Here is a 118,407-nt window from a genome sequence, read left to right as displayed (position 1 = left end):
CAGATGAGGAGGAATATCCTCTGTCAGAGGGTCATTGATCTTTTAAATTCTCTTGCACATAAAGCAGTGGAGGCTGATTCATTGAACATATTCAAAACCAAGATGGACTTTTTTTATCTACAAGGGAGTTTCAGGATGAGGGGCCGATTGGAAATTAGACTTTAGACCACAATTAAATCAGTGTCCTCTTAGTGTTTATACATTTATTATATTGTTCCTGATCAAAGTGTTTAAATGTGTGAGATTAGTGTGCCTTCTTGCATACAAAGTGATGTACATGAAACAAATTACTTCCAACAGCAAACTTTTGTCAGTTTAATAATAAAGAGCATTATTTACTAGCACACTGACCCAGAGATTTAAATGTGACATCTAACACAAACTTTCAGCACACAAGGATTAGATACAGATGATGAAAAAAAACACAATTACAATTTGGAATGATTTCAATTTTTTCCATAGCAGACCTATAGCTTCTAAGATGAAGCTGGAGTGCAAGTCTTGTAAAAGCAGAGGATTGTCAGTAAGCTGTGAGGTGATTCTTCTTGCAGTAGACCATGAGGTTAGCTGTCAGGCAAACCTGAAGCTGGGACAGGTTGGGAGACAGTCCTTCTCCCACGTTTGCTATATATCTTTACACTACTTGGCTATGAACTTGCCTTGCAGCTGATTCATTGGCTTATGTGGTGTTTCTGGTGGTATGTGTATCAGACCACAGAAAATAGAGGCAGGAGTAGGCCATTCGGCCCTTCGAGCCAATTCTGCCATTCATCTCGATCATGCCTGATCATCAAATTCAATATCTGATTCCCCCCTCCCATTATATCCCTTAATCCCTTTAGCCCCAAGAGCTATATCTAATTTTTTACTGAAATCAGACAATGTTTTGGCCTCAACTTCTTTCTATGGGAGTGAATTTCACACAATCACCACTCTGGGTGAAGAAATTTCTTCTCACCTCATTTCTAAAAGATTTACTCCTTATTCTCAAACTATGATCCCTAGTTCTGGACTCCCCCACAATTGGGAACAGTGTCTGTTGTTATACTTTTAGAAGCAGGTAGGATTCCAGGTTGCCCTATCCATGTGGCCTGTGACAAGTCCGAATTCCTTTTCCAAATACTGTGGTGTATTAGACTGGCAAACTTCCGGTGTAGTGACTTTTTATGCCCTGAGAGTTTCAAACAGGCAATATTTTCTGTTTGAGATGAGGAGCCTTCACAATACAATCAACAGTTGAAGAGATTCATTTCATATTTACCCAAGACTCACTGAGTTTCAATGTTCCTATTGTCTGTTGTCCATTCTGTTGAAGGTTCACCATTAATTAAAAGGCATGTGTGACTTTTACAAGTGGCTATTGATTTCCACGTGTAATTAGGTATTTAGAATCATAAAATCCCTTCAGTGCAGAAGAGGCTATTAGGCCCTTCGAGTCTGCACCAATCCTCCCAAAGAGCATCACATCTAGGTGCAATCCCACACTCTAACCTCATGCATTGTTTTATGATTAATCCGCCTAACCTGCAACAGCTTGGACATGAAGGGGCAATTTATCATGGCCAATCCACCTGATGGCACGGTGGCACAGTGGTTAGCACTGCTGCCTTCAGCGCCAGGGACCTGGGTTTGATTCCTGGCTTGGGTCACTCTCTGTGTGGAGTTTGCATGTTCTCCCCATGTCTGCATGGGTTTCCTCTGAGTGCTCCAGTTTCCTCCCGCAATCCAAAAACGTGTGGGTTAAGTGGATTGGCTATGCTAAATTGCCCCTTATCTTCAGGGGGACTAGTTAGGGTAAATGCATGGGTTTATGGGGATAGAGCCTGGGTGGGATTTTTTGTTGGTGAAGACTCTCTGGGTTGAATGGCCTTGTTCTACACTGTAGGATTCTATGATTCTAACCTGTACATCATCGGACAGTGGGAGCACCTGGAGGAAATCCACACAGATGCGGGGAGAATTTGCAGACTCTATATAGTGTCCTGAGGCTTGAATCGAGCTTGGGTTCCTGGTGCTACAAGGCAGCACTGCTGTGCACTGTACCACCCTGCTTGAGTTTTAGATCTATCTGGAGCTGCATACTATCAAGTCACATGACATGCTAAGCAGTTTTTTGGTTTCTAATAAAAATATAGCATTGGAGATTGTATTATCATGCCTGTACCAGCATGACATCAGCCATGATCTTACTGAATAACAGGACGGGTTCCAGGGTGCAAATAGCCCACTGCTGGTCCTATTCTGCATGATATAAATGAATGCTTAGTATTACTCAATGATCCTAGGCATGTTTCATTTCAGGACCAACATTCTTCTGAGAAGGGGAACCTGGAGTCATTAAAGTGTCAGGATTACTGATAATTTAGTTAAAGCCTGATATTACTTATTGACATAGGAAAGTAAATGTAACATTAGCAGTCATCTCGAGAGGACTAGAATACAAAAGCAGGATGTACTGCTAAGGCTTTATAAGGCTCTGGTGAGAGCAATTTTAGAACATTGCAAGAATTTTGGGCCCCTTATCTAAGGAAGGATGTGCTGGCCTTGGAGAGGGTCCAGAGGAGATTCATGAGAATGATCCCAGGAATGAAAAGCTTGATGAATTAGGACTCTGGGTCTGTACTCAATGGAGTATAGCAGGATGAGGGGAAATCTCATTGAAACTTACAGAATAATGGAAGGCCTGGATAGAATAGATATGGGAAGATGTTTCCATTAGTACGAGAGGCAAGGATCCGAGGACACATCCTCAGAATAAAGGAATGATCCTTTAGAACTGGGATGAGGAGGAATTTCTGTAGCCAAAGGGTGGTGAATCTGTGGAACTCATTACCACAGAGGTCAAGTCATTGAGTGTATTTAAGGCAGAGATAAATAGGTACTTGATTGGTAAGGGGAATCAAAGGTTACCAGGAAAAAGCAGGAGAATGAGTTTAAGAAACTTTTCAGCCATGATTGAATGGCGGAGCAGATTCGATGGGTTGGATGGTCTAATTCTGCTCTCATATCTTAAGGTCTTATGATCTTATGGACATGCTGTCATTACTCAATGAAGAGTAAGTCTCATGGATGTGTGTTAGCACAGACAATATTCTTTCAGTTTCTCTGTCTCCATCACATCTGTTCTCTTGATACAACATTCCATACAAGTGTTCCTAGTAAGGGTTCACCTAATCCCCCCCATGACTCAAGCAATTGGTTTAGAAAATGTCTATGAAGAAGAATCTGAAGTTTGCAGATTAAATAATATTAAAGTCAGCCCCAGATGTAATTGCGTTAATGGAACAGTCAGCCACTAAGAATGGAGGTGGGTACAGGAGCCTCTGCCACCATTATAGGTGAGCAGGCATATCTGCCTTTTTAATTGTCAGTTCCTCGAGGCTATTTTACTGTGAATCTAGAGTAACATGTAGGCCAGACTAGGTAAGGATAGCAGATTTCCTTCCTAAAGGTCAGTAGTGAAACACATGGGTTTTTACAACAATCAATGATCGTTTCATGGTCACCATTACTGAGACCATCTTTTCAATTCCAGGTTTATGAATCAAATTTAAATTTCAACTGCTGCCATTGTGGGATTTGAACGCACACCCCCAGATCTTTACCCTGGGCCTCTGGATGACTGGTGCAGCGACATTACCATTATGCTACCACCCCCTCCTGAAACTCATTTCCCACAAGGGTGGTGGAAACAGGGATGATCAATGCTTTCAAAGGGGAATTGAAATTGAAAGAAATAAATTTGCTGGGATAAGAGTGGGTGAGATAATGCATTTTGGTAGATCAAATTCAGGTGGGAGCTATAAAATAAATAGCAGAACCATCAGGAGCATAGATACCCAGAGAGGTTTGGATATGCAGGTCCACAGATCCTTAAAAGTGGCAGCACAGGTGGAAAAGGTGATGAAAAAAGCATATGGCAAGTTTGCCTTCATCGGCCAGGGCATTGAGTATAGAAGTTGGCAAATATAAAACGTTGGTTAGGCCACATTTGGTATACTACGTTCAATTCTGGTCTGAACACTACCAGAAGGACATGGCGGCTTCAGAGGGAGTACAGAAAAGGTTTACCAGGATGTTTCCTGGTATGGAGGGTATTATCTATAAGGAGAGATTGAATAATCTGGGGATGTTCTCCCTGAAAAGGCAGAGGCTGAGAAGATCCTGATAGAAGTTTATAAAATTATGAGGGGCATAGATAAGGTGAACAGTTGGAAGCTTTTTCCCAGGGCATAAATGACAAATACAAGGGGATACAACTTCAAGCTAAGGGGGGGAAGGTTCAGTGGAGATGTACGGGAGGGAGTTTTTTACACGGTGGAGGTGGGGGCTGGAATGCACTGCCAAGTGAGGTGGTTGAGGCAGACACATTCGCGACATTTAAGACTTAGCTAGGTAAACACATGAACAGGCGGGATATAGAGAGATACAGGCAGTTGGTCTAGATAGAACAATGTGATTGGCACATATTGGGTGGCCAAAGGGCCTGTTCCTGTACTGTAATGTTCTTTACTCCTTGTTCTCTGGTTGTGGCTGGCCAATTTGCTCCACAGTGAGCTACACTCGATGGACCGAATGGCCTCCTTCTGTACCACAAATGTTTCTAGGTCATTCCCTGCTACATTGCCGCTATAATTTAGACAACATATATTAACTGGTATGCAATGTGTAGCATTACTAATTGCAGTTTATTGTGGCCAGAATATATTTAAAGCAGAATAAATTTGTTTTTGCACTGTTATCAGTAGAGTCCAGTTGTACTCCCCCCGTGTGGCTGTGGTTTCAAGGGTGTTTCCGACAGTGCATCAATGTGCACACTCATCCACCCTTATCAATTATTGTATATCCTATCTGACATCTGAGGCAATGTACATGTCAGCTCAGGCATTTCCCTATTCATAAAGACACTAAAATTCTGTTCATCCTTCTCTAGGTTTTTGACCAAAACACTCTGAGATCAGCCATCAGGCAGGAAATATAGAAGCCAGGAGCAGGAGGAGGCCATTTGGCCAACTGAGCCTGCTCTGCCACTTACCACGATCACGGCTAATCACCCAACTCATCATCCTAGCACAATGGTTAGCATTGCTGCTTCACAGCTTCAGGGACCTGGGTTCGATTCCCGGCTCGGGTCACTGTCTGTGCGACGTTTGCACATTCTCCTTGTGTCTGCGTGGGTTTCCTCCAGGTGCTCCAGTTTTCTCCCACAGTCCAAAGATGTGCAGGTTAGGTTGATTGGCCATGCTAAAATTGCCCCTTAGTGTCCTGAGATGCATAGGGTTGAGGGATTAGCGAGTAAATGTGTCGTATTGGGGGTAAGGCCTGAGTGGGATTGTGGTCGGTGCAGACTCAGTGGGCCGAAGGGACTCTTTCTGCACTGTAGGGTTCTATGATTCTATGACATGACCCAGTGACTATCTGAGTAACATTTCTGCAGTTGTTGCAAATATTTAACAATAACAAATATGATAACTTTAATAAGACATTGCGAGGGTAGAAGTTACATTCGGTGATTTGATTGCACAACAACTTGTGTTTATATAACATCCTTAATGCAGCAAAAAGAACTTTCCAGAAAAGTGCAACAAGGTGGCACGGTGGTTAGTGTGACTGGCTCACAGCACCACTGACCTTGGTTCACTTCTGGCCTTGGGTCACTGTCTGTGTGGAGTTTGCACGTTCTGTCCATGTCTGTATGGATTTCCTCCGGGTGCTCTGGTTTCCTCCCATACTCATTAGGTGGATTAGTCATGGAAAATTACCCCTTAGCATCCAAAAATTATAGGTATTAGCCACAGTAAATGCACAGGGTTACGGGGATAGGGTGGTGTGGTGGTCCTGAGATGTCCTTTCAGAGAGGCAGGCTTGATAGGCTGGATGGCCTCCTGTAGGGATTTTATGACTCTAACATAATCAGACCAACATCTGACACCAGATCACGTAAGAGATATCCAGGCATTCAGGTCTTGGGTCACTGTGTGAAGTTAGCATGTTGTCCCCGTGTCTGCATGGGTTTCCTCTGGATGCTCTGGTTTCCTCCCACATTCCAGAGATGTGCGGGCTAGTTGGATTGGCCATGCTAAATTGCCCCTCAATGTCAGGGGGATTAGCAGAGTAAATATGTGGGGTTACGGGGATAGGGCCTGGATGAGATTATTGTCAGTGCAGGCTCAATGGACCAAATGACCTCCTTCTGTACAGTAGAGATTCTATGATTCTATAAGTGGAGAGAACTCAATGGTGCAGAGGGATCTGGGTGTCCTGGTACATGATCATAAAATGTTAATATGCAGGAACAGCAAGTAATTAGGAAGGTAAATGAAATGATGACATTTATTGCAAGAGGAATGGAATATAAAGATAGGAAGGTTTTACTGGAGTTGGACAGAGCCTTGGAGCACATCTGGAATACTGTGTAAAGGTTTGGTCTCCTTATTTTCAAAGAAAGATATAATAGTGTTTGAAGCAGTTCATGGCCTGGGCTGATCTTAAACTGCTGATTATGGGTCATCCGGCTTCAAAACGTTGGCTCTATTTTCTCCACACAGATGCTGTCAGACCTGCTGAGATTTTCCTGTTTTCGTTTCAGATTCCAGCATCTGCACTATTTTGCTTTTAACATAGAAACATAGAAGATAGGAGCAGGAGGAGGCCATTTGGCCCCTCGAGCCTATTCTGCTATTCATCATGATCATGGTTGATCATCCAACTCAGTTTCCTAATCCTGCTTTCTCCCTATAACCTTTGACTCCGTTCGCCCCAAGTGCTATATCTAGCTGCCTCTTGAATACATTCAATGTTTTGGCATCAACTACTTCCCGTGGTAATGAATTCTACAGGCTCACCATTCCTTGGGCAAAGAAGTATCTCCTTATCTCTGTCCTAAATGGTCTACCCAGTATCCTCAGACTGTGACTTCTGGTTCTGGACACACTCACCATCAGGAACATCCTTCCTGCATCTACCCTGTCTAGTTAGAATTTTATAAGTCTCTATAAGATTCCCCCCTCATTCATCTAAACTCTAACAAAAACAATCCTAACCTAGTCAATCCCTCCCCCTACATCAGTCCCGCCAACCCCGGAATCAGCCTGGTAAACCTTCACTGCACTCCCTCGAGAGCAAGAACATCTTTCCTCAGAAAAGGAGACTAAAACTGCACACAATATTCCAAGTGTGGCCTCACCAAAGTCCTGTATAATTGCAACAACGCATCCCTGAACTCGAAATCTCTTGCAATGAACAAATTGAGGGATCTCGTCTGGGTTACCAAATCTAGGGAATCTAGACGCGGGTTGATAGGTTTTTGGCAGGCAAGGGGATTAAGGGTTATGGGGAGAAAGCGGGAAAGTGGAACTGAGCCACTTCAGATCAGCCATGATCTTATTGAATGGCGGGGCAGGCTCGAAGGGCTAGATGGCCTACTCCTGCTCCTATTTCTTATGTTCATACATTCTTATGAGACCAGTCACAACAATTTCCATCATAAAGGTTCCTCGTCCACATTTGTAATGGTAACTGTTATGTAAACTGCTGTTAACTTGACATGCTGTAATGACTGCCTTCCACCACTGGTGGCAGTGCGTGCAGCACCTCGGCTGGTAGGGGGAATGAAATTGCAACATGAAAAATTCAGTCGCCATTGGCCAGGCTCAGTTACCACAAATTCCTGAGGAGTTCAGCAGCAATTTTACCCCTCCTCCTTAAGAGAACTTTTCGATCCAGTAGCAACCCCCTGACCTTTGAAATGAATTTGACCTTCAGGCATGAGCAAGGGCTCCGGTTTCCTCCCACAGTCCAAAGATGTGTGGGTTGGGTGCATTGGCCATGATAAATTGCCCCTTAGTGTCCTGGGATACGTAGGTTAAAGGGATTAGTGGGTAAATATGTAGGGTTATGTGAATCCTGGATGGGATTGCTATCAGTGTAGGTTTGATGGGCTGAATGCCCTCCTTCTGCGCTGTAGGGACTCTATGATTTCTCTATAGTGCAGAAGAAGGCCATTTGGTCCATCGAGTCTGCAATCCCACCCAGGCCCTATCCCCTTAATCCCATGTATTTACCCAGCTAATCTCTCCGACACTAAGGGGCAATTTAGCACGCATATCTTGAGATGAAGGGAGGACCAGAGCACTTGGAGGAAACCCATGCAGAGACATGGAGAACATGCAATCTCCACACAGATAGTGAACCAAGGCCAGAATTGATCCCTGGCGCGGTGAGGCGGCAGTGCTAACCACTGTGGCACCATGCCACTCAGTCAGGGTCAAGGCAAAGTTGCACTGTTGTAAGGAATAGGGGAAAAAGACGGGACATTTATTTCCTGATGGTTGGGAATGGCAGTGTCCAGGAGCTTTCCCAAATTTGATTTCTAGCCTATGCGGAGTTCGCTGAACTAAAACCGAGCGGCAGTCAAAAAATCGACATTAACCTCAGTAGTCTAGAGGACAGGACATGAATCAAACCAGGATTTCCTTTCACTATTGCTATCAACAAATCCTCAGCTGGGAACACACGTAGAAGAATTGATCATAATCCCCTTTATAACTGAATTTTCTGCCAAACTCATGGCTAAGGAGCAGCCACTTGAGTGGAGAACCATTGCCAGTGGAACTGTGCCCCAGAGAGGGTCGACATTGCAGTTGGGAGGGAGGCAGGGGAGGGAAACATGGTTTTAAAAGAAAGATGGCAATTGATGTGAAAACTTTCTTTCTGAATGTTGAGTGCTGTCTCACAAAGCATTGATGGCCCCAGACCAAACATTTTACTTTCAAGATGAGATTCCTCTCTGGTTTATTTTCTATTTTCATCTTTCCACAGGCCTTACCCATACAAATACCCTCCATTTCCTACGGCTGAGGAATCCCAGACATAATACTGTTTCAAAAATGACCACTAGGAGGAGATCAAGAGTAAGCAAGATGGCTTTCCCTCCCTTTTCTCGGACACCCCCTTCCACCACCTCCCCCCCCCCCCCGCCCCCCCTCACTCCACCGCCTTCCCCCAGCAAAGCTGTTACTTAAGCTGCCTCATAATCCATCCAGTTCAGTAATTACCTACTTTGTAGAATCTGGACAGATGATCCTGAAAATTTCCCTAACCAAAGCATAGGCACAGGAATGGAATAATGTTCCACATACATTGTTAAACTAAAACATCTTATCATATACTGCTGCTCATTGAATTTTTTTTATTCAGTCATGGGACATGGGCACTGCTGGCGGGCCAGCATTTATTGCCCATCCCTAGTTGCTCTTGAGAAGGTGATGGTGAGCTGCTTTCTTGAATTTCTGCAGTCCATGTGCTGTGGGTTGACCCACAATGCCATTAGGGAGGGAATTTCAGGATTTTGACCCAGCAACTACGAAGGAACAGTGATATATTTCCAAGTCAGGATGGTGAGTGGCTTGGAGGGGAACTTGCAGGTGGTGATGCTCCCATATATCTGCTGCCCTTGTCCTTCTAGATGGAAGTGACAGTGGGTTTGGAAGATGCTGTTTAAGGATCTTTGGCGGATTGCATCTTGTGGATAGTTCACACTGCTGCTACTGAGCATTGGTGGTGAAGGGATTGAATGTTTGTAGATGTGGTGCCAATCAAGCGGGCTGCTTTGTCCTGATGGTATCAACCTTCTTGAGTGTTGGAGTTGCACTCATCCAGGCAAGTGGGGAGTATTCCGTCACAACCCTATCCACACAAGGCCTACGTTGGATAGGCTTTGGGGAGTCAGGAGATGAGTTACTCGCCACAGTATTCCTAGCCTCTGACCTGCTCTTGTAGCCATTGTGTTTATGTGGTGAGTCCAGTTTAGATTCTCGTCAATGCGTGTTGATAGTGGAGGATTCAGTGATGGTAACACCAGTGAGTGTCAAGAAGCGATGGTTAGATTTTCCTGATACGTATGCTGTACTCGCATCAATGTAGCTGTAAACATTAAACCATAAAGTCAACCCCCAATAATTGGTCCGTTCTGCCCTCTAACTCTTCGCTTGTCATCATTTGTCATCTATTTGGTTTGTCTCCAATTCAAATAGTCCAGCAATCCACCTAGTCACTAACATGGGAATGCGATCAGCAGTGAGCCATTTAGCCCCTTAAGACTGCACTGCCATTCAGTTCGATTCAGGTATCTGAGTCTCAGTACCACTTTCCTGCCTTTGTTCCATATTCCTCGACTGCATCCACAAACAAAAAAATCTACTAATTTTGACCCTGAGGATCTAGGGCCTCCCAGTTGACAGATTTCCACTGCCCCTTGTGTGAAAATCTGCTTTCGAATTTCACTTCCGAATATGCCTGACAGCCATTTTAAGACGGAGCCTCTGTATTCAGGATTTAAACATCACAGCAAATTGTTCAGTATCCACACTGTCAAATCCCTTCTCTCGGTTTAAAGAACTTCCTAATCTCAGGGGAATACAAGTCAAGTTAGACATAGCGCTTGTGGCACTGCTGCCTCACAGTGCCAGGGATCCACGTCTGATTCCCGGCTTGGGTGGAGGTTCTCCCCGTGTCTGCGTGGGTTTCCTCTGAGTGTTCAGGTTTCCTCCCACAGTCTGAAAGACGTGCTGGTTGGGTGCATTGGCTGTGCTAAATTCTCCCTTAGTGTACCCGAACAAGTGCCGGAGTGTGGAGACTACGGGGTTTTCACAGTAACTTCATTGTAGGATTAATGTAAGCCTGCTTGTGACACTAATAAATAAACTTTAAAACTTTAGCGTTCAATATCCCAATATCTGACCCATTAAATTTTAAAGGGTTTAAAAGTCCTGAACACATGACTTCCTCAGCCACATTGCAGTCTCTGAGCTGCATCACCCTTATCTCTCAGCAAAACGTTCAGGCTTATCCTCATCAATGTCTCCAAGTCTGGAAGGGGGGCAGTGGGCAAGACATGACAAAGACATTTCTCTGCATTGACCACGCCCTTGTTGACGTGTGATAGTTGAACTGACAGGACAACTTTTCCCAGAAGTGTGTCAGATAGCTGTTGCTGAGGGAGTAGCGGGCAGTCAGGACTTTTAAATCGTCTACAGTTTAAAAGGCTCCACAACGCGGATCTCACCAGGATGCGTGAAATAGTGCACGTGCAGATTGGCCAATGTGGGAACCAAATTGGGTCCAAGGTAAGCGGGGTTTAGTTTACTGTGCCTGTTTTATTTTATTTGCGACTTTCCTCTCCTGAATTATACAACTGGAACGTGCATTAACCGTGTGGGCCATCTTAGTGGGTAACGGTCTCATCTCTGAGCCAGTAAGCCCAGAGTTCAACTTCCAACTGAGTGGCTTTTGCTACCAAATAAGCCTGTTGGACTTTAACCTGGTGTTGTGAGACTTCTTACTGTGTTCAACTTCCCCTCCAGAGACAAGGTACAGTCTAAACTGGCACGCCAGTGCTGCATTGTCAGAGATGCCAACCGTCCAATGGAACATTATACCAAGGGCTTAATCAAGTGAAGATGTTAAAGGATCCCACGTCACTCTTTGAAGAAGATTGATGTCTGAATCAATGTGTCTTCAACCAGAAATAGATTGATTGCTCAGTGTTAGTGTCACGCATACACTCATAACAACATATATCTGAATTGCTTCGAGATAGAATTATGCAGTGCAGAAAAAGCCCTTTGGCCCATTGAGTCTGCACCGACATAGGAGAAACATCTGAACTCCCATCTAATCCCATTTACCAGCACTTGGCCTATAGACTTGATGTTCTGACAGGTAGGAGGGTTTATAACAGAAAGGCTCTTGAGAAAACAGCAGAACACAGTAGAATTCTTCTCCATCAACAAAACATATTTTTACTCAGATAGTTGGAAAAATATTGAGATTTTGTATGTCCAATATTTGTTGTTGAAAAGCTTAGAAAATAATAATTTCAAGCTGTTTAAGTGTCTGTTATTACAAAATTCTCTGCGTAAAATTGGTAAATTAAATGACGCGACCTTTTAAAAGTCCTGCAGGATGGCTGATATCAGGAGCGCAGTGTGATGAGTAAATAGATAAGGGCAGCAATGGGTACAGGGAGTTCCCTTGAAATGACGTTCAGCCTTATTTACACATCTCTGTTCTGCTTCAATCTCCTCCCAAGCCCACTTATACAACAAGAATTGGAGTCAGAGTGAAAATGGAATAGGCTCCTTATCAGTAAATAGATAAATCCATTGCTTATGATTAACTGACGGCTGGAGGACCCATGTAGACTGGACACTGTGTTAGCTAATTTAGTCTATAATGGGCCGCACTGTCAAATAGTCTGTTGCTATTCATTGTCTAAGCTGACACATGATAAATTGTGTGTGATGAATATGTCTGACTGTATGTACGTGTTGATACCAAGAAAGGAAAAATGGAACTGCATCCTGTTTCCAGACAAGGATATATCAAAAACATGAAAGCTCTGCTTAAACCGTGTCTGTTTGTGTGAGGTGCATAGAATTACGGCACTTGTTTCAGTGTAATGTATGAATGTGGGCAGCATGGTGGTTAGCACTGCTGCCTCACAGCGCCAGGGACTTGGGTTCGATTCCCGACTTGAGTCACTGTGGAATCTGCATGTTCTACCTGTGTCTGTGTGGGTTTCCTTTGGGTGGTCTGGTTTCCTCCCACAGTCCGAAAGATGTACTGGTTAGGTGCATTGGCCAGGCTAAATTCTCCCTCAGTGTACCCGAACAGGTGCCGGAGTGCAGCGACTAGGGGATTTTCACAGTAACTTCATTGTAGTGTTAATGTAAGCCTACTTGTGACACAAATAAATAAACTTTAAAACACGTTTGTGTCTGTGCTTGTGTATATGTTGTCATGGTAATGAAGGAAGGCCCTCAATTCCATATGGGCGTACTGAACTTTTAAATAAGACATTGGACATACAGGCCAAAGATGACAGAGGATGTAAATTCAGTCACTGGATAAATGCTGATGGTTTATACTAAGAGAAAAAAATGAAACTGCACCCTGTTTCCAGACAAAGACATATCAAAAGCCTGAAAGCCATGCATAAACTAACTGCTATCTCCTGTGGAGATAATGGGAGCTAATTATCATTTCAGTGGGAGGCAGCGCTAAGGACCTGAGTTCGATTCCCGGCTTAGGTCAATATCTATATGGGTTTGCACGTTCTCCCCATGTCTGTGTGGGTTTCCTCCGGGTGCTCTGGTTTCCCCCCTCCCACAATCCAAAGATGTGTGGGTTAGATTGATTGGCCATGCTAAATTGCCACTTAATGTCAGGCAGCCTAGTAAGGTAAATATGTGAGGTTATGGCAATAGGGATAGGATTGTGGTAGATGCAGATTCAATGGGCCAAATGGCCTCCTTCTGCCCTGTAGGGATTCTATGATATCCTATGAGCAATGTCCCAGATCAGTTTGTAGATTTTCACCTTCCAGGAAGATACAAAGACTGAAATAAAAGCCAGCTGGAAAACTTGGTCAGGGTTGACCTGTGCTGAGTGAATGTGAGGAGGAGGAGGAGGCAGTAACAAACCCCGCTGGAAGGCCTTTTGCAGATAGTTCTCTCTCTGATTGCTGAAGCATCAAGTCAGCAAAGCCACTACTGAAAATGAAACAGGGCAGCTTCTCAGCCAGACGGCACAACACTGGGATCTCCAAACCACTACTTATCTGCTGAAGTCAGCGCTATTGGAAACCTGAATCGCAAAGACTGATGTTCTACTATATAATTTTCACTGTAAAGTCAAAGACTGACTCATTTTATCCAACTTATTTTTGAACTCAATCCTGGTTTCTAACAGTGTGAATGTATGTATGTGTTCTATCATGCTTATTGCATTTAGTGGCTAATACATTCAAAGGGAAGTGGTCCTTTGAATAATTAATCTTGTGACCAAGCGAGGGGGTGGAATAAAGAAAGGGAACTGGTTTATCTCTCCTCAGTCAGGATAACAACTTTGGGGAAGCTCACATGAGGACTGGTCATAGCAGTGTGGGTGCACATGCTGTTATAGATGTATGTGGTTGGAGTGCCTGTGTATGTATGTTTGCACATGTGCAGGCATTATGTAGATTCATTCACCGGCTGAAATTGTTGAAACTAAGAAATGAGAAATGGAACTGCATCCTGTTTCCAGACAAGGATATATCAAAAACATGAAAGCTCTGCATAAACCGAGTCTGTTTGTGTGAGGTGCATAGAATTACGGAACTGTTACATTGCAGAGGGAGGCCACTCAGCCCATTATGTCTGCACTGGCTCTCCAAACTAGCATCATGAATTTGTGCCAGTCTCCCGCCTCTTCCCCTGCACATTATTTCTATTCAAATAATCATCTAACGTCCCCTGAATGAATCAAATGAACCTGCCTCCACCACATTTCCAGGCAGAACAATCCAGACCCCAACCACTCGCTGTGTGAAGAAAGTTCTTTCTCACATCACATTTGCTTCTTTGGCGAATCACTTTAAATCCGTGCCCTCTTGTTCTCAATCTTTTTATGAGTTGGAACAGTTTACCCCCATCTACTCTGTCCAGCCCCCACGTGATTTTGAACATCTCTATCAAATCTCCTCTCAGTCTTCTTGTCTCCAATCTATCCTCATAACTGAAGTTTCTCTTCTGTGGCACCAATCTTGAAAGCCTCTTCTGCACCCTCTCCAATGCCTTCACATTCTTCCCATAGTGTGGCACCCAGAGCGGTACACAATACTCCAGCTGAGGTCTAACACAGAAGTTACAGCTCAGATGGCCATTTAGCCCCACTAGTCTTGGCCAATGTTTATATCCATACACGCCTCCTCCCACTCCCTTCATCTATCTCTATCAGCATATCCTTCTGTCCCATACGTTTATCTAGCTCCTATTCAAATACAGTCATGTGTCAATGACTGTGTATGTGTGAGTGTATTTAATTTGTGCGCTATGAGGATGTGTATGCAGGACTAAGTGTGTGCCTGAGAGTGGGGGAGGGGCATGTGTGTTGTCTGTGTGTGTGTGTGTTGTATGTGCGTGTGTTGTGTGTGCATTGTGTTTGTGTGTGCCTGGTGCGTGTGTGTGCACTGTGTATGTCTGTGTTGTGTGTGTGTGCATTGTGTGTGTCCATGTTTTGTGTGTGTGTTGTATGTGTAAGTGTATGAGTGTGTATGTGTGTGTATGTGCATTGCATGTATCTGTACTGTGTGTGTTGTGTGGTATGTGTGTTGTGTGTCTGAGTGTGGTGTGAGTGTTTGTGTGTGAGTGGTATGTGTGTGCATTGTGTTTGTGTGTGTGTGCACGAGTGTGTGTGTATATGTGTATCGTGTGTTGTGTGTGTGTTGTGTTTGTGTATTGCGTGGATGTGTTTGAGTGTGTGTGCATGTGTGTGTATGTGTTGTGCGTATGTCTGTGTGTGTATGTGTTGCATGTATGTGTGTGCTTGTGCATGTGTGTGTGAATGTTGTCAGTGTATACGTGTTGTTTGTGTGTACGCGCGTGTTGTGTGTGCACGTGTTGTGCATGTGTGTGGGGTGTGTGTGTTGTGTTGTGTGCGTATGTGTGAGTGTATGTGTGTGTGTTTCTTTTATAAAGATTTATGAACAACAAATGCTTTAAGTCAGTAACCACCAACAAATCTTCTCAAGGGCAATTAGGGACGGACAATAAATGTCGACAGTATCAGCAATGCTCACAGCCTCAAAACAAATGAAACTGTGGATCAATTTTATCAATATGCTAGGCCTAACACCTGGCTCACAGACAATGCCTGGAGATTTTCGGTCATGCATGCCAGCGGGATTTTCCCATCCTGCTGCAGTGAATGGAGACTTGGCTTGTCACCAAGTTCTCCAACTTTGTGGCAGTGGGAGCGCGGCATGAATGGGTGGTAAGATGGCACCCATGGGCTTTGGTTAAACCCTGACCCCAGCACTGCAAGGCTTCCTGACCAGGTGATTTATTGATTTACATTTTACCCTGTCTTTTAAGCATGCATTTTTCTTTCAATGATGTTGTGATGTAATTGATAAGCAGCTCATTTTCCTGTGTTGACAGTTCTGGGAAGTGATCAGTGAAGAACATGGAATTGACCTCAAAGGGAATTACATTGGAGACTCGGACCTCCAACTCGAGAGGATCAATGTGTACTTCAATGAGGCACATGGTGAGGAAGTCCACTTCGAGAAGGAGGGGACAAAGATGTTGTTTTTGTCTCTGACATTTGCTGTCAAATTCAGTTAGTAATAAACTAGAGAAGTCTGCAGAGTTTCAGAACACGTGGTTTATATTCATCAGCCAATTTACAACATTACATCTGACAATCAAAGACAAATTGCCAGGTTAGAGGGAACTTCTTTGTGCCTCAGTAAGGAAGCAGTTGCATCAGTATTGACCTGGGTAGTATGGAACTTTATTAGCTGTGGATGAAGTTCAAATCAATGTACCCTGTTGATGTGCTGTTGTTCTGTCAGTATCATGGACCAATATCTGCATTCCATCAACATTTTTGCATAGATCTCACAACGCTAATAATGATCACAAATGAAGCAACAGCATTAAGAATGGCCTTTCTAAACCTTCACCTCACAAAGAACAAACCAACCACAGCTACATCAATTCTGATTTAAAGCTTAGTTTCCAGCCTAGTTAGGACTGCTTCTCAGCCATCCGTTCCACTTTAAGACAGAGATTAGGATTGTTATTTTACCGCAAAGAGGTTGTAGAAAGAGCTTTACTCTGTATCTATGTCAGTGCTGTACCTGTCCTGGGAGTGTTTGATGGGGGCTGTGGAGAGGGAGCTTTACTCTGTACCTAACCCTGTGCTGTGCCTGTCCTGGGAGTGTTTGATGGGGACAGTGTAGAGGGAGCTTTACTCTGTATCTAAGACTGTGCTGTCCCTGTCCTGGGAGTGTTTGATGGGGGCTGTGGAGAGGGAGCTTTACTCTGTATCTAACCCTGTGCTGTACCTGTCCTGGGACTGTTTGATGGGGTCTGTGGAGAGGGAGCTTTACTCTGTACCTAACCCTGTGCTGTACCTGTCCTGGGAGTGTTTGATGGGGTCTGTGGAGAGGGAGCTTTACTCTGTATCTAACCCTGTGCTGTACCTGTCCTGGGACTGTTTGATGGGGTCTGTGGAGAGGGAGCTTTACTCTGTATCTAACCCTGTGCTGTCCCTGTCCTGGGAGTGTTTGATGGGGGCTGTGGAGAGGGAGCTTTACTCTGTACCTAACCCTGTGCTGTACCTGTCCTGGGAGTGTTTGATGGGGTCTGTGGAGAGGGAGCTTTACTCTGTATCTAACCCTGTGCTGTACCTGTCCTGGGAGTGTTTGATGGGGTCTGTGGAGAGGGAGCTTTACTCTGTATCTAACCCTGTGCTGTACCTGTCCTGGGACTGTTTGATGAGGACAATGTAGAGCGAGCTTTACTCTGTATTTAACACTGTGCTGTGCCCGTCCTGGGACTGTTTGATGAGGAGAGTGTAGAGCAAACTTTACTCTAACACTGTGTTGTACCTTTGAGGGACATACTTAATGCTCACGCTAAATGCCTGGTAGATAACAATACTGACGTTACCCTCTCTGATGAACTTTTAAAAATATTTTCATATATTTTTCTGCCTCATTAAAACATATCTTCATTTCTTCAGGTCAAAAGTATGTACCCAGGGCAATCCTGGTGGACCTGGAGCCTGGAACCATGGACAGTGTCCGTGGCAGTCGCATCGGACAGATCTTCAGGCCAGATAACTTCATTTATGGTACAGTATGATACTCGTAAGGTACAGATTAAAAACGCAGTGTAACCAATAAACTTCCCCTTACTGTGAAGTCTCACAAATTATTCTGAAGTAAATCAGTTTTGCTGCTGATGTACATCTCTGCTGTCTGCTATGTCCATTCAGAATACTGTCGAGCAATGTTACTGAGAAACTGCACTCAATCCTACATCTAGATTGTCTCAGAAATGAAGAGAGGGCAGCAAAGAAAATGGATACTGAGAGTCACAGTCTTATCCAATGGGCACTGGGTGTCAAAGTATTCTGCAGTGGGCACTGCAAGACAAAGTCATAGACAGTGGACACTATGTGAGAGACGTATCCAACTGAGACTAGGTGTCTGACTCTTAGCCAATGAGCATTGTATTGGAGTCTTATCCAGGGGCACCACGATTGAGACTTATCCAGTGGGCACTGCAGTGGAATCTTATCCAGTGGGCACTGCATTGAGTCCTGTCTAGTGGGCACTGGGTGTCAGAGTATTCTGCAGTGGGCACTGCTTTGATTCATATCCAGTGGGCCGTGCATTGGATTCTTATCCAGTGGGCGCTGTGTTGGATTTCATCCAGTTGGTACTGTGTTAGTCTTACCCAGTGGGCACTGTATTGAGTCTTATCCAGTGGGCACTGCATTGCAGTCTTATCCAGTAGGCACTGCATTGGAGTCTTATCCCGTGGGCACTGCATTGGAGTCTTATCCAGTGGGCACTGCATTGGAGTCTTATCCAGTGGGCACTGCATTGAGTCTTATCCAGTGGGCACTGCAATGGAGTCTTATCCAGTGGGCACTGCAATGGAGTCTTACCCAGTGGGCACAGCGTTGGATTCTTACCCAGTGGACACTGCATTGGATTCTTATCCAGTGGGCACTGCATTGGATTCTTATCCAGTGGGCACTGCATTGGATTCTTACCCAGTGGGCACTGCAATGGAGTCTTACCCAGTGGGCACTGCAATGGATTCTTATCCAGTGGGCACTGCAATGGATTCTTATCCAGTGGGCACTGTGTTGAATCTTACCCAGTGGGCACTGCATTGCAGTCTTACCCAGTGGGCACTGTGTTGGGGTCTTATCCAGTGGGCACTGTATCATTGGAGTCTTATCCATGGACACTGTATTAAAGTTTTACCCAATGGGCACTAAGTGCCAAAGTCTTATCCAATAGATGTCAATATTGATTTGGAGGATTCTTGAGGAAACTCCTGGGGCAAATTATTGCCATAAGCTCCATTTCTATAATTGTTTGTAATCTATCCTAACTGGCCTCTTTTTAATTCTCCTTCTCCAATCTCCCCCACCCCCGACTGTAGGTAATTCAGGTGCTGGAAACAACTGGGCCAAAGGTCATTACACGGAAGGTGCTGAGCTGGTGGAGAATGTGCTGGACATCATGAGGAACGAGTGTGAGAGCTGTGACTGTTTACAAGGCTTCCAGCTCACCCATTCACTGGGAGGAGGAACAGGTTCAGGCATGGGCACCCTCATCATGAGCAAAATCCGAGAGGAATATCCTGACAGGATCATGAACAGCTTCAGTGTCGTCCCTTCGCCAAAGGTATCAGACACTGTGGTTGAGCCATACAATGCCACCTTGTCCATCCACCAGCTGATTGAGAACACTGACTCAACCTTCTGCATCGACAATGAAGCTCTGTATGACATTTGCTTCCGAACCTTGAAATTGGCCACGCCAACCTACGGTGACCTGAACCATCTGGTTTCCATGACAATGAGTGGTGTCACCACCTCGCTGCGTTTCCCCGGGCAACTCAACGCGGACCTGAGGAAGCTGGCGGTCAACATGGTACCATTTCCGCGGCTGCATTTCTTCATCCCTGGTTTTGCCCCGTTGACATCCCGTGGCAGCCAGCAGTACCGTTCTTTGACAGTGCCGGAGCTTACCCAGCAGATGTTCGATTCCAGGAACATGATGGCAGCCTGCGACCCTCGTCAGGGCAAGTACATGACCGTGGCGGCCATCTTCCGAGGCAGGATGTCCACCAAGGAGGTAGATGAGCAGATGTTGGCCGTCCAAACCAAAAACAGCAGCCATTTTGTGGAGTGGATTCCCAACAATGTCAAAGTGGCCGTGTGCGACATTCCACCCCGTGGGCTCAAAATGTCTTCCACCTTCATCGGGAACAACACTGCCATCCAGGAGCTCTTTAAACGCATCTCTGACCAGTTCTCACTCATGTTCAGGAGGAAGGCCTTCCTCCATTGGTACACCGGAGAAGGTATGGATGAAATGGAATTCACAGAGGCAGAGTGCAACACCAACGATTTGGTCTCTGAATACCAACAATATCAAGACGCCACCGCAGATCTTGAGGAGGAAGGAGGTGAAGAGGAAGAAGTTGAAGCAGAACCTACTAAATAGCGAAAAGATGGGGCAATTTAGTGAGACTAGAGTAATTGGACCAACCTAGGGTTTGACCGGAGCAGCAAAGTAACTGAAACTAATTCCAAAAACCTGGGACCTTATAATGATCTCCAGGTTAACACTGACCTTATCATAATTGGCCACACTATTAAATAACTTCCCTGGATTGGAAATCTGTGATCAAATTTTCAAAGTGGAAAAATCAAGGACTTAACGTTCAAGATTTCCTCCCAACATTTCTTGTTCTTCATTAGCAGCAGAATTTAGAGCTCTCTAAAAATATGGAATTTGGGTTCAATTTACAATTATTCAGAGGAAAAAAAAGTAATGTGTAATTCATTTAGCAAATTTTGAATACATAATGTGAAGATTTCTGTAAATGCAGTTGAGGAGGGTGGGCAGGTAGTGGTAATGTTGTGAATTATTTAAAATAATTGTCAATATGATATATGAAGATTTTAAATCCACAATAGAAATAGACAATCGTAAATTTATGAATGAGGCTGGAGAATGAAGCTGTGCACGATATATTAGTCAAATTGTTTCAGTAAAAAAAAATTGTTTCTTAACTGAGCAAAGCAAATCGGGAATAAAGTAGTCATTTAATTAACTATATCAAGGCTCATCAAAAAATGTAATTGACCAAATCAGTTGACTCTTAACATCCTAGGGGGTCACCACTGACCAGGCATTTATCTGGACCAGGCATCTACCTAGACTGGCATTTATCTAGATCAGAGCCATTCGAAGGTTACAAAGGCAAGTCAGAGGCTGAAAAAAAAGAACTCACCTCCTGACTCTCCAGATCCTGTCCACCAACTACAAGGCACAAGTCAGGAGTGCAATGGACTACTCTCCTCTTGCTTGGATGGGTGTATCTCCAACAACACTCAAGAAGCTCGACATCATCCAGGACAACACCGTCAGTACACCATCCATTATCTTTAACGTTTACTCGCTCTACTTATTGATGCACTGTGGCAGCCGTGTGTACCATCAATAAGATGCAACGCAGCAGCTTAGCAATGGTCTTTTGATAACACCTTCCAAATCCACAATCTTGACCAACTTGGGCAACAGATACATGAGAACACCACTACCTGGAAGTTCTCCTTCAAGCCAAAACATTGACTTGTCATGGAAATGTATTGCTGTTCCTTCACTGTCGCTGGGTCAAAATCCTGAAACTCCCTCGCTAACAGCACTGTGGGTGAACCTACCTCAGATGCAAACATGCAAGGTGGTTCAATATCACCTTCTGAAGGGCAATTAAGTACAGGCAACAAATACTGGCCTAGCCAGTGACACTCACATCCCATAAATTAGGAATAACAAAAAATAAGTTTTAATAAACAAATGTCTTAGCTTATCTTTATCTGTCTTTGATCGAGCATAATTCAATCACACTCATAGAATGCCTACAGTGCAGAAAGAGGCCATTTGGCCCATTGATCCTGCACCATCAACAATCCTACCTCTGCCCTATCCCCATATTTATTGTGCTGGAACCCTAAGACAATTTAGCATGGCCAATCAACCTAACCCGCACATCTTTGGCGTGTGGGAGGAAACTGAAGCATCCAAAGGAAACCTACACAGACATGGAGACACCAGTAGCGCACCCTGTCCATGGGTTTGCAGTTTTGGTGTCCTTATCTGATGAAGGAGATTCTTGCTATAGAGGGAATGCAGCAAAGGTTTACCAGACTAATTGCTGGGATGGCAGGACAGACATAGGAAGAAAGGTTGAGTCAGTTAGGACTATATTTGCTGGAGTTTAGAAGAATGAGATTGGGAGTGGGGGTTGGAGGGGAATCTCATGGAAATCTATAAAGTTCTAATGGGACTAGACAAGGTTGATGCAGGAAGAATGTTCCTGTTGGTGGGAGAGGGGGTTGGTTCCAGAACCAAGAGTCACAGTCTAAGGATATGCAAAAAAGCTTCGAGAAGAAATTTCTTCACCCAGGGAGTGATAGGGCTGTAGAATTCACTACCACAGAGAGTAGTTGAGGCCAAAACATTGTATGTTTTCAAGGTGTTAGTCCCAAGAGCTATACTAAACGAATCGAAGGATACAGGGGAAAGCAGGAACAGGCTATTGAGTTTGATGATCAGCCATGATTATAATGGATGGTGGAGCAAGCTCGAAGGACTAAATGGCCTTCTCCTGCACCTTTTTCTTCTGGACATTTTCCCAGGGAAGAGGTTTAAGGCATCATTTCAGGTGGTGGGGGTGCCATGGTGGTGTTAGAAAGGTGTGCTATTAGGGATATGAAGTAGGCATGGTGGCACTGTGGTTAGCACTGCTGCCTCACAGTACGAGTTACCCGGTTCAATTCCAACGTTGGGTTACTGTGTGGGGTCTGCACATTCTCCTCATGTCTGCGTGGGTTTCCTCTGGGTGCTCCAATCTTCTCCCACAGTCAAAGATATGCAGGTTAGGTTGATTAGCTATGCTAAACTGTGCATTCGTGACAGGGGATTAGCAGGGTAAATATGTGGTGTTAACGGGAATAGGCCCCAGATTGGATTGTGATCAGTGCACAATTGACCACAACCCCACTCGATAGGCCAAATGGCCTCCTGCACTGTAGGATTCTATGAAATAGGGTGGGAGGAGGCTCAAGTGGAGCATAAACACCAGCATAGACCATTTGGGCCAAGTGCTCTGTTTCTGTGCTGTAAATTCTGTTTTATATATAATTACATGATTTAAGTGATTAAATAATTACCTTTGCAAATTGCTGAGAGATATTTTGGACTTGTGTGTAGCTCCATGTTGAGTGTCATTGCTTGTAATGTTATTTGGATAACGCTTGTTTTAAATATCAATACATGTTTAATCACTTACATTTCATAAAGCATTAAAAGTTATCAATGTTAAAGGATGGATCCAATTAATTTGTCTGCCTTCCACCATTTAAGCCTGACTCTTAATTAGTCTTAAATACTTGTGGTTGTAGATTGATAGTATTGCTCCATCCCAATTATTCCAGGTGCAGAGGAGACCTCAACATCAAACAGGAGAATCCTACTGCTTTGTTTCACAATATTGGAACCTGTATCGCAAGAGATACTGCCAAACATAATGCAGAGTCTCAGTACATCAGTGTCAGATGTCAGTGATACAATCCTTTGTATACCTTAGTCCAGCTGTATCAATTACTGTAGCACTGGATGAGAAAAAAAATGACGTCTTGCCACTCCATCAAAACTTCACTGAATCATAGAATCTGTTTAGAAGAGGCCCTTCGGCCCATCAAGTCTGCACCAATACGTGATAAACACGACCTCCCAGCTAATGCCAATTACCAACACTTGGCTCATAACTCTGAATGTTACGATGTGCCAACTGCTCATCCAGATAATTTTTAAAAGAACGTGAGGCAACTCAGCTCTATTGTATTCCCAAGCAACTCATTCCAGACTGTCACCACACTCTGGGTAAAAACATTGTTCCTCACATCTCCCCTGCCCCTCACCTTAAACTTGTATCCTGTAAGGGTTAGTAATCACAAGCTGCTATGAAAAACAAAGGCCTTCTTCTAAGACTCATCATAGATAGACACCAAGGCCATTGGTCTGGGCAAAGCTCATTTAATCAGCCATTCATAGCTGCAAAATAGGAGTGATCCACTGATACAGGAAGCAGCTGTATCATGATATCACTGTATTTTATTACAAGTTAAAAAGTTTCCATGCTGATTGGGTATTATAATGAAACAAAGTGATTCCTTGTAATTGATTTTGAAAATGTAACTGCCTATGTATCTTAGAATACGCCACTCTGGCTAGCTGCAGGGATGTGAACTGTAGCTTTCCGGTGACCTGGCTATTGCTGGAATTAAAACAGCCGTTTAAGAAAACGCCCTGGCTTGGTTTGGTCACAAAGGGTAAAGATGTGACCAATTAATAGGCTGACATCAAAGTCCATGACATCCCCTCCAAACTGATTCAAAATCAGGAAACAGCTGCTCCCTATCCACTCTGTCCATACCCCTCAATCTTGTATCAGATCACCTCTCAGTTTTAGCTGCTCCAATTAAAACAACCAGGCCTATCCAACTCTGACAAAGGGTCTTCCTGACTCAAAATGTTGGCTTTATTGCCTCTCCACAGATGCTGTTAGATATGCTAACATTTTCCAGCATTTTCTGTTTTTTTCCTTCACCAACCTCTCTGCATAAATGTTTCAGGCAGCATCCTGGTGAATCTCCTCTACGTGCCCTCCAGTACAATCACATCCTTCCTATAAAGTGGCGATCATAACTGCACACATTACTCTAGCTGTGGCTTCACCAAAGTTCTATACGACTACAAAATCACTCTTTGCCTTTGTAACCTATGCCTCAATTGATACAGGCAAGTGTCTTATATGCCTTTCTCACCACCGTACTAACATGTTCACCCATCTTCAGAAACCTGTGGACAAACATGTCAAGATCTTTTTATTTCATAGAACTTCCTACTGTCACAGCATTCACTGAATTTGCTTCATGAAGTATTGCCCACTTGGTGGGAGCAATTATCAGAAGCATCTCCTGTAACACTTCAATGTATTTGGATAGGTGGCAGCTCTGTACATCATTTCTCATAGCTGGTGTTACATTAAGAACACTGATACAGGCATCCAAGCTTGCTGAACAGTGATTTCCTGAAAACAATGAAAAGGACTCAGTTACTTTTAAGTGCAATTGGGTCATTCCTTAACCATTTTTTAAACTCAACTCTTCATTCATGCTGGTGCTTTTATGAGCCTTTGTGCCAATTGCAGTAAATTATAGATTCCTCCATTAAAGAACTTTCAAATGGAAATCCCTATATTTGATGCATGAAAGACACCTTAAAAGGATGCCAGGAAGATCAGGCTGCTTCAAGATGCTGTTCACTGCCCTGTGGACGTATAACCATGAACAGTTAACACCTCGCCCTAGAATGACTGGAAACTCTTCTTTGCAAAGGTCGGATACCAGACTGGAGGACACCACTAAGATGTGAACACCTAGCTCATCCCTTAAACAGTTCATTTCAGAGGCACTGAATGTAGAACTATGGAATTCCTACTGTGCAGAAGGGTGCTATTCAGCCCATCAGGTCTGCACTGACTTTCCAAAAGAACTTACCCAGCCTGCCCTATCCCTCTAACCCTGCACATTTACCATGGCCAATCCAATCTGCGCATCTTTGGGCTGTGGGAGGAAACCCACAGACATAGGGAGAATGTGCACATACTACAGTCACCCAAAACCAGAATCAAAGCCAAGTCCCTGGCACTGAGGCAGCAGTGCCAACCACTGTGCTTCCATGTGATACATAGATTATACTTTAAAATACACAAAGTATCATACCAAGTTGGAAACAACCCAGCACAGTCACCATAATTGCCAAAATGTCACAGGGAAGGTGACGACTAGTGGTAATATTGCAAGACAATTAATCTAGAAACTCAGCTAATGTTCTGGGGATCCATGTTTGAATCCTGCCACGGTAGATGGTGGAATTTGAATTAAAAAATCTGGAATGAAGAACTTCCTGATAACCACGAAACCGTTGTCGACATCCTTTAAGGAAGGAAATCTGCCGTCTTTACCCTGTCTGGCCTACATGCGACTCCAGAGCCACAGCAATGTGGTTGACTCTCAACTACCCTTGGGAAACTATGTGTGGGCAATAAATGCTGGCTGGCCAGCAATGCCCATACCCATGGGCCTGCCCCACAAATGAATTAAAAAAGGCATTTCTGCAGGCTCAGTCACACTTGCAGACATTTGTGAAGTAACAACTGCTTGGTGCCTTTTCAAGAGATAAAAAGCTGTGCCACAAACTTTAGGAACACTGCAGTAACATGCCAGGTCAACAACTGTTTCCTGATTTCAAGCCAGTCAGAATAACTAGATCATTTTTAGGTTGGCAAACTGTAAACAGTGGCATGTATCGTAGCCAAATGTGTTAACAAAGATATGTAGGATAGAGCAAGGTGTAAGAAGGGTCTGCAAAGAATATTGATAAGTGAGTGGGCAACAATTTGGCAGTTAGTTGTGGGAAAATGTGAGGTTGTCCATTTTAGCAGGATGAAAAGTACAGTATTATTTAAATAAAGAGATTCCAGCATGCTGTAGTACAGAGATACCTGGGTAAGCATTAGCATGAAGCTACAAGTAATTAGGGAGGCAAATGAAATGTTGGCCATGATCCCAAGTGGTATAGAGTAAACTAGATAGGACATTGCTAAGATTGCACCGAGTGTATGTGTATTGTTTTGGTCTCATTTTAAAAGAGGATACACAGTTTAGAGAAGGTTCACTATGCTGATTCCTGGGTTGAAGGAATTGTCCTGAGGAAAGGGTGGGCAGGTTGGAGTTTAAAAGAATGAGGCTATCAATTTGAAACAAGAAAAATTCAGGGGTCTTGACAAGGTAGATGCTGAGAGGATGTTTCCCTCAAAAGGGAATCTAGAACAAATGGGTATAGTTTCAAAATAAGGGGGTCACCTATTTAAAAGGAAGGAATTTCTTCTGTACTCAGATACCCATAGACTCTATAATCAACAGCCTGCGAAAACGGGATACACAATAAAGCACAGAACAAATCATTCAATGTCCCAGTGACCCTCCTTTGAGCTGACTCTCAGTGATTTAACACAAGGTCACCACACCTCAGGGTAGGGGCAAGGTTGAGAAGTCAAGCCTTCATGAATAACCTCAGCTGCTTTGGGATTTGGACCTGTGCTTTTAATGGCTTTGCATCATAAACCAAATGACTCCCAAAATCACCCAGCAGTCATACTGACAACTGAGTTGTGGATCATCATGGTCTCCTTGTGTCAGCTTTGGCTAAAAAAAATGAATCAGAGCAATTTGTTTTCCTTCAATTAGTTATAGGATTTCTCTAAAATAAAAACAGTTGATGCCCCATGACAAGTAGAACATGGCCAAAAACTCTTATCTTTTAAGATATACTAAAACAGAAAGTAAAATGTAGAATAAGGAGGGATCATTAACATTAACTTTTCCAGCTAAAATTCCCACACAGCCAGTTTAATCAATACAATTCACAAATAAATTCAATCACCCTTAAAGAAAGAACAGACAAATAATGTTTAAATAGAATCTATATTTTCAATTAGCATTTGGTCAGTTTTGCAGACAGTCTTCAAATAGATTTGCAGTTCCATCTCTCAGGATGATGGGTCAAGAAGTTCTCATATTCCAATGTTCAGGTCCTAGAGGAAATAAGAAATTAACACTTGACTGAGGAAGCCTAACTGTAGTGAGAAAATCTGGAGGGTGGGGGCTGCTCCTCCATCAGGTAAGTGAGAGTTCTGTTCACAAACAGAGCATATAAAGACAAACTCAATTTACAAAATAATGGTTACAATGCGAGTCTTTACAAGTAATCAAGGAATGTGAGGAAAAAAACTTTACCAGAGGGTGGTGACAGTCTGGAATGCACTGCCTAGGAGGGTGGTTGAGGTGGGTTGCCTCTCATTCTTTAAAAAGTATCTGAATCAGCACTTGGTATATCATGATATTCAGGGCTATGGGACAAATGCTGGCAGATGGGATTAGGTGAAAGTTCAGGTGTTTCTGATGTGTCAGTGCAGACTCAATGGGCTGAAGGGCCTCTTCTGTGCAATGATTCTATGGATTGGAATCCAATATTCATGGGCAAAACAGTACATGAACAATTAGTGGTGGTTCAGGTTGCAAGCAGACAGAGGTAAAGGAAAAGCATCCAAAGCTACACTTCTTTGAATGACTAAAGACCATGTACATATATATTTAAGCTCTACAGTATATATAATAATGACCACAAGTTAAATTAAGACAAGGGCTGTAGTCATAGTACTGTACAGAACCAAGAAATAAAAGGACAGATCTAAAAAAAAATCAAGATACAAAAAGACAATAGATTAAAAGATAATATAAAACTCAAGTCTTTTGAAGCATGATTAGTAAGTTTACAGATGACACTTAGCTTGATGGCATAGTGGACAGTAAAGAAAGTTATTTCCAATTGCAACAGGATTTTGATCATTTGAGCCAGTGGACTGATGAATGGCAGATAGAGTTTAATTTAACAAATGCGAGGTGATGCATTTTGGTAGACTGAATCAGAGCAAGTCTTACTCAGTTAATGGTAGGGCGTTGGAAAGAGTTATAGAACAAAGATCTAGGGGTACATGGTCATAACTGCTTGAAAGTGGAGTCACAGGTGGACAGAGTGGTGAAGAAGGCATTCGGCATGCTTGGTTTCATCGGTCAGAACATTGAATACAGGAGTTGGAATGTCTTGTTGAAGTTATACAAGACATTGGTAAGGCCACACTTGGAATGCTGTGTGCAATTCTGGTCACTATTATAGAAAGGATATTATTAAACTACAAAGAGTGCAGGAAAGATTCACTAGGGTGCTATCGGGACTTGATGGATTGAGTTATAAGGAGAGGCTGGATAGACCGGGGCTTTTTTCCTCTGGAACGTAGGAGGTGGTGGGGGGGTGATTTTATAGAGGTCTATAAGATAATGAGGGGAATAGATCAGCTAGATGATCAATATCTTTTTCCAAACGTAGGGGAATCTAAAACCAGAGGGCATAGGTTTAAGGCAAGGGGAGAGAGATACAAAAGTGTCCAGAGGGGCAATTTTTTCAAAGTGATGACTGTCTGGAACAAGCTGCCAGAGGTAGTAGTAGCAGTGGGTACAATTTTGTCTTTTAAAAAGCGTTTAGACAGTTAAGTGGGTACAATGGGATAGAGAAATATGGGCCAAATGTGAGCAATTGGGATTAGCTTAGGGGTTTAAAAAAGGCGGCATGGACAAGCTGGACCAAAGAGTCTGTTTCCACACTGTAAACCTCTTACAATTTGTATTTATTAGAGTCAAAGGGTAGTAAAAATGAAGAGTACACCAACTGGGGATAATGCAGAGGATATATCTTTGCAGAGGAAGACGACACGGCTGAGGTGCCAAATGAATAACACATGATGACTCTTTCCACGAGAGAAGAGGATGTTACAAATGTAACAATAAAAGGAGGCAAGAGTGATATTGGTTGGAATAGAGATACTTAAAAGCCAAGTAGTCCTCAAAGTTCCAGATGGAATGCATCCTCGGTTACTGAGGGAACACTGGAAGTTGTGGAAATTCTGGACACAAGTGTGCAATGCCCCTTTTGTTGTTTTGTTTTTACTCCAATTCAATTCAATCAAATCCAATTCAGAATTTAAACAAGTTGAGACATTCCCAATTCAAGCTGACAAGACAGGGTTCTCACCTCCTGTCTTGGGCTTGATCTACATGATCCAAGCTGATTGGAGTAGGCATAGCTCCTCCTCCAAGGCTTGATCTCATTTGCATCTTAGCCAAAAGGCCAAGATGCTGCTTTTAAAAATTGCTTCAAACAAAGCTGAAATGTAACCTAATACTACAATTGACAAGCATAGCATGTCAATGTTACACTTGTTCTTAGCCAAAAGGCTGAGATGCTCCTTGAATAAAGGGGTAGTGCCAGAGGAAACAGATGTTACAACTTTTATAAAAGGGGACAGGAATAAATCCTGCAACCACAGGCTATTCAGCTCATCAACCAGGGGGATCTTTCAAAATCAACAACAGCAAAATTAATTGGCATTTGAAAATATTTGGGAAATCATGTTTCAAAACATGATTTTTTAGCTAAATTCAAGCTGAAGGAATGGTCCACCAAGTCTGCACTAACTCTGTATCTTACCCAGGCCCTCTATCCAAAACCCCACATTTACCATGACTAATCTATCTAACCTGCACATCTTGGGACTGTGGGAGAAAACCAGAACACAGAACATGCAAATGCCAGAGTCACCCAAGGCTGGAATTCGACCCAGGTACCTGGAGCTATGAGGCAGCAGTGCTTAACCACCTTGCCAAATTCAAATGACAACACTAGCAAGGTACAAAACCACCCAGTAGGGACAGAATTCAAGGGTTAGCTGTAAGTGTTGCTATTCAGATTTCTTTTTGAACGTTACAATCATGACTGAAACTGATCACAGAAGTAGGAATTCATATATGTTGTTTGGAGGAATGTATTGTTTAGGTGGTATTGTCAGCCTCCATGTTAGGGGCTGCAGAAACAGAAGCACTTGAGGATACCTTCACAGATTTGTGGACGCGTGGCAGATCAAATTGAGAAGGCTGTTAAAGTTTTATTAATAGAGGTACAGGGTACAAAAGCAAGTAAGTTAGGGTAAAGTGTATCAGGTTAGGCCTCATGAGGTATATGCTCAATTCTGGGTGCCAACTTTTGGAAGACCTTAGAGAAGGTGCAGGAAATTTAATAGAATGGTAGTTGGGAGGAAGGACTTCAGTTATGTGTAGAGATTAGGGAAGAGAGAAGGTTTGACCACAGTAAATGATTTGATATAACAACAAGGAAAACTGTTTCTAGCAGCACAAGGATCAGTAACTAGATGAGAGACTTGGTCAGGAAATGGGCAGTGGTTAGTGAAGAAATAGGTCCACAGCGACTTATGAGATTTACAAGAGGCTGAAGTCACTCTCAGCACCACTGAGCAGCACAGTCACTGTCCCCAGGAAAGGCAGTCGGGGGGAGAAAGGAGATCTTTCAGCTTCATACATGAACTTTAACCATGTATCCTCTTTGATTGAAGTCCTATATTAAATTTGGGTAACAGTAGCTATCTGCTATAATCAGGTTGGGGGAAAAAATGTCCAAGTCTATCCCACGTTGTGAGCTAAAGGGAGGTTTTGTTAGCATTTAATACAAAACAACAATAAATTTATCACGGTTACATCTCAAAATCCACACTCCTAGTAAAAGCTAAAGAGTATCAAATGGTGAGGGAATGCAGGGTACAGAGGACTCTTTGAATATCCCAAAATAGATTTAAAAATTAAATTTGAGTAGAGTGGGATTAGCTTGATGGTTCATATGAGATTGATTGACTGCAACATTCTACGGTTCAAAAGCCCTTGTCAACAAGATGCACTCCTACACCATAGTGCTGCTAAGTTCAGCGTGGCATTTTGAAATAAAGACCCCAATTCCCTCCCACACTAACCCAAGGGGACAGTACAGTACTTACCTATCATTCTTTCGGCTTGCTGACTTTGACACTTACATCTGCGGCTTTCTTGGCCTCTGCTTGGTGCTGGGGTTTTAGGGCAGCCCTCACCACTTGCGCACAGATTCGTGAGTACTGAATGTAACTGCAAAGAGGAAGATGATTAAGATTGAGTTCTTGGCTCAAATGTAATGCAAAAACCTGGTCACAGAAATTCTGCATTTAGCAAAACTTTGGAGTTGCAGTGTGATTAGAAAGCTTTAAAAGACAATATTTGGGCTCCAAATATGTACTGTATGTGGTTAACCACACTTTGATCAACTTCACTTGGATAAAAAGAAACTCAACTGGAATGATGGAAGACAGGCCCAAACTTTACTCAGGCAGAAAATGTTTAAAACTGATCATTCCTTATTTTGATTCCTGGATTATTTCCACATGAAGTTATAGCAGGAATAATGTTTTTTTTATTATTAGGCTGAAGTGGGACAACTGTAGCTAGAACAAGTCACAATTACAAAAAATGATAGACAGGATAAGGCAATCAAGTGGTTTACCAAATTGCCAAGCTCGTTTAATCTACTCATAAGGAAGAGGGAAAATTTAACTGTTGATACTATGGGATGCTTTGCTAACACTCAGCTGTGATTATCACGCCTCCAGGTCAGAGCCTTCTGGGATCATGCCCCACTCTAAAGACTTGTGTATATAATTCAGGCTGACACTCAGTACTGAGGGAGCGTGGCACTGTCAGAGATGCCATCCTTCGAATGGAACATTCAACCAAATCGTTGTTTGTCCTCTTGGATGGGAATAAAACATACCATGGTACTAGCACAAACAGCAGAGACTTTTCTACAGGTATCCTAGCCAATGCTTATACAGTATCAGTAAAATAAGTTATTTGATCATGAACACATTGCCATTTGAGTGTGCTTAAGTGTAAATTGCTGTACACTTCCCACTCATGGTACAACAGGCACCAAAATGTGCTGTACCTGCTCCTAACATGGTATATTACATTTTCAAACTACACAAGACAAAAGGTTTTATGTAATATCTTTCAAGACAGCAAAACATAAGTACAAGTCTTTTCTTCTTCACTGTCACCTAGAACTCCAAACAAGTAAAAGAACTGTAACCAACTCTAACCTCACTCATTTATGCAGCTCCCCATTTCAAACACAACCTAGGTTTTGTAGGGCAGTTCTTTTAACGGCCAAACAAGTACCTTAGTAATAGAAACCCTACAGTGAAAGAGGCCATTCGGCCCATCATGTCTGCACCGACAACAATCTCACCTAGGCCCTATCCTCATAACCCCACACATTTACCACTAATATTTCTAATACATGAATCCTGGGGCACAAAAGGGCAATGTACCTAATCCACACTGTGGGAGGAAACCAGGACAGCCAGAGGAAATCCATGCAGACAATGGGAAGACTGTGCAAACGCCATACAGTCACCCAAGCCACGAACCAAACCCAGGTCTCTGGAGCTGTGAAGCAGCAGTGTTAACCACTGTGCCAACGTGCCACCCTAAACCCAGTCAACTGTATGCCTTTATCACCTCTGCTCTTTTAGCGAGTGGTGTAATTGGATTCCTTTATGTCCAAAGTAAAGACTTTAACAACATAGTAAAAGATTCCCTCAGCAATACACTGGAACATCGGCCTAGCTTGTACGTTGAATGAAGCGGGGCTCGAAGCCACAGCTTTCTGAATCAGAGGTGAGAATGCTACATACTCTGCCACAGTTAACACCTTGCTGAGACTTTAACCTGGTGTTGTGAGACTTCTTACTGTGTTTTCTAGTCCAACACCAGCATCTCCACATTATTAATGAGACAGAACAGCCCAGACACATCAATGCTGCAACCTTGAATGCTGTATCTTTAAATGCTACACTGCCTTCATCATTAAGTTCGTATCAGTCTTAAGGATATCTGTTTTAACATATGAATCAATGGGAGCTAACACACGCATGCAATTATAATGGAAACCTTCCACGTTGGGTGTCAACATCGAGCCAAGGTCAGGTTAACCACAATTTAAATGTTCTTTCAGTGACATTGCTTCCTTTCATTCCATAACTGTCCCCTCCCCATCTCTGCACCATTTCCCCCTATTCCCGCAGTGACCTCCAGCCCAGTCAGACTCGGGGCATTAAGCTCCCCGCCTGCCTGTCCCTCTCCAGGGACGGGGTGGGTAGTGGGGTGTGTAAGACAGAGACCGAAAGCCGCTCCTCTGTCCCCGGCGCCTTCTACCTCAGGCCAGCCTGCCTCCAAAACGCCACCATCTTCCCCGCGCTCCTTCACCGCCTCCGCCAAGATGGCGCCCAGCAAGAACGGAGCTGTGAAGAACCCAGCCAATAGAAGGCCGGTTGGAGAGGTTAGCCAATCAAAAAAAAGACATGCTTGACCAATCATGGGATAGGCCTGTGCGGTTTTGGCCAATCAGTTACCAAAATATCGTCGACCATTCAGAGTGCCGGAATGTGAACCAATCAGAGAGGGGAACTAGAAAAAACCCTCCAATCAGAGAGCGGAGTTAGAAAGAACTCTCCAATCAGAGAGCGAGGTTAGAAGGAACCCTCCAATCAGGGAGGAACCATTCCCAAATGGGCTGAAGGGCGATGTGAAACCAGCATCCGGAAACACACCTCCAGTACATCACATATAGAATCAATATAATAAAAATAGATAATCAAATGAAAGGTGGAATAGATTAAAGATCAAAATAATCATATTGTGAAAGCAGAAGGCATGGCTGAGTGAATAAATGAATCCTCCCAATCCAATTAGGGCAATAAATAAGCCCACAATCTATGAAAGAATAAAGCGGTAAAGAAACATTACAGCAGGTTGTCTCTGGTTTAGCTAGCGCAACCCATTTCAATGTTGGAATGTGTGATGCTGACACAATTCAAGGATGATAAGGGCAACGTGGGAAACTGTTTAGGATTCTTGACTTTATTAGGACAGTTGAGAGTAATTTAGACTTGAACTTTGATAGTGACTAGCGGTGGCTTGTGCAAAGTATGTATGTTCAGTTATAAGATAAGCTACAATACAAGAAGTGAAGGATTAAAATACAAATATTATAGAGCATTGTAAAATAAGAGAGATACAACTTGTATATTTACAGTTTCCATCTGCTTTGGCAATATTGTCTTTTGTAGCACTTCAGGGGATGCAGAGAATTATAGGGTCTGAGAATTATAGGAACAGGAATAGTCCACTTGGCCCATTAATCCTGCTCTCCCATTTGACAAGATCACGGCTGATCTGATTGTGGCCGCAGCTCCACTTTCCTGTCTGCTCCTCATAACCACTGATGCCCTTATCTATCAAAAATCTGGGTGGCATGATGGCACATTAGTTAGCACTGCTGCCTCAGGGTGCCAGGGAAATGGGTTTGATTCCCGGCTTGGGTAACTGTCTGTGTCTGCATGGGTTTCTCCCCGGTGCTCCTGTTTCCTCCCACAGTCTGAAAGACGTGCTGGTTAGGTGCATTGGCCGTGCTAACTTCTTCCTCACTTTACCCGAACAGGCACTGGAGTGTGGCAACGAGGGGATTTTCACAGTGGCCTCATTGCATTGTTAATGTAAGCCTACTCGTGACAGTGATAAATAAACTTTAAAAACTCATCGAAACATATAAAATCCTGATGGGACTGGACAGGCAAGATGCAGGAAGAATGTTCCCGATGTTGGAAGAAGTCCAGAACTAGCTGTCCCAGTCTAAGAATAATGGGTAAGCCATTCAGGACTGAGATGAGGAAGAACTTCTTTACTCAGAGAGTTGTGAACCTGTGGAATTCTCTACCACAGAAAGCTGTTGGGGCCAGTTCATTAAATATATTAGAGGGGCAATTTTTTCACATGAGGATGGTGAGTATCTGGAATGAGCTTCCAGAGGCAGGTACAATTTTGTCTTTTAAAAAGCATTTAGACAGTTACATGGGTAAAATGGGTATAGGGGGATATGGGCCAAATGCGGGCAATTGGGAGTAGCTTACTGGTAAAAATGGACAGCATGGACAAGTCGGGCCAAAGGGCCTGTCCCCATACTGTAAACCTCTGTGACTCTGTGACTGTGTTAAAGAGGGAGCTGAACTTGGCCCTTGCAGCTAAAGGGATCAAGGAGAGAAAGTGGGAGTGAGATACTGAATGTGCATGATCAGCCATGATCATATTGAATGGTGATGCAGGCTCAAAGAGCTGAATGGCCTACTCGTACACCTATATTCCATGTTTCTAAAATGTGGAAAGATTCTTCAACTAGACAGCAATCTAGTTTTGATTCCTGACCATTCTGAGACTTTTTGAAAGCGCAACAAGCTTCATAACTGGAATAATCACCAGGCTGAGACTGGAGGTGAGGGGGTTAGCTTATGAGGAGAGATTGAATAGACTGGGCCTGAACTCGTTGCAGTTTAGAAGGCTGAGGGGGATCTTATAGAGTCTTACAAGATAATGAAGGGGCTAGATAGGGTAGAGGTAGAGAGATTCTTTCCGCTTAGAAAGGAAAACAGAACTAGAGGGCACAGCCTCAAAATAAGTGGGGGGGGGGGGGGGGGGCGCAGTTTAGAATGGAGTTGAGGAGGAACTTCTTCACTCAAAGGGTGGTGAATCTCTGGAATTCTCTGCCCGTTGAAGTGGTGGAGGCTACCTCGCTGAATATATTTAAGTCATGGGTAGATAGGTTTCTGATAGACAAGGGAATTAAGGGTTATGGGGAGAAAGTGGGAAAGTGGAACTGATCCACTTCAGATCAGCCATGATCTTATTGAATGGCGGGGCAGGCTCGAAGGGCTAGATGGCCTACTCCTGCTCCTATTTCTTATGTTCTTAATGGATTATGAGAATGTTTTGGCAGAACAAGCAGAGTGATTGACGAGATTGGATTATGAGGCGTGATTATGTAAATTGGGCATGTTCTCAGTCATAAAGAGGTTGAAAGATGACAATTGTTTTTAGGATTCCAAAGGGCCTAGGTAATGCCAACCCTGGTGAGCTGTTTCATCTTTATCGGAACAGTAGGACCAGAGAACACAGGTCGTGCATTGAAGGGGGTAAATTCAAAACTGATTTATGGAAACAATGCTTCATTGAATGGGTGATCAGTCCATGGAATGATTCCCCAAGGAGTGGCTGGATATGTTCAGTATTGATTCATTTAAGTGCAAATTGGAGAGATTTCCTTTGGGATGGAATATATGATGATTTATATGTGTGAATATATATATTCCCAAGGTAGGGGAGTCTAAAACTTGAAGGCAAAAGTTTAAGATGAGAGAGGAGAGATACAAAAGTGTCTAGAGGGGCAATTTTTTTCACAGAGGGTGGTGTCTGGAACAAACTGCCAGAGGTAGTAGTAGAGGTGGGTACAATTTTATCTTTTAAAGAGCATTTAAACAGTGACATGGGTAAGGTGGGTATAGAGGGATATGGGCCAAATGCTGGCAATTGGGATTAGCTTAGGGGTTTTAAAAAAAGGCAGCACGGACAAGTTGGGCCGAAGGACCTGTTTCCATGATGTAAACCTCTATGACTCTGTCAGCAATGATGTGGAGATGCCGGCATTGGACTGGGGTAAACATAGTAAGAAGTCTCATAACACCAGGTTGAAGTCCAACAGGTTTATTTGGTAGCAAAAGCCACTAGCTTTCGGAGCGCTGCCCCTTCACCAGATGAGTGGGAGTTCTGTTCCCAAACAGGGAATATAAAGACACAGCATCTGGAGGTGTCTGTTGCGATCCTCCTCATCCCGAGGCATGGTACACTGGGGGAGAACATGCAGATGCTACGACAACAGATGAATGAACACCACTTGACAATCTCTTCCTGTTGAGGAACACTTCAGCAGTCATGGGCATTCGGCCTCAGATCTTCAGGTAAGTGTTCTCCAAGGCATCCTTCATGACACACGACAACACAAAGTCGCTGAGCACTGATAGCCAAGTTCTGCCCAAATGAGGACAATCTCAACCGGGATCTTGGAGTCATGTATCTTTAACCCCCACAACTTGCCTAGGCTTGCAAAATCTCACTAACTGTCTTGGCTGGAGACAATACACATCTTTCTAACCTGTCTCCACTCACATTGTCTATACCTTTAAGACTTGGTTACTTGTAAAGACTCGCACTCCACCCATTATTTTGTAAATTGAGTTCATGTCTTTATATGTTTGTGAACAGAATTCCCACTCACCTGATGAAGGGACAGCGCTCTGAAAGCTAGTGACTTGTGCTACCTAATAAACCTGCTGGACTTTAACCTGGTGTTGTGAGACTTCTTACTCTGCCAGCAACTACAAGGATTCAAGATCAGTCTTGAATGACCTTGGAATGGTGGCATTCCCTGTATTGATAGAACATAGAGCACACAACATAGAACAGTACAGTACAGTACAGGCTCTTCGGCCCTCAATGTTGTGCCAAGCTATGTCCAAACTCAAGATCAAGCTATCCCACGCCCTATAATTCTGGTGTGCTCCACGTGTCAATCCAAAACTGCTTGAAAGTGTCCAACTCCACTATCACAGGGGGCAGTGTATTCCACACCCCAATCACTCTCTGAGTGAAGAATCTAGATCGGACATCCCTCTTATATCTCCCACCATAAACCTTATAGTTATGCCCCCTAGTAACAGCTACATCCACTCGAGGAAATAGTCTCTGCACGTCCACTCTATCAATCCCCCTCATCATCTTATAAATCTCTATTAAGTCGCCTCTCATCCTCCTCTGCTCCAAAGAGAAAAGCCCCAGCTCCCTCAATCTTTCCCCATGAGACCTACCCTCCAAAAAGGTCCAAAAAAAGATATCATCCAAAAATACATCAGGTTTCACGTGTACACCCAACTGTCACCACACCACCTTTCTCAACATCTTGACTGTCTGTATATTAGCAGACTCCTAGATGGGCAAACACTTCCTCCAACTTAATGCTGGGAAGACTGGAGCCACTATTTTCAATTCCCATCACTCCGTTCCTCAGACAATAACTCCATTCTTCTCCCTTTTCTGGCAACTGCTTAAGACTGAAGCAACTGTTAACAATCACAATATTGTATTTGATCCCACGAGATTCTAACCACAAATCTGCACCATTCTGCACAAGCCTGCCTATTTTCACTTCAGTAGCGTCACCCCAACTCCACATTCCTGACTCAGCTCAATCTGCTTCCAACACCTTAATTCAATCCTTTGCTACATCTAGACTCGACTATTCTAATGCTGTCATCCTATTTTCTGCTTTCCATGGAATTAAACTCGTTCAAAACATTCCTTTCCAAATCCTAACTTATACTTATTTCTCTTCCCCACCAATCATGGGAGACAGACAGAATGAGGAGCCACTGGCAGGAGTGGGAGGCAAAAATCAAGATGGAGAGTATGGGGGATGAGGGCTAGAAAGCTTAATGATCTCTGAAACGACTGGGACAAGGTACCAGAGAACTGAAGCAGGCCTGACTTCATCCTATACCCACATCCTGCCCCTGGATGAAAATAACATGATTGGCGTTTTTTTTACTAAAACGAGTCCAATGAGTTTGGAAATTTTCTGACTTGAGCCATCCACTTCAGTGGCAAAGATCTGACAAATGGAGGATAAAAGAAGGGAGCGTGGAGTTAAGGTGGCACAGTGACTAGCACTGTTCTCTCACAGTGCCAGGGACCAGTTTCAATTCTCGGGTGGAGTCTGTGTGGAATTTGCACAACCTCTGTGTCTGCGTGAGATTCCTCCAGGTGCTGGTTTCCCCCTAAACTCCAAAAATGCGTGGGTTAGGTGGATTGGCCATGGTAAATTGTCTCTTAAGTATCAAGGCGATTAGTAGGGTAAATATGTGGGGTTCTGGGCTAGGGCCTAGGTCGGATTATTGTCAATGCAGGCTCGATTGGATGAATGGCCTCCTTCTGCACTGTAGGAATTCTATGGTGGGGAATTACTGGTTGAACCCAAGCTAAATTATTGAGTCCAAGTTTGGTCATTAGGCTTTGGAAAAGAGTTGAGGCCATAGAGGGGCTCCACAGGAATGGGATGGTCTCAGGCTTCAGTTACATGGAGAGATTAGAGAAGCTGTGGTTTTTCTCTTTGGAGCAGAGAAGGTTAGGAAGAGAATTCAAATTCATGAAGGGTAAATAAGCAGAAAATATTTCTGGTGTTTGAAGGGTCAATAACTAGGAGACACAGATTGAAAGTATTTGGCAAAAGAACCAGAGGTGATATGAGAAGTTTTTATATAAGATGTTATTAGAGGTTGGAATATGGTGCCCGAATGAGTATTGGAGGCAGATTGAATATTAATTTTGAAAATGGATTTAGGTAAGTACTTGAAGGGGAAATATTTGTAGGACTATGTGGAAAGACATAGACTCTTCTGTGCTGTGACATCCTACAATTCTATGTCACCTCAAGCACTAGCATTCCAGCACAAAGTCACCTGGAGGAAGGGATGTGTGAGTGTGTGTGTGTGGCGGGCCAGGTACCCAAATTGGAGATGACTCCAGAGTAATATCACTTCAGTAGATATCATGCCAGGGCAATGTTACCACAAAAGAATTTCACTCCACAGGACTGTCACTTTTGAAAAAGATCACCTCAGGGCACTTCTGCAAAATTTTTGCAATGCTTCTACCAATGTTACAATAGATGAAACCCTATAGAAATGTCTTATGTTTATTATTAGTGTCACAAGTTGGCTTACATTAACACTGCAATGCAGTTACTGTGAAAAATCCCTAGGTGCCACATTACGATGCCTGTTTGGGTATACCAAGGGAGAATTTAGCATGGTCAATGCATCCAAGCAGCATGTCTTTTGGACTGTGGGAGGAAACCGGAGGAAATAGACAGACCAGAATGTGGCAGCTAGGGGATTTTCACAGTAACTTCATTGCAATGTTAATATAAGCCTACTTGTGACACTAACAAATAACTTTATAAAAAAGCTATATGTTCTCACAATAGACAAAGCCTGTATCTGACATCCATCTTAATACTGAAAGTGGCTTAGACATTCAAATTTAAGAAATTCAGGCACAATACAATCTAGTTTAAAAACACAATTTTATTGTCAGCAGTTTTGTTAAAAATAACTTGGCTGGAGTTTGAAGTACAATTCAGTGCTATTAAAATAAATACTATTCCATACAAAAAACTCCTTCATGGAAATGAAAGGTAGCAGAGATATTACACAGGAAATAATTTTTAAAAAAAACTAACACTGTGTTATGCTTCAACCGAACAAGCCTAGTCCAATGTTCATTTCTTTCCGTTGGTCACATTAAGTTAAACAAAACCTTTATCTAGCGAAACATTAAATAATAAATGTTACTAGCAGCATAAAAAAAAAAGTTTGTCTTTTTGTAGCTGAGAAAGGTTCCAGCTCATAGGCCATTAATGTGGAGATGAAACCCAAGTAGATACAGACTTGCCCAGGGAGGAATGTCCATTGTACCAGAACAAAACCAAACAAAGTAGGTGTAAGGGTAGAATCTGGAACAGTCCCCCAAGCCCATTTACAGCATTAAATTTTTAATGTTATTAAATTTTAAATGTTCACTCACTGACCACCAGTCTTGAATCTCTAATAAGAAAATTGAGTCACGCTGCCCAATTAAATCTATATTCATCTTGAATCTTGCAAAGAATGAGCTTTTGGGCCCTGTGGGTAACGACTGGATTCCAGTTCTAAAGCCCATAAAAGTTTTCTTTTTAAAAATCACTGAAGTCTCCAGAATCGCACCAGTCTTAGCACTCCCGAAAGAATCACAGAAACTGCAGCACAATAAACTGTGAACTCTTCAACCAAACTATCTACTTTAAAACAAGTGCTGAAAATCTGAAGTGAAATAGTAAATGCTGGAAATACCCTGCATCTGTGAAGAGAGGGAAAGTTTAGGGGCAATATTTCAATTCAATTACCTTTATCAGAACAAATTCTGACAGGAGTGAATCAACCTGAAACATTGCCTAGACGTTTATCTCTCAACATATTTACTTTAATCTCATCTCCCCAGCTGCACAAACAGGCAAACTCATCGTGTGCTGTGACATTTCCATATATTGCTAATTGAAAAACCTAATTTTTACAAGTTTATTTCTATTCACCATATTAGTGCAACACGACCAAATGTGTTTGGCACAACTTATCTCTCCGCTCAGCCCAGATAGTGGCAAAACTCCAGGGTAACCCCAGAAGACACTCATTAAGAAATATTATTGCCAGAGAGTTGTTTGAATGAAAATTTGAAGTTTGGAACTAAAAAGAAGAGTTTTTTATTGCAAGATATGCTGTGTGATGCAATCTTGTGCAAAATAGTAAATACCACCTTGCACTTTAGTGCCACACAAATAGTGTACTGAGACAATGTGCTGGTGAATGCAGGCACCTCAAACTTAAATCCGTGCTCCACTGAAGAAATCTATCTGCTCAGTAGCTCAATTTCCCATATGTATAATGGAAACTTGAACAGAACACAGTCCACAGAGAAAAACTTAAATCCTGCTGTACTTGCTGGTCAGTAATCAGATGGTACTACATAAAACCAGTGGTTAAATAAGGAATAGCTCAGTAGCATCATGGCAGCACAGGCACAATGGGCTGAATGACCTCTTTCTGCATCATAACCTTTCTATGGTCAAAAGCCAAAGCTCTTAATTCTCCAACAATGTTACAGAAAGAGCACTCAAAAAGTGAAGAAGCCCTCAGGCCAGACAACTCAAATAAGACTTTCAATTCAAAACTATCTTGTAGTTAAGGCAAAAAGTGTATTAAAATTAAATGATTGTATTTGTGAGCACTTTCTCACTTCAAGCTCCTCCTTTTCAATGAATTAGTGATTTATGTAAGAAAAAGAAATGCACAGCCAATCTGACTACAGCAAGGTTCCACCACTGGTTATAAGTGATCAGTTTATACACATTTGATAGTATTAAAAAGGAATGTTAACTACAGTAATGGAAAATCTCTCCTTTGAAATAATGCCTTAGGATCTTTAATGTTGACTTGAACATGAGAAGGGTGGAATTACTGATGGCTGTGTAGCTATCTGTGCTAGTATTCGATGGAATGCTTGAACCACAACCTTCTGATCCCATGAACACCAAATTAAATTTTGATTTTGCATACTTTCAAGTGCTTTTAAAATGCTGAAGAATCTATTTGAAGTGAAACAGGTCATGAAGAGCACAACCCAGCTTCTTTTACCAATGCAACAAGTTCTCCATCCCACACAGCCTAGCTTAGGAATTCTAGCATTGTGATCTGTCCCATTTAACTGGGTGATATTGGGTTTGGTGCAACAAAAGGGTTGTTTTCTTGTATCTGCAAGTGGCTACAGAATTATCCTAGGTATCCAACCAATGGCCAAAATCAGTACAGCTCCTCCGGATCAGAAGACAGTCCTAAGCATGGTCACTGAGATAGCGGTGATATGTAAAGGGTTATTCATAGAATCCTACAGTGCAGGAGGCCATTCGACCCATTGAGTCCGCACGACCTCAATCCCACCCAGGCCCTATCCCCATAACCCTATGCATTTACCCTAGCTAGTCCCCCTACACTACGGAGCAATTTAGCATGGCCAATTCACCTAACCCGCACATCTTTGGACTGTGGGAGGAAACTGGAGCACCTGGAGGAAAGCCACGCAGACACAGGGAGAATGTGCAAACTCCACACAGTGATCCGAGGCGGGAATCAAACGCAGGCGCTGAGGCAGCAGTGCTAACTGCTGTGTCACTGTGCTGCCCCCAATTAAAACAGACACTGCCGCTACGTTGTCACGGAACTTGGCAGCATTATAAAGCTCTGCTGTAATTCTAATAATACATAAGTAACGTGACTTTGGGATGTGATGGAACTGTATTTCCTACTGTAACTTACTGCCAGTCAAAACATGTTCCTGTAAAGATGACTAATAATTAAAGAGGAAGCATCTCTATTAAAAAGTGCTAGATACAAGTACAACACACTGAAAGCCTTCACTAATGTTTCAGTGTTTTAGGAATGTCAACACCTCAATGTAGATCATCTATGGCAACTGCGTGGTACAATTCTATCTAGGCTAAATTGTAAACACTAATGAAACAAAGATTACCAAAACCTAGTTATCCACAGATTCACAGGAACTTTCATATAAAACCATAACTGTTAAGCATTTCTTGATATTACGGCAACATTCTTGGCTTTCTCACGCATTTGCTCTTTGTATATAAATTTACTAGCTCTGTGACACCGCTGTACAGTATTATACTTCTTACTATGACAGAGGCCTGTTTCTTGAAGAATGTTGCACTGAATGACAGAACTGGATCCAAATTCCAAAAGTTTAACTTCCTAATCTTAATACTGAAATTTAAAACACCCATGCTGGAATACTTGCTGTTTGGGACTAACAGTTGGGCTGTTAGGTACGAAAAGTCAAAACATTTTTTTCCCAAGTTTTGATTATGTTGAGCTTAATAGCATAATTATGCCAGCAGAATCCAAGTTAATCCCTGATTTCCAACAAGTCTTAATCACAATAGCTTGTCCAAATTGCCAGTGAAACATTTGTATGCCCTGTACCTCAACCCTTGCTCAAAGCTGCTAGGTGTTGAATCTTGCTGGATTAGAATCAGAAGGTGCTTCTTCAGTGCCTCACCCACATGGCAAGTCACAAGCTGTGAAGACAATGAACATCAGTAGGTTGCTGGGCGCCACGCTGATCCAGCCCTTACATAAACTACTGGACAATGATCAGGAATGGGAATACAAGCTGTTCTGGTCTGGCATTGCTGAGGCTAATTACAATAATCCTACTGGCCACCCTGACCAGTTAAGAGTCCAGATGAAGGACTGAACCCGATCTGTCATCCTCAGTTGCACAAGAACTTTGCCAATTGATCCACCAGCAAAAGTACTGTCTGCTGATCAATGGCACAAATATGGTTTTGTTTTTAATCTCTGCAAATATTTTGGGCCACAAAATCTGACATAGAGATCACAAGCTCCAACTTACTGATCTTTGCCATCTCTCAATTTTTCTGCCAATATTATAAGATACCTAGTAATAAATATTATAACCCAGTACTTCCCTCTGTGCACCAGTTCTAATACACTCTCTCCAAATCAAATCCTCCAGGAAAACATGCGCACTGCACAGGCAGAACACAATTATAATTGGCACGCAGTAGTATGGAGCGTCCCACCGAAACAGAGCAAGAAGCAAACAAATCCAAGTTGCTTTACACTTCTTAGATCTGCAGCTCTGGTAAACAAGGGAAATGAAATGCACAGTGGGAAGCAGTCGGCTAAACAGTCCAGAGGCGAACAACATATTTCTCAACAACCCTCATCCACTACTCCACTGAAGTCGCTGCCATTGGCATTTTGATACTTCCTCTTGCAGATGCTGTCAACTCTTCGATTTCAGCATTTAATTTGCGAATTACCCACTCCATTGCTTCTCGTCCCTGTGTAGAAAAACACAGACAGCAATGTTAAAATACTGGTCAAAACAGTGTAAATCATTCATTATATGTAGTGAAAAGAGAAGTTGGATGAGACCACTATAAACCAATGCAGCAAGATGAGATTCCTAAAGCAACTTCAGGGCGGTATGGTGTTAACATTGCTGCCTCACAGAGCCAGGGACACTGGTTTATTTCTAGCCTAGAGGTGTGGAGTTTGAACATTCTCCCCATGCCTATGTGGGTTTCCTCCCACACACCAAAGATGTGCAGGTAGGTTGTGCTATAGGGATTCCATGATTCTATGTACTTAGCCTGTCAATTAAATCATACAAAACCATTCCACGCTTCATTCATAATTACTGTTGGTCAATTTGAGGGGAAACAGAATACTAAAAGTCAGACAGAATCTCTATACCTGATAACAAAGAAGTGCTATCAGGTGAGGACATCAGGCTTGCATACTGAGCTGACTAGGTGGGCCCATACATCCCTGAAGGATGGCGTAGTGATAATGTCACTGGATAATTAGCCAAAGGTCCAGGCTCTAAGCACTGGTTTCAAATCCCAGACGTGGATGTGCCGGCGTTGGACTGGGGTAAACACAATAAAAAGTCTGACAACACCAGGTTTTAGTCCAGCCGATTTATTTGATAGTAAATGCACAAGCTTTCGGGTTAGTCCCTTCGTCAGGTGAATGAAGAGTTCTGGCCTCAGACAGAGCATATAAAGCACAGACAGTTTACAGATTACTGATTAGAATGCGAATCTTTACACCTAACCTGCTGTTTAAGTCTTGAAGTGGCCGACAATGTGAGTGGAAGGAGCACTGATCACAGGTTAAAGAGATGTGTATTGTCTCCAGACAGTACAGTGAGTGAGGTTTTGCAAACCCAGGCAAGTGTTGGGGGTTACAGATAGTGCGACATGAACCCAAGATCCTTGTTGAGACCGTCCTCATGTGTGTGGAACTTGGCTATCAGTCTCTGCTCAGCGACTCTGCGCTGTCGTGTGTCGTGAAGATTCGCATTCTAATCAGTAATTTGTAAACTGTCTGTGCTTTATATGCTCTGTCTGAGGCCAGAACTCTCCATTCACCTGATGAAGGGACTAACCTTGTGCGTTTACTATCAAATAAATCGGTTGGACTAAAACCTGGTGTTGTCAGACTTTTTATTGTGTTCAAATCCCAGCACAGCAGCTGCTAGAGTGTAAATTCAGTTAATAAATCTGCAATTTAAAGCTAGTCTCACTAATTGTGACCATGAAACTATCATTGATTGTTATAAAAACTGGTTCACTAATGTCCTTTTAGGGAAAGAAATCTGCCATCCTTACCTGGCCTGGCCTACATGTGAATCCGGACCCACAGTAATTTAGTTCATTCTTAACAGTCCCGTGCAATGACCTAGCACTGCCTGCAAGTTCCAAGCACACACCATCCTGACTCTCTCCATATTCACATAATAGGAGCTATTTTTTATATATATATCTACATCCATTCCTCCAATGCATCCAACTTAGAATCCTCTGTGTGGGTACACTGAGTTTAGCCACACCACCCGGGCTGCAGCGGTTCAAAGAGGTGGCTTACCACCATCTTTCCAAGGACAACAAATGCTGACCTTATCAATGACGTCTGCAGCCCATGAAGTAATAAAGGGGAGGCAATGTCCTAGTAGTATTACTGCTAGACTATTAATCCAGAAATTCAGCTGATGTTCTGGGGACCCGAGTTTGAATCCCCCCCACAGCAGATGGCGGAATTTGAATTAAAAAAATCTGGAATTAAGAATCTACTGCTGACCATGGAACCACTGTCGGAAAAACCCTTCTGATTTATTAATGTTCTTTAGGGAAGAAATCTGCTGTTCTTACCTGGTCTGGCCAACATGCTGCTCCAGAGTCACAGCAACGTGGTTGATTCTCAACTGAGCGGGGTGATAAATACTGGCCAGCCAGGGAACCCATGTTCCATAAATAAGTATTTTTTTTAAATTCCAGAATATCCACAGAGAGATAGAGAAGAACTATCAACATCCTTAGAACCATACTAGGAAAAAATGTTGAGGGAGGGGAGAAGCATACTGAATAAGCTATTATTCTGGATGGGTAATTCAAAAAGAAAATGAACTTTCTTCCGTCTTTTCACTTATGGTTCTATTTTCCCAACACTTATACTCACTTTATTTGCATTAGCAGAGATGGTGTTTGCCATTATTCCTTCCATGTAGCTGCTTAGGCTCACCCCTTTGACACTGATTATAGCTTCTTGGGTAAGGATTGTTCTGAAACAACAAAACAGAATCATACATTTGAAGTCCTACTGGAAGAAAAAGGGCAATATAACAGAAATGACGTGTACAAATTGCTCTGAATTAATATCATACAATTTCCAAGTTCCTCTTCCCCTCAAGGTCTGCTTCAAAGATGTATGATAGAAAGCTCCTGAGCTACTTCTGCCTTTAGATGCCAAAGTAACCTCTGAGGGAACGTCATGTGGACCAGCCATTGGTTAAACCTCCCAACACAAAAAAGATATAGTAGGAAGGCAAACCAAGGACCAGATAAATCTAACAATCTAATAATTCCTGGGTCTGTCATCTGCCTTATTCAACCTCATGTGGAATTTAGAAGAATGAGTGATCTCATTGAAACGTATAAAATTCTGATAGGGCTGGACGGACTGCATGCTGGGATGTTGTTTCCTCAAGCTGAGCGTGATGGCAGGGGGGTTGTTCTAGAAAAAGGGGTCACAGTCTCAGGATATGGATAAAAGGGGTCACAGTCTCAGGATATGGATAAAAGGGGTCACAGTCTCAGGATATGGATAAAAGGGGTCACAGTCTCAGGATATGGATAAAAGGGGTCACAGTCTCAGGATATGGATAAAAGGGGTCACAGTCTCAGGATATGGATAAAAGGGGTCACAGTCTCAGGATATGGATAAAAGGGGTCACAGTCTCAGGATATGGATAAAAGGGGTCACAGTCTCAGGATATGGATAAAAGGGGTCACAGTCTCAGGATATGGATAAAAGGGGTCACAGTCTCAGGATATGGATAAAAGGGGTCACAGTCTCAGGATATGGATAAAAGGGGTCACAGTCTCAGAATATGGATAAAAGGGGTCACAGTCTCAGAATATGGATAAAAGGGGTCACAGTCTCAGAATATGGATAAAAGGGGTCACAGTCTCAGAATATGGATAAAAGGGGTCACAGTCTCAGAATATGGATAAAAGGGGTCACAGTCTCAGAATATGGATAAAAGGGGTCACAGTCTCAGAATATGGATAAAAGGGGTCACAGTCTCAGAATATGGATAAAAGGGGTCACAGTCTCAGAATATGGATAAAAGGGGTCACAGTCTCAGAATATGGATAGGCCATTTAGAACTCAGATGAGGAGAAACTTCTTCAGAGCATGGAGTCTAGAGATTTCTAGACTCTAAAGGTGAACCTGTGGAATTCTCTACCACAGAAGGCTGTGGAGGCCAAGTCACAACATATTTAAGGAGGAAATAGATAGATACAGTCTAAAGGTGTTGAGGGATGAAGGGACAACGTGGGAGTATGGCATTGAAATAGAAAATCAGCCATGATGACATGAAAGCGGAGCAAGCTCGAAGGGCCATATGTTCTACTCCCGCTTCTATTTTCTCTACTTCAATATATTATTAAATAGCTAAGTTTTTAAAATAACAGAAAACAAAACAGCAGCCTAGAACTCTGGAGGTTGACTCTATATTTCACTGCTAATTTCTGTTCTTAGCCTAGCTAATGTAAGGGTGTTCCCTCTCTGTTTGGTGCCTGCAAAGCAGACAGCGGACTTGTTGCTGGTCACCCAAGAGGAAAACGTGGAGTCATCTAACAAGGTGAAAGAGAAATAAAAGGACTTCAAATCCACATGTGAATTAACAATAAAGCTGCACAATAAAACTAACTCAACCAACAATGCGCTTGCACCTACTTTTCCGGGTCCTGTGGGTGGGGTTTGTATTCCAACCGTTCGTCCACCGATACTAGATTTGTTAATGTTATCTGAAAAATAACGCAATTAGAAAACACAATTGAAACACCAAGCAGAACAGTTCTACATCAAGATGCTCAAACATACACTACAGTAACCAATAACATGATCACTGTTAATATCCTATCAAAATGAATGGGGAACCGAGTGGTGCAGTGGATGACACGCGTGGCTTCACCTTGAGATTTGGGTCCATATCAAATCCAGAATAATGGTTTGTCTGCAGACTGCGAGAGATGTCAGTTGGGTGGTCTCATGTGGCAGAGATCACAGCATAAAATTGTACCCAATTTTGAAGAGACAACATTGGTGTTTCAGCAAATCACCACTGGTACGACAGACGTTGTCGTTCTGAAGTAGTGTCACAGTAAATTGAATTTCACACTATTGCACAGTTCCACATGCTATGAGAATAACAATGCTGAATTATATAGGAAGCTTTAAACTAGAAACAGACCATTTGGTCCACTAGGCCCATGCTGGTGTCAATGCTCCACAAGCGCCTCCTCTATTTAATCATACCATCGTACCTTTCTATTCCTTCTTCCTTTTGTGTACTCATCCAGTCCACCTTCAACGTATCAATGCTATTTGCTTCAACTACTCTGTGGTCATGAGTTCCACCTTCTCACCACTCTCTGGATAAAAAAAATCTCTTGCATATCCTGTTGGATTTGTGACTATTTTATACTTATCACTCACAAGTGGAAACATCATTCTCAAATCTACCCTATCAAATCACTTCACAAGGCTTCCATCTGCTCACCCCTCAAACTTTTCCTTTCTAGGGGAAAGAACCCCAGCCTTTGCTGAGCTGTAGCCTCTCAGTTCCTTATAAATCTTTACTGCTGTTCTACAGCGCTATATCGTTCTTGTAATGTAGAGACAGAGGTGTTCCAACTGAGATTTTGTACATATTCAACATAGGTTCACTGATTTCCAATTCCATTACTCCACAACTGGATCCCTGTGCCTTGCTTTTAGACTTTTATGGCTTTCTTAACCTGTGTGTTTACTTGCAATGATTTGTGAAATATGAGAGTGTTCTATGCCCTAAAGTGAGAACTAATCACTGCAATAAGGACAAAGATGCAGACAGAAAGCAAAGGATTGCTTTGCATTGGTGCTTCTTTTTGATGCACTTCTACTGCATGATACAAGACAAGTCAATATTCACTCATGTTCTGTCATGTTGGCCATCTCAGGTGCCTGGAATTTTAGACACCCAGTCTAAAATTCATCCAGCCACCAATCCTTGACAGTGAGCAGCAAGAACAATTTGCACTGCAATAAATCCAGTGGTCTGTGAACTGGCACAACAATTTTTTTATGGAATGCGGGCGACAATGCCAGCACGTGTTGCCCATCCCTAACTGCCTTGTACTGAATAGTTTGTCAGGCCATTTCAGAGGGCAGTTAATAGTCAACCATACTGCTGTGGAGCTACATGTAGGCCAGACCAGTTAAGGATAGCAGATTTCCTTCATTAAAGGACATTAGTGAACCAGATGGGTTTTTATAATGACCGAGAATAGTTGCTCAATAGTTGGTTCATGCTCACCAACTCTGAGGCTTGCTTTAAATTCTAGATTTATTAGTTGAATTCAAATTCCATGAGCTGCTATGCTGGGATTTGAACCCATGTCCCCAGAGTATTGGCCTGGGCCTCTGAATTATTAGCCCAGTGATATCATTACTATCCCACTGTCTTCCCAGAACATTATATTGACTATTATACTGTTTCTCAATTGTGTTATTTTGCAGATTACATAAATAGATATTAACCATAAAGATGCTTAGATTTAAAAATACAACTGGTTCACTAATACCCTCCAGGGAAGGGAATCTTCTATCCCTACAGGAATTGTTTCCACTAAGAGGAAGGTCGGGAAGCAGAGGGCACTTTTAAGATAATTGGCAAAAAGGAGTGAGGAGTTATAATCTGAACTGCGCTAACTGAAAGGGGGTTGGAACGATTAGTTTAATTTGGTGTCATGTTCAGCACAACACTGTCGGCCAAAGGGCCTGTTCCTGTGCTCTACTGTTCTACGTGTGTGATTTTTCCCATAGCACACGGGTTACCACACTCAACCATTCATATGGTTACAATTTGCTGTCATGTCAATAGGTGGAAATGCTGTCCTGTAACATCTGCATCTTGTACACTGAATTTAGCTGTTATGAAAAACACAGTCTGCTCATTTCAGAATGTGGGCCAATTGCAGGAAATTCCTAAAACTATGCAATACTTCTGGTCAATAATACAGCTTCAGTTTCTACTAACATTTGCAGATCGAAGCTCCATGGTCCGTTTCATGGGATCCACGACAGAGTGTTCCTGCACATACGTTCGCGTCCTTGAGGCACCAATAAGCTGGAAAATTGGAATAAAGATCAAGGTTTTAGATAAAAATAACATTAATTCTTCCACCTGGCATTAATCAAAGCCACAGTAAACTTACTTCACACTCAGCATTTGACAAGAGCAATATGATATTGTACAGCATATGGCCGCCATCTAACCTCATGTGTTGAAGTCAGACAGCCCAGTTTCCCAATGCCATACTTTACTGACACAGTTGAGATGTCCAAGGAATCATCAATCAGTTGTCAAAGCAGACACAACCATTTCTTTTGGTAGCACCTTTCCATCTATGAAAAAGGAGGGAGACATCCCATTTCAAATGGACTGTCTTCACACGATGCACCTTTGCTGGTGGCTGAAGGGGCCAAACCCTGTGGGACAGATTCTGTCACAGGTTCCACTCATGAAGCTACCAAGTGGGTTGTTGTTTTCAGTGTTGGAGTCTGTAGCCACCGGCTACTGAGGTGATGCATGCCAGTCCAAAGGTGTTGCTGCCATTTTCCTCAGCTGTCAGCTAGTAACTCCCAGTGTGATCAGCAATGTCTAGGGTCATTATGTCACACATCCAAGCATCCTTGAAGAGAGCTTTGGGCTTCACCGTGTTCATCTGGCTCCAGCTACCCTATCATTCAGGATGTCCTTGGGGATGTGACCAAGTTGTATAGGATGTTTGGGAATGAGAAGCCAGAATAGGAGGTGGTGATCTCTAACACTTGTTCAGTTATCAAACTCCTCTCCCCACCCCTTTTGCTTCTATCAATTAAATGTGTCAAACATACTGATCCACCTACTTCAGTGCCAGAAACCCCCTTGTTTGCCGATTAGGCAATTGCAGGGAGAGTAGAGGAATGTAGCTGACCGGACTGCTCTACAGAAAGCCAGCATTAACTCAATGGGACAATTGATCTCCTTTTGTGCTGTCACAACTCTGACTCTAAGTATGTCACAGGCATTAGAGCAAGCCGTACAACAAATAAGGGGAGTTTGAGATGATATTTTTCAAGGGACTTAGCATGTCATTTACAAACAGCTCCGCTTTCACTCCCAATTCACGACACCATTCCATCTACATCACCCACAAAATGAAATTATTGACCAAACGGACACCACAATCTCTCCTATAGGCGAGGCATATTATGTTGATTAGTGGGGCACTAGCGCTTTCAGTTGATTTGGAGGGGGGAGGGTTCAGTCGAGTACACTTCTCTCAATTTAATCGAACAAGAAATTTTGTTTTATAAAATAGTTATATTTAGCAGAAACACAAATCTCACATGTAAAGCATTTGAACAGATTGTGACTGAACAGTAAATTGATATCTCCCAATTAAAAAAAACTCCAACTGGGTTAAATTCTTGTACTTAGACTAAGGGGTGGCATGGTGACACAGTAGTTAAGACTGCTGCCTCACACTGCCACGGAACCTGGGTTCAATTTCAGTTCGATTGACTGTATGTGGAGTTTGTGCGTTGTCTCCATGTCTGAATGGGTTTCCTTTGAGTCCTCCAGTTTTCACCAACAATCCAAAGATGCGCAGGTTAGGTAGATTGGCCATGCTAAATTGTCCCTTAGTGTCCAAAGATACACAGGTTAGATGGATTAGCAATGGTAAATGTACAGGGTTACAGGGCTAGGAAGGGAACGCCTGGATGGGATGCTCTTTTGGAGAGACGGTACAGATTCAATGAGCCAAATGGCTTCCTTCTGCACTGTAAGGAGTCTATGGTTCTAACCCCTGGATATAACTTGGAAAGAAACACGTTAGCAGTCATTAGACAAGAAATCAGATGTAATAAGAGTGTGGAGGAAATCAGTATCAAATAATGCCACCGTGTACTTCTCCACCTTCTCTCCTGTCCCCATCGTGTTAACTTTTTGAATGATTCAAAGTTGTAACCTGACCCACCTAGTCATTACGCACGAGTCACAGTGAAGGCCCTGAAAGGTGACCTTGTGTTATTTTGGCCTGCTTTTCTGCACATCAATCAATTGTGCAATAGGAGACGGCCTGGTGCAGAATTATGCAACTGAAGCCGTACACAACCACAACCTTTAACATACATTCCACGTCAGAATCAAAGTCCATCAGCATTTTTAATACAATTTACTGAACTTTAACCTGTCAGCCTGATTTAATAAAACAATTCATAGGCTCACTGGCAAAAATGAATCCCAATTCTGTGAATCTAAACCATTTAAATCCACCCTGCAGGATTCCATTCTTTTATAATGTTATCGTTCCTCCCTCGGCCATTACACAAAGTGGTTCTCTGTTTTCAGAGTACAGCATAATATACATAACCATTCACGGTAGCTTGCAGGTTGGAATGTCACAAGCCTGCGTAGATCAGTGAACCCAATATGGTTCAGAGCTCTGAATACAGCGCTCCTTATGGGCACAGTGGAGGTTCTGGAGGAGAGTGGCAGTTCTGGAATACTTCTGGTTCTTGTCCCCATTGTCAGATGGGATCATTTAATGAGTAGACTAATGGATTCTTTGTGAACAGTTTAGGTGCACAACATGCAGCTTTGTAAGAAAATTTTAGTCCATTTTCATTTAGTTAACAGGTCTCAAACTGTGCTTACTAATACATTTTGCTGTTGTAATTTGGAATTTATCTAGTGGGCAACAGTTTACCAACACATTTAATTAGTTTTGCCATATACGACATGATTGGACATGCTTAAGGAAATGATATGGTGTTGTATAAATGCCAGCTATCTTTAATAAGACTAAGAAAAATTCCATTGGAACTTCCAGAACATTAAAATCAAACAGGGCAATTCAGATTGGCAACTAGAAGCCCAATGCCTATTGTTGCCAGGGTTCCCGGTCATATGCTGCTCAGAAAATATTCAGGCAATTTACTTCAGCCTTGAATGTTAATTGACGTCAATACGTTTCCTTTACAATTTGCCAAGTAAAATGCCACCACAACAAATACAAGCGGGCACTGGGAGTTCAACTGAGAGAGCTCAAAATCTCCTCAGACTGCAACTTCATGTTTAAATGGGATGTGCGGCCAGGAGGTAGAATTCATTTTTTTTTACATATTCATTCAGATTACTTCTAAGAACAAGTTAAAAAAGTACAGATCCCTACCTATATTGTTTCATCCTATGCCTTGTGTATGGCAATCGAATATCTTTCCTGCCTGGCTGCAGTCCCTTCCAAGCTACTGAGTTTAAGTTACGATTTGGTCCTCTCCCTGACTAAAGACATCGCTCACAGAAGTCTTTCATCTATTTTGGGGACATCAGAATCCCAACCAACAAATTCAGGGTGATGGATCACAGGTCCCAACTAATTCCGGTCATTTGTAAAGAGCAGGTGATTCTGGAGATTGATCCTGCCGATCAGTAACAGTTTGGGTATGCTCTTTCGCTCAACCCCAAGTTCATCTCTGCAATATTTTAATTGTGCTATCGTTGATTGGGGGTTACTATATTTGGAGAAGCAGCAGTTAAACATGTCACCAAGTATAGTAACACATAATTCACAATACCACAACCAAAGGACACTGGCTCATCAGACAGGCACTGAGATACAATACAACGCTGCTATTGATGCCAAGCCAGTAAATTGCACATTTTCACATAACCTATAGCATCTGAGGGCAAGGTGGAGTATCTGGATATTAGGTGAGTGTTCTGGTTGCTCGGGACTGTGACTGGGTAAGTTCGATTTGATTTATTGTCACATGTATTGGTATATGGAAGGACGTGGAGGCTCTGGAAAGGGTGCAGAGGAGGTTTACCAGGATGTTGCCTGGCATGGAGGGGTTGGGTTACGAGGAAAGGTTGGAGAAACTGGGACTGTTCTCTTTGGAAAGACGGAGATCGAGGGGCGACATGATAGAGGTATATAAGATACTGAAGGGAATAGACAGGGTCAATAGTGAGAGACTGCTCCCTAGATTGGTTACGAATACAAGAGGACATGATTTAAGGGTGAGGGGGGAGAGGTATAATTTGGATATGAGAGGAAGGTTCTTTACGCAGAGAGTAGTGGGGGTATGGAACGCGCTACCGAGTGGGGTGGTGGAGGCGGGAACGTTGGACTCGTTTAAGGTTCAGTTAGATAGGCACATGAGTGAAACGAGGATGGAGGGTTATGGTAGGGGTTATTGAATAAGGGTTAGAACCTCGGGAGACACCGGAAAGGCAGGCTTGTGATTAACGTTTTTGTCTTTTCACTCCGCAGGTGGAGGTCCACCTCGTTGTCAAACGAGGGGCATGCACACGGTGGGTTGTGCGTGGGCTGCTCCTGGAGGTTCCGGGAGTGGCCTAGTACTTCGTGTCGGTGTGTGTGCTTGATCCTGGACCGGTAGACGGGCGCCGCAACAGCTCGGTGACTAGCACTGCTAGCTGTGCAGATACATGGATTTGGGCCTGTGTCTGTGGGAGTTTGTGCATTCTCCCTGTGGTTGCGTGGGTTTCCTCCGGGCGCTCCGGTTTCCTCCCACACCCCAAAGATGTGCTCTTAGGCTGATTGGTTTTACCAGATTGACACTATTCTCCCCTGAATCTGGCTAAGTCAGGGGTTCTATTTGTAGATACGCAGGGTAGAATAGGTGTAGGGTGATGCGGCGGCGCGGGCTTGTTGGGCCGAAGGGCCTGTTTCCCGTGCTGGGTTGTTCTTTGTATATAGTGATAAGTATTGTCTCTTGTGCACCTTACAGACAAAGCACAATGTTCATAGGGAAGGAAAGGAGAGAGAAGTGGGGGAGCTGTGGTTCATTGAGCATGGCGGGAAATTGGTGGGGAGGAAATGTCACGGCCAGGTGCATTCACTGACCTTGACCATTCACAGAGTTTCACAGTAACTTCTTTGCAGTGTTAATGTAAGCCTTACTTTTGACAAGTAAATAAACTTTTAACTTTTTAACACAAGGTGCTTCAAATGGGAAACTGGATAAGCACCTGAAAATAGAAAATGTCTTAAATGTTTTTGAAAACAGGATAAGAAGATACATACACTTGGTACTTCAAAGGACAGGAAGCAGATAAATTGAGAGCAAAAAAAATCAGAAGGATAATACTTGCCAGGTGCTCAACGAAAAGCACCAGTGGTGTTCGGATGGAAAACAGCTCATTTATCCTTTCACCAGCAGATCAATGCTGTCTTGACTTGTCTTAAATGGGACAGTGTTGAAGGATATTGCTTTTGCAAAAAGAATTAGCAAAAACCCAAGATTCACAGAATATATAGGAATGTAGGTTTTGTTTTTTTACTAGCTAAAACAGATTGTAACAGTTCATAATGGAAGAACAGTACTTACTGATTTGACAACAGATGGTAGCCCCCATTCTGTACTGAGCAGCCTCTGACTGTGCAATTTGCCTTGGTCATCAATACGTCGATCTAATACATCTACTCCTACAACACAAGGGTTCATGGGATTGGGGTACTTCTGCATGGCAGCTTTAAACACTGTTTCCCATGGATGGCTGAGAAAGAAATACAAAGAAATCAGCAACAAAACAATGTTGAATTTTCTTAAAGACATAGATAATCTACAGTCGGAGTTTGTAAGCAGCCATATAGGAACGATACAAAAGCAATGAAAAGATGGAATATCCCTGACAGGTTAATTACCAGTCAAGACTTGAAGCTGTTTTCACTTGAGAAATTTAAATGAGGATCCAAGATTTTAAAGAGTGATGAGATAAGGCTGCAAATTATTTCTACTAGCTAGTCACTTTGTTATAGTATGGCTCAAATTCATCACCATAAAACATTCAAAGTAAGAACAGAAAATGCTGGAAACAGTCAACAAATCAGGGAACACCTGTGGAGAGAAAAAGTTAATGTTGCAAGGCAGTCAACTATTTCTTTATTCGTTCACGGGATGGGGCAAGGCCAGCATTTATAGCCCATCCCAAATTCTTTACATGGTCAAGTAGTTAGAGTGTGAAGGATTCTACAAAAGGGCTGTTGAAGCAGAAATCACAAAATATTTCAAGGTGAATTAGTTATTTTTTGAAAAGATTACGAAATCTGCGGGGCTAAGCAGGAGAGTGGGATTGGATTAGGCATGAAGAGTTCATAATCACCTCTGAAGATCCTGAAAAACTGTTACATAAACTATTATAAAATAAACTTTAAAATAAACTTATATGTTTAAATGTCAAACTTCTCCAAAGCACACATTTTAAAAATGTTTCCATCTCATTTACATGTTCCAGTGCATTTTATTTCACTTCCTAGCTTGCCGTCTGTGAGAATACTTCAATGTGATTCATTGCTTAGCTTGCCTGAGGATATCACTGCTGCTGAACCCTTGGAGATACACTTTACTTTTCACTGGATTGAAACTAAAGCCAGGAAAGAAAATCTGTGCCACTGACATGGTAAGATCTCTATGGGCAGCTCTCTGAGGTCAGTGGTGACTGCTGTTGCTTCACTACTGAATTAAATCCAGGCCATCTTCCCAATGTATTTGACGTATGCAGTAAACACCAACAGGAAGATCTTATCAAATTTGACTTGGCATTATTGGCCAAAGTTCCAGCCAGGATCTGGCATTGTGAAAATATGAAAAATCTTGAATTTTTCCCTTCCCCTTCATCACAGAGACCCATGATTTTAGGTATCAGAAGGGGGGTTTCAACTTGAACACTTCTGGCATTACTGAGAAATCCTATTGAAAACCCTCCAGAGAAACACTGTTTCAGCAACAAATGCTAACTGGACACCATCAGGGTAGCTTACAGAAGTATCTGACCAGTTCAGAAACTTACTAACTACAGCAGAATCACCAAGCCACAACCAATATCACAGTAACTTCGTTGCAGTGTTAATGTAAATCTATTTGTGACTAATAAATAAACTTTAACATTGGAAGAAAGAACATTATCTATGAAAAGATGATTTAAAGACAAGATAATTTAATTCAAAAGGAACAGCATATCATATTGAAAATTTTCCCTCTTAAAATTTAAGCAACAATAATTCAGTAATGTCCTTCTGGGAAGGTAAATCTGACGTTCCTGGCTGCGTCTGGTCTTCACATGATGCCAACCTACAGTAACATGATTGACTCTTCTGTCCAAAATGGTCTTGCAAGTCAGGCAGTTCTGTCAAATGTACTGAACAGAGCAGAAGTAGGCCCCTCGGGTATTCACTAAGATCACGGCTGATTTGTTTGTGTTGAGTTCTATATTCCCATTTACCCTCAATAACCTTTGATTCCCTTTTCACCTTGACCATAAAAGCATTCAATGACCCTATCTTCCTTGCTTTCTGAGACAGAGTTCCAAAGTTGCATATTCCTCAGGAAAATTGCTCCTCATTTCTATCCTATAAAAGGTGATTCCTAATTTTAAAACAGCGCCACCAGTTCTGGACTCACCCACAAAGGGTAACATCCTTCCCATCTCCACCTTGTCATTGCCGTTCAGGATCTTGTGTATTTCAATTAAGTCATCCTCATGCAACTCCAGATGAAACAAGCCCAGCCTTTCCTCATAAGATAATCTGCTCATTCCAGCATCAATCTATTAACCTTCTCTTAACTGCCTCCAACACATCTGCAGCCTTTTCTTAAATAAGATGCCCAAAACTACACACAGTATGAGACTGGTCTCAACAATGTTCTGCATAAGCGATGATGTGGAGATGCCAGTATTGGATTGAGTGGACAAAATGAGAGGTCACACACACCACATTTTAATCCAACAGGTTTATCTGAAAACACAAGCTTTTGGAGTGCTGCTCCTTTGTCAAGTGAACCTCCCATTTTGAATACAGGGGTTATATTTGCTACTTTCCAATCTGATGAAACTTTTCCAAAATCTATGAGATTTTGGAGAACTAACACCAAGACATTTATTACTTCATCAGCCGCCTTGTTTAAGGATGAAGTCCATCTGAACCATAGACTTGTCAGCCCATAGCTCCATTAGTTTGCTCAGTACAGCTTCCCTAGCAATTATAATTTCACCAAATTCCTCTCTTCCTTCCATCCCCTGATTTACAGCTATTACGGGAATGTTTTTTGTACTCTCTACAATGAAGACAGAAGCAAAATAATTTCATTAGCCACTTCCTTATTATTTATCATTAACTCCCTATTGTCACTGTTCAGAGGACCAACACTCACACTACTCTCTTCCTTTTAACATACCCGTACAAATGCTTGCTATCCACTTTTACATTTGTAGTGGCTTTCTCTCAAATTGTACAATTTCTTTCACCCGATTAAAATTTTGGTCATTCCCTGTCATTCTTTAGATTCTGACCAGCCACTCACCTTTGTGCAGTTGTGTGCTTTTTCCTTAAGTGTCATTCTTTCCTTAACTTCTTTAGTTAAGCAGAGATGGTGGATCTCCCCTTTAGAATTTTTCTTTATAGTCGGAAAAGTCAAAGAAGAATAAAACTGGACAGACAACCCAGTGTTAGCCAGGCAGTGAAAACAGCAAAGACACATGTTCAATCTACTTTCTGGGGGCTTGTGTCAAACTGGGGAGACCCATCCCAGAACTAGGCAGGCAATAATTTGACATAACTACATTCATCCAATCATACCTTATTGCCAAAGTCACAGAATAATCCATCCCCAGTTAAGTCCTGTCCCACCAGCAGAACAAACCCAGCAGAGGTGGTGGCACAATGGGGAGACAGTCAGAAAGGAGTTGCCCTGCAAATCCTCAAGATTGACTCCAGATCCCAAGAAGTCTCATGACATTAGGTCAAACATGGCGAAGGAAATCTCTTGCTGATACAGCCTACAGCCCTCCCTCAGCTGATGAAGCAATACCCCACCTCCCTCGTCACCGAGGGTGACAAAGACACAGAATGGACTCTGGTTGGGGAACTTCTGTGTCCATCATCAAGAGTGACTCATTAGTACAACTGAGCTGGCCAAGACCTAAAGGACATAAAGACTGAGTCAGCAGCAGGTGGTGAAGAATCAACAAGAGGGAAAAATCTCGTCCTCAGCAATCTACCTTATGCAGATGCATCATCCATGACAGTATTGATCACCACACAGTCCTTACAGAGACATAATCCCACCTTCATATTCATACCCTCCATCATATTGTGCGGCACTTTCGCTAAATGAGATATACCCGCATCTGTAACCTCAGTGCTCTTAAGTTGGGGGATCAACCCTGGTTCATAGACTCCTACAGTGCAGAAGGAGGCCATTTGGCCCATTGAACCTATCTTGAAAACATACCATGCTTTGGCCTCAACTATTTTCTGTGGTAGCAAACTCCATAGGCTTACCACTCTGTCCTCACCTCTACCCTGTATGCTCAGACTGTGACCCCTGGACTGATACTTCATTGATGACCTTCACTCCATCATAAGGTCAGAAGTGGGGATATTTACTGATGACTGAATGTCCAATGCCATTTGCCACTCCTCAGATATTGAAGCAGCTGGTGCCTTCATGCTGCATGACCTGGACAACTTCAGTCTGGGACTGAAGCGGAAAGTAACATTTATGGGCTAGCATTGCCACCTCACTGTGCCATGGACCCAAGTTCGATTCCTGGCTTGGGTCACTGTGCAGAGTTTGCACGTTGTCCCCATGTCTGCATGGATTTCCTTCAGGTTCTCCATTTTCCCCTCTCAGTCCAAAGGTGTGCTGGTTAGGTGCATCGGCCATGCTAAATTCTCCCTCAGAACAGGCGCCAGAGTGTGGGACTGGGGGATTTTCACAGTAACTTCAGTGCAGTGATAATACAAGCCTACTTGTGACAAATGCCAGTAAATGACCATCTCCAATGACAGAAAAATCTAACCATCATCCCATGACATTCAATTGCATTACCACCACTGAACCTCCCCGACTCTTGACATCCTGGGGGTTACCATCGATTAGAAATTGGGCTTGACTAGCCATACAAATACTGTGGCTACAAGAGCAAGTCAAAGGCTGCAAATTCTCTGGTGAGTAACTCGCCTCCTGACTCCCCAAAGCCTGTCCACCATCTACAAGGCACAAGTCAGGAGTGTGACAGAATGCTCTTCACTTGCCTGGATGCAGCTCCAATAACATTCAAGAAGCTTGAAGCCACCCAGAAGAAAGCAGCCCCACTTGATTAGCATCCCATCCCCTTCAAATTCGCTCTCTCCACCACTGTTGCACAGTGGCAGCAGCTTGTACCATCACCGTTGGCTAGGTCAAATTCCTGGAACTCCTTTCCAAATAGCATTGTAGGTACACCCACACCACGTGTACTGCAGCATTTCAAGAAGACACCATCCTCGTGGGTAATCAGGAAAGGGCAGTAAATGCTGGCCTAGCCAGTTACACCCACATTCCATGAACAAATAAAATGTATTCCAAACCTCCTTGCACAGTGCAATTTCCCTTAAGACTTAAATATTATAGTTGCAGTCCCTAGGTGATCTTTTTAAGCTGTTTATCTAGTTGCAATGAGATGCACATTCACTAACAACAAGGACAAAAATATGTACCGCACAGGAACTTAGAGGGCTTTCAACCCTCTAAGCCTGTGTTGATCATGATGTCCCAACTAAACAAAAAATCTTCTGCCCTTACTCAGTCCATATCCCTCTATTCCCTCCCTATTCATGTACCATCCAGATGCCTCGTAAATGTTGCTAATGTGCCTGTTTCCATCCACCTCCTCCAGCAGAACATTCCAGGCACCCGTCAGCTGCCTGAAAAACATCTCCCAAACACTCTTCTAAACTTTCCCCCTCTCACCTTGAACCTATGCCCCCTTGTAATTGACACGTCCACCTTGGGAAAAAGCCTCTGACTATCTACCCTATCTATGCCTCTCTCAATTTTGTAGACCTCTATTATGTCTGCCCTCAGCCTCTTCCTAGTGAAAACAATCCTACTTTATTCAACCTCTCCTTGTAGGCAACACCCTCGAGATTTGGCAGACCATGGTGAATCTTCTTTGCACTCTTTCCAAACTCCCACATCCTTTTGGTAATGTGGTGACCAGAACTGCACGCAATACTCCAAATGCAGCCTAACCAAGGTTTTATACAGCTGTAACATGATTTCCCAACTCTTATATTCAATGCCCCAGCTGATGAAGGCAATCATGCCATATACTTTCCTAATCACTTTGGACCCCTGTATTGCCACTTCTACTGGACTGGATCTGCATGCCCTGATACCTTTGTATGTTAATGTTCCTAAGGGTTCTCCATTCACACCTAAATATAAATATTTAGAAAGTCATATGTTTTTACACTGTAAAGCAGGAAAAAAAAGGAAATTTCATACTGAAACCAATCACAAGTGAATCCTACTCATAAGGGAATTTGCAAATTGGCCAGAGCTGGAAACCTGTAGGCCAATTAAAATCATTCCAAATTATTCTGCTGTTATATTACACTGAATCATGTAATTGCTTATTATAGCACAGCACAATTTTACCAGGAGCAACAACAGAACCACTGGTTTGTGTAAAGTCAATACACAAATTGTTACATAACACACTTAGAGCCAGTAAATCAGGAGATCAAATTACAACTCGAATCTAACTATAACTTGGGTACAAAAGGCCACTCAATTTGTTGCCACAGCAATGTAAAGCATTTAGCTGTGAGAAAGAGCATTATGACTTTTGTGCTGATTATGAGTACTGGTCAAGAAAATTGGTTTATCACGTGAGGTTTTGAACAGATTCAAACAGGAAATACATCTAAAAAAGTGTTTTTCTTGTCAAATTCTCCTCTTCTGTCCCATCAGCATGAACACTTCCCAGAGCAGAATTCACAGGCACAAGTTTCCTTGATGGAGAGTTATCACCCATCCGGCCCAACAGGTTATTGGACTGCAGATAGCACCATTACACAGCACAATCTTGTTCTCCCAGCAACAATCCTCAGCTAATGATGCTATTCATTCACCTGACTTTCCAAAGATTGCCCACCATCTACAAGTCAGAAGTACAATGGAATCTTGGTTGGGTGAGTGCAGCCTTAATAATATTCAAGAAACACAGCACCATCAAAAAGGGGTTCATCCACCACCTTAAGCATTCACTTCTGCTATCACCAGCTCATAATACCATCCACAAGATGTACTCCAGCAACTCACTAAGACTTGTTTGACGGAATAGCTGTGATTGTATTGACTGGCAGAGCAGATTTGAAGGATCTGGTGTCCTACCCTTACTTTTGCTTCTTGTGCTGTTCCAAGCCAATGATCTCTATCACCTAGAAAGATAAGGGCAGCAGAAGAATGGGAACACTAACACCACTGAAGACGCCCCCCACCCCCAGTCGCTTACCACCCTGACTTGGAAATATATTTTCGTTCCTTCATAGTCGCTGGGTCAAAATCCTGGAACTACTTCCCTAACAGTTGTGGGTGCACCTACACCTTAGGGACTGCTGCGGTTCAACAGTGTATTTCACCAGCACTTTCTCAAGGACAACTTAGGGATGGCTAATAAATGCTGGCCCAGCCAGCGACACTCATATCTCAAGAATGAACATAACAAGTTGTTCTCCATTTGTCACCCCAACAGAAAGGACCGATGCTAAAGTAACGCTAACATCACTTTGCCATAGTTCTTCCAACTTTCTGCAGCAAACTTTCTGGACTCTCAGTAAACTGTTAGCGTTCCGTTATGTGGAACAAACTGACATCACTGGGCTCACAGAAACACTGGGTAACGAGATTGCCTGCATGCTATGATGCACACCAAGATAACCTTTTAGCTTTATTATAACGTGAGGGGCGTCTGCGCTGGCCAAACATCAGCTTGAACAAACAAAAATACTTTCAAAATCAGGTGAGATAGTCCAAGGAAGATTTAAGAGAGCAAAAAATCACATTTTGCTTCTTAGAGGGAACTCCCTGGTTATGTAAATAGGGTTGAGAATTTGCAGCCACAAACCCTGGGCGTTTTCAGTTGTGAGCCGAGCCAGGGAAATGAGTGAAGCTGGCAGAGAATCAGGCTGGTCTATTCCCTCTGAGTGAGTGAGCCTGAAGAGTATTGACAGTCCACCGCCTCCTCCCTCCAGAGGTCAGCACATGGAGGCTGCTGTCACCTTGACTGCAATCACCCACCCAGCATCACCCAAAGGAGCTCAGCTCAGCCCAGCCCAGGCCGCGGCCCTCCTCACTCACCGCCGCCCGCCTGGCCCAGCCGGCGACTCCCCGGGCCGCTCCCTCGCCCCGGCTGCCGAGGCCCGGGGCTGCGCTTAGTGACTCTCGCACTCACTTGAACACATGCTCCGAGGTCCAGATCTTCATTTTGCCGGTGACCGGCTGACTCCCGAGCTACCCGCACTCCGACTGACCGAGCAAGCGCTTCAAACCAGCAGGCGGGCCCGGCGCTGACGTCAGCACGCCGTCCCTGAGCTGCGGAGGTCATGACGTCAGTACGTTGCTCACGCACGAGGATGGCCTCAACTGGGGTCTTGGGTTCATGTCAGATTTTCTGCATCCCCATGACTTGCCTGGGATTGCAAAATCTCACTTGCTGGTTTAAGTCTGATTTGGACAATTGAACACACGTAGGTTGACTCTGTAATGCGGTAGCGAGAGAGAGTGCACTATATGCTTTTGGAAGTACCAGATTTGAATCCAAGATTCTGACTTTGCTTTCAAGTAAACATGAAATGTCTCATGACACTTCTGAAGGCAAGTGAAGGAATTAGCTCTGGTGTCTGGGTCAATATTTATCCCTCAATCAACATTGCCTTAAAAAAATCATTTGGACATTATTACATTGCTATTTGTTACATGGATGAAATTTGAAATTCAGGTATCAAGTTGTCGTGCCCTGCCACACAGTCTGTTTTAACCTTTATATGGTAGACAAAGAACTGCAAGTAGACGTCTTGTTGGTACAATCAATATTTATTTAAAACACAATCAATAATCACCCACCCAACCGAGAACAAGGAGATCTAGGGATACAGGTTCATAGCTCCTTGAAAGTGGAGTCACATATGGACAGTGATGAAGAAGGCATTCAGCAAGCTTCATTGATCAGAACATTGAATATAGGAGTTGGGACATTTGGTTGAAGTTGTACAAGACATTGTTAAGGCCACACTTGGAAACTGAATTCAGTTCTGGTCACCCTATTATAGAAAGCATATTATTAAACTAGAAAGTGCGCAGAAAAGACTTACTAGGATGCTAAGCAACTTGATGGTTTGAGTTATAAGGAGAGGCTGAATAGACAGTTTTTTTCTCTGGAGTGTAGGAGGCTTTGGAGGGTTCTTTTAAAAGTCTATAAAATAATGAGGGCCATAGATCAGCTGATAATCACTCTTTTCCCAAAAGTAGGAGAGTCTAAAACTAGAAGGCATAGATTTGTGAGGGGGAGGTACATAAAAGGGTCCAGAAGGGCAATTTTTTCAGAGGGTGGTGAGTGCCTGAAACAAGCTGCCAAAGGTGGTAGTAGAGGCAGGTTCAATTTTGTCTTTTAAAAAGCGTTTAGACGGTTACATGGGTAAGATAGGTGTAGAGATATGGGCCAAATGCAGGCAATTGGGACTAGCTTAGGGGTTTTAAAAAAAGGGTGGCATGGACAAGTTGGGCCAAAGGATCTGTTTCCATGCTGTAAACGTCTTTGGCTCTGAGCTACAGTCGAATCAGATTCCACCAATTTGGAAATGCAATCCAGGTCAGAACTCACTATTTATTCGGGTGGGAAAAGAAACTGTTCCCACAAACATCTTTATTACAGTGAAAGAAGGCAGGTATAAAAGTAACACTCCAGGATTTGAAAAGCTTTGAGGGCAAGCTGGTTAGCATTCCCTGCCATTGCCGCTCTGAAATTGGCCACAACTTCAGAATTTAGCGCAAATTCAGATTTATGTGGAAACGCCAAAATTGTGATCAGTCACTCACTGCTCTGTCAGAGACCACAATCTGGACTAACACCCACCCATAGCCAGTGAAATCAACTGAGTTAATGATAAAATGCCATTTTTTTCCCTCTCATCCCACAATCAGAAGCCCCATCCAAAGTTAAGCTTGTTCAATGATTTATTGTCACATGCATTGGGATACAGTGAAAAGTATTGTTTCTTGTGTTATACTGAAAGCACACTGTTCATAGACTACAGAGGAGAGAAGAAAGTACCCAGACTTTGTATGGTGACCTGGGTAATACTACTGCTGAACAATCTATCTGGCCCTGAGCCAATCATTTTATATCTGTGCGATGTTCTTAAACATCTCCATTATGATTAATCACTAATTATTGATTTTTAAAAAATAACCCTACTCAAGTTTGATCACGATATTCACCTGAGCCCCCCCACCTCTATAGATCCTAATCTTTTTATCCATTTAGAATGATTTGATTATCACTGCATTTTCATTTCCTTGTTAGCCCTTGGACATCACTACAGCTTGTTGCTAAGGATGCCCATTACAAAACACAACAATTGCACATCAGGAAGATTACACATCAGAGACAACTAGATTTCTTTAATGGGACCCTTGGCAAGGCAAGAACAGCCTTGCTTTGCTGAGGACTACAAAGTGCCAATGACAACAACTGCACAACAAAGTTGGAGCTCAAACCTGAGACATTTTCCTGTGGGCTGATAAAGCCCAGAGAAGAAACTGGAGTACAGTAAACAGTGTGTGGCACAGCAGTGAAGATCAGAAACAGCAAAGCACAAAACCTGAAGGAGCACCAACTCCATTAAGCTCAGGGATTTGAAAACTTTTTATTGGCTCAACATTTTTTTTGTATTCATTTATGGGACACGGGTGTCACTGGCTAGCCAGCATTTATTGCTCATCCCTAGTTGCCCAAGGGCTATTGAGAGGCAACCATATTGCTGTGGCTCTAGAGTCACATGTAGGCCAGACCAGATAAGGATGGCAGATTTCCTTCCCTAAAGGACATTAGTGAACCAGATGGGTTTTTACAATAATCAGCAATGGCTTTATGATCATCAGCAGATTCTTAAATCTAGTTTTTTTCAAAAATTGAATTCAAATTCTACCATTTGCCATGGCAGGATTCGAACCTGGGTCCTTAGAACATTAACTGAGTTTCTCAATTAATAGTCTAGCTATAATACCACCCAGGCCGTCATCTTATTTTTGAGAGGACACCTTAAGTTCAAATCAAAACCCACTTAAGGTTTCCAGGCTGGGTACCAGGAGTTGGTCAGGTTTCAGAATTTGTCTATTTCTCGACTTACTGGCTTGTTACTTCTGTTGATGTGCACTATAGAGGTGCTGTTCCCCTTTTGGCGAACGACAGAAGTGTGCCACTAACTGCAGTGAGGCCATGACCCAGGATGTATCTATGATTGCAAAGGTGTTGTCCTAGGAGTGTGCCAATTATTGAAGGCATTCCTTGGGAGTGTTGAATGTTCACAGAAAAGTCCTAGTAGAGTGTGTTAGGAGGCAATATCTCTTAGTTAGAAGTGATGTTCAATGAGTGGCACACAGCCTTCAACAACATCAACTCCTTCCAAACACTGTCTCAGAACACACTAAATTCTATTCTGATATTCACTTGTCCAGCAATGTGATCTTCAGGCCTGCAGGGTGCAATTCATGCCACTCAGTCTCAATATGGCTTCTTCAGTAAGAAACGGCTGAAGAACGTAAAGGAAGCTTCTGGTTTGTCTGACGGCACCATGTGGCCTGCTCCCTGTGAATCAGATGAGACAAAAAAAAATCAATGATATAATTGTTAGAAATGTAACATCCTAAATTATTGATATCCACTTTCTTCCTCTGCTAAACTTTGTCCATCGCTGAAGGACCACACCTGTAGACCCTTGACGTGCACTAATGACTATTCTGCTGATTGGGAGCCCCACCAAGTATTGAGTATTTTAACACAGTAAAACGCTCCAGGGCACCTCACGAGAATGTGAGTTTGATAAGAACTGCTACTGAAGCAAAGCTTGGGGCAGAATCTGATGCTTTCCCCAAGGTGGAGTGAACTCGGCCACCCAGATGAAATTACATTAGGGTCAGGGTAGCAGAAATTCTTAAGGGGAGGCATGCTAGCATAGTGGTTAGCACTGCTGCCTCATGGTGCCAGGGAACCATTTGGGTCATTGTCTGTGCACAGTCTGCATGTTCTCTGTGTCTGTGTGGGTTTCGTCCAGGTGCTCCAATTTCCTCCCACAGTCTGAAAGATGTGCTGGTTAGGTGAATTGGCCATGCTAAATTCTCCCTCGGTGTACCCGAACTGGCGTCCGAGTGTAGCAACTGGCGGATTTTCACACAACTTCATTGCAGTGTTCACGTAAGCCTATTTCTGACAACAATAAACAAACTATCTCCCCAGCCTCAATTTTTAGGCTGGAGGGAGTGGGTGTTGGAAGGGAGGGAAAGTGACATTTACAATTTTCCTCATCTCAGGCAAGGGGGCACCTCACTGAAGCCCCCTCAGAATTTGGCTCCCCGCATCCAGACATTGGAACTCCAGGACTCCCTACCCCTCCAATGCTGTGGTCACCCTGCTCCTAACCACCCACCCACCCCCTCCCCTACTCTGCTCCTGACATATCATATCCTTCTACCCACGGGCTTATCTTTTCTAAGGTCCCAGGATTTCATCCCAGGCAGGTACGACTTCTGGCCATGCAGTGCTGTGACTGGCCAGGTTGAAGAGCTGTTCAGCCAATCTGATTGACATCCTGCCCACTGCCAAACATTCAAGTGTAATAAGTGGCAGGGGAGTTTGAGAGTTGCTGTCCGCACGTTAGGTGTCAAGCATCAATTGCTCACTTCCCTTAAAATCCTACCTTTGCTGGTGGAAGTATTGACAGGAGTTGGGAGGAGGGAAGCTCCAAAGTTTACAAGGGAATTCCAGAGCTTGGGGTCTTGGCAGATTGACCTGGACACCATGAGAATTCATGGATCCTGGAGTCAAATGTTGAGGATTCCCTCCCAACTATATAGCAATGACATGGACAAGTTGGGCCGAAGGACCTGTTTCCATGCTGTAAACCTGTGACTCATCTTTCCTCCCCTAGCTCTTGTTTATAAACTATTAAATCTTGAATTCCTTTCTGCTCCGATGAAAGACCATCGGTCTGCATCGTGAACTCTTTCTCTTTACATGCAAGCTGCCTGACCTGCTGACTATTTCCAGCATTTCTTGCTTTTTATTTATTATTCATGTGAAGCCATACCTTTATTGTCAGAAAAGCAAGGTTGCCAAACTCCTTGACAAATCCGCCCACCTGATCACCATTCTCATCCTTATACAGCCAGGTCCGACGGTTCACCGTCACCTGGAGGGGGAAAGATAAACAGACACACACAAGATGAAGCTTCAACACAATATATCCCAAAAAGCAGCAACACCAATCCTCCATCACTCTGCTCTCCTCAGCGATGTGGGTCCCACGACACATTGTGAAGATAGATGATAACTCTGCCTATTGCAGACTTCTCATCGTAAGATTTGTTTTGCACAGGATCTAGAGAAATTCCAAAATGCACAGCTCCTTCCATCCCTCAGCTCTCTCCACATGGTGGCACAATGGTTAGCACTACTGCATCATAGCACCGGGGACCTGGGTTCGATTCCCAGCTTGGGTCACTGTCTGTACGGAGGCTGCACGTTCTCCCCATGTGCGCATGGGTTTCCTCCATGCGCATTGGTCATGCTAAATTCTCCCTCAATGGGATTTTCACAGTAACTTCATTGCAATGTTAACGTAAGCCTACTTACTGGAGAAAAGAACATTTTACCATACTTGTTACAGCTGGTGGTGGTAAAGCTTTTGGAAACAATAACTGAACTACATTCATTTGGACAAATGTGAATTTTCTAAGTATAAATTGAAATTAATTAGTCACAAATAGGCTTACATTAACACTGCAATGAAGTTACAGTAAAACCCCCTGGTCGCTACACTCCTGCACCTGTTCAGGTACACTGAGGGAGAATTTAGCATGGCTACTGCACCTAACCAGCACGCCTTTCAGACTGTGGGAGGAAACTGGAGCATCCGGAGGAAACACTCGCAGACATGGGGAGAACATGCAGATTCCACACAGTGACCCAAGCTGGGAATTGAACCCTGGCTTTAAGGAAAGCCAACACAGATTGGTTAAGGGAAAATCATGTAAAATCATATGGATTCAAATTTTTGCAAAGGAGGGTTGATCAGGCAAATGTAGTTCGATTCCCACAAAAGCTGTCTGGTCCTGTGCCAGATTTTAGGATTACCGACAAACTTGGAATAAAAGGGAAAATGGCAGCAAGGATGGCTAAGTGGTGTGTAATAGCCAATATCATGATGGGCTAGAAGTGGAAGTGAATTCTTGACTGGTCCTGTTTATTTTCCTTTTGCAGGAGTGTGTCTGGTTGTCCTTTTAAAGAATTTCCATTTGGATGATTACATAAGAACATAAGAAATAGGAGCAGGAGTAGGCCATCCAGCCCTTCGAGCCTGCCCCGCCATTCAATAAGATCATGGCTGATCTGTCGTGGCTCAGTTCCACATTCCCGCCCTCTCCCCATAACCCTTAATCCCCTCGCTTATCAAAAACCCATCAACCCGCGTCTTAAAAATATTTAGCGAGGCAGCCTCCACCACTTCAACGGGCAGAGAATTCCAGAGATTCACCACCCTTTGAGTGAAGAAGTTCCTCCTCAACTCCGTTCTAAACCCCCCCCCCCCTTTATCTTGAGGCTGTGCCCTCTAGTCCTACTGTCCTTTCTGAGCAGGAAGAGCCTCTCCACCTCTATCTTATCCACCCCATTCATCATCTTATATGTCTCAATGAGATCTCCCCTCATTCTTCTAAACTCTAACGAGTACAAGCCTATTTAATTCAGCCTCTCCTCATAGTTCAACCCCCTCAACTCTGGTATCAGCCTAGTAAACCTCCTCTGCACTCCCTCCAAGGCCAAAATATCCTTGCGTAAGTGCGGCGACCAAAACTGCACACAGTACTCCAGCTGCAGCCTCACCAATGCCCTGTACAGTCGCAGCAAGACCTCCCTACTTTTATACTCAATCCCCCTCACTATGAAGGCCAGCATCCCATTCACCTTCCTGACCACCTGCTGCACCTGCAGGCTGGGTTTTTGCGACTCATGCACAAGGACCCCGAGGTCCCTCTGCACCGTTGCATGCTGCAGTTTTTCGCCACTAAGTAATAGTCCTTCCTACCATTATTCCTACCAAAGTGGACTATGATTAAAGTTCAGCTCATTTCACATTTTTCATGCTGTGGTCTACGTGTCACAAACAGCTCTGTTACTTAAATTGGAACACGTGGGATTTTTTTTTTAAAGAAACATAAAATCTGGGACTGTTCGCTCTCAAGCTCTTCCTCCCCATCACCCACTGCTATTATGAATCCTCCACAGGGTAGACAATGGCCTAGTGGTATTATCACTAGACTATTAATCACAAAACTCAGCTAATGTTCTGGGGACCAGGATTTGAATCCCGCCGTGGCAGATGACGGAATCCGGATTTTAAAAATTTGGAATTGAGAATCTACTGATGACCATGAAAGCGTTGTCGATTGTCAGAAAAATCCATCACTTCCTTAATGCTCTTTAGGGAAGGAAATCTGTTGTCGGCATCTGGTCTGCATATATTCCCAGAGCCACATCCAGACTCAACTGCCTTCTGAAATGGCCTAGCAAGTGACTCAGTTCAAGGGCGACTAGGGATGGGCAATAAAAACTGACCAGCCAGTGACACCCATGTCCCAGGAATAACTAAAATAAAGATTAAAGAATGAAAATAAAAGCACTTTTCTGATTTGATTTACTGAATCAGAATTTTGATTCTTTGTCACACTGTTGCACTATTGAAAATATTTGCATTGCTGCAAAGTTGGATAGAGTAATTATAGATTGGGAGATAAGAAGTTAAAAGGTAGTGTTTTTCTGTGCTTAGAGATTTAAAAAATGCAAGTACATAGAGAACCCAAAGTGAAACATTTGTATCAAAAAGGTCCAGCAGCAGTTTTACCAAGACAATAGACTTTAGGATTTTTTGAATTTAGCCAATCAATTTGAATCAGGCACTTGATACCAAAATTTGAATTTGATGGCTTTGACAACCTAGGACCAATCCTATTGTGGAAAATATTGATATGTCATCACAGGCATAAAAGGAGAGAGGGAAAGAATCGCTGGCTCTCATAGCTTCATCAATGTCTTAGAGAAAGTACCATCTGGATAGCAAAAGTACCAAAGAAGAAAAGTTCCAGACAGAAGAATCAGAGAATATTCCAGAGGACACAAAACTTGACTAAATTCTATTTTGTTAATTGTATTAGTTGAATTGTATTAATTTGAACAGTGTATCATTAGAATCTTGTTTTATTTGGAAATAGTTATGGAAAGATTTATTTGGTTTGTTAACAGTTTAGTTAGTTTGCTCACTGTTAGATAAATTGTTATATATTGATTTTAGCATGTGTCGGGGATTGTTTTGTATTTAACCATTAGAAGTTGCTAAAAAGCAGGTCACACCACTTCAAACACTTTCTCCTCCCCCCCACAGACAAGGTGAGGTACTCCTCTGGGTATTTTGGTGTTAGTTCTCAGAGGGGGGGAAATCAACTTCTGCTTTATAATATGCAGATGCACAGAGGTTAAAAATCCACTCACATCTGATACTGCAAAGAAGCCACAGAATATAGACCAAAGCTCACCTTCTGTTGGAGAGATTCCACAAACCACTCATCTCCCAGGAAGTTACAGGCCATGTCCACATCTCCATTATAAACCAGGATCCGGTATTTCTGTTAACAAAAATGCAGCCAAATTAACATCAGATAAAAGAATCAATTTAACGTTCAATGTAGAGAGATTCGGAAGTATTTGCATCATAGACCGAGAGCTAATAGACAATATTCACCTGAGATACCAGAGAATTCAGTACTTAATCCCGCAACAGAGAGATATTTGCATTATCAGAGGTGCCATGATTCAGGTGAGGTATTAAACATTGTCTGCCCTCTTAGGTAGATGCAAAAGATCTTGCAGCACTTGAGGAAGAGGAGGGGGGGCTAGGGGGTAAATTCTCCATGCCCTGGCTAACATAACCTGCTCCAATGATGGTGCTGGAGGAGTTAATCTGATCTGTGTCATGTTTGTAGAATCTTGCTGTGCACAAATCGGCTACTGTGTTTTCTGATGTTACAACAGCAAGTATATCTACTGCATTGGTTGCAAAGCACTTCGAGGCATCCTCATGGTTGTGAAGGGGGTTATATGAACACACTATTTTCTCTACTGTAGCAGGCACTACATTGTGAACGCAGCAACTGTGTGGGGGTTGGGGAGAGAAGGAAAAAGTACAGATGCTTCATGGTTAGTGAAGTGCTGTCACTATTATAGTGAAGGGAAGTTGCAGCTTGCGGAAGGCACTGGGGTAATTCTGACTGTGTGAATTAGCTACCTGTTTACACGTCCCAACTTTTATTTTAATTCATAGAATCCCTACAATACAAGAGGCGGCCATTTGGCCCATCAAGTCTGCACCGACAGCAATCCCACACAGGCCCTATCCACATGACCCCATGTGTTCACTCTGCCAATTCCCCTGACACTAAGGGGCAATCTACCATGGCCAATCCACCTAATCTGCACATCTCTGGACTGTGGGAGGAAGCCAGAGCGCTAGGAGGAAACCACACACAGGGAGAACGTGCAAACTCCACCCAGATAGTCACCCGAGGCCGGAATTGAACCCAGGTCCCTAGCACTGTGAGGCAGCAGTGCTAACCACTGTGTCACCATGCCGCCCTTTATAGTTATAGTGAATAGAATAAAAAAGATTGCAAATTGGGTGTCTGATTCCTCCTGTTCCAGTTTACACTAATACAAAGTCAATATATCCACCACTGTGTCCAAAGTTAAAGATAGGTCTATGGAGAAACCTCTACAGTTCACCTTCAGATGATAGAATTCTAGGCAAAAGAGAAAATGCTGGAAAATCTCAACAGGCCTACCAGCATCTGTAAGAGGAGAAAAAAGCTGATGGTTCAAATCCCACTTGACCCTTTATCAAAGGGTTTTTGGTTTCAGATTCTAACATCCATAGTAATTTGCTTTTATATAGAATTCTAGCCTCAATTTTAAGCCTTCACAAAGCAGGAAATGAAAAAAAGACCATTTCCCACAACACACGATACACAATTACAACATCATGGTCTCCAACAAACTCAATGCAAAATTTGAGATATTTGTAATTGTGTAAATCTTCCCAAAATCCAAAGCTTCTACATTTTCTTGAATTGCATTGTACAAAGTGCTTCTTTGTTATATACAGGTGATCGCCCGAACTGTACCTTTACCTTCGGTCTCACTTCCTGACCATCACACAACTTATTCGCAATGGGAGTTCAGTCAATTAACATGGATCGACTCTGGAAGTCCACTCAACATGGAGTGGAAATAAAACTCAGTATTCATGATTGTAAAATTGATAGTATGCTGGAAATAAATATCTTGTATCGTATCACCAAGCATGTGAGCCCAATGTATACTACTCGTTCCAGAATCTAATGTTTATCAGGGGGAGGGATGCTCATTTGTGCCCAGACTATGTTTCCCAAGTCCCGGTTCAATCTAGCATTGATAGGTGCTGGGTATCTAGTTGGGTGTTCACTTGCCTGGTGCAGCTCAAATGAGGCAGAGCTTTGACAGCAGACAGTGAATACATCACCGAGCACACTTCCAGGCCAGAAGACTGCCCCAGGCTTCCGACCACCCTGTAGAAGCCAGTTGAGACAAAGTGGTGAAAGATTCCTTTGGAGCTATTGGGAGGTGGAGCAAGGAGTTCTCCTGGATCCTGGTGTCTTGACTCAATTCTCCTGCAGTTACCCACAAAAACAGAGTTAGCTGTGCACAGACCAGCAGACTCATTTCCCTGCATTACTAAGGGGAGCATGTTTCAGGGAGAACTTTCGACTGCAAAGTGCATCTGGGAGATGTGAAAGACACACTACGTAAATTAAGTTTCTTCACTGAGATGATACTGTGCCTTTAAGAAATGTATATTAATCATGTTTCACTGTAGGATGTTTTAAGCAGTCCGTGGCATTTTGTTGGTTCCATTTTCTCTGCAGTCGGAGTCCTCTTTTGTTAATGAGGCAGTATAATTGACATAATGGGAGCACGAGATAATGAAATTGGGTGAGCGTGGCAGAAGGCGGCCCTGAGATGGGCTATCTCTGGCGATTTGTGTTAAGAACATAAGAACATAAGAAATAGGAGCAGGAGTAGGCCATCTAGCCCCTCGAGCCTGCCCCGCCATTCAATAAGATCATGGCTGATCTGTCGTGGTTCAGTTCCACATTCCCGCCCTCTCCCCATAACCCTTAATCCCCTCGCTTATCAAAAACCCATCAACCTGCGTCTTAAAAATATTTAGCGAGGCAGCCTCCACCACTTCAACGGGCAGAGAATTCCAGAGATTCACCACCCTTTGAGTGAAGAAGTTCTTCCTCAACTCCGTTCTAAACCGCCCCTTTATCTTGAGGCTGTGCCCCCTAGTCCTACTGTCCTTTCTGAGTGGGAAGAGTCTCTCCACCTCTATCCTATCCATCCCATTCATCATCTTATACGTCTCAATGAGATCTCCCCTCATTCTTCTAAACTCTAACGAGTACAAGCCTAGTTTATTCAGCCTCTCCTCATAGCTCAACCCCCTCAACTCCGGCATCAGCCTATTAAACCTCCTCTGCACTCCCTCCAAGGCCAAAATATCCTTGCGTAAGTACGGCGCCCAAAACTGCACACAGTACTCCAGCTGCGGCCTCACCAATGCCCTATACAGCCGCAGCAAGACCTCCCTACTTTTATATTCAATCCCCTTCGCTATGAAGGCCAGCATCCCATTCGCCTTCCTGACCACCTGCTGCACCTGCAAGCTGGGTTTTTGCGACTCATGCACAAGGACCCCGAGGTCCCTCTGCACCGTTGCTTGCTGCAGTTTTTCTCCACGTAAGTAATAATCCTTCCTACCATTATTCCTACCAAAGTGGACCACCTCGCACTTGCCAACATTAAATTCCATTTGCCAGCTCCTGGCCCATTCGCCCAGCCTATCTAGATCCTTCTGCAGACTCTCCACACCCTCCGCACAATTTGCCGTTCCAATCTTGGTGTCATCAGCAAATTTCGACACCATACACTCCGTTCCCTCCTCCAGATCATTTATATAAATGGTAAATAGCTGAGGCCCCAGCACTGACCTCTGGGGCACTCCACTAGTCACCATCCGCCAATCCGAATAGCACCCATTGACCCCCACTCTCTGTCTCCTATTTGACAACCAATCCTCTATCCACGCTAACACCCTACCCCCAACTCCATGTCCCCTGACCTTCTGCAATAACCTCGAGGTACCTTGTCAAACGCCTTCTGAAAATCAAGGAAGACCACATCCACCGACTCTCCTCTATCCACCGCCCTAGACACATCCTCAGAATTCCAGTAAATTTGTCAGGCACGACTTCCCTTTAATGAAACCGTGCTGCGTCTGCTCTATCAAGCAATTCTCGTCAAGATGCCTCGCTATTTTCTCCTTGATGACGGATTCTAACATTTTACCTACAACAGACGTCAAACTAACCGGCCTATAATTCCCCGCCTTTTGCCTGGCACCCTTCTTAAACAACGGCGTAACATTAGCCGTTTTCCAATCTTCCAGCACTTCCCCGGAATCCAGCGACGTCTGGAAAATAACCACCAAGGCATCCACTATCACCTCCGCCATTTCTTTCAGAACCCTCGGATGCATTCCATCCGGTCCTGGGGACTTGTCCACAATCAGCCCCTCCAGTCTGTCGAGCACCGCCTCTCTAGTAACAGTAATGTCATTAAGACCCTCCAGTCCTATCACCTTTCCATCGCTAACACCCGGCAAATTATTCACGTCCTCCTCCGTGAAGACCGAAACAAAAAAGCTGTTCAAGACCTCAGCCATATCCCCATCCCCGACCACTAAGTCCCCCTTCTCATCCTCTAAGGGGCCAATGTTCACCCTAGCCAGCCTCTTCCTTTTTATGTATTTATAAAAACTCTTGCTATCCTTTTTTATATTAAGCGCTAGCCCAGCTTCATAGTTAGGTTATACGGAGCCAGGGCATGAGACTCTCCTCTGACCAGGAAGATCCCAATGTCTCCTAATGGCAAGTAAGGTAAAAATAACATTAACGGTAACTTGCACTGCCCCTAAGCCATCCATCCAACGGTATGGCGGATAGGCAGGATTGTTGGCACCTCTGGTCACATTTTCCACACCAGCCATTGGTACTGTCCAACCTTGCAAATCACCACCTTGTGATTGCCCCAACTCAAACTGAGGAGACTTCCATTCTTTAACTCAGCACTGGATTTAATCCACAGGCCACATAACCTGTGGCTAACTGATTGCTGGTTCTCTCTGCTGGTAATTTTAGCAAGTTGTTCTACACTGACCCACAGCTGCACTTAACTTCATGCTTTGTTCCTCTCCCTGTCACAACTAAAGTTCTTCAAAACCATTGAGGTTAGCCCACCTCCCAAATGACAGATGTTTTGCCAAGGTTTTTGGGATTCTAATTAGGGCATATCTTTATCTTGTTGGGCATCCCTCTCTAACTGAAGGAGGCAGAGTAGGACGAGAGGAAGTGTGCAAGGCCAGTGTGTCAACATCCTGGGCGTTCAACAAGATGGTGCCTGTAGCTACAGAAGGCAACAGTACAGATTAAGTGGCCATCTCAAAAAATGATCTGCAAGAGGAGACTATAACTTTACTGGAAAGAGCATGTCCAATATTACTGACCATTTACAACTTCAGTGGAGAGTCAAAAGGACGTAGGGTGTAAAACCATCCTTCTATCAGATCTGCCAGTTTGCCACCAGTTAAAATTGACCCAATAACCACTTTCTTGAAAGGAGCAACTTGGCCCCTGGCCTTCAACGTGACTGCTTGCCTCACTATGTGATGTTATTGAATCCTTTTGAGCAATGCCAGGATAGGTACAACAGCAGCCTGCCTTCACACGTGGAGCACAGCCTTTGTAATTGTACACATCATTTGGGAGACTCTGATATGGTGACTGTTGATGTAAACTTGTATTCAACTTTGGGTAGTTTATAAGGTTCAAGACAGCATGGACTTCAAATGTTGAGTCTCAAGAAACTGAACTAGTTTCTCATTCTGTCACGCAAGTGAAGCCCTGGAGTCTCACATTCTTGATGCCATTTTCCTATCCTTCACATGTCAGGTTCAACCTTCTAGGTCAGAGCTTTTTCTCAGTGCCCAGAATATTGACAAAACATTCTTGTAACATTGCGGGCTGTCTTAGGCTACAGGGCTTGCACATCACTGCTTTTAGACATTCAAATCCTCATTAGGATTCCCTATCAGACCTTTCTTCGTTCTTCGAAGATGTAACAAGCAAAGTGGATAATGGGATCCTTTAGATGTAGAATGTCTGGACTTCCAGAAGTCTGATAAAGTGCCACACCAAAGATTAATTCACAAGGTTAGATCACGTGGGATGAGGGGTAATTTATTAATTTGGATAGGTGACTGGCTAATGGTCAGAAGACAGAGTCGGGGTAAATGTTTTTTTTTCTGGAAGGCAAGAAATAACTAGTAGGGTGTCACAGAGTTTGGTCCTTGGTCTGTTTAAAATCTGCATTAATCACTTGGATACAGGGATAGCAGGCACTATAGCCAAATTTGCAGATGACACAAAAATAGGCGGGACAGTAAGTTACAATGAGGAAATAGGAACTTACAAAGGGATATAGATAGATTAGGCGAGTGGGCCAAAACGAGCCAATGGAGTTTAACGTGGATAATTGTGAGGACATGCACTTTGGTCCTAAAAATGGGAAGGCGACTTTTTGTCTGAATGGGCAGAGACTTTGGGTGCCCCAGTGCAGAGGGACCGAGGTGTCCTCATTCATGAGTCACAAAACTAGTACACAAGTACACCAGATAAAGAAAGTGAATGGAATGTTGGCATTTACAGCTAAAGGAATAGACTGTCAAGGTAGCGTGGTTTTGTTGCAATTATACAAGGCATTGGTGAGGCCGCACTTGGAGTATTGTGCACAGTTTTGGTCCCCTTATTTGAGGAAAGATGTAGTGGCATTGGAGATTCACTAGATTGATTCCAGAGATATTTGTCGTATGAAGAGAGATTGAACAGTTTAGGTCTTTACTCTCTGGAATTTAGAAAAATGAGGGGAGATCAAATTGAGATATTCATGATAAAAAGTATGGATAAAGTCGATGTGGAGTGGATGCTTCCTCTTGTGGGGCATTCTAGGATGAGGGGTCATAGCCTTAGGATAAGGGGTAGCAAATTTAAAATAGAGTTGAGGAGAATCTGTGGAATTCATTGCCCCAAAGTGCAGTGGATGATGGGACAATGGATAAATTTGAGGAGCTAGACAGATTTTTAATTGGTAATGGAATGAAAGGTGATGGGGAAAAGACAGGAAAATGGGGATGAGAAGCATATCAGCCATGATCGAATGGTGGAGCAGACTCAATGGGCCGAATAGCCTAATTCTGCTTCCATATCTTATGAACTTATGCTTGTTTTAATCTGAACTAATGCAGTGTTCTGTTCTTTGTGTTCTCCTTGGATTGGGACGATTGACAGGTCAAGTCACATGACCGGGGGCAGCTACGCTTTCAGAGAATTACAGCGGAGTTTTTCAGAAGCTATTTGGAGTTGAGAGAGTGGTGTGCTTTCTTGTCTCAGACATCTGAATACTGGAAGCTGTTAGACTAGATTTACTCCTGTTTTGCTGTCTTGAGGAAATGCCTTTCTCTGAAGACTGCTATTTGGATCTCTGTCCATAGGTCTTAAGAGCTGGAAATCTAGTATCACGCAAGCATACTTATTTTAGTGCTAACTAGTTCTGAAAAGGATGTATGTATATGAGGTATTGTTTTTATATTAGAACAGAGACAGCTAGCTGTTAAGAATTATACTGTGAACAAAAGAACAAAGAAAATTACAGCACAGGAACAGGCCCTTCGGCCCTCCAAGCCTGCACTGACCACGCTGCTTGATTTACCTAAAACCCCCTATGCTTCCAGGGACCGTATCCCTCTATTCCCATCTCATTCATGGACTTGTCAAGATGCCCCTTAAAAGTCACTACCGTATCTGCTTCCACTACTTCCCCTGGCAACGAGTTTCAGGCACCCACCACTAAAAAAAAATCTGCCTCGTACATCTCTTTTAAAACTTGCCCCATGCACCTTATACCTATGCTCCCTAATAATTGACTCTTCCACCCTGTGGAAAAGCTTCTGACTATCCACTCTACCCATGCCTCTCAATCTTGCAGACTTCTTTCAGGTCTCCCCTCGACCTCCTTTGCTCCAGTGAGAACAAACCAAGGTTCTCCAACCTCTCCTCAAAGTTAATGCCCTCCATGCCAGGCAACATCCTGGTAAATCTTTTCTGTGCCCTCTCCAAAGCCTCCACATCCTCCTGATAGTGTGGCAGCTAGAATTCAACACTATATTCCAAATGTGGTCTAAGGTTCTATAAAGCATCAACATGACTTGCCAATTTTTAAACTTAATATCCTGGCTGCTGAAGGCAAGCATGCCATATGCCTTGACTACATTCTTCACCTGCATTGCCACTTTCAGCAACCTATGTACCCAGATCCCTTTGCCTACCAATACTCTTAAGGGTTCTGCCATTTACAGTATATTTCCTATCTGTATTAGACCTTCCAAAGTGCATTACCTCACATTTGTCTGGATTAAACTCCATCTACCATCTCTCCACCCAAGTCTCCAACTGATCTATATCCTGCTGTATCCTCTGATGGTCCTCATTGCTATTGGCATATCTGCCAATTTTTGTGTCATCCGCAAACTCACCAAACAAGTTACATTTTCCTCCAAATCATTTATATATATTACAAACATGTTTTGTGTCATGTTTAAGTCTTGTAACTGGTAAAAGGTATGCTAAATTGTTTTGTTATACTGTGTTCTTAAATAAACTTTATTTGATAAAAGCTTCCCAGTGGGCAACTTGAATCATGCCTGGAGTGAAACACCTTATGCTCACCAGGTGCATATGGTGCCAGTACTTAGACTGAAACGTTGTATCAAAGGCCAAACAGTAACGTTGCCAAGACAACAGACTGTTTTTGAATTTTAGCCGGTTTACATTCAGCACTTAACTACCAGCAACTTATCAGATTTAAAATTGATGTTTTGGTAAACTAAGAACCAATTATATTGTGGGAAATATTGACACATCAGGAGTATAAGTGAGGGGCAGTAGCACAAACTGAGAGAGCACCTGCCACTTGTCACCACTCTCAGCTCAGAGAGAGAGACTTGCTGACTCTCAGCTGCACTTATGTCTTAAAAGAAAGCACCATCTGAATAGTAAAGGTACTGAAAGACAGAGGTTCCAGACAGAAGAAATCAGAGAAAACCAGAAGATTCCGAAAGATGCCAAACTTGGTTATAATTTAGAGAGTGACTAGAAAGTTCTATTTCTTTGTTAGTAAATGGGAGTTCCATTAGAATTGTCTTATTTGGTTTGTTAATAGTTGAACTAATTTGTTTACTGTTAGACAAATAAAGTGCTACTTGTTGATTTTACAGGGAATGTCTCAAGTAATTATTTTGATTTAACCACAAAGACCGGGTATTACCACTTCCCACACACTTAACAGAGGAGGCGAGGTACTCCTCCATATAGCTGCGCGTTAGTTCTCGGGGTGGGGCGGGGGGCAGGGTCAACATTCGCTTCATAACACTGGAAACCATACAACTTTGAGTAAGGGCATAATTTGCTTAGGCTGAAAACCTCCTTCATAACCACTGATACTACTAGCCTTGTGTACACAGAGTGGTTTCACAGGCTGGATACTGGAGGGCTTCTGGGAAGTGCATTCTGGCAGGTGAGGTACAGCAAAAAATTCCAAAAGTTTAGTTTGTTTTATAACAAAATCCAGTCACCACGATGGGGAGGCTAACCCAGTTGATTGGAATGTTAAGAAATCAAAGGTAGTTTTGAAATTTTGCCCACTTGTATGGGTAAACATTCGAAATTAGATATAGTTTCAGGTAGGTTTAATTTAATGTTTGTGTGTCTGGGAAGGAGCTGCAGCTAAAAGCTGTAGACAAAATATGTTTGTGTGAGGGAGGTTAGCTTCAATCTCAGCTGAGATTTTATTGTGACAGACAGCTCTTCAGTGTGAAAGGTAAATATCATTGCTCAGCAACTACAGGGTCCCTGCAGGCCATTTTATTTTGATCTTCAGTTTTTCGCTGAAAAATGGCCAGCTGAGAAGGAGCCAGAAGGCAGCTCTGCTCAAAGCTGGAAATGTTTTTCAATGGAGTAATGGTTTCAGACTGCCAGTGCCAAAGATCCTAAAGGGCAACTAGTTAGAAGCTAGAGAAATAAAGAAAAGTCTGGAGTTAAAAGGGAAGAAAGAAGAAACTGGAAAATAGAACAAGATTATGTTGACACCAGGCAAAACTGAGAAGAAATCGATTGGTGAGGATACTAGAGAAAGAGAGGCCATGGCCTGGTGGTATTATCGCTATCTAGAAACTCAAGCTAATGTTCTGGCGACCTGGGTTCAAATCCCACCACAGCATTTAGTAGAATTTGAATTCAATAAAAGAAAAATCTGGAATTAATGATCCACTGATGACCATGAAACCACTGTCAATTGTTATGTTGTTTCAAATGCTCATCCAAATATTTTTAAGGTCGTAAGGTTTCCAGCTTCCACTATATCTTCCCAGGCAGCGTATTCCAGATTTCCATCACCCTCAGTGAATTTTGTGTTCTCAAATCCCCTTTGAATCTTCTATCCTTGTCCTAAAACTATGCTTCTCATGATCGACTCTTCAACCAAGGAGAGCAGCTGCTATTTACCCTGTCCGTACCCTTCAAACTTATACTCAATCATGTCTACCCTCAGCCTTCTCCGCTCTAAAGAAAACAATCCAAGCCTATCTAGTCTCTCCTTATAGCTCAAATGCTCCATCCCAGCCAACATCCTGGTGATCCTCCTCTGTACCCCCTCTAATGCCATCACATCCTTCTTATAGTGAGATATGCACACTTCTCCAGCTGGACCCTAACCAACTTTCTGTACAGCTATAACATTCCCTCCTTGCTCTTGTACTCTATACCACGACTGATAAGACTGTCCCACGTGCCTTAACTATCCTATTCATGTGCTTTGCCAACTTCAGGCATCTGAATAATTACCCAAGATCCATCTGAAGTTCCTAATGTGCTGTCATACATTAAATACTCTCTCGTTTTGTTTCTTTTTCTAAAGTGCATCACCTCATGCTTACCAAGGTTGAATACCATTTACTGCTGCCCTGTCTATCTGACCAACCCATCTATATCTTCCTGTAATCTACGACTATCTTGTTCACTGTTAACCACCCTACCAACCTTGGTGTCATCTGTAAACCTGCTAATCATTCCCCCCACATTATCTTTTATATAATTTATCAAACAATATGTGATGTAGGAGGTTGAATTAGGCCAACAGAAAACACAATCGTGGTTTGAGATCATTAACACAATACTGACTTAAGAGTCTTAGACTATAGACAGCACTGATGAGGACTATTATAAAAGACAGCTCTAACTTAATGACAAGTATTCCTCATTTAAAGGATGTATTTTGAATTTATAAAATGGATGCGATTTGCTTTTAGAATACATTTTGTAAAACTTCAGCCAACAACAGGATACAACAGGGTTTGATGGGACAAAGTTGCACTCAGGACCTGCATTCTGTGGGACAACAGTTCCACTGAATGCAGCTACTTTATCAGTTGTCAGAAACGAAATGGCTACCAATGACAGTGACAAATAGAAATATACAGCTCAGAACTGATATCGCAGGTGCAAGGCAGACATAGGATTTTCTCAGGGTTGGACGAATGTCACACGAGTTTGTGTCTGTGGGAGTCATTGCCACTGTCCAGCGTCTTGTGTTGCTGGGCAACAGACGAAGGTAACATCCGAAGTTAAGGACAAATAAGCTCTGATGAGCCCAGGATGTAAATGTTATTGGCTGGAGTTGGAGAGAGAGATGATTATTGACTGATTTGTATTAATGATTATTGGATAATGCTACCAGAAAGGTGGGACGAATGATTTTGAAAATGTGTAATTGTCCTCAGAGATATTGTATTTCAGAGTGAATTTGTGCTGCCCACTTTCTTTACCAGGAGTGCTGGGCTACTTTATATCATTCTCCCATTTGGTTAATAAAGTCATGTCTTAAAAAAAAAATCAGTAAACTAAGTTTCACGAGTCTCTATTTGGTTTAGGATTAGCAATACATAGCTCAAAAGGAAAGCCCCGTCAACAATTAGGGGCCCAGCAGTAAACTTGTGCTACACCACTGGGCACTGGCATCCAGTCACTCAAATAGCCTTCTACCGTCATCCTTAGTGTCACATTCTTAAGCCAATTTCAAACCCATGTTGCCAACCTTCCCTGAATTCCATGTGCTTCAATCTTCTCAATCAGTCTCCCATGCGGGACTTTGTCAAAAGGCTTCGCTAAAATCCATATAAACTACATCAAGTGCACTTCCCTCATCCACATACTTGATCACATTTTCAAAAGAATTCCAACAAATTGTCAGGCATGACTTCCCTCTGACAAAGCCATACTGACAATCCCCAATTAATCCATGCCTTTCCAAGTGGAAATTAATTCTCTTCTTCAGCAATGTCTCCAATAATTTTCCCTACCACTGACATGAGACTCAGTGGTCTATAATTTCCTGATTCACCTCTACGACCTTTCTTGAAAAGCAGAGCCACATTAGCCATCCTCCTATTTGGGCACTTCCTCGTGGCCAGTGAGGAACAACACATGTGTCAGAGCTCTTGCAATTTCTTGCCTTGCCTCCCACAGCAGCCTGGGGTGCAGTTCACCTGGGACTGGAGATTTGTTCATTTTTAAAATCAGTCAGAGCCTCCAATTCCTTCCCATTTCCTACGTCAAACTTTACAACTTCCTCAGTAAGGGTTATATTCACTGGAGTTCAGAAGAATGAAGGGGGTTCTCACAGAAACCCTATCAAATTCTCACAGGACTAGACAGTAGAACCAGGAAGGATGTTCCAGATGGTGGGGTCAAATTCTAAGGGTACAGGATCAATCTTTCAGGACTGAGACAAGGAGAAATTTCTTTAGAGAGAGAATGGTAAGCCTGTGGAAATCACTACTACAGTAAGTGGTTGAGTTAGTGATGTTAGTGTACCTTTAAGAGCTTTTCAAAATCATGATCAGTCTTAGGTGATATCATTGTGGGAGGAGAAAAACTGTGGGCAGGTCAGGTGACAAGAGGTCATATTTCGATTTTATTTTGGCTGCAATGTTAGAAGCAGAGCTGGAAGTCTGTGTCTCATTTTTATTTTGCAAGTTTTACCTGTTAAGTGAAAGCACATTTTGTTTGCCATCCTGCAGTAAAAAGTCTGTGCTTTGGGGGATTTGCAAAACTGTCTCGTCTTCAAACTTGATCCCAGTATCACGTGAGCATTATTTTATGCTGTGTTGAACCTGTTTAAAGGGTTGTTTATGGAGGTTGGTTTTGATCGGGATAGCTTATATACATTACCTTCGGTGTTTTTAAAAAAAGGGTGGCATGGACCAGATGGACCAAAGGGCCTGTTTCCATGCTGTAAACCTCTGACTCCAAATTCATTAAGGGTTATACATTATCATGATTGTTTATAATTGATAAAAGTTCTTGCTAATTTTCTTACTATACATGTTAACTATATTCTTAAATAAACTTTGATAAAAGCTCCCCAGGGGGTCACTTGAGTCATAACTGAAATGAAACATCTCATGCTTATCCAAGCCAAATTAAAAATGCAAACCTTATGATTCAGGTGGGCTTCATAAAACACAAGTTTCTGACCTGAACCATAATAATGTTTTCAAAAATTGAGGTGAAGGGGATCAAATGATATGGGAGGTTGGGAGGGAGGTGGTGTGGGGGATCAGGAGTTGGATGATCATAATGAATGGTGGAGCCAGCTCAAAGGGCCAAATGGCCTCCCTCTTGCTTCTATTTTGTGTTTCCATAATGAGATGCCACTCAATAACTAGCAATACAATAAAGCCTCATCTCCCCGCAATCCCAAATCTGTTATATGATTAAATCAGTATTGCCTGATTAAAACATGCACAGTTGGCAAAAGTTAACTTGGAATAAGAATAGAATGGAAGGAAGAATGTTTCAATTACCCTGGCAGCCAGCAGTTTCATGTACTGATCCTTCATATCATTGTAGAGGGACTGATAATCCGTGTTCACTATCGCACTAGACAGGAGAACAGAACAGTTAAAAACAATCCAGTTCTTCCAAGTTTCCTAAGGAGGGCATACATACAAACATGTCCACATTCCTGCTCCCAGAAAAGCTTTTTCCCCATCTCAATTCCAGGGGAACTGTGTGGCTCTTGCCAAATGTATTTTTAATTCACGTACAGCAATAGAAATAAAGACAATTCATTGACATTACTCTGCCCATCTTGAAACTGGCAGGACTGGGTTCAATACTTACCTTCCAGTTTTACTCATCACTAAAGTCAATGGAGAGCTAGATTAGACTGGGGATAAAAACTACCTAATCCCATGGGACTCCTGTCTGGTACACTGGGTTACAATTACCCCAATGCGCCAGCCAATAAGTAGAGAAAGAGAATCCAAGGCACTGGACTGTCTTGCATGGTATCCCAGTCCCAAATGGACAGATACCAGATGATTTCACACTCCTAGGCTGGGATCTCGAGTATAGGATTTGAGAAATCATGTTACAGCTGCACAAAACATTGGTAAGGCCACATTTTTCAAGTTTTAATAGTTTATTAGTGTCATAAGTAGGCTTGCATTAACACTGCGATGAAGTTACTGTGAAAATCCCTAATTGTCAGCTGTTTGGGAGAATTTAGCAAGGCCAATGCACCCAACCAGTACATCTTTTGGACTGTGGGAAACTGGAGCACCCGGAGGAAACCCACGCACTCACGAGGAGAACATGCAGCCTCTGCACAGACAGTGACTCAGGCTGGGAATTGAACCCAGGTCCCTGACACTGAAGCAGCAATGCTAACCACATTTGGAGTCCTGCTTACAATTCTAGTTGCCCTGCTATAGGAAGGATGTTATTAACCTGGAAAAGGTGCAAATAAAGATGTAACTAGAGGTAGAAAGTTTGAATTATAAGGAGAGGCTGAACAGGTTGGGACTTTTTTCCCTGGCGCATAGGAGGATGAGGGGTGATCCCAGAGGTTTATAAAATCATGAGGGACATAGATAAGGTGAATAGCCAAGGTCTTTTCCCCAGGGCAGGAGTGCCCAAAACTAGAGGGCATAGTTTTAAGGTGGGAGGGAAAGATTTAAAAGCAACCTGAGGGGCAACTTTTTCCACAGAGGTGGTGGTAGAGGCAGATACAATTATAACATTTAAAAAGTAGACACATGAATAGGAAAGATTTACAAGGATTTGGGCCAAACACAGACAAATGGGACCTGTTCAGTTTAAGAAAGCTGAGTTGACCAGAGGGCCTGTTTTTATGCTGTAGGTCTATAGCTCTACCTTATGCTCCTGAGTCTACAGATTGCAGTTTTAAAAAAACTAAAGCCTACACATTAATGTTTAACTTGGCTTTCATGTGAGACTGGGCAATCGCCATTGAATGTGCATTCATGGGTTAAGAGAGTGAAAGTGACAGTAAGGATAAGTGAATAGGTAAAGCTGTGGAAAACAGATTTCAATGTCGCAAACATGAAGTAATCTAGGGAACGTAAAAAGGGTGGATCGGGGACTTTCTAAATGGTGAAAAGCTAAAAGCAGTGGAGGTCCTAAAAGACTTGCCTGGCATGGAGGGAGGTCCAGACATATACACCATTAAAATGTTATGAACAAGTGCAAAATATAATTAAAATGTCTAATGAAACGCTGGCCTGTCTAGGATTACAATGGGGGCAGAAGGTATGCTACAGCTACAAGAACTCTGGTTAGGCCACACACAGACAGCGAGAGCAGTTCTGGACGCACACAGCTTAAGGAGGATATACTGGAGGGAGTGCTGTGCAGCTTTACTGCAAGGTTGCCTGGACTCTTAAGGGTTAAACTGTGAAGTGAGATTACATAAACTAGGATTGCATTTGTTAGAATTTGAAGGCTAAAGGTGACGTGACTGAAGTTTCAACATATTAAGAGGGAAGAAGCAGATGAGGTAGATAGTGAAAAAAACATTTTTTGCTATTTGTAGAGACCAGGCCATGGTCTCAAAATGTGAGTTAAGGCCTTATTAGGAGTGATGATGTGAAACATTTCCACAACAGAAATGATGTAGAGATGCTGTTGGACTGGGGTGGGCACAGTAAGAAGTCTCTCAATGCCAGGCTAAAGTCTAATAGGTTCATTTGGAATAATGAGTTTTCTGAGTGCTGCTCCTTCATCAAGTCAGTCACTCACCTAATGACAGCTCTCCAAAAGGTTTTGTGTGTGTGTGTGTGTGTGTGTGTGGGTGGTGGTGGTATGGTGGAGAGGTTTGTAGTGGGAGCAAATGATTGCTTTGTTTGCCAATAGTTGAATTCATTTGGAATAACTGTAGTCCGGGTAAATCCGATGATGCTAATCTGAAATCAGCTCCGGGAAAGCAGAGCATGGATCAGTATCCGAGGAGATAGCACAGCAAATTCTTGGAACAGGTTAGAATTATTGGTGGAAAGATCTTATCCCCAGAAATGACTTGTGACCAAGGTGAAAAGCTGTAACTTTAGATAAATGGCGAGATAAGATTCTGCTTTGATAGACAATGGATATTTTATGGTATTCGTGGAGGGCCCTATTAACCTGCCCTTGGCCCTCAGTATTTTTTATTGGTGACCTCAGTATGGGTACAGAGTCAGGCTCTGAATGACAGTTTGCTTTAGGGAAGAAGACTAATGTTGAAAGCAGCAACAGTAACCGCACAAAGCCAGATACACCAGTAGATTAGATCAAGTTGGAAAAAGATCAGTGTGCATTATCAAACACTTGTTGCTGCACAACAGAGCAAGTCAAACATAATGATAAGGTGTGCAAGTAGATCCACAGGTGGCAGGAGCAATACTTTTAGAACATTGTGTCAGAGGGAGATGATGGCCTAATGGCAATGGTTGCTGGACTAATAATCCAGGCACCCAGGCTAATAAATCAGGAATTGAAATCGAAACTTAGTTACAAAACTAGCATCAACTGTCATAAAAACCCATCTGGTTCAATAATGCCCCTTTAGGGAAGGAAATCTGCCATCCTTACTCGGGTCTGGCCTACACGCAACTCCAGCCCTACAGCAACTGCCCTCTGAAATGTCTAGCTCAAGGGCAAATAGGAATGGGCAACAAATGATGGTTTTGCCAGTGATGTTCACATCCCATAAAAAAAACAAAATATTTCACATCCTTACGAGATGATAGAGGAATTACATAGGATGGCCATATCACTGTATTGCCCTATCCAGTGTGGTTGTGAGGACGCAATATCATGTACCAGTCACAGCATGAGGGCGAGCACACTACGCTGGAGGTGGTGATGGCCTCGTGGTATTATCGCTAGACTACTAATCCAGAAAATCAGCTAATGTTCTGGGGACCCAGATTCGAATCCCGCCAAGCTGATGGAGGAATCTGCATTCAATAATAAAAAAATTCGAATTAAGAATCTGCTGATGACCATGAAACCATTGTCGAATGTCAGAAAAACCCATCTGATTCACTAACATCCTTAAGGGAAGGAAATCTGTCATCTTTACCCAGTCTGGCCTACATGCAACTTCAGACCCACAGCAACGTGGTTGACTCTCAACTGCCCTCTGAACAAGAGCAACTAGAGACAGGCAATAAATGCTGGCCAGCCAGTGATGCCCGCGTCCCACAAATGTACAAAAAAAAATTAAAATCATAGTGCAACTTTATTAATTGCAAGATGCCATCCATGATCTTTAGAATGATGAATACTTGTGGTACTTCCCACTCTTGAGGTACAACTTATTGAAACCCCACCCTAAAGCAAGAGAACAGCCCCAGTAATAAATTCTAGCAGAATGGGCGAGCACAAGAATTTCTACCCTCACATTCTTCCATTTATCACACAGAATGGTTTCAGGGTTCAGAGATGGTTTTACCTGCACATCTCCCATTTCTGCACAAAGGCAGGAATGTGCAGAGCCTTCCGCACCCTCGGGTCATTCAGGTAGTCGCTGCAGGCAGTGGTGTTGGTGCAAGGGGGATCAAGCCGGACACTTCTATGGCTCTGTTGTATATCTTGCAGTTTCTAGAGAAAAAACAGCAAGAGGTGAACACGCTGAGAAAGGCAAGAGAAAACGATGCAGTAACACATCACACGAGACTCGCCAAAAGTTCACTCAGTCCCACTGGGTGGCATGTGTCAGAACATTTCCAACTTCCGCTCACCTGCAGCTAGGGACCCATCCTTACTATTTATAAATGGGCACTGATATCAGGTAAGGAACAGAGTCAATCCCAGAGTTACACTGCAGCCCAAACTAAAATTTACATCATATTATTCCCAAAAAAATTCCACATGACACTCTTCTCCATTCCCATCAGATTCACATTGAGAACAAAAATGTAAAACTTTCTCAGGTGGCTAAGGGAATTTACCATGTTGCTACTTATAGATGCATCATAAAAAGCATTCTTTCTGGTTGTATCACAGCTTGGCATGGCTCCTGCTCTGCCCAAGACTGCAAGAAACTACAAAGGGTTGTGAATGAAGCCCAGCCCATCACGTAAACCAGCCTCCCATTCACTGACTTTGTCTACACTTCCTAATGCCTCGGAAAAGCAGCCAACGTAATTAAGGATCCCGGACATTGTCTCTTCCACCTTCTTCTGCGGGGAACAAGATACAAAAATCAGAGGACACAATCACAGGAAGATTGTCTGAACAGAATCAATCTCCACAAGGATTTTCTTTTATTAAAGTACTGGATTCACCATGGCAAACATGAAAGAAGAGTAGAGACTCTCATCACCAGACCCTGAAACCCTTTGCAGCACCACTGGCAGATATTCAGGTCTCAGATGGTGGAATTTGAATTCAATAAAAAAAATCTGGAATTAAGAATCTGCTGATGACCATGAGACCATTGTCGATTGTCAGAAAAACACCATTTGGTTTGCTAATGTCCTTTAGGGAAGGAAATCTGCCATCCTCACTTGGTCTGGCTTACACGTGACTCCAGAGCCACGGCAATGTGGTCGACTCAACCACCCTCAAATGGCCTAGTAAGACACTCAGTTATATCAGTCGCTAACTGTGGCATTTCAAGCAAGTAGTTCACCACCGCTTTCTCAAGGGCAACTAGGGATGGGCAACAAATGCTGGCCAGCCATAAATTAATTAAAACAACTACTTTTAAGAAGATCTCCTTTCCTAATATCTCCTTATGAGACTCAGTGTCGAATTCTATTGGCTGATGAGACTCCAGTGAGACATGCTGAGATGTTCTACCACATTCAAATAAATGCAGCTTGTTTTCTGGCCACCACCTTTATGTAAATGTTAAAGTGGCTTACCTTCCTCCACCACAGGCTCATTTTGTTTTTGGCAAACAAGGTTCCCAAGTCATTGATGACCAGCTGCTTCTGGTTCTCATCAAAGCTGTTGAAAGATAAAAGAACAGCCAGTCACTTACTGCTTTAAATATTTCGCTCTCAATGTATTTTCTCGATCCGTCAAGTAGTTCCCACCTCACCTGACAGAGGGCAACAGCAGCGGTGTCTGCTGACCACCCATCCTGGCCCACTCCTCAGTCACCCCCTCCCTTCCCTACAATACCATTCCATGAAAGTGCAGGAGACACACCTATCGTTCTCCCATCCCACTGTGCAAGGCCCAAAACATTTCTTCCAAGTGAAGAAACAATCTACTTGCGCTTTCTTCAGTTTGGTACTCTATTTATTGATCCTTCACACAGAGGAGACCAACGCAGACTGGGAGAACACTTTGCAGAAATGCCTCCCCTCTGTCCATAAGCTTGGCCCTGAGCTGCCTGTCACTTCTCATTTTAATTCCCCACCCTGCTCCCGCTCTGATCTCTGTCCTTGGCCTGCAGCAGTGACCCAGTGAAGCCCAACGCAAGCTCCAGGAACGGCACGTCATCTTTCAAAATGTCACTCAACAACCTTCAGGCCTCAACACTGAGTTCAATGACTTTAAATCATTATATCAGCCTCCATTTTGTTCCAGGTTTTTATTAGTTGGGTTTTTCTGCCATCTTGCTTTTTTCCTTTATCCCTTCATGTTGCATCTTAATGTAACGTTGTGGCATTGCGGTTAGCACCGCTGCCTCACACGGTCAGGGAATCGGGTTCAATTCCTGGTTGGGTCAATGGCTGTTCGGAGGCTGCACATTCTCCCTGTGACTGCATCAGTTTCCTCCCACAATCCGAAAGGTGTGTGGGTTAGGTGCATCGATCATGCTAAATTCTCCCTCAGTGTTACCCTGACAGGAGTGTGGTGACTAGGGGATTTTCACAACAATTTCATTGCAGTATTAATGTAAGCCTATTTGTGTCTAATAAGTAAACTTTAAAAGATGGTGTGGCTGTTCAGGCCTCATCTGGACACAATCTGTTTCTTTAATCTGCCCATTACCTCTCTCCTTGGTTCTGTTATTATTGAATTTCCCCTGACCTCCACACTTTTCTCAGACCTCCTCTTTCATTCTTCCCATTTTCTCTCCTCTTCACCTGGGTTAAAAGCTGTTGCATTTTTATTTTCCCTCAGTGTTGAAGGGTCATCGACCTGAATGCTGCCGGACCTGCTATTCTTCATTGTGATGGGAGAATTATGAACATCCGAGTGGTATTGTCACTGGACTAGTAATCCAGAGACCCAGGGTTAAAGCTATGGGTACCTGGGTTTGAGTCCCACCACAGCAAATGCTGCAAACAGATGCAAAACACAATTCCTCTCATCACCATTTTATTTTCCAGCAATTCTCCCCCCCACCCCAATAGCTACCAAACACCAACTCTGATGGGCAACGCCCCTGCCAGCCTCCCCAGCCTTGAGTCCTCTCTCAACAATTGCTTACCGGATTTCACCAGGCACTCCTCCCGCACAATCAGCGTAAAGGTTGTACACATTCAGGCCCGAGAGCCACACAATGTGAAACACCTCATAAACCTGAAAAGAAAGTAATAACCTTTACTCGATTACCACTCAGATTCATATGAGCAAAACAAATACATGACTCCTGCTCGTAAATTTATTACGTTCTGACATTGAGAGAACTTGCTCTCTGATTTAGCTGCTTTTGAGATACTAGGGTTGGATCTCAAAAATGAAGAGATAGAGTACAGAAAAGAGATAGAAAATCTGGTGAATTGAGGTGACAACAATAATCTCTCCCTCAATGTCAGTAAAATGAAGGAGATTGTCATTGACTCCAGGAAGCGTAACGGAAAACGTGTCCCTGTCTACATCAACAGGGACAAAGTGGAAATGGTTGACAGCTTGGGGTTTCTAGGCGCCCAGATCACCAACAACCTGTCCTGCTCCCTCCAAGCCAACGCTTTAGTTAAGAAAGTCCACCGACGCCTCTACTTTCTCAGGAAGCCAAGTACGTACAGCATGTTCACTCAGACTCACCAATTTTTACAGATGCACCACAAAGCATTCTTTCTGGATGCATCACAGTTTGGCATGGCTCCTGCTCTGACCAAGACTGCAAGAAACTACAAAGGGTTGTGAACATAGCCCAATCCATCACTCAAACTAGCCTCCAATCCACTGACTCTGTCTACACTCTGCACTGCCTTGGACCCCACACACCCTGGACATACTCTCTTCCACCTTCTTCCATTGGGGCAAAGATACAAAAATCCAAGATCATGTACTAACCAACTCAAGAACAGCTTGTTCCCTGCTGCCATCAGACTTTTGATTGGACCTACCTTATATTAAGTTGATCATTCTCTACATTCTAGATATGACATTATATTGTGCACCCTCTCCTTTCCTTTTCCCCTATGTACTCTATGAACGGTATGCTTTTAGTGCACAAGAAACAATACCAATCCATGTGATAACAAATCAAATTAGCTTGCCTCCAATAGGACTGGGATAAGGTGAGCTCCAGACAAATCTAAGCAATAGGAATGGTTTGCAGAGAATTATCACTGGGATTATTGAGTTACAAGAGCAAGGAGGTAAAGCTAAACCTTTCATGACACAATGGTCAGGCCTCACCAGGTGCAGTGGGTGGAATTCTGGGCACCGCTTGGCAGATGTGGAGGAGTATCTTGGGATGCTACCAGAGTTGACAGCCCGTGGAGAGACTGCAGAAGCTGGGATTGTTCTCCTGAGAGCAGAGAAGGTTACGCGGAGATTTCAATGATGAATGATTTTGTTAAAGTGAGGCAAAGGGAAAACTGTTTTGGTTGGCAGGAGATCAGTGAACAGAGGGCATAGATTTAAAATTATTAGCACAAAGGATGCCGAGGAGAATTTTTATTTTTTTTTACAGTGGTCACTGGCATCGTTTGGAATGCACAGTCCAAAAGACTGATGGAAGCTACTTAGTAACAATGATTTTCAAAATGGAAACGGATAAGTAACTAAGGAAAAATGTGCAAGGCAATGGTCAAAGAGCAACAGTGCGACTCATGGGATAGCTCCTTCAAACAGCCACCACAGTGTGATGGGCCAAAGGGCTCCTTTCTGTGCTGTAAAATTCCATGACTGTAAATCCAGAATGAGGGAGCACTAGAATGTTTCTTAGCCTGTCTACATCGCATGGTGTGAAATGCAGATCCATCGCGTGATGTATTGAGCCATTTGGGCAAAGTACAGATAGAGGGTTCAAGGATAGAGAGTCAAAGTTATTTTTAAAACCCTGCTGCAAATCCTCTGATACTGTGGATCCATCCTCGTGATCTTTATCTGCACAGGTTCCTGCAGCTTAGATATTTCATAGAGTCCCCACACTGCAGACGGTGGCCATTTGGCCCATCGATTCTGCACCAACTTTCTTTCCCAGGCCCTATCCCATAACTCAGCATTCTTATCCTGCTAATTCCCGTAACCTACACACCATGGGACACTAAGCGACAATTTACCATGGCCAATCCACCTAACCTGCACATCTTTGGCCTGTGGAAGGAAACCAGAGCATCCGGAGGAAACCAATGCAGACTGGGGAGAGCTTGCAAACTCCACACAGATAGTCACCTGAGGCCAGAACTGAACCTGGGTCCCTGGCGCTGTGAGGCAGTTGTGCTAACCACTGTGTCATACTGCAACTGTAGGAAGTCTCACAACACCAGGTTTAGGTCCAACCAGTTTATTTGATAGTAATCCCACAAGCTTTCCGAAACAGTGTTCCTTCATCAGGTGTGTGGAAGGTTCTGATCAGAGAAGGGCGTATAAAGATACACGCATTCTAATCAGTATTCTGTAAACTGTAAGTCTTTACAGCTAACCTGCTATTCAAGTCTTAAAGATGCAGACAATGTGAGTGGAGACAGCATTAGCATAGGTTAAAGAGATGTGTATTGTCTCCAGACAGGACAGGAAGTGAGATTTTACGAAGGAATACCGTTCCCAAAAGCCTGAGAGATTACTATCAAATGAACTGGTTGGACTTAAACCTGGTGTTGTGAGACTTCTTACTGTGTTTACCCCAGTCCAAAGCCAGCATCTCTACATCAAACTGCAACTGTACAGGGTCCTGGTGAGACCACATCCGAAGACTGTACAAATTTTGGTTTCCTTATTTGAAAAAGGATATAAACATACCAGAGGCTCAATTAATTTCTAAGGTGAAGAGCTTATCTTACGAAGAGAGCTTGAACAGATCAGGCCAATACCCATTGACATGTAGAAGAACGAGAGGTGATCTTACTGAAACATATCGATAGCATTATACAATGACTAGCATCTTCCCCAGTTAATGCTTTGTCTGTCTCGTTACCTACATATCTTTGTTACAATTTCTCCTAGCTCCCACCAATCATGGACCTTCTATTCTGCTTTTATACAGTACAGTAGAAGAATCATACGGATTTGAAACATTTACTCTATTTTCTCTCTCACCACAGATGCTGCATTCTAGCATACAAATGCAAAACAAGGATAGAAATGGGACTACATTACAAAATTCCTTACCCTCGGCCAAGACATTTACTTCCGATAGGACTTGCTGATAAAAAGGGATGCAAGTGTAAAATGCAAGAAACACAGCACAGTGGTTAGCACTGCTGCCTCAGCGTCAGGGACCAGGGTCAATTCCGGCCTCAGGTGACTGCCAACAACTTTTTTTTTTAAAACTATTTTCTTTGATCACGTAAACATGTGTTATTTAAGTGGTTTGCATTGTATTTTGTTTCTAGAGTTAAAAGTTTATTTATTAGTGTCACAAGTAGGCTTACATCAACACTGCAATGAATCCCCTAGTCGTTACACTCAGGTGCCTGTTCGGGTACACCGAGGGAGAATTTAGCACAGCCAATGCACCTAACCCACACATCTTTTGGACTGTGGGAGGAAACTGGAGCACCCGGAGGAAACCCACGCAGACACAGGGAGAATGTGTAGACTCCGCACAGTCACCCAAGCTGGGAAATCGAACCCAGGTCCCTGGTGCTGTGAGGCAGCAGCATTAACCGCTGTACTGCTCCATAAATTTCTGTCATATAAAGAGAGAAGAACTGTGGATTGTGTGTGTTTAAGCATACATAAGATAGACATCAACAGATTTCTGGGAATTGAAGGGTATGGGAAATGGCAGCAAGGTGAAGTTGACATAAAAGATGAATCATGATATTACTGAGTGCCAAAGGGTAGTGTAGCCTCTCCAGCTCTACTTCCTGTGTTTTATGATTCGATGAAATGCACAAAACAGAGGGAAAGGCAGGGATCAAAATGACCCACAAACAATTTTAATTGGAGTGATTGTACCAGGCAATACTCACCCTCATCTGACAGTTCTCATCTTCATTGTTGTGGAAGTTGCATTTTCCTTTGCAACAGCAAAACTTCTGGAGATCAGACCACAGTCTGAAAACAAAACAATTGCAGACAGTGTAATAAGGCCAGAAAAATACCAGAAATACTCAGATCTGCAGAGAGGGGGACAGTGTTAACATTCCAGGTTTGTGACCCTCCATCAGCCTTGGGAAAAGCTAAAAACGCCATCAGTCTCAAACAAGCGAAAGGGAAGATGAACAAAAGGGAAGGCCTGAGATGGGGTGAAGTAAAGGGAGTAGCAATGGGACAACTTAAGAAACAAAAGGCAGGTCCAGAAGAGGTGCGAATGGCAGGATAGCTGCCATCCAAAAGGAATTGAGAGAGAAACAAAAAGTGAAAGAATAACAAATTGGGAAAGAGAAAATGGAGCAACGTGGGGCCGAAGCTTACATTTGAAAAATTGTTGGATTCTATGTTGACTCTAGAAGGCTGGCAAAGTGCCTGATTAAAAGATGAGGTGCTGTTCCTTGACTATTGTGTTGAGCTTATGGGTGGCACAGTGGTTAGCACTGCTGCCCTATAGCACCAGGGGCTCGGTTTAATTCCAGCCTCGGGGTATTGTCTGTGTGGAGTTTGCACATTCTATCCATGTCTGTATGGGTTTCCCCCGGGTGCTCCAGTTTCCCCTCTCATTCCAAAGATGTGCAGGTTAGGTGGATTGGCCACGCTAAATTGTCAAAGGTGTTTTTAGATGAATTAGCCATGGTAAGTGAGCGGGGTTTACAAGGATAGGGTAGGGAGAGAGAGCCTGGTTAAGGCACACCGTCAGAGAGTTGGTTGTTATTTGATGGGCCAAATGGCCTCTTCTGCATTGTGGGGATTGTATGATTCACTCAAACACTCTAGCAGGCAAAGAACAGGAAGGTCAGAATGGAGAATTAAAGTGAAATTGAAGCAGCTTATAGCAGCTGATCAACCCAACAGTAACCCATTTATCCCTGCTTTCTGCTTACTGTTAGCTAACCAATTCTCAATTCATGTCACCCCCTACATCATGAGTGGTGCTTGTAGACCGAATGGACAATGTGGTCATCCAACCAGTATCTGACCATTCTAACGTAGAGGAGACCACATCACGAGTTGCAAATACCGATTAATAAACCAATGGCTGTTTCACCTGAAAGGTATGTTTAGTACTGCAAAAGGAGAGGGGGTGGGATGGGGGGCAGACTGCAGAGCGGACCAGGGGCGTGGAGGGAATGGTCCCTTTGAACTATCGAGGAGAGAGGAGGTGGTGGAAGTAATGGAGGATGATTCATTCAGTCAGGAGTTTAGAAGAGGAACTGTATTATGGCTCATCTGGGAGGTATGTGAAGGGGCAAAAGGACATGAAACAGAAGGGACATCATGAAAGACCCCATGATCAACAGTGTCGGGGCAAAAGGGGGAGGGAATCCTTGGCTGAGAGAAAAGTACAGAATGTGGAAAATTGCACTATCCAAATGGATGCGGGGGGACAAAGCAATTGAAAAAATGGAAGTGTTTCCTTCCAAGAGGGAATATATTTGAGGCAGCTGTGTCATTGGGTTTACGTTGACAATTGGCACAACGGACCCTCTTCAGAAATGGAGAATTCAGGGAAAGGGAGAGAGGAATGGTCCAGGTGAAGCCAAGGAAGGGTGGAATTGGAAGCCAGGTTAGTGAAATTTTTCAGTCCAGGGTGAGAGCTGGTCACTCTCCCAATAAAGCCTTTGCTGTACCAGAAAACAAGGTATGTGAGGGATCCCGAGGTCAGACTGGAATAGGGAATGTTCCACATTTTCCACATTAAAAGATAGCTGCCTTGGAGTGATTATGAGGTTGGAAGATAGTGAAAAGTCAGAGACAATCAGGGAAACAATGGCTTGATGTTTGGTGGTGAGGTCAGGATGCAGGAAAGGTAGGAGTTCAGTTCTTCAGCCCCTAAGGTTTGTTCACTAAATAACAGCAGCAGTAACACCCTTGTCAGTGGTTCAAGGACATTGTTAGGCCAGGGCCTGAGAGAACAGAACGTGGTGGCGTCCCAGCCTTTCCAATTCTGTCAAAAACGTCCACAATCTGAAACATGAACTCTATGCTTCTCTCCACAATTGACACGAGATCAGAGCTCCTGAGTATTTTCTGTTTTTACCCTCAATAAAACTAGCTGCTCGACAGTCTTTAACCTGCTGTTGACAGACTTCTTACTGTTTACCCCAGTCCAACGCCAGCATTTCCACATCATGATGTGGAGGCACACAAGAGAGTTAGAGTATAGTGGTGAATCTGATAGGAGCCATGCTAAATTGTCCCTTAACGTCAGGCGGATTAGCAGGGTAAATGCATGGGGTAACAGGGACAGGGCTGGGTGGGATTATTGTCAGTGCAGGCTTGATGGGCCGAATGGCTTCCTTCTGCTCTGTAGAGATTCTATGATTCATACAAGCCTCTAGACCAATGGTTCCCAACGTGTGATCCAGAGTGCCCTAAACAATTGGAAATAGCTGTGATTGAATATCCATGTATATAAGTTTGACATCTGTCAGCCAGAGGCTATGTAAAAAATCATGTTTAAAATGTGTAAGATGTGGTCTACAAAAGCTTGGGAACTATTGCTGTAGATCTCTACATTTGGCAGCACAACCTTACAGCAAGGGCTCTGGAAAAGCTGCTCTCCCAGGGTGTTCCGACCTTGCAACTGCCCCCTCCACATCTCCCCACCCCCTCTCCGCCACCCAGACACAATGCGCCTCAAGGTCAAGATTCAAGCCAATGAATTGTTGTGACTTACGTAGACCTCAGCAGTCCATGGTAATAAGCAAAGTAAACCAAAGAGTTATCGTTGTATTCCTTGCTGGATAAACCATTTCCAACAGCCATTCCCTGAAAAAGCAACAACATTATTATTATGGAGCATAGACACAAGGATAGGCTATTCCCCCATTCATTTTTAATGTTTATTTCTTAGTGTTGCAAGTAGGTTTACACTAACACTGCAATGAAGTTACTGTGAAAATCTCCTAATTGCCACACTCTAGTGTCTGTTCAGATACAGAGGGAGAATTTAGCATGGCACATGCTAATTAGCACATCTTTTGGACTGTGGGAGGAAACTGGAATACCCAGAGGAAACGCGTGCAGACAAGGGGAGAACATGCAGACTCCACACAGACAGGGACCCCAGCTGGGGATTGAACCCGGGTCCCGATGCTGTGAGACAGCACTATTAACCAATATGCTGCCAATGAGATACCAGTCAATCTACCCACATACCCATAACCCTTAGCTAATTAAAATACTTCTCTCAGATTTGAACGTTTAAGACGACCAAACACTCATAGCTTTTTGATGGAGAAGTTCCAGATTCCCATTGCCCTCCTGGTGAATAAGCGCTTCCTGATTCCACTCTGAACAGGCGCAATGTTGAGACTGAGCTCATTTGAGAACACCATCCACCAGGTACACGGCACGTACTCTTGCAACTCAACCAATGTTGTCTACCTGATACGTTGCAGAAAAGGGTGTCCCGAGGCATGGTACACTGGGGAGACCATGCAGATGCTATGACAACGGATGAACGAACACCGCTCGACAATCACCAGGCAAGACTGTTCTCTTCCTGTCAGCGGTCATGGGCATTCAGCCTCTGATCTTCGGGTAAACGTTGTCCGAGGCAGCCTTCACGACACATGATACTGCAGAGTTGCTGAGCAGAGACTAATAACCAAGTTCCGCACACGAGAACGGCCTCAACCGGGATCTTGAGTTCACGCCACACTATCTGTAACCCTCCACGACTTGCCTGGACTTGCAAAATCTCACTAACTATCCTGTCTGGAAACAATACACATCTCTTTAACCTGTGCTTAATGCTCTCTCCACTTACATTGTCTGTACCTTTAAGACTTGATTAGCTGTAAAGACTCACATTCCAATCATTATTCTGTAAATTGAGTTCGTGTCTTTATCTGCTCTGTTTGTGAGCAGAACTCCCACTCACCTGACGAAGGAGCAGCGCTCCAAAAGTTAGTGGCTTTTGCTACCAAATAGACCTGTTGGACTTTAACCTGGTGTTGAGAGACTTCTTACTGAGTTAGCCAGGACAGTGCCAAAGTTACTGGAATAGGGAAGAAGGTTGGGGAAACATCCGGAGTGGCCAGCACAGGACCCCTTTACTGGACAGCAAGAAGCGGTAGGGGAATGAAATGGAGAGTTTGTTTTCGTATCCATCTTTGGGATAGAGGTTACAATGAAAGGGCAGCATTTCTTATCCCCAGTTACCTTTTAGAATCGAATCATAGAATCCCTAGAGTGCAGAAGGAGCCCATTTGGTCCATTGAATCTGCGTTGACAACAATCCCACCCAGGCCCTGTCCCTGTAACCCCTCATATTTACCCTGCTAATTCCCATGATAAGGGTCAATATAGCATGGCCAATCCACCTAACTTGCATGTCTTTGGACTGTGGGAAGAAACTGGAGCATCCAGGGAAAATGCATACAGGTAGAACGTGCAAGCTCCTAACAGATGGGTATTAAGAATTCATCTTGTGATGTGGAGCTGGAGTCAGACAAAGCAGACCAGGCAAGATTTGCAGGTTTCCTTCAGGGAAGTGATTATTTTACAATCCAACTGATTTCTGGTGCCAGCGGATAAATTCATTTCGACAATTTGCCCTGGTGGGATTTGACCTCAACACTTGGGTTGCTGGATCAATGCCATTTACAACTAGGCCCCTGTCTCTGTAAATAGAACTTAAGAAAGATCACTGCAAAGAAAAACACATGAAACAATAATGATTAAAATAATGTGGGTTTTCCCTCAATGTAAATAAAACAGGCCTTAGGCCCAGGCAGCTCCAAACAGTTCCCCTTCTGACCACTGCAGAATGGTTGCTATGGGACAACAGTCCTGATAGCATTGGCCAATGGTTTGAAGGATGGACTTCCTCCCGAATGAGGGACAGAGTTCCAGCCTTATGCCATTTGAGTTCAAATTGGCCGTGGGGCAGTCAGTCAGGGGGCACATGTTCCCCACCAACTCCCCTGATGGCAAAGGCCTGAACATTCAGGCCCAGATGTTAGAAATCAGAAATATTAACAGGCCACATTGTTTAGCAGGTCAGGAAACATTTATGGAAACACAAGGTGTGATACTAGCTCTCATTTCTCTCCCTAGATGCTGCCTTACCAACTGGAGTATTTCTGGCATTATCCACGCAATTTTTCATTCCTGGACTCCCACCTTAAAATTGATGCTAGGATCCAGCATGACCCGCTCTGCCAATGTCGGCACGTAAAATCCTCCATAACTCTCTCCCGTGATGTAGAATTCATTCTTCCGGTATTCTTGAAACAGGCGGAAGAACTCCTTCAGGGCCAGGTAATTATTGAATGAAACCTGGAGGGGGGAGATGAAGAGAAAGATGGAGCAAGAGTTTGAGGGAGAAATTTTCAATAGATACGCATGAATAATGAGTGACAAGTGTTAAACCTGGTCTGTACCACCAGGATTCACCAGCTGTGTCCTTCCAGTTATCTGTTATACACCCTCAGTATCTTGACTGAATACATAGAGGAAACAGTCATTCATCACTAGTCCAGCCCGTCCCCACCAAACCCAATGTCTTGGCAATTACTTAACTAAAGTTAATAGAAGACAGGTGATAAGTATTATTGTCTTTGAACACATTATGAATAGAGGATGGATCATTAGACCCCACTGTCAGACCCTCTACCCCAACTATAGTTGGGGCTGGGGGCCTTGGAAAGGGAGCACTGTGTCCACTGGCAGGCTTCAGGTCTTCTGTGACTGGAGGTACCGCAGAGTCTAGCTGCACACATAGATGCAACCCCCACACCCGTCCCCACCAACTCCCCACCCATGCCCATCCCCAACAAATCTCCCCGTCAGAGCCCCACCAAACCTCACCCCCGCTCGGCCCCCTGAACCCCCGCCTGTCCCCGCCAACCACCACCTCCCCTCTGTCCAGGCCCACCTCCGCCAACCCCCTCCCCTGACCTATGCCAGTCCCCACCAACACCCCCCAAACTCTCCCACCCACACGTCCCCCCAAACCCCACCAACATGCCACCACCCTTTCTCCCTTGACACCCCAACACAACACCCACATATCCAACCTCACACACACCCACCTCCACATAGACATATGCGCCAGACCCCCACTCACCCCACACACATGCTCCCACCCATGGTCTTACCGCACTATCATTGGTTTTGTACTGCTTGTCATTGGCATAAGAAAATCCAACCCCTGCAGGAGACTCAAGGTACAGCACGTTTGCAATCTGTGATGGGAACATGATTAGTGACATACTGTTATAGAGGAACAGTCAGGTGAAAGGACAAGCAATTGTGGGCAAACCCTAGAAATCTGTTTATATAGAGTGGCACAGGACACAGTGGCCCTGACATGTTTCAAATGCCCCACTTGAAATATTTTCTCTCAACTTCAATTGAGATAAATTCAGATAGTTTGAGTGGGTAGATGAGAGCAAGTGAGTAAGCATGGGTGTATCCACTTTGGACCCAAGATAGGTAAATGGGGGTAGTGATATACTAGGCTGACAGAGAAAGCATTTTCAAAATCCAAGTTCATAAATTCTTGAAAGAGTGGGCAACTGCCAAAAAAAACACTGACAACGTTAGCCTTTTTCTCCAGAGGTTTGGAAACTAAGAGAAGGTTTCACCCGTACAGACTCGATCAGGAATACTGTCTTCAGATTGAGACACAGGACCTCAGTAAGAATATATTAACCAAGGTGGGGATGTGGACATGATCCAAAAATGAAACTAGGTCTTGGGGGCAAATTACCATGGGAGGCACGGTAGCACAGTGGTTAGCACTGCTGCTTCACAGCTCCAGGGACCTGGGTTTGATTGCCGGCTCGGGTCAGTGTGTGTGGAGTTTGCACATTCTCCTCATGTCTGCATGGGTTTCCTCCGGTGCTTCGGTTTCCTCCCACAGTTCAAAGATGTGCCAGTTAGGTTGATTGGCTACGCAAAAAATTGCCCCTTAGTGTACTAGGATGCTTAGATTAGAGGGATTAGCAGATAAAATGTGTAGGGATATGGGGGTAGGGCCTGGGTGGGATTGTGTTCGGCGCAGACTCGATGGGCCGAAGGGCCTCTTTCTGCACTGTAGGGCTCTATGATTCTATGTTCAGGGTAAATTGCACAAACTTGATTTCATGCCTTTGAGTTCGTGGGCAGAAGAGGGAAGAGTTAAATAAAAACAAAAATAAAACAACTGATCGATGAAGAATACTACAAGAGTGTGAAATGCAAAACAATCACATACCAGATTCCAGGCATAGGGATTATAATGGAGTGTCTTTCCATCCGGCTGGATCTGTAAAAAAAACAGCAACATTCAACCATTGGGAATGAGGGCAATGTTGGATAGAATAGTGCTTCCCAAACATTTTTGGCTGAATGATCCATTTTTTCAAATGGATTAGTAATTACCGAATCCCCAGTTAATTGATATTAAAAATTCCTTGCACCTTTACATTCTAAACGTGGAAGTCAAAGTCCCAGAGGACCAAAGGCCCAAAAAAAAAAGGACTCGTGGTAATTTAACCTAAGGGTCACCATACTTCCAGGTGAGGGGTAAGGGAGGAGGGTGGAGGATCCTTTATGGATAATCTTAGCTGGCTTGGGAATTGAACCCACACTGTCAGCGCTGCTCTGCATCACTAATCAGCTGTCCAGCCAACTGAGCCAACCACTGAGTATTTCTGGCATCCAAGTTTTCCTTTTAGATTTGTGGGATTGGGCTCAGTGCCTCCTTCTGGGAAGATCAGAGCTGTTGCAGGTGTAACCTGCCACCACCTTACTGCCTGGGTAAAATCCTGGACTGGATTCACTGTTCAAAGTGGAGTGGAAACTTGGATTCAGAAAATCATTTGCAAAACCTGCTCTGGATTTCGGAGTGAAAACTGCTAAAGAAAAGCATTATTGACGAAGTGGATTTTAAAGTGTGTTTTTGGAAACTCTCATGTGGTCATTATCTGAGGGGATTCTGAGGATAACTTGGGTCCAGAGCGGAGGGCATGTATTGACAGTCATTTTGTATGCTTAAAAGAGATTGTGTGTTACTAAAACCATTGCATTTTAAGATGTACTTTTAATCCATGTTAATCTTTAAAACTGTGTATTAAGATAAAGGGGGAAGTAAAGAAGTTTTATTTAGTAATTCTACTTTCCATGATTAATAATTTTTTTGTTAAAACCAATTAACAGTCCTATGACTCTGTTCCTCCATGTTTTTTAAAAAAAAACAAAAGTTGCCATCCTGGGATACTCCCATCCAATTATAACATAGAAGGAACTAAGAGCAGGAGTAAGCCATTAACCCCCTCGAGCCTGCTCTGCCATTCAGCACAATCATGGCTCATCTCATTACAGTGTCAATTCCACTTTCCTGCCTGTTCACCTTAACATTTCAACCCCTCACTAATTAAAAATCTGCCGCCTCTTCCTTAAATTTATTTGATGTGGGGTGGGCACAGTAAGAAGCCTCATAACACCAGGTTAAAGTCCAACAGCTTTATTTGGAATCATGAGCTTTCAGAGCGCTGCTCCTTCCTCAGGTGAGTAAAATTACTCAATACCTTGGCATCCACTGCATTCTGGAGTAGTGAATTCTACAGACTCATTACCCTTTGGAAGAAGTAATTTCTTTTCAACTGTTTTAACTCTGCAACCACTTATCCTAAAACTATGATCGCTTGATTTTACTACAAGAGGAGACATCCTCTCCAAATCTAACTTCACCACCAGAAAACCCAGAGTAACTGTTTATATAGTGTTAAGTAGGCGTACATTAACACTGCAATGAAGTTATTGTGAAAATCCCCTAGCCGTCACACTCAGGCACCTATTCGGGTACACTGAGGGAGAATTTACCATGGCCAATGCACCTAACCAGCACATCTTGTGGACTGTGGGAGGAAATCTGAGCACAGCATTAATCCAGATTCAGGAAATCTAAGTAACTTCATCCAGCAGGCGTGGGATTTAGGGCATTACAGCAATTAATCTCATCTTGCCGAAACAACCTCCCCATCATAAAATCTCTCAGAACCCAGAGTTGTCAACAGTGTGAGAATCAAGACAGAGAAGCCAATGGAAGTAACTGTAGGTGCTCCCATCTCCCCAACCTAAGCAGCATTGGAGAAAAAAGCAACAGCACCTTCTAGAACCATGCTGCAACTCCTCATCATGCCGGAACATTGCAAAACTTATTTTAGACAAAAAAGTCTCAGCCTGAGAGAAAACTATTAAAATAATAGGGAAAAATAGATATCTGCCTCTTGTTACTTTCTATTGGTTAACAGACACTTGCAGCGTCAGACTAATGTGTCAGCGATGGCTCTCCGATATGAGTCAGAATGTTGGGAATCCACTCCAGACACAAGACCACAATGCCTAGGCCTTGACTTCCAGTGGAGGGCTGCGAGAATGCTGCACCGTTAGAAGGTGATGTTAAACGGAGACCCGGTTTGCCCCCGCCCCCCCCAAGTTCGATATAAAAGAATCAATGGCTTCAAAAAGCAGCAAGGGACTTCTCCCTGGCCAATATTTATTCCCCAAAATCTTAACAATGGATCCAATCACTTATGCCATTGTGGGATCTTGCTGTCCAATTTGGGCTTTTGAACATTTGGACTCGGAACTATAAAACGGCAAGCCAGTTAACAAAACAAGTCAACGGAAAGTGCCTGTCAGTGGGAGTGAGTGTTCATTGTGGTAGCATTTCCAGTAATGATGGCTGATGTTTACCCCAGTAAGCATCCACTGCTCCCCCTCACACAACAGCCCCCCTCCCCAACTACATAGAAGCCCACCTCATCCCCCTACCCACCAACACACCCCCAATACCTTCCCCTTCCCTTGCCCCAACCCAACCCCCATGAAATGGTTAATAATCACACAAATTTAAAAATCACATGAACTGCTATGAAAAAAAGAAATCTTCTTATAAAAGCTGAGCACCAAGGCCATTAGTCTGAGAAAATTAATTAAATCAGACATCTGTAACTGGAAAAGGGAGTGATTATACAGACACAGGCATAAGCTGGGGCAATAACAACTTATAACACTGATGGATTAATGTTTTGTGCTGAATGGATATTATAATGAAGCAAGCTCAAGGTGATTGTGATTGGTTTTAATATACAGCATAACCTTAAATCAATTAATCTGAGTGGCTAGAGGTAACTCCTATATCTTGATTGATACACACGCTAATTACTTGTAATCAAATTTGAAATGATAATTGCTCATGAATTTCTGAATCCTGCACTCTGGCTAGTTACCAGCACTGCCCTGTGACTTCCCAGGGAACAAGCTATATAGCTTGCAATAAAACAGCTGTTTAAGGGAACTTTGTGACTTGGTCTGGTTACCTGAAGGGTTACAATCAGAAGGCTGATGTCAAAGCCCACAAACAAACCTCCCCTCCACCCACAGGCTTGCAACACAAAGACTAGCTGTTTGTAACTCTCCTGCTGAACCTTCCTCTATTCAATACATACACAAGGGAATTCTAATGGGACACACAGGCTCATTTGGAATAGGAACTGACCCCAGTCATTCCTCAGAATCTTCAATGGAATACTGACCCATTCCCAAAACACATGCACTGAGCTGGTGGAGGATTCTCTCTCTACTTACCAAGAAGGGGCCATGCTCGTTCAGAAGGCCATCCAAGGAACTGCAGCCGGGGCCTCCATTCAGCCACAGGACCACAGGGTCGTTCTCTGGATGTCCCTGAGACTCCACAAACCTGCAGGACAAGAGCAACAGTCATTTTACCAACTGTATCAATATATATGCCCAGGCCATGATAAAAATAACAGGGCCCGGAGTGGAGTGGAGTGGGAGATGGGGGGAGGAGGGCCTAGATCCAGGGAAGAGAGGGCAACAGGATCCTGAGATTGGGGGGTGGAACGCAAGGCCAGGGGCAGGCGGTGTGGGAAGGAAATAGCAAAGCACTGTCAAAGGAAGAAGCGGAAACAGGGTTAGGTTACCAGATAAATATTTAATTTGATCATATCTAAACATCTATTTTAAATTAAATGGAGGCAATCATGTGGAGAAGCCAGTGTTAGACTGGGGTGGACATGATAAGAAGTCCCACAACTCCACCATGTTAAAGTCCAACAGGATTATTTGGTATCACAAGCTTTCAGAGAGCTGCTTCTTCATCTGGTGAGTCCATCTGATGAAGGAGCAGCACTCCAAAAGCTCGTGATACCAAATAAACCTGTTGGACTTCAACCTGGTATTGAGGCTTCTTAAATGGAAGCAGTTCAATTTATATTTAGATTATTTTAAAAAGCTTCTGGGATTCATAAACTTCACAAGGGTTGGTAGTGGAGCTGGGGATTTTTATTCATTCGAGAGATATGGGTGTCATTGACTAGCCAGCATTTATTGCCCATCCCTAGTTGCCTGAGGGCAGTTGAAAGTCAACCACATTGCTGTGGCTCTGGAGTCAGGTGGAGGCCAGACTGGGTAAGGACAGCAGATTTCCTTCCCTAAAGGACATTATTGGAAAAATCTCTGGTTCACTAATGGTTTCATGGTCATCAGTAGATTCTTAATTCCAGATTTTTTTTATTGAATTCAAAATCCACCATTTGCCGTGGCAGGATTCGAATCTGGGTCTCCAGAACATTGGCAGTCTCTGGATTAATAGTCTTGCAGTAATCCCACAAGGCCGTCACCTCCCCTGTAACTTCAGCGTGAGAGTTTGTGGAGAGTACAGTGATCTCAGACACCTCACACCTACAGACACCTACTGTATCTCGAGAAACCTCAACTGAGAGATGGTGAGCTGGAGTCCCAAGGAGCTAAGACTGCGGTGTACCAGAGAGGAAGTGTTACCCAGACACTGAGCCTGGAGATAGTCACAGCCTTTCGGTGAAGTCACTATGCAGATCTTGTTGGTCAGGGACAGGGTGGTGAGATTTCAGTGGTTAAGGGGCAACGCTGGAGGAGCTTTGGTCTATCCTCTTCGCCAATAGGCATGGATAAGGCTTTTGCTGCTGATGTGGGTGATAGTAAAGTCTGTAAGGGGCTGAGCAAACTCATCAATGCTCCATGTTACAGGACATCCTGTAAGCACAGGGGCGTGAAAAGGAATGAAATAGATCTAGGCGATAGTAGAATGTGGATTCTAGAAATAAAAACAGAAAATGCTGGAAAAACTGCACAGGTCTGGCAGCATCTGTGGAGAGAGAAACTAATGTTAAATCCAATTGGACTCCAACTGGAAATACAATGGGTTTTATGCTGTTGAAAAAGGTGAGCAAAACACAAGTCTTATATCCCCCACAACGCCTTGCAACAGTCCTCAACTGTCTCTGACCCTCTGCCCTCACCACATTCCCTTCCAGAACCACAACAAGATCCCCCACTTGTTTTCACTTCTGCCCCGCCAGCTTCCTGCCATCTACGCCAACCATCCCCATCATGATGCCACCACCACCACACATCTTCCCCGTTACCAACAGGGACCACTCCTCCTGTTCACTCTTTCAACACCTTCCAACACCTATCCACAGCACCTTCCTGTGCAATGGCAGGTGTAATACCTGCACCTTTACCTCCTCCCTCCTCGCTCTCCAAGGCCCCAAGCACTCCTTCCACTTGCTCTTCTCCCAATTGAGCCCACTACATTTGCTGCTTAGTGTGGCCTCCTCTACACTGGGAGGAACTAACACAGACTGGGTGATTGCTTTGCAGACACCTTCACTCAAGTCCTTCAGCATGACTCCAACCTTCTGGTTACTATTCCAATTCACCATCTTGCTGTGGTACCTACATTTGTCCTCAACCTTCTAGAATGTTCCATTGAACCCCAACGCAAATTAGAGGAGCACTTTCCAATTTGGCACTTTACACTCTTCTGGATTCAACATTGGGTTCAACAACTTCAGACCATGAATTCTCTCCTCCACTTTGATCCCCCCCACCCCCCATAGCATAAAACCCATGACATTTCGACCTTACTTCAGTTCCAAAGAGTCAGATTGGACTTGAAACCATAAGATATAGAAACAGAATTAGGCCATTTCAGTCCACTCTGCCATTCAATCATGGCTGATATGATTCTCATCCCCATTTTCCTGTCTTCTCCCCGTTAACCTTGATCCCCATCAAGAACCTGTCTGAAAGACACTCAATGACCTGACCTCCACAGGCTTCTGTGGCAATAAGTTCCACAGATTCACCACTGACTGGCTAAAGCAATGCCTCCTCATTTCAGTTTTAAAGGAGCGTCCCTCACTCTCAGGTTGTGCCCTCGACTTCTAATCTCTCCTACTAGAAACATTAACTCACTTTCTCACTCTACTGATGCTGCCAGGCCTGCTGAGTTTTATCATAGAACAGTGCAGGAGGCCGCCATTTGGCCCATCAAGCCCATGACCCCATGTATTTCCACTGCTAAACCCGCTGACACGAAAGAGCGATCTAGCATGGCCAGTGAATTCAATAATTGCTGAGCCCAACCAGCGATGCCCACATCCCATGAAACAATCCTATTCAAACATTGGCTCTTATTCATTGCAACAATAAAAAAGCTAGTCTTTTAATCAAATATTATCCTTACCATTTTCAGTGAGCCCCAGAACGACCTAACTTACTTAATTTTTGTTTTATCAATGAAATGTGTTATTGTTGAACTTAATGAATAGATTGTTCCCTTTTTATCAATTCATTTGTGGGACATGGGCATCCCTGGCTGGCCAGCAGTTATTGCCCTTGGAGGGCAGTTGAGAGTCAACCCTATTACTGTGGCTGTGCGTGTCATATAGGCCAGACCAGGTAAGGACGGCAGATTTCCTTCCCTAAAGGACATGAGTGAACCAAATGGCTTTTTCTGACAATCGTTTCATGGTCATAGGTAGATTTTTAATTCCAGATTTTTTTTTAAACCGAATCCAAACTCCACCATCTGCCGTGGCGGGATTCGAACCTGGATCCCCAGAACATTAGCAAAGTTTTTAGATTAACAGTCCGGCAGTAATACTACCAAACCATTACCTCTCCAATTTTGTTACAGCTGTAACTTTTACTCTTTTGATTTGATTTATTGTTACACGTATTGGGATACTGTAACAAGTATCATTTCTTGTGCTTTCTACAGACAAAACATGCCATTCATAGAGTATATAGGGGAGAAGGAAAGGAGAAGGTGCAGAATGTAGTGTTACAGTTAATCAGAAAGATCAACTTAATACCAGATAAATCCATTCAAAAGTCTGATGGCAGCAGGGAAGAAGCAGTTATTGAGTCGGTTGGTACGTATCTTTTCCCAACGGAAGAAGGTGGAAGACAGCATGTCCGGAATTAATCTATTTGCCCAATCACATCAAAGCCCATCTCTAAATTACACTTGGAAAAGGCGCTCCTTTCTTGAACCACAATAATCCATGTGGTGTAGGTACATGCACAATGGTGTTTGGAAGAGTGTTCAAGGATTTTAACCCAGTGACAATAAACAAAAGGCACTACTTCTGATATAGGGTAGTGTGTGACTTGGAGGGGGATTGTCCTTCTGGGTGGCACAGGTCACAGGATTGGAAGATGCTGTTGAAGGAACCCTGGCGAGTGACTGCAGAGTGTCCATTAGTCAGCAAATCCTGCAGATACTGTGCACCAGAGTTAGAGGAAGTGGATACAAAAATGTTTGTCTAAGTTTCAGTGGGGAAGGAAGCTCACATCACTCACCAGTAATGGAGGTGGATATTTTCAGATGCATTCAGGTATCCAGAATACTGCCTGAAGTTGGATTGCTTGGCCAAGCCTGGGAGGTAGGTGATCTCATCATTGGCTGGAGCAGATTCAATAAGAAAGGCCCTCAGCAACACAGCGATCAGAACAAGAGAAACCATCTATGGGGAAAGGAACCAGCAGAGGTACTTTTTCAAGTCAGTGAGTTATAATTTTTACAACTTTCTCTGAAATGACATATATTCCAGCAGGGCCAAGACACGAGAGAACTTGTATTCAAAATAGTACCACAGGATCATTAACGTCCCCCGAAAGTTCTGCAGTTTAGTGTGGCAGGAGGTAGGTAATACCTATGCGCTGTAATGTCAGCTTCCATTTCCAGCCTCAGTCTCTGCAGTGAGTCAATCAGGACTCAGGCTGAGGACGTGAGCCACCATAGTCACACAAAGCAGATTGTCGGGAAACAACCCCCAGGGTGAGGGACCTGTACCAGCACCCCCCTCCCCCCTCCAGACAACAGCCTCCACCTAAGACAACACCCCCAGGGTGAAACCTGTACCCCCCCACCCACCCACCCACAGACAACTGCCCCAGAGTGAGACCTATACCCCCAACCCAACCCCCAGGGTGAGGAACCTGTACCCTCCCCCCAGACAACAATCCCCAGCATGGGAGACCTGTATCCTCAGCCACCCCTTCCCCTCCCCACCCCACCCTACCCCTGGCAACAGCCCCAAGGTGAGACCCGTACCCCCAAAGCGACAGTCCCACGGGCTGACTATACCCCAGCCACCAGATGACAATCTCAGGGTGAGAGACACGAACAACTCCCCCCCGCTGTCCGAGCGTGGGAGAAATGTTCGCCCTCAGTCAGTCCACCACCTCTATCCTTCTTCCCGGGAATTCCCCGCTGTCGCATCCGGTAGACTTTGTCCCGTATCAGCGCAGCGGCGGGTGCGGGTGCGGGTGCCGGGCTCACTCACCCCGCTGCCGCTCCCAGTCACTCACCCTCACCCCAGTCCCGGTCCCTGACACAGCCTGGAGCTGCTGTCATGTGACCGCCAAGTGATATTCCGAATCTGGCTGAGCACAGTCACATGACCCGGAGGAAGGGGGAGGGGAAAGGGAGAGAGGGAGGGGGCGGGGCGGAGAGGGAGAGAGGGGGTGGGGGAAAGGGGGAGAGAGGGGGTGGGGGAAAGGGGGAGAGAGGGGGTGGGGGAAAGGGGGAGAGAGGGGGTGGGGGAAAGGGGGAGAGAGGGGGGTGGGGGAAAGGGGGAGAGAGGGGGTGGGGGAAAGGGGGAGAGAGGGGGAGGGGGAAAGGGAGGGGGGGGGCGGGGCGGAGATGGAGAGAGGGGGTGGGGGAAAGGGGGAGAGAGGGGGTGGGAGAGAGAGGGGGTGGGAGAGAGAGGGGGTGGGGGAGAGAGGGGGAGGGGAGGGAGGGGGGCAGGCGGAGGGGGAGGCAGAGGGGGAGGCAGAGGGGGAGGAGGGGGAGGGGGAGGGGGAGGAGGGGGAGGGGGAGGAGGGGGAGGGGGGAGGGGAGGAGGGGGAGGGGAGGAGGGGGAGGGGGGAGGGGAGGAGGGGGAGGGGGGAGGGGAGGAGGGGGAGGGGAGGAGGGGGGAGGGGGAGGTAGGGGGGGGAGGCAGGGGGGAGGGGGAGGGGGAGGCAGGGGGAGGGGGAGGCAGGGGGGAGGGGGAGGGGGAGGCAGGGGGAGGGGGAGGTAGGGGGGGGAGGCAGGGGGGAGGGGGAGGCAGGGGGGAGAGGGGGAGGCAGGGGGGAGAGGGGGGGGAGGGGGAGGCAGAGGGGAGGAGGGGGGGAGGGGGAGGAGGGGGGGAGGGGGAGGCAGAGGGGGGAGGGGGAGGAGAGGGGGAGGGGGAGGCAGAGGGGAGGAGGGGGGAGGGGGAGGCAGAGGGGGGGAGGGGGAAGAGGGGGGGAGGGGGAGGAGGAGGGGGGGAGGAGGAGGGGGGGAGGGGGAGGCAGAGGGGGGAGGGGGAGGCAGAGGGGAGGGGGTGAGGGGTGGTGGGGGAGAGGGGAGAAGGGGGTGGGGGGAAGGGGGTAGGGGAAGGGGGTAGGGGAAGGGGGTGGGGAAAAGGGGGGAGGGGGTGGGGGGAGGAGGGAAGGGGGTGGGGAAGAGGGGGTGGGGGAAAAGGGGGTGGGGGTGGGGGAAAAGGGGGTTGGGGAAGGGGGGAGGAGGGAAGGGGAAGGGGGGTGGGGGGAAGGGGGCGGAGGAGGGGGGAAGGGGGGTGGGAGGAGGGGTTAAGGGGGTGGGGGAAGGGGGGAGGGGAAAGGGGGGAGGGGAGGAGGAGCCAAGAGAAGAGAGAGATTGAAAGGGGAGGGGAGAGAGGAGGGGAAAGGGGGCGGGGATAGTGAGGGGGAGGGAGAAGGGGAAGAGGGATGGGGAAAGGGGAGAAGGAGAGTGGGATGCTGGGGGCGGGGGTAACCAAGGGGGAAGGAGGGGTGAAGTGGAGAGTGGGGAAGGGGAGGGGGGCACAGGACAGGGGGAAGAGGAGAGAGAGGGAGAGACGGGAGGGGGTGAGGAGAATGGGGGTGGAGGTGGTGATGGGGGGGGGAGTACAGCGGAGGGGAGGGGAGAGGAGGGAGTAGGGAGGACACGGGAGGAGGGACAAAAGATGGGATAAGGACGGGGAGGGGGAGAGGAGGGAGGGCGAGAGGGGGAGGGGGAGAGGAGGGAGGGGGAGAGAGAGGGAGGGGGAGAGGGGCAGGGGGGAGAGGACGGAAGGGAGGGAAAGGGTGGAGGGGAGGGGGAGCGAGAGAGTGGAAGGGGAGAGAGAGGGTGCAGGGGAGGGGGAGAGAGAAGGTGGAGGGGAGGGGGAGAGAGAGGGTGGAGGGGAGGGGGAGAGAGAGGGTGGAGGGGAGGGGGAGAGAGAGGGTGGAGGGGAGGGGGAGAGAGAGGGTGGAGGGGAGGGGGAGAGAGAGGGGAGGGGGAGAGAGAGGGTGGAGGGGAGAGAGAGGGTGGAGGGGAGAGAGAGGGTGGAGGGGAGAGAGAGGGTGGAGGGGAGAGAGAGAGTGGAGGGGAGGGGGAGAGAGAGGGTGGAGGGGGGGGAGAGAGGGTGGAGGGAGGGGGAGAGAGAGGGTGGAGGGGAGGGGAGAGAGAGGGTGGAGGGGAGGGGGAGAGAGGGTGGAGGGGAGGGGAGAGAGAGGGTGGAGGGGAGGGGGAGAGAGAGGGTGGAGGGGAGGGGGAGAGAGAGGGGGTGGAGGGGAGGGGGAGAGAGGGTGGAGGGGGGGGGGAGTGAGGGTGGAGGGGGGGGAGAGAGTGGAGGGTCTGGGGTGGGTGGTGTCGTGTGGGAGGGGGAGAGGGAGGGGTGTGGAGGGGAGCTGGGTGAGGGGGAGGGGGGGGAGAGGAGGTGGAGGGGGAGGGAGGGTGGGGGGAGGGGGGAGAGAGGGTGGAGGGGAGGGGGAGAGAGGGTGGAGGGGAGGGGGAGAGAGAGGGTGGAGGGGAGGGGGAGGGGAGAGAGAGGGTGGAGGGGAGGGGGAGTGGAGGGTGGAGGGGAGGGGGAGAGAGAGGGTGGGGGAGGGTGGTGGTTTCGCGGGAGTGGGTGAGGGGAGGGGGTGGAGAGAGAGGGTAAAGGGGTAGGAGGAGAGGATCAAAGGGAGGGTGGTGGTGGGAAGGGAGTGTGGAGGGGCAGGGGAGGCAGCGGGCTGGAGGGGAGGGATCATGAGTGCTACCCCTTGACCCACTCTTTCACCCACACCCTTTACTCTCCCCCCCAACCACCGTGGTGTAGTGGGAACATTTAGCTACAGGACCCTAAAAAGACGTATCGTTTCTCAATATTCCATTACGTTGATTTCCTATACAGTAATCATTTTGAGTCTCCAAACATCAGTCAAGCTATGCTCTTCAATTGAAAAATATAAGTGCTGTTTGGCATTTCAAACCCATGGATATTTGATTTGCTTTGTTGTTGTTATGTGCATTAACATACAGTGAAAAGTATTGTTTCTTGTGCGCCAATCAGACAAAACATATTGTTCGTAGTGAAGGAAAGGAGAGAGTGCAGAATGTAGTGTTACAGTCATAGCTAGGGTGTAGAGAAAGATCAACTTAATGCAAGGTAGGTCCATTCAAAAATCTGACAATAGAAGGAAAGAAGCTGTTCTTGAGTGGGTTGGTGACCTCAGACTTTTGTATTTTTTTCTGGAAGGAAGAAGGTGGAAGATAGAATGTCAGGAGGTGTAGGATCCTTAATTATACTGGTTGTTTTGCCAAGGCAGCAGGAAGCGTAGACAGGGTCAATGGATGTCAGTGGATTGAATTGTAAATCTTTAACAAAGCTAGAATGGGGTGACATGGTGCCACAGTGGTTAGCCCTCCTGCCTTACAGTGCCAGAGACCAGATTCAATTCCTGGTTTGGGTCATTGTCTGTGCAGAATTTGCATGTTCTCCCCGTGACTGAGTGGGTTTCCTCCCACAGCCCAAAGATCTGCTGGTTAGTTGCATTGGCCATGATAAATTTTCCTTCAATGTACCTGAACAGACGCCGGAATATGGTGACTAGGAGATTTTAGCAATAACTTTATCGTGTTAGTGTAAGCCTTCTTGTGACTAATAAATAAACTTTACTGGAAATTCATAATGCAAGTTTCATTATTTAATTAAGCCTTTTATAAACATGAATTATAGAGCTTTACTTACAAGAAACAGATCAAAACTGGGTAAATAGAGTTAAAATACAGATCAGCCATAACCGCAAAACAAGTTCAAAGGGCTGAATGGCCTTTACTTGTTCCTGTGTTCCTATCTATAGGGCTTAACACGTGTGCAAACATTCACGTGTCAAGCCCTTTCTCCAGTCAATCCAAACTAGTCCAGAGCCCAAATAACTATTTAGCAGCTAAATTAATGGATGCATAGTAGCTCTCTGATATTCTCCAATATTTGAGATTAAATGATATAGGGACCACCAACTTGATCCAAGCTAACGCCATTTATGTATTTACTTTCAAGGAATCAATACCTAAAGCATTTGCATCTCTAGTTGTATCAAATTCAATGTTGAAAATGAATACAAAACACATATACTCACATTTCAGCATATCCTACTCTTTAAGCCTAACCATCATGCTAAATCTTTCAAAGGACTCCCAGGCCACTAACAGAACTTATAAAGCTTTACCATAGGAATTTACCTTGATCAGTAGTTAGGACTGAGGAGTAGGAGGATATGGTTGAAATATAAATATATATATATGTTTTGTATTCATTTTCACTGTTAAATATGATACAATAAGGTACAAATGCTTTAGAATTGACCCCTTGAACATAAATGCATAAATGGCCTTAGCTTGGATTGAGGTTGATCAGGTTGCTGGACCAGATCACACTTAAAGTTTTAAATTTTATTTATTAACATCACAAGTAGGCTTATATTAACACTGCAATGAAGTTACTGTGAAAATCCCCTAGTCTTTACACTCCGACACCTGTTCGGGTACACTGAGGGAGAATTTAGCATGGTCAATGCACCTAACCAGCATGTCTTTCAGACTGTGGGAAGAAGCTGGAGCACCCGGAGGAAACCCATGTAGACATGGGAAGAACATGCAGAGTCCGCACAGATAATGATCCAAGCCAGGAATTGAACACAGGTCCCTGGCGCTGTGAGGCAGTAGTGCTAACCAATATGCTACCTCGAATGCTGGAGAGTATCAGAGAGATACTATGCAAGCCATTTTGGGTATTCAATTGTGACTTTGGTTAACTTCAGTTGTATCTGATAACTGCACGTGCAATCTTGCCAATGTTTTATACTTTATGAAATATTTATTTTTGAGGCTACTTTCTGACTTCTTTTCATCACTTACTTCCATCAACCAGCACACTCTGCCATTTTTGAAACATTTATATCTGAAAAGTATTACTCGACGCTAATTTACATAGACAGACACAGAAGGTAGGAGCAGGAGGAAGCCATTTGACCCTTCAAGCCCACTCCGCCATTCATTACCATCATGGCTGATCATCCAACTCAAAAGCCCAATCCTACTTTCTCCCCGTAACCTTTGATCCCATGTGCCCCAAGTGCTATATCCAGCTGCTTCATGAATACGTTGAATGTTTTGGCATCAACCACTTCCTGTGGTAATGAATTTCACAGGCTCACCACTCCTTGGGTGAAGAAATGTTTCCTCACCTCCATCGTAAATGGACTATCTGAACATCTGAAAACCTGAAGCTTTCAACAATTTCCCCTTCATCCCCATTGATGTATACAGGGCATATCCTCCACTACACTTCCTGAAGCCAATGACTTTCTCTATCCAGTTTTATTTTTATTTGACTTTCTGTAGCAGTTCAATACAACAGAGTGGCTTGTTTGATCACTTCAGAGGGGAACTCAGAATTAACCACATTACAATGGATTTGTAGTCACACGTAGGCCAGACCAGCTAAAACAGCAGACTTCGTCCTCTAAAGAACACTAAGGAACCAGGTGGATTTTAACAACAGTTTGATAGTTTCAGGATCACTATTATCACATTAACCCAGGTGACAAACAAATGAAAGACCAGGAACAGCTGGAATAACTGTCAAAAAGTAGAGTTGAGGCCAGGAGATTGAATTGTTTAAGAAACAATAGTATATTCAAGAATAGTTAGTTTATTTATTAGTGTCACAATGCAGCTAACCAACACGTCTTTCAGACTGTGGGAGGAAAC

At 43.9% G+C, this 118,407-nt stretch overlaps 4 protein-coding genes across 8 annotated transcripts; 1 reads left to right on the top strand and 3 right to left on the bottom strand.

Annotated features, from left to right (window-relative positions):
* Window positions 1-10,950: 10,950 nt before the first annotated feature.
* LOC145354039 (tubulin beta-6 chain) lies at window positions 10,951-23,000 on the top strand. Of its 2 annotated transcripts, XM_080205149.1 has the most exons (4): window positions 10,951-11,126; window positions 15,984-16,092; window positions 17,575-17,685; window positions 19,014-23,000. In XM_080205149.1, the coding sequence occupies exons 1-4, from the start codon at window positions 11,070-11,072 to the stop codon at window positions 20,081-20,083; spliced, it is 1,347 nt and encodes a 448-aa protein (XP_080061275.1). In that variant the 5' UTR covers window positions 10,951-11,069; the 3' UTR covers window positions 20,084-23,000. The 2 variants fall into 2 exon arrangements, with proteins under 2 accessions (XP_080061275.1, XP_080061276.1); XM_080205150.1 differs by lacking the exons at window positions 10,951-11,126; window positions 15,984-16,092 and adding an exon at window positions 16,128-16,267.
* Window positions 23,001-27,184: 4,184 nt separating this feature from the next.
* On the bottom strand, window positions 27,185-33,515 carry LOC145354040 (ATP synthase subunit epsilon-like protein, mitochondrial). Its single transcript, XM_080205151.1, has 3 exons — window positions 33,421-33,515; window positions 31,173-31,296; window positions 27,185-27,308 (listed from the first exon to the last, which is right to left on the bottom strand). Exons 1-2 carry the CDS (start codon window positions 33,450-33,452, stop codon window positions 31,176-31,178), a joined length of 153 nt encoding a protein of 50 aa, XP_080061277.1. The 5' UTR covers window positions 33,453-33,515; the 3' UTR covers window positions 27,185-27,308; window positions 31,173-31,175.
* Window positions 33,516-40,212: 6,697 nt separating this feature from the next.
* On the bottom strand, window positions 40,213-64,286 carry LOC145354038 (PRELI domain containing protein 3B-like). Its single transcript, XM_080205148.1, has 6 exons — window positions 64,192-64,286; window positions 56,298-56,466; window positions 50,935-51,024; window positions 48,591-48,661; window positions 46,806-46,908; window positions 40,213-44,623 (listed from the first exon to the last, which is right to left on the bottom strand). The coding sequence occupies exons 1-6, from the start codon at window positions 64,221-64,223 to the stop codon at window positions 44,510-44,512; spliced, it is 579 nt and encodes a 192-aa protein (XP_080061274.1). The 5' UTR covers window positions 64,224-64,286; the 3' UTR covers window positions 40,213-44,509.
* Window positions 64,287-64,813: 527 nt separating this feature from the next.
* ctsa (cathepsin A) lies at window positions 64,814-112,816 on the bottom strand. 4 transcript variants are annotated; one of them, XM_080205144.1, is made up of 15 exons: window positions 112,737-112,816; window positions 111,726-111,889; window positions 107,661-107,772; window positions 104,281-104,331; window positions 103,181-103,267; window positions 102,204-102,359; window positions 99,751-99,842; window positions 96,947-97,031; window positions 93,067-93,158; window positions 91,544-91,628; window positions 90,127-90,275; window positions 86,195-86,270; window positions 72,603-72,692; window positions 69,104-69,205; window positions 64,814-67,605 (listed from the first exon to the last, which is right to left on the bottom strand). In XM_080205144.1, the coding sequence occupies exons 2-15, from the start codon at window positions 111,887-111,889 to the stop codon at window positions 67,522-67,524; spliced, it is 1,425 nt and encodes a 474-aa protein (XP_080061270.1). In that variant the 5' UTR covers window positions 112,737-112,816; the 3' UTR covers window positions 64,814-67,521. The 4 variants fall into 4 exon arrangements, with proteins under 4 accessions (XP_080061270.1, XP_080061272.1, XP_080061273.1 ...); XM_080205146.1 differs by lacking the exon at window positions 112,737-112,816 and adding an exon at window positions 112,611-112,669; XM_080205147.1 differs by lacking the exon at window positions 112,737-112,816 and adding an exon at window positions 112,513-112,588.
* Between the last annotated feature and the right edge of the window lie 5,591 nt (window positions 112,817-118,407).

Source organism: Carcharhinus amblyrhynchos, chromosome 16 (assembly GCF_965287045.1).
Source record: "Carcharhinus amblyrhynchos chromosome 16, sCarAmb.v2.hapA, whole genome shotgun sequence".
Classification (NCBI taxonomy): domain Eukaryota; kingdom Metazoa; phylum Chordata; class Chondrichthyes; order Carcharhiniformes; family Carcharhinidae; genus Carcharhinus; species Carcharhinus amblyrhynchos.
This window is presented reverse-complemented; position numbering and strand designations above follow the sequence as displayed.

Bases quoted from the DNA above. Each gene is read 5' to 3' on its own strand.
- LOC145354040 (XM_080205151.1), bottom strand. From the start codon at position 33,452: ATGGTGGCGTTTTGGAGGCAGGCTGGCCTGAG. The intron at 31,297-33,420 runs GTAGAAGGCGCC...TCCTCTTTGCAG, and splicing joins TGGAGGCAGGCTGGCCTGAG to TTACATTCAGTACTCACGAA.
- ctsa (XM_080205144.1), bottom strand. From the start codon at position 111,889: ATGGTTTCTCTTGTTCTGATCGCTGTGTTGCTGAGGGCCTTTCTTATT. The intron at 86,271-90,126 runs GTAAAACCATCT...TCTCCTGTCTAG, and splicing joins CAGAAATGGGAGATGTGCAG to TGCGATAGTGAACACGGATT. The intron at 69,206-72,602 runs GTGAGCTTTGGT...TTCCCCCTCCAG, and splicing joins TGGAATCTCTCCAACAGAAG to GTGACGGTGAACCGTCGGAC.
- LOC145354039 (XM_080205149.1), top strand. From the start codon at position 11,070: ATGCGTGAAATAGTGCACGTGCAGATTGGCCAATGTGGGAACCAAATT. The intron at 11,127-15,983 runs GTAAGCGGGGTT...CTGTGTTGACAG, and splicing joins GGAACCAAATTGGGTCCAAG to TTCTGGGAAGTGATCAGTGA. The intron at 16,093-17,574 runs GTGAGGAAGTCC...TCATTTCTTCAG, and splicing joins GTACTTCAATGAGGCACATG to GTCAAAAGTATGTACCCAGG.
- LOC145354038 (XM_080205148.1), bottom strand. From the start codon at position 64,223: ATGAAGATCTGGACCTCGGAGCATGTGTTCAA. The intron at 51,025-56,297 runs GTAAGTACTGTT...CCAATTTTCCAG, and splicing joins TACCATCTGTTGTCAAATCA to CTTATTGGTGCCTCAAGGAC. The intron at 44,624-46,805 runs GTGAGTATAAGT...TTTTCTACACAG, and splicing joins TCTCTGCTAATGCAAATAAA to GGACGAGAAGCAATGGAGTG.